This window comes from Oncorhynchus clarkii, chromosome 2 (genome assembly GCF_045791955.1).
Source record: "Oncorhynchus clarkii lewisi isolate Uvic-CL-2024 chromosome 2, UVic_Ocla_1.0, whole genome shotgun sequence".
NCBI lineage: Eukaryota > Metazoa > Chordata > Actinopteri > Salmoniformes > Salmonidae > Oncorhynchus > Oncorhynchus clarkii.
This window is the reverse complement of record NC_092148.1, coordinates 36,790,677-36,934,855: the sequence shown is the minus strand read 5'-3', so window position 1 is coordinate 36,934,855 and position 144,179 is coordinate 36,790,677. Positions and strand designations below refer to the sequence as shown.

General features: G+C 43.3%; 1 protein-coding gene and 2 pseudogenes across 2 annotated transcripts; 2 read left to right on the top strand and 1 right to left on the bottom strand.

Annotated features, from left to right (window-relative positions):
* The first annotated feature begins 15,115 nt into the window (after window positions 1-15,115).
* On the top strand, window positions 15,116-17,229 carry LOC139377354 (serine incorporator 1-like; annotated as a pseudogene).
* Window positions 17,230-50,287: 33,058 nt separating this feature from the next.
* LOC139367589 (transcription factor HIVEP3-like) lies at window positions 50,288-122,576 on the top strand. Of its 2 annotated transcripts, none has more exons than XM_071105852.1 (7): window positions 50,288-50,515; window positions 102,063-106,783; window positions 107,074-107,213; window positions 114,014-114,189; window positions 117,962-118,063; window positions 119,728-120,407; window positions 120,827-122,576. In XM_071105852.1, the coding sequence occupies exons 2-7, from the start codon at window positions 102,479-102,481 to the stop codon at window positions 121,394-121,396; spliced, it is 5,973 nt and encodes a 1,990-aa protein (XP_070961953.1). In that variant the 5' UTR covers window positions 50,288-50,515; window positions 102,063-102,478; the 3' UTR covers window positions 121,397-122,576. The 2 variants fall into 2 exon arrangements, with proteins under 2 accessions (XP_070961953.1, XP_070961961.1); XM_071105860.1 differs by having other exon boundaries at window positions 119,728-120,395; window positions 120,827-121,716.
* On the bottom strand, window positions 92,517-92,668 carry LOC139383741 (5.8S ribosomal RNA; annotated as a pseudogene).
* Window positions 122,577-144,179: the final 21,603 nt, after the last annotated feature.

The window sequence follows — 144,179 nt, the reverse complement described above, 5'->3', positions numbered from 1 at the left end:
TTGATATCAAGGTAAGATCTACTAGTGTTAAACTATGATAATTTAATTTAACATTGGGATTAATAATGCATCGTTTGCATATGACAAAATAGCTTACTATCAAATCCAATCGCCTGAGTGATTTATCTAAATGTCATAGTTTCATAGATGATCCTTTTATCAAAATATAGTAGTATGGCTCAGGTTTTCAGACGGTGGATGATAACTTGGCCATTTTGTCTTATAATCAACAGTAGAGGTTTGAAGTAAGTAGGCCAACTTGTTGAATTTTGCAGTCTTACTATATCAAACTTTGAATACATTTAATGAGTGGAAGAAATAGAATTTTACTCAATTGTTCCAAGTATTCTTAATGAATACTTTTATTATGTTTAATAACGTATCCACTGAATACTTTTGTCTTTACCTCATAGCTGGTGAGTTATACTACAGCAGGTACAAAGTGCCTTACTGACAAAGGTAGTATGTGGTGCTGAGGAGGCCAAAAACATCTTTGTTGAGTTCCATGCTAGCAGCATTGGGGATCATTGTGGACAAAAAAAACAAGAGATGCAATCTCAAAAATATTTTATTGGCCAGGGATATCCGCTGACATAGACAATGGCTAATTATAAATCTAACGTGTTCTTATCTAAATTAAACTGGCTATTATATTCTGATACTTCTTGTGAAAAAATATGCAGATGCTTCTGTGTTTTTTTAATAGTTGGTAATTGCTCTTGAGAACTATTGAAACACTTTTGATAACTATAGATCTATCAGTCCTAATATTTTAGGTGTCACAATATAAGTGTCACAATGTGTACCTTGCCAGGCCAGCATGACATCTATAAAACAGAGGTGGAGTACACTCCAATAGTGGAATGTGGCTTTACAATTACATTTCTGCATTAACAAAATGTAATATATTTATTTTGAGAATATAGTCATAATGTTAACATTTTACATTTAGTGTACATTTGTTACTATGTTATTACATATCTTTAGCCTGCCTGTCAAAGCAGCATAGCAGTTACACAGGCACAGCTATGTAATTGCAGTGTAGTAGTATAAGTCATAGGTGGATACACGGTATAGGACTGAACAGAATCTGATTGGTGCCATTGGGAACTGTTGTGCCTCGCATTTATTCAAATTGTAGATGGATAGTTTTCCAGGTGAGACTGTTTGGACCTGGGGGCTAGCAATCATGTGTACTTTCTTGAGTAATAGACACAAATGCTGTGAAGGTGTCAGGTTTCACAATAGAACTGTGGGGATTGTGTGTGTGTGGAGACCTCTCCTCCTGTCACTCTTCTGATTTATTGCCCTGGTTGCCTGGAGAGAGCCACTAAAGCCATTTGTTTTTCTGTGTTTAAGTTTGTGCATGTCTTAGTGAGTGTGATGTAGGTGACCCTAACCTAACAGATAGGTTAACTACATAGCAATTCTATCTGCAATGTTGTTACTACATGTGTTGCTATATACTTACAGCAGAGCTAATACACACTTAATGTAAAGTGTGTTCAATGTTTTCTCAAGGTCACGCAGCCATTTGAACTACTTGGGATGGACCTTATTGGCAAACTGACACAAACAGACAGCGGACACCAGTATATCTGTGTTATGATTATCCACCTCCACAGCCACCACACCAGCAGGTGCAGTCTCCACAGCCACTACACCAGCGGCCTCCACCTCCACAACCACCACGCCAGCAGGTGAGGCCTTCACAGTCGCCACACCAGCGGCAGCAGCAGCTACTGATATAAACAAATGTATGTATGCAATCTTGTCAGGTTGATCCATTGATATATCTCAATTCATTTACAGGTACATTTTTCCAGGTGTTGCAGAGGCTTGGGGAGGTAAAGATGTGCTGTTGTCTCAAATCGGGCCATATAAAATCTTTTATCAGAATCTCCAGAGAACTGGTCCAAATATGGAGCTGAAAAGTGAGGTAAGACTGTGTTGCACATACAGTATATGTAAATACTGTATGTGTGTGATTAATCTGTGTATTTATAAGGAAAACCTAAATGGTTGTTTTTTCCATGTAACAGATTTACCTTCATTGTATTTATTTTTTTCTGTCAGACCATCAATGCCTACATGTTTCATCTGGTGCAGAATTTGAATAGGCAGTCAACCGAGCAAGCTTTCTACATTGACACATTTGAAATGACTGGCATTTGGGGGAGCAAGAAATCAAAACTTAAGGTTGGTTGGATTACTCTCATAATATTATAATATCTATATTATTAAGATTGATCCAATGATGTACAAGTACATTATTGGCATCTTCAATGAATACAACCACTGGACTGTGACGTAAGACCTGCTAAGGCAGTACTAAGAACTAAGAAATACATACATAATACAGTATATACATGTGAACACATACACGTGTGTAAAATGTGTGTGTGCCATATGTGTGTATTTATGTGAATGTAATATGTGTGAATGTAATATGTGTGTATGTATGTGTAATGTGTGTGTCTGTCTGTCTAAACTTGAAAGGTTATGCTGCCATCCCAGAAGATGGCTTTGTTCCTCGACCCAATGGGGGAACGTGCCAGAAAGATAAAAAGATGCCAGGGGGTGTCAAGGTAAAAACTGCTTTTAATATAAAAAAATTACAATGGAATTAATAAAGTCTTTGAAATGCTATACTGTTATTAATCTCTATATTGTAATCAATAAAGTGTTTCAAAATGATGTATTTTATTAACATACAGTATATCACAAAAGTGAGTACACCCCTCACATTTTTGTAAATATTTGAGTATATCACCGGGGAGGGAAAATGGCTAATTGGGCCCAATTTGGACATTTTCACTTAGGGGTGTACTCACTTTTGTTGCCAGCGGTTTAGACATTAATGGCTGTGTGTTGAGTTATTTTGAGGGGACAGCAAAATGTACACTGTTATACAAGCTGCACACTCACTACTTTACATTGTAACAAAGTGTCATTTCTTCAGTGTTGTCACATGAAAAGATATACTCAAATATTTACAAAAATGTGAGGGGTGTACTATAATATAATAATCATTTCTATGGATCTTTCAAGGTTATCTTTGATACAACATCTGACTAGATGGTCACTAAAACACATGCATTTAAATAATTATGTTACAAGAAACCTAAACTATTCCCTTGTTCCCTGTTCCCTGTTTGCTCAGAATAATACATGTAAAGATGTATAGACTACTTGACATTATGTTTTGCTAGATGAAATGAGCCAACTGTGCCACTTCTGTGGGGAGGTGGACAATAATGAGGAAGACACTAACTGGGTAATTGCTTGCTCACTTCTAAAGGCACATTTTTATGAGTACGAATTTGTATAAGCAGTAATATTTCAAGAGGTAGTATCATCCGCTTGGTCTGATAATGAAATAATTGTAATTCAAGAAAATGTGTTGAAAGTTTTAAATATATCAACATTTTTCATCATAAGTTTCAGATTGGTTGTGACCGCTGCCCACAATGGTTCCACCAGTTCTGTATGAAAACCATTCCATCATTGGAGGATTATGTCTGCGCTGCCTGTCAGGACTAGGTTAGGCTTGAGTTCCAGGTGACGGTATCACCTGGAAAACTTTTTGAAGATCTCCTCCCAGGTCCAGGAATCTGGAGATCGCTGCTGCTGCAGCTGCCCGTTACCACGCTGCTTGGTCCTTTGGTGGTGGGTGATTCTGTAACGTTCGTCGTCTTCCTCTGATGAGGAGTAAGAGAAGTCGGACCAATTTGCAGCGTGGTAAGTGTCCATTTTAATAAGACAAACTGAACACTACAAAAATACAAAATAACAAAGTGAAACAAAGTGAAACAAACCCGTGTGGTAACAAACACTAACACGGAAAATAATCACCCACAACTCAAAAGTGAAACCAGGCTACCTAAATATGGTTCTCAATCAGGGACAATGATAAACAGCTGCCTCTGATTGAGAACCATACCAGGCCAAACACAGAAATCCCAAAACATAGAAAAAGGAACATAGACAACCCACCCAACTCACCATACTAAAACAAAGACATAATAAAAGAACTAAGGTCAGAACGTGACAATACCTGCATCTCCTCCTCTTGCAAATAATGGGGATGTTGGCCGTGTCAGGTGTTTGGAGAATGTCCTGTGCTTCCTGCTTGTTGAAGAAAAAATAATCTAATCCGAGGTGAGTGAATGCAGTCCTGATATCCAGAAGGTCTTTTAAGATATGGTTGCAGAAACATTATGTACAAAATAAGTTAAAAATAACACGAAAAAACCCCACATAATAGCACAATTGGTTGGGCGCCCTTAAAACTGCTTCCATTTCTTCCAGCGCCATTTTACTCAACAAACAAACAGAACAAACCAACCTTTTGAAACAGTATAGGCTAAGGCATGGACATAATTAACCACTGCCCTGCCTCCAACCAGATTGCATCTGTTCCTTCAAAACATGGGGTTCCCTTAAGGTACATTTGTCGAGGCAACATGCAACTGACAAGTCAGTAAGGAGAGGTCTTTTCTTTTAAATGTGAAATGTGCAGAGCTTGCAGTTTTTCAATAGAAAAATATGTTTTTTCAACACTTTGGAAATTAAAGAAACACAAAACTGTCCTCTGCGTGTTTGACATGTGCGGATTTAGAACAAATGTATATGGTACCTTTGCATCTCATAGGAGTCGAAAACACAATCCGCATTCTCTGGGCAACTTTAGAACTGGAGTCGTACAAAAACATATTGACCATTCAAATACACAAGTCCATGAAGAGGAGGAAACTTTAGAAGAACCAGAATTACAAAATGACATTGAGCAAAAAATTGGTCACCTTTTTCTCCAATTGGAAAGTATTTACTACATGTCAAACAAGTGTATCAATGAGGTAGTAGAGGAACTGTAGTTCATATCGTGCTCTGTGTCAGGTCCAGTCATGAAATACATTGTTAATTCCTGTTTAAGGAAACATGGCTTTGTTATTGACAATTACATAATCTCAGATTTGGTTCAAGATGTCTGTGAGACAAATCCCATGAGCACAGTTTTAGGGATGGATGGACTTCTCACCACATCTTACAAGAGGAATCATTTTTTTAAGAAAAACGTTTTTTGTGGTGGAGCCAGTAAAATATATACTTGATGCAAAGAAAGGAAGAAGCTTTCAGTATGTTCCTATTCTGCAGTCACTGTTAAAAGTATTGAGCAACAAGGATATTCAGGGGAAAGCTTTAAAAAGTAGGCCTACGAGTTTTTCTCGATTACGAGTCTTTTTATGATGGCACACATTTCAAAGAAAATGACTGTTTATCAGGAGATTAATGAACCCTATCTTTACTTCTCTATGTTAATGACTTTGAAGTGTGCAATCCCCTTGGAACATCCTGCCAAACGCACAAAATCACATGAGTCTATTAGGTGTTGGCAAATGTCCCATTACAGTTTAGGTCTACACTCAAGTCTATTTACATAGCTGTTCTCTGCAAGGCTGTTGATTTAAAACATATGGATATGGGAGGTGATCTTGCACAATTGGAGGAGGAAGGACTCTTTATTCCTGTGCTGGAATAGATACTGAGGGGCACTGTTTTTATGTGTGGCGGCAGATAATCTTGGAGCCCACTCTATTGGTGGATTTGTAAAAAGTTTTAGTGCAACACATGTCTGCAGGTTCTGTTTGGCAGAGCTATCTGAGATCCAGGTAAAAGAAGTGAGAACTGGGACATTCCAACACAGAACAAAGCAGGAACTCTGAACAATTCTGAACAAATACAGACAGTTTTAGAAAATCCCACCTTAATAGATTGCTATGGTGTGAAAAAGCAGTGTGCTCTGACTGAAAAACGTAAACATTTTTACGTGCTGTCTGGCTATCCACCAGATGGGCTGCATGGCTTTTTGAGGGAATCCTGCCTCTGGAACTGGCATTGTGCTTAAAGGTTTTAACCAATAATAAATATTTTACTCTGTTGGAACTCAACAATCTTGTCACACAGTTCCCATATTAGTGGAGTGATAAAACTGACTGCCCACAATCAATTCCTCTTGACTTGATGAATCCAAGGAAAAGAAGATTGGAGGAAATGCTCATGAAAGCTGCTGCCTACTGCGTCTGCTTCCATTCATTATAGGAACTAAAATACCTGTAGGTGAACCATCATGGGAAATTCTTATGGGCCTCAAAGATATTGTTGAACTTGTGGTTTTGCCAATTCACACAGAAGAATCAATTTGGTACCTTGACTGCAAGATAGATATCCGAGCACAGGCATAGATTCTTAGAGGTTTAGGATAGTCTTATCTCGAAACATCCTTTCATTGAACACTACCCGCAGCTGATGAAGGCATTTGGACCCCTTATAGCTTTTTGGACTATGCGCTTTGAAGCTAAACACAGCTTTTTTTAAGCGGATTGTTCAACAGACCAACAGCTTTCGAAACATTTTGCTGTCTCTTTTGCAGTGAAGCGTCAACTAATGCTTGCCTACCATCTGTATGGCACCAATCTTGTCAAGCCTGTCCTATCTGCCACAAAGCTGTCCACTGTTGCTTTGAAAGTGTTAAAGGATGACATAAAGGAAGTGGTACAATTTTATTTTCTAGATGAGACTTTTGTTCAGATGGCAAACACACTTTCCTGCAATGGTTCCAACTACTCGGTTGGAATGATCCTAACCTATGGAGCCACTGAAGATCTACCAGACTTTGTTGATATACTTCTAAAGATCGCTGTTCATGGTTGTCTTGTCTTTACTCTCATTAACTGAAGACTGATAGTTTTTATCAAAGATTCTCTGTAATTAGTTATTACGCGATTAGACTGATTAATCATGTAACCGTAATTACTAGGAAGTCGGGGCACCAAGGAAAAATATTCAGATTACAAAGTTATCATTTCCTAAAATAACTTTTCTGATATTTTATCTGATCAATTAGTCTTCGAATTAATGAATTATTTACTTTACCTCACGTGTACCTCACGTCTCATTCCAAACGTCGTAAATTGTTGGTTATCTGCACAAACCCAGTCTTCACTATGAGTCATCCGTACATCAATTGTCTTAAATAATTTATTTATTACTAACTAAGTAAGTCACAGAAATGCACAAACAAACAAACAAGGTATATGTGGTTACATGAAATGATAGGAGAATGTGCCCTAGTGGGCTAAACCGGCATGGCGGCTTGTTAGACAAAAGGGGAAGTGGGGGTCGACTAAGAAGTCATACAAAGTGATAATTATAACAATTGAAATGCTAATCCTTTACACATGAACGCTCACTCATTCGGGAACAATTGCAATCAATATATATATTTACGCTCAGTATGTCGTCTTGATCGCTGGTGAAAAGTTTGTTTCTTTTGTAGAATTGTCCGTCTCTCTCCCTCTCTCTCTCGATTGTGGTTAGAGGGGATAGTTCAGAGTGACATTCGTTATAGAATGGATGTTTCGGCGGTTGTCATTCTTCGCGTTCAATGATACCGAATTCAGACTAGTAATTACTAGTAATTATTATCAAAGACTTGTTCTTATTCTGTCGGTATCGATAGTCTAAGAGTTTAACCACATGGTATGGTTAAAAGATTCAGCAATGGTCTACAACCTTTGTCCCTACTAATGGAGAAAACATGGTCGGCAACCTTTAGCCATCTCGTAATTGAGGTAAGCTCGGTCTGCTGATCGAAAACCCGAGTGGGTTTTTTATTCGGAATGGCAGAAAAGGGCTGTCCCAGAATGTCTGACCCTAACTGGGCTCAGGGGCGGTCCTCTGATTTAGTTCAAATCCAATTCCCTTTTTGAGTTGTCCTTCATTAAACAGTCCAAATTCACATTGTAACATTGTGTAAACAGTATCATACTCACTCATTCATCTTATACAACAATTAGATGTAAACCTCATATCTGGGGCTTTTATATAAACAGCATTATGGTAATGTGGTCACACCGTCTCCCAATAGCTTCCCCAAGTTGTGACAAACGGACCTTTTCGTAGCTGGATTCTTCACCTATCTTTTATACTTTCTCCGGAACATGGAATTTGTTCGTACCTCAAGTTCTGTGAGGGGAAGGATTTCCTTTGTTCTCCATGAAAATCTACTTTCTCTATACCGTGTGGCCATGTGGCAGGGTCTTCTCAGAAATATACGACCTCTCTGACCACAGCAACCTAGTTGAAGGAGGAAAGGGGGAGGCAGGGAGAGGGGGATGGGGCTTGCTATACCCAAAGAGGCCAAAGTCATGACATGGTGAACTTGCTTTTATTGCCAAGTGTCAGAATGCAAGGTATAATGAGCACCTTAGGGTATTTGAGTTGGAATCCATACAGAAGCTTAAGGTCATTGAGCAAAAGGAATTGGCAGACATCTACCCACTAACAGCATATGCTGTTGGCCAAATACGCATGGAAACCCTGAAGCACCAGATTTGCCTGCAATATTAGGTAACAATCCTTTAAAATGGAATAGTTTTAAATGTGGTGTATTTATACATGGGATTAAAAACAATGCATTGCTCATAGAACTCATGCCGAATTTAGTATGTGATATTGTTAGGCTCTTATTTTTCAGAGTAAATAACTCATGGACACTGGAGAAGCTAAACCAAGTTTAATTCTTCCCAAAGGTTCTGTATTCCGACAGCAAAACATTTCTCACCGTCACAGTTACATACATCCCACTTTAGGACACTCCTCCTTCTCGCAATCCTTACATTTTATGGTTCAACAGAAATAACTCCCTTAAAGGGGAACTGACCCCTCCTCCTGACCTTAACCCCTCCTCCCCTAGTCCACAGATGTCCATCTGTCTCCCCTATCTCAACTGTTGCTCTACTCCCTTCCACCAAACACATTCCAAAGCTATCTGTCTTCCCACAGAGAACCATTCACTTCTGACACACAACCCAGTCTCTTTCACTCTTCCTATTCAAGGCTTCTTCTCTATCATTTATTTAATATCTCAATGTTCAAAGTTTAGCTGATTCCATCAGTATAGAATAGAAATGCTTGGTTTTGCACATTTATTATTATGAGATCTAGTAAGCAGCACTTGATATCGATTTAATGGGATACCCATTTTTGACATCATACCCATTTCATAACTTTTATTCATTTTTTCTTGACAGGATCACTTTCATTACAACAGAGCAGAAATGTCTGCCAGGCTATGGGTCCTATTGAAGGGCCCTGATATCCGTAAGTTAACATTGCCTTCTGGAATCCCTGCTACTGTGGCTGAGCTTGACACAATTGTGCAAGAGGCATTTCAGCTTCAAAAATGATTTGTTCTATAGTACACGGACAGTGAATTTGGAGATCAGTTATTTTCAAGAACTCAATAACAGCTCCACAGGGGCTCCCGTGGATCACATGATACTGTGATATTGTCCTCTCCGGAAAGTACCTCTTCCCAACACTCCAGTCCGTGGCCATCTGAGTTTGAAGTTCCTCACTTTGCTTATGATACAGAGCTCATTCTTGAGGCAGCTAATGAAGCACACATGAAGGATGGAACACTACTCAAAAATCTGTCTGTGAAATCAGACATCCTGAAAAAACTGTCTGAAAGGAACTTCCAGTTTACAGCCTATCCTTCAAGTCTACCAATTTGTCAGGTTGCAGAAGCTTTGGTAAAAAAGTACCCATGTCTTACAACTGTTGCTCTTGAGTCCACCTGTATGCAGAAGCTGGATGAATTTACACCAAAACTATTGGACTTGTTTAAGTCAAAAGGAGGTGTTGTCAAGGTGGACATGCAGAAAATCCTTGAAGTTCTGTACGTGGTATGCACAGTAACACCTTCACAATAGTATATAGGTTATACACCATCCAGGAAAGACGAGACAGTGTGATCCGTGGCTTGATCATATACCTCGGCGAGAGGGTTAAGGACCTTATCACAGAATACAAGGTAAAGGTTTTTATTTTTGTAAACTTATTTATCTATACATGAGGTATCTTCCTTTCTTTCCCTCTCTCTCCTCTCAAGTTGCACAGTTAATCTAGTAGCCTAGTCGATTATTTCTAAACATTTTCACTCTGTCAGTTCTGACGACACCACGATCTAAGAGGACCTCGTTCAGCCTGTGAGGAAAGTGTTCACTGTGAAGGATCTGCACCAGAATATAGAGCATGGGATCTGCATCGAAGGAGCAGAGGTCCTGGCTGGTATTCCCAGTGTTACACAGTCATGTACGTTGGGCCTCATCTATGGCTCATCTATACCCCAAAGAACTGAAATATACCTTTCAGGTGTTCTAAAAAGTATTATTGGAACTTGATGACCTCAGGACCACCCCACAGGTCCAAGCTCTAAAGATGAAGTTACTTGTTTTCAGAGATATCTAAAGACATCTATGAGAACTCTCAAAAATCTCTGGTCTAAACCCTACCCAGTAAGCTGAAAAGCTAGTTGCTAGGTGGTATAGGAGCTACAGATTACATGATGCTCTTTGTCAGGTGAAGTCATAAGAGACATTGTCAATTCCTGTTTAAAAAAACAGCTTTGCTCTAAAACTTACTCCATATGCACTAGTGAATATCTGAGATGATTTGTCAGGTGCAAGCTATCTGGATGTAACTTTACCTAAGGAAGCAAGGTGGAGTTATAACCAGAATGCTTATACCTATAAGGGCACAAGGCGAGACCCAGATGTAGATGGTTAGAGTCCAAGATGTTTATTAACAATCCAAAAGGGGTAGGCAAAAGAATGGTCATGGACAGGCAAAAGGTCTGTCAAAATAATATGTCCATATGGTCTTCACTAGCGCATATGGAGTCAGGTTTAAGGGACAATTTGGCATATATTTTGTAACAACATCTGCAATGTTTGTTTTGAAAACCCATTTTTTGATTAATCTAAATCAGTTTAAATGAGTTTGTGTTTGAGCTAAAGTTCATATTGTGCTTTGTGCCAAGTCTATTAGGACAAATCATTAATTTACGTTTCTGTTAAAATATTGCTTTGTTGTTAAGGGGCACACAGACCACCAGAAAATTATTGCCAAACTTTACAAGATGTGAGGTCAAAGTGCTAATCCAAAACTATCACCTAAACTTTATGCAGTTGTGAAGATCTAAAATTATTTGTAGTCAGGTGCAAGCTATCTGGATATAACTTTGCCTAAGGAGGCAAGGTGTAGAATGCATACAGATGACAAAATACGATTTTGGAGTAGGGTTAATGGAGAAATGTGAGATTGACGCATAAAATGATAACATTTATTTTATTAAAAATAAAGGTGTGGAAGTCTGAAGTTGAACACTGTTGTTTCTTTTTGCATATTCCCTTGTATAGAAATAATAATTAGTTGTAAATTTTCCCAAGTACAGTGGGGAGAACAAGTATTTGATACACTGCCGATTTTGCAGGTTTCCCTACTTACAAAGCATGTAGAGGTCTGTAATTTTTTATCATAGGTACACTTCAACTGTGAGAGACGGAATCTAAAACAAAAATCCAGAAAATCACATTAAGTAATTAATTTTAATTTTATTGCATGACATTGGAGATCCTATAACTATAACGACATAACCTGAGAGGCTGCTCAGCAAGGAAGAAGCCATTGCTCCAAAACCGCCATAAAAAAAGTCAGACTACAGTTTCGACTGCACATGGGTACAAAGATCGTACTTTTTGGAGAAATGTCCTCTGGTCTGATGAAACAAAAGTAGAACTGTTTGGCCATAATAACCATCGTTATGTTTGGAGGAAAAAGGCCAAAGAATACCATCCCAACCGTGAGGCACGGGGTGGCAGCATCATGTTGTGGGGGTGCTTTGCTGCAGGAGGGACTGGTGCACTTCACAAAATAAATGACATCATGAGGAAAGAAAATTATGTCTAAAACATAAAGGAACATCTCAAGACATTGACAATGACCCCAAGCATACTTCCAAAATTGTGGCAAAATGGCTTAAGGACAACAAAGTCAAGGTATTGGAGTGGCCATCACAAAGCCCTGACCTGAAAATTTGTGGGCAGAACTGAAAAAGAGTGTGTGAATAAGGAGGCCTACAAACCTGACTCAGTTACACCAGCTTTATCCGGAGCAATGGGCCAAAATTCACCCAACTTACTGTGGGAAGCTTGTGGAAGGCTACCCAAAATGTTTGACCCAAGTTAAACAATTTAAAGGCCCTCTCTGGGGTAGGCGGGACACTTGCGTCCCACATGGCCAATAGCCAGGAAAAATGCAGAGCGCCAAATTCAAATACATTTCTATAAAAATCAAACTTTCATTAAATTAAAGCCTCCATTTGTGACCCGATTCAGCAAAAGGCGTATGTCACAAATTTATCAAAATGAGTTTTTGGGCAGAAATGCCTTCTCGAACATGTGAACTTTTATGTGCCTTAATATCAAACTTGTATGCCATCTGTAAATACTAATACAATTGTTAAATTACAAGCCTAGTTGGTTTAGCCACAGAAAAAGGGAGCAACTTTCCCGCTAGCCATGATTGGCTGAGATAATGAGTGGGCTGGATATGCTGAGAGAAGAGTTTTGATTGGTCTACCATATAGCACACGTCTGTCTATTGGAGCAGGTTGGTATGTTTAGGTAATCGTGTCGAATGCAGCTTTTTTTATTGCGTGGTAAAACTGTATAAACCTAATGTCAAGTTAAAGTGTACTGTTAGCTAGCTAACGTTATGTGTATGCTCTCCACTTTCTGGAGGACCGAGTTTTGAAATCAGTGGAATTCGAGTATGATAGCTAAGGAGATGGAGAAAACACCAGTCTGGACTACATCATCAAACAAAGGGCAACCATGCATGGTATCAGACAGGAGGCATGTCCAACCATGCTGTATACTGGTAAGATTTTCAGATATTACACGTTTCTAATTTTGACAGAAAGTAGTACTGTTAGATATCTAACGTTAGCTGGCTGGGTCTCTAGCTAACATTATGTGCATGATCTTATTATTCGTATCTCAGACACATTTGCTTCACTAGTTATAGCCATAGAACTTTGTTGGTTAGCTACCTGCAGATTCATGCAGGGTAGGCTTGCTAACTAACGTTACGTCATGCGTTGGGATTCAATGTTTACACTTCCGTTCAAAAGTTTGGGATCACTTAGAAATGTCCTTGTTTTTGAAAGAAAAGCAATTTTTTTGTCTATTAAAATAACATCAAATGGATCAGAAATTTAGTGTAGACATTGTTAATGTTCTAAATTAGTATTGTAGCTGGAAACGGCAGATTTTTATGGAATATCTAGCTAGGCGTACAGAGGCCCATTATCAGCAACCATCACTCCTGTGTTCCAATGGCACAATGTGTTAGCTAATCCATGTTTATCATTTAAAAAAAGATCATTAGAAAACGCTTTTGCAATTATGTTAGCACTGCTGAAAACTGTTGTTCTGATTAAAGAAGCAATAAAACTGGCCTTCTTTAGACTAGTTGAGTATCTGGAGCACCAGCACTTGTGGGTTCGATTACAGGCTCAAAATGGCCAGAAACAAAGAACTTTCTTCTGAAACTCGTCAGTCTATTCTTGTTCTCAAAATGAAGGCTATTCCATGCGAGAAATTGCCAAGAAACTTAAGATCTCGTACAACGCTGTATACTACTCCCTTCACAGAACAGCACAAACTGGCTCTAACCAGAAAAGAAAGGGGAGTGGGAGGCCACGGTGCACAACTGGGCAAAAGGACATTAGATTGTCTAGTTTGAGAAACAGACGTCTCACAAGTCCTCAACTGGCAGCTTCATTAAATAGTACCCGTAAAAAAAAATGTCTCAATGTTAACAGTGAAGAGGCGACGCCGGGATAATGGCCTTCTACAGTGGTTCCTCCTTTAAATGTTGAAAGCTTGCACCTCGGTAAAATGAATCCCTTACCTTTGATGATCTTCATATGGTTGCACTCAGAAGACAATCATTTACTCAATAAATGTTCCTTTTGTTCCAGAAAGTCTCTTTATATCCAAAAACCTCTGTTTTGTTTACGCGTTTTCTTCAGTAATCCACAGGCTCAAACGCAGTCAAAACAGGCAGACAAAAAAAAATCGAAATTTTATCCGTAAAGTTCATAGAAACATGTCAAACGATGTTTATTTTCAATCCTCAGGTTGTTTTTAGCCTAAATGATCTATAATATTTCAAGCGGACAATAACGTTGTCAATATAAAAGGTAAACAAGAAAGGCACTCTTTCGGGATTGCGCATGAAAAAGCTCTGTGACACGTCTGGTCTCTGGGTCCACTCATTCAGACTGGTCTTACTCCCTCATTTATCAGAATACACGCCGGAAATAATTTCTAAAGACTGTTGACATCTAGTGGAAGGCAATTTGAGTCCTAAGTCAATGGATACTGTAATGGCATTGAATAGAAAACTACAAAACCAACAAAAAAAACGACTTCCTGAATGGATTTTTCTCAGGTTTTCGCCTGCCAAATCAGTTCTGTTATACTCACAGACACTATTTTAACAGTGTTGGAAACTTTAGAGTGTTTTCTCTCCATCCATGCATATCATATCGTCTGGGCCCGAGTAGCAGGCCATTTTAATTTGGGCATGCTTTTCATCCAAAATTGTGAATGCTGCCCCCTACCCTAGAGAAGTTAACTTAGTGTATGTAAACTTCTGACCCACTGGAATTGTGAGATAATGAAGTATAAGTGAAATAATCTTTCTGTAAACAATCGTTGGAAAAGTGACTTGTGTCATGCACAAAGTATTTGTCCTAACCGACTTGCCAAAACTATAGTTTGTTAACAAGAAATTTGTGGAGTGGTTGAAAAACAAGTTTTAATGACTCCAACAGTGTATGTACATTTCCGACTTCAACTGTGGTACCTTAATTCTGCTCAAAACGTTTTACTACCATGACTGTGTTTATTCTTCTAGAGCTGCAGGGTTCTTCAATTCTGCTCCTGGAGACCCATAGGGGGTGCATACATTTGTTCCAGCCATATACCAATATCTGATTTAACTAGCCAATCGACCAACCCTTGATACATTGAATGTGGTGTTAGTAGTAATGGACAGGAACAAAAGCCTGCACACCTTGTGGCTCACTAGGACCAGGATTGAAGATCACTGTTCTAAAGAAAACATAGAACGAGAATATGCATCTGAAGAGTATGGGGGTGTTTGTCACACATGACTGTTTTTGCCGACCCTCTCCATGTTGCCGCTCTCTCCCTCGGGTCTGTTGTCGTTCACCTTCCTCCACTACACACTGGCCTTCACCTCTGTGGTGCTGTTCTACATCTACTACACCCAGCCTAAAGACTGCACCGAGCACAAGGTCTTCATCAGCCTCAACCTCATCTTCAGCGTCATCATCTCCATCCTGCCCAAAGTACAGGTATTGTTGCGGTTTCATTGCCCACCTCAAATTAAGGAACAGTTTTAGCAATTATATCAGTAATTATTGATACAATGTTTGGTAAGGGAATGCTATTAGTCAGTTTTTGTTGATAACGGTGTTGACAATTGTGTGCATTGCATGATGATGAATTTGTTCCACTGCATACATGTGTTTACCAGTACCTATGTTTTTGTGTCACATGAAGACCAGGCCCAGTTTCTACAGAGTTGTTGTCATTGTTTATAGTTGTTTTTACTTTCTCCCTCCAGTTTATGTTTATATTTGCTTTCCAAACCACTGCAGCACTGAGTGTTGCCTACTGGTGAGTTTGGCAGACTTTGGTAGTTCACTCACCTTCCCCAACTTGTTACATTTACTAGGTCCTGGGGTTGTTTTCTTGTTAAGTCACATAGTCAGGAAAAACTCCTGGTCCTACTTATGGCCCATGCTTGTACTTGTGCTTGTAATGGGTCAGTGGAAAAGCTCAGACATGTGTTGGAGTGTGTCAGTCTGCACGTAATTGTTGTAATTAATAGACACTTGGCATATCTGTTGTGATAATAGGTTTAGAGTCTGTTGCCTTCCTCAAGACTGCAGGTCTCTTTACGTGTTTTTTTCCTTCCCCATAACTATCCTACATTCTATGGCTGATTTGCTGTGTCTGTCTCTCTCAGACCGTAAGTGTAACCCCAGCCTGCTAAGTTTGGTGTCAAATGTCAGCTCCAGCGAGCCCACACCCACCAGTGCCCCAGGACAGGTGCAGTGGTGGGATGCCCAGAGCATTGTGGGTTTGGTCATCTTCCTCTTCTGCACTCTCTATGCCAGGTAGCTAGCTACTCCAATTTGGATCCATATCATGGCTGATTATTTAATTGTCTATTTAATTCTCTGATCTTGATAGATCTCCCATGCTGACCCCTGGTCTCTCTTTTTGTATCTCTTTTTCTCTCCCCACCTCTCTCTCCCCTTCTCTCTTCTTTCTCCCTTTCTTTATGTCTGTCTCGTTCACATTTTCCATTCTCTTTCCTGCCCTCCCACACCTTATTAGCTTTGCTTTACCTTGGGGTGCTTTTAGTTATTCTTTTGTTTTTTTATCCTCATGTTTGTTGTGTAGTAAATATTTAAGCTTTGATTTTCTTATTTGTTTCCTGTGAAGCACATTGTGTTGCATTCCATGTCTGAAATGTGCTGTACAAATAAAGCTGGATTTGATTTGACTCCCTCCCCCTGGGTGTTGCTGGACATACGTTCGTCCAGCAACACTCAGGTGAACAAGCTGATGCAGACCGAGGAGGGCGGGGGTTATGGAGGAGAGGGCGAGGTAGGGAAGGACGATGTGCGACGGGCTGTGAATAATGAAGGTGAGGGGGTCACCTACAGCTACTCCTTATTCCACTTACACTTCTGCCTGGCTTCCCTCTACATCATGATGACACTCACCAACTGGTACCAGTAAGTACAGCAACAGCTGACCATCAGAGCTACAGCTCTATAGAAATGTTAGAACATTTTACAATATTTCTAGGTGTTCTATTAGGTATGTTGTGTATGTATTCCTTGTCAGTTTGAAAGCCATGGGATCAGGAGGGATATTTCTTTGGGTGAATCACAACAGCCTTTGTGTGAAAGCTAATGCGAAAGCAAATCCCTGATAGGAAGCATTAATCCACCATATTGCTCTGACCTCTTCTGTGTTTTCAGATCAGCCTAAATGAAGGGGATGAGACAAGGATAGAAAGCCTCTATAAAGATACACTCTTTAAACGGATACCTTCTCCCTTCATTCCTCAGGCCAGACACCACCAGCCAGGCCATGCAGAGCAGTATGCCAGCTGTGTGGGTGAAGATCAGCTCCAGTTGGCTGGGCCTGGGCCTCTACCTCTACCCTGCTCACCCCGCTCATGTTTCCCGACCGAGACTTCAGCTGAACAGCCCCCCATGGTGTGTGTTGGGGGGGAGGGGGATCTGAGTCTGAGCCCTCTTACTGAAATAATGTAATATGTACACATCCTGATTAAAGCTCACTGGTCTGTGAAGTATCAACCTAGCCCTTGCTCTAACTACATATTTCTGAACCCTGGAGGTCAGTTGTAATACCCCCTACCTACCCCACCCTAAGGCTTAGCTCTCTACCCCAACAATGCCTGATTAACGTAGGGCCTACCTGAACGATAACTGAGCTAAACGACTACCGCCCCGTAGCACTCACTTCCGTCATCATGAAGTGCTTTGAGAGACTAGTCAAGGACCATATCACCTCTACCCTACCTGACACCCTAGACCCACTCCAATTTGCTTACCGCCCAAATAGGTCCACAGACGATGCAATCTCAACCACACTGCACACTGCCCTAACCCATCTGGACAAGAGGAATACCTATGTGAGAATGCTGTTCATCGACTACAGCTCGGCATTTAACACCATAGTGCCCTCCAAGCTCGTCATCAAACTCGAGACCCTGGGTCTCGACCCCGCCCTGTGCAACTGGGTACGGGACTTCCTGACGGGCCGCCCCCAGGTGGTGAGGGTAGGCAACAACATCTCCACCCCGCTGATCCTCAACACTGGGGCCCCACAAGGGTGCGTTCTGAGCCCTCTCCTGTACTCCCTGTTCACCCACGACTGTGTGGCCACGCACGCCTCCAACTCAATCATCAAGTTTGCGGACGACACAACAGTGGTAGGCTTGATTACCAACAACGACGAGACGGCCTACAGGGAGGAGGTGAGGGCCCTCGGAGTGTGGTGTCAGGAAAATAACCTCACACTCAACGTCAACAAAACTAAGGAGATGATTGTGGACTTCAGGAAACAGCAGAGGGAACACCCCCCTATCCACATCGATAGAACAGTAGTGGAGAGGGTAGTAAGTTTTAAGTTCCTCGGCGTACACATCACAGACAAACTGAATTGGTCCACCCACACAGACAGCAACGTGAAGAAGGCGCAGCAGCGCCTCTTCAACCTCAGGAGGCTGAAGAAATTTGGCTTGTCACCAAAAGCACTCACAAACTTCTACAGATGCACAATCGAGAGCATCCTGTCGGGCTGTATCACCGCCTGGTACGGCAACTGCTCCGCCCACAACCGTAAGGCTCTCCAGAGGGTAGTGAGGTCTGCACAACGCATCACCGGGGGCAAACTACCTGCCCTCCAGGACACCTACACCACCCGATGTCACAGGAAGGCCATAAAGATCATCAAGGACAACAACCACCCGAGCCACTGCCTGTTCACCCCGCTATCATCCAGAAGGCGAGGTCAGTACAGGTGCATCAAAGCTGGGACCGAGAGACTGAAAAACAGCTTCTATCTCAAGGCCATCAGACTGTTATACAGCCACCACTAACATTGAGTGGCTGCTGCCAACACACTGACTCAACTCCAGCCACTTTAATATGGGAATTGATGGGAAATTATGTCAAATATATCACTAGCCACTTTAAACAATGCTACCTAATATAATGTTTACATACCCTACATTATTCATCTCATATATATATACTGTACTCTATATCATCTACTGCATCTTTATGTAATACATGTATCACTAGCCACTTTAACTATGCCACTTTGTTTACATACTCATCTCATATGTATATACTGCACTCAATACCATCTACTGTATCTTGCCTATGCCGCTCTGTACCATCACTCATTCATATATCTTTATGTACATATTCTTTATCCCCTTACACTTGTGTCTATAAGGTAGTAGTTTTGGAATTGTTAGCTAGATTACTTGTTGGTTATTACTGCATTGTCGGAACTAGAAGCACAAGCATTTCGCTACACTCGCATTAACATCTGCTAACCATGTGTATGTGACAAATAACATTTGATTTGATTTGATTTGAACCGTTCTGTGCTGGCTCAAATACATTATTTTCTCATGATCCTTTCCAGCAAGGTTCCAGAAACTATGGTGGATGCATATTCAGGTCAGTACAGCGCAGGCTTGGCTTGGCTCAGTTTGGCTCAAGAGTGTGAAAATGATACTACAGTGCTCTCAAACCCCAACCTTAGCCCATTTAACTCTGGTGCTACACCATGCCCTGTCCCAAAAGACATCTGTGTCTCTACTCCATCACTAGCCCTGTTTCTGGGTCTTCTATATCCATAGTCATGGGTCAGATACATGCTTGTATCTGCAGTGAGGAGACGTATTCTGATCCGATACAATCAATCTCTTGGGAGCAGTTTCTCGGACACAGATTAATCATAGTCCTGGACTAAGAAGCTATTTCAATTGAGATTTTTCATTGACCATGGTTTTTAGTCTCGGACTAAGCTTAATCTGTGGCTGGAAAACCGTCCCTTGAAGTCTACAGGGGTTTAGGTGAGGAAGTGGGATTCTGAACCTCGCACTTCTGCTCTGAGAAATGCCCATATGTTGCCACGAACGATATGTTGGTGTTTGATAATATTTATAATGGTTATAATTCAATGGATATTGCTTTCAAATTTGATAATTAGGAGTTGTTTGGCAATTCTTGCACATTTCATAATTTCATGTCAGATTTATTTACCTCTTAATGGATATGAAGTTTCCCAATGTGACTGAAATGAGATCAATGTGTTTAACTCGTGGTGAAAAGATTGGTGTGCTTAAGAGATGTGAAATGTTGCTTATGAGGTGAAATGTAGAAATGGGTGGTCTGTTGAAGAATCTATAGTAAAACAACTTTTGAGTATTGTGAATTACATAATTTAAAAGTTAAATTGAAGACAATAATTCAATTCTGATATACATTAAAGTGTACAAAACATTAGGAACACATTCCTAATATTGAGTTGCATCCCTTTTGCCCTCAGAACAGCCTCAATTCGTCAGGGCACGGACTCTACAAGGTGTAGAAAGGGTTCCACAGGGATGCTGGCCCATGTTGACACCAATGCTTCCCACAGTCACCACCCACATTTGGGTGGTGACCATTCTTGATACACACGGGAAACTGTTGAGCATGAAAAACCCAGCAGTGTTGCAGTTCTTGACACTCAAACAGGTGCACCAGGCACCTGCTACCATACCCCGTTCAAAGGCACTTCAATAGTTTGTCTTGCCCATTCACCTTCTGAATGGCACACACACACACAATCCATGTCTCAATTGCCTCAAGGCTTAAAAATCCTTCTTTAACCTGTCTCCTCCCCTTAATCTACACTGATTGAAGTTGATTTAACAGGTGACATCAATAAGGGATCATAGCTTTCAGCTAGATTCACCTAGTCAGTCTGCCATGGAAACTCAGTGTATTGTACAGTATATGTTGCATGTGGGCGTAATGTATTATGGTTCATTGCCCATACAGATGAATTGACACAAGCATGATTTCAAGTGATGATCCTTAAGTATTGCATGAAGAATTATCAATGGTGTTTTTGAGAACAACAACATTGAGTGCCATTTTATATTAATGCATTTCAAAAAGAACTACTTATAGATACAAATTCAAACCTGCACTAAAGTGGCTTCCACATTTTGTGTTAAATGATGGTGAGACAGTAGCATGTCACAAGGAGTGGCTCAACTAATTTCATAGTTTGATTATAAAGGTACTGTATCTGCAAATTCTCTTTTTCAAAAAAATCCTCAATATTATTTACAAACATCTATTGTTTACTATCTATAATACTTTCTTCACAATTGCAGTAAGATTAGTTCTCAATGGTGACCACTAGGTGGAACTGAAGTTCCTTCAATCATATTGTTTTCTTTACTGTTATCAGATACCATACTACACCGGAGACTGCAGTACACTACAGAAATGGCATAAGGATATTTTCTAATCAACAGACTAAGGTTGCTCAGAGCTTTACCCTGTGCTCTGAGAAACTTGAGAACTGCGAAGAGCGAACGTGATGTGACCAATAGGCCTGTCCTCTGTGAATGTTGTTGATTGTACAGTATGCCTTTGATCCTTATTGACACCAAAGGTCTCTTTTATCTTGGTAAGTTCACCAGAGGGAGAAAGCCTGATTATCTATTTGCTGGGTCTATGATAACATTTCCATCAAATTGCTACTGTAAGGGGACCCCACGGTCCTCACAGAACAATCAGAGATTAGACTGAGGAGGCACTGGGGATGGATGGGGACAGAAGAGGGCCAAATGGGGACATTGCATCTTTTTACCGGCAATTGTTTGATTTTCATTGCTCATGTTAAAACAAAACCTGAAGTCACTGAAGGTTTCTGAGGAACATAGGACTTAAATTACACTGGCATAGATATAATATTTCGTTTTTAGGTACCAGTTGTGTAAAAGTAGTCCCAATTGGTGATCGCTTACCCTTGATTTTATTATTTTATTTATTTAACACTTAGGCAAGTCAGTTATGAACAAATTCTTATTTACAATGACGGCCTACCAAAAGGCAAAAGGCCTCCTGCGGGGACGGGGGCCTGGGATTAAAATAAGTAAATACAATATAAATATAAATATAGGACAAAACACACATCACGACAAGATAGACAACACAACACTTCATAAAGAGAGACCTAAAGACAATAACATAGCAAGGCAGCAACACATGACAAACACACCATGGTAGCAACACAAAATGGTAGCAGCACAACATGGTACAAACATTATTGGGCACAGTCAACAGCACAAAGGTCAAGAAGGTAGAGACAACAATACATCACACAAAGCAGCCACAACTGTCAGTAAGGGTGTCCATGATTGAGTCTTTGAATGAAGAGATTGAGATAAAACTGTTCAGTTTGAGTGTTTGTTGCAGCTCATTCCAGTCGCAAGCTGCAGCGAACTTAAAAGAGGAGCGAACCAGGGATGTGTGTGCTTCGGGGACCTTTACCAGAATGCGACTGGCAGAACGGGTGTTGTATGTGGAGGATGAGGGCTGCAGTAGATATCTCAGATAGGTGGGTGTGAGGCCTAAAAGGGTTTTATAAATAAGCATAAACCAGTGGGTCTTGCGAGGGGTATACAAAGATGACCAGTTTACAGAGGAATATAGAGTGCAGTGATGTGTCCTATAAGGAGCATTGGTGGCAAATCTGATGGCCGAATGGTAAAGAGCGTCTAGCTGCTCGAGAGCACCCTTACCTGTCGATCTATAAATTATGTCTCCGTAATCTCGCATGGGTAGGATGGTCATCTGAATCGGGGTTAGTTTGGCAGCTGGGAAAGAGGAGCGATTCCGATAGAGGAAACCAAGTCTAGATTTAACTTTAGCCTGCAGCTTTGATACAGTTGAAGTCGGAAGTTTACATACACTAAGGTTGGAGTCATTAAAACTTGTTTTTCAACCACTCCACAAATTTGTTGTTAACTATAGTTTTGGCAAGTCGGTTAGGACATCTACTTTGTGCATGACAAGTAATTATTCCAACAATTGTTTACAGGCAGATTATTTCACTTACAATTCAATGTACCACATTCATCTGTACAAACAATAGTACGCAAGTATAAACATCATGGGACCACGCAGCTGTCATACCGCTCAGCAAGGAGATGCGTTCTGTCTCCTAGAGATGAATGTACTTTGGTGCAAAAACTGCAAATCAATCCCAGAACAACAGCAAAGGACCTTGTGAAGATGCTGGAGGAAACAGGTACAAAAGTATCTATATCCACAGTAAAACGAGTCCTATATCGACATAACCTGAAAGGCCACTCAGCAAGGAAGAAGCCACTGCTCCAAAACCGCCATAAAAAAGCCAGACTACAGTTTGCAACTGCACATGGGGACAAAGATTGTTCTTTTTGGAAAAATGTCCTCTGGTCTGATGAAACAAAAATAAAACTGTTTGGCCATAATGACCATTTCCTCCATTTTGGAGGAAAAAGGGGTAGGCTTGCAAGCTGAACAACACCATCCCAACCGTGAAGCACCGAGGTGGCAGCATTATGTTGTGGGGGTGCTTTGCTGCTGGAGGGACTGGTGCACTTCACAAAATAAATGGCATCATGAGGGAGGAAAATGATGTGGATATGTTGAAGCAAGATCTCAAGACATCAGTCAGGAAGTTAAAGCTTGGTCGCAAATGGCTCTTCCAAATGGACAATGACCCCAAGCATATTCCAAAGTTTGACCTTTGTTTTGGAGGTGTTCAGATCAAGGTTAAGGGGTAGAGAAAGCTTGTTGGACACTAAGAAAACTTTGTTGTAGAGCATTTAGCACAAAATCCAGGGAGGGACCAGCTGAGTATAAGACTGTATCATCTGCATATAAATGGATGAGAGAGCATCCTACTGCCTGAGCTATGTTGTTGATGTAAATTGATGTAAAGACTTCTTTTGGCATTACTCAAATTAAACCACCTTTTAATTGATAGTTTCAGTTGAACCTATGCCTTAAATATGACAATTGTCTGACCAGTGATGCTTCATACATTGTTGTGCTATTGTGGTATGGCCTCTGGTAAGGCCCCTCAAGCTGTGACTTTGACTGTTGTCTGGAAATGTTGATTATGTCCATGACAGCACATGACTTGAGTGCTTGGTTAACCCTAATTATAGTTTTAAAGGGTGTTTGCTTTTCAGGTATATGGGATGACACTAGACAAATTTCCATAGAACGCTTTCTGTGTTTAAAAACATTGCCGCACAAGGGTGAAGCGCGCAAGTTGGTGGCAGAACAAGGAGTTCATATAGAATGCCAGCAAAAAAAAGAAACTGTTTACGTGCTGCTTATGAGTGCATTTCACACTACTTTTGGATTATAATTAGATTTTAAGGCTCATATAAATGTCCTGCTTAATATAACTTATGTGTCATCATCGCAAATCAACTGCATTATTCTTTAAAAAAACACTTCACCTAGTATAATGGCTCTTTGGCTAGCTTTTGCTACAGCCTGTCAATGAGCGTTAGCATTCTAGCTAACAACTGCTGCATCCAAAATAGTTATTTTGCAACGATCACAACCAAATATAATCTTAACGATTGTTCAAGCAAGAATCAAAACATCATTGCAAGCATATGAGAACCCCAAAAAGTTATTTTGTTTAGAAGTAATAACATAAATCTAGGCAATGTTGAATGGGCACAGATGGCGTTCTTACTGCCGGGCTTGACGTCAGTGTGTTGCGTACTGGAAAGGGATCTATTGACCCAGGTTTATCCGACAAAAGCAATGTTGCAACAACAACAAAAAATCATTGCGATTTGTAATGGAAATGGCAGATGTAGAAATGTTCTAAAGATTGAATAGATTTTATCCGTTCGGCAGAGGTGTATTTTTCTTTTGTCTAACTTTCTTAATGTGACAAATGATACTGGAAACACTGTTTTTCAAAAAATGTATATTCCTGGATAATTTAAGGTAGGCCTACACTGGGCACTTGATGTTATCTCATTCTATAACACTCCACTCCACATTTGATTATAAATGCCTACTACTTGCAAAATCCATTTATTCAACTATATAAAAACAAAAAATACAATTATTTGCAGGAAAAATGTTGTCTTGACTTTCAAGAATGTTTGAATTTCTTCACATTACAATTTGAAGTTTCACCATCAAATTGTTTTAGCTCTAGATATAGGTGGTACAAGTTACTGTGGCAATGAGTAGACACATGAGAAGTATTAGAATATGGCAAACATGAGAAAATTCTTGCATTTTCATGCAGGCTTTTGCGGACTACCTGAGATATGAAACAGATAGGTGGTAGGGCATACAGCCTGTCACCACTTTATTAATGCTCAATTTAATGATAATAAGGAATAAGGATAATGGAAACATTTAAGGATAATGGAAACCATTTAAGGATAATGGAAACACTTCAACCACATTTTTATTCCACATTGTAGGTTTTTTGCGGAAAAATGTTTTTTCCCCAAGGTGTGATGTCATTACGTCCAGCTGTTTTGATCGACACAACAGTTCAATTGAAACGCACTGTGACAGGCAATTGTCATATTTAATTTCTATGTGAACATTCTAAATGTAGACCAAAAAAATCAATGGTCAAGTTAATGGAAAAAAAGGTATTGACAATCTAAACCGGTAAATGTAAAGAACATAAAGGTCCAAGGCAGATGTTTTTATCTCAATATCAAATCATTTCTGGGTGACAATTTATGTACCTTGCTGTGATTATTTTCAATTAAAGATGCACTATGCAGAAACCGCTCTGCCATTTCCTTGTTGCAAAAATTCAAATAGTTCGCCTCATTTCCATTTATGTGACAAAACAAGCAAGTATATTGTATAGAATCATTGTACTATCGAAACCGTTGTGAAATATATTTTCTAAAACCTAAAATATTGTATTTTTAACTGTTTGAAGCTGGTATACAAAACCGAAAGTAAGACACAAAACAAAACTTTTGAACAGGAAGCCTAGAAAAAGTGCACAATAGAACAGATCTAATGCTTCTTAGACTTGTTTTCAATGAGAATGACAGATCTATAATTCACACATTTCTGTGTGAAATTAGTCGAGTCGTCCAAAAAGTTACATATTGCACCTTTAAAATGGTCTAAAAGAAACAAAAATAGCGTCTTAGCAATTTCTCAAGCAAGAATTTTGCTTGGATTGAGTGAGTGAGATGTCTGAGTGGGGAGAGTAAAACTGGAAACAAGCTGTTATTGGCCGAGAGGTTTGGAACTTTCTTATTTTTCTGTTAACAAATTCATCAGGCAGGGCCAAACTCCATCCCACCAAAACAGGCTGAAATTTCAGGTGGTTTCTTCAAACAGCTCTTACACTAAAATCTACTGTCATAATTTTCACAATTTCACAGTATTATTCCAACCTGACTGCACTGAGCCTTTAAGTTGATATTCCCTTCTCATAGCATTTTCATTGCCACAAAAGCATCTGAGAATGAAATCCTTCCCATACGGGAAGATTTTAATTGCCAACATCATTATGAATTTTCCCATAAAACACAGTAGTGTGTTGTATATTTTAAGTGGGTCTATCTACTGTAGATCTAACCCATTTGGCCCACTAGATGATGGATATAGAGATTAGTCTGGTCTGTGCTGGTCTTTGTGCTCTATGTTCAGCCAGGGACTGAGACAGGTCCCTTCTCGCCTAGCTGGCAGACAGGGCATGTTGACTTTGGCTGCTCCTATCACAGACTCCAGTTGACACAGCCTGTGAGTCCCTAGGACATTCTGCCTCTCGTCACTGCCCCTCTCCCTGGCTGACTTCCCTCAGCTTTCAACTGGTCACAAGGTTTATGCATTGTGTCACAGGCTATTGCGAAAAGAGTTCCCAAACATGTAAAGAGTGGGGCCAAATAATCAAGGCTAGACGACTATAGACAGACACACAAAGTATGACGAGCGTTTTGCTTGGATAAAGCTGAACTGAAGATTGGATAAGTTGTGGTATGTGTAGGGTTACTTATGTGAGGACTGTTAGGCAGAAGCTCATCCTACCCTCACTGTTGAACGTATAGTACTGCTGGAAAACAGAGTGAACACAGTGTTTGGCAGAGTAGAAGTTACGTGTCGTCAGTCAGTGTAAGTGCACACTGGCCTTGACACATGCTCAGCGGGTCAACTGTGCAGGGGGTCTGTCAGGTCCTATGTCGTCACACACACACACATGCATACACAAACTTGTACAAAAACACAAATTCCTGTTGACTGTCACTACACTTCATTTCACCCTCTCAGAGCACACAGAGTCATTGCAGACAGTCTCTGATGTGAATAGCAGCAGGATATTCTATCTTGACCTATTCTTCTACAAACCTCTTATGGCCTTTCATTCTTGGCCTTTCATTCTTAATTGCTTCAGTCTCGCAAGACACACTGTAAGGTTAATAAAAATAACAGTCCTCGAGTTCTGGAACCTCCTGTAAACCTCTACACTGTTTCTCCTTTCTGTCTCCCTCATTCTTCCGAGTAAAAAATGTACAGTGCACTAGTCTCAGAGCTTGCTGTGCTCTCTTCCTGCACAGAATAAAACTCCCACTCAGTTCAGCTTCAGATGGCTCATCCTGGCTCTCTAGCGTGCTTGCTTTCTTTCACAGAAAAACTCAACTAAACCAAAGAATAAACATCAGATACACCTATACATATTAATCATCACCTCATAAACTCCAGCTATTTAAAATGTCAACTCTAGTAGAGCTGTAGTGTACAGGGGAACCATATTCTCAATGACAATGCATCTCAGATGGGCTGAGATCTTCTCCATATTCCCTTCCCTCTAATGCTTCACCGGCATAAATCCCACCTTCATTTCCTGGTGGGATAATTGGTGTAATTTGAATGATAGATAGCATAACGAAGCATTCCGTGGTAATCCCGCACCGTGCTTGGTTGAGCATCATGGCTTTGTTCATTACAGACTGTTTCCCAGTTACTGCGCCCCCAGAGAGTGATTGTCTGTCCTTATCTAATGTAGTTAGAGAGACTCTCTCAGCCAAGCTTAACCCAGGGAGCTCTCCTCCTTTTCTTGCAATTTAGATCAAGCATGCACAGGGGTCTATTCAGAAGAGGGAAACAATATAAACCGTTCAGTAGGAAATACACTGCGTATACCAAACATTAGGAACACAGTTCTACAGCTGCACCATCGAGAACATCCTGACCGGTTGCATCACCGCCTGGTATGGCAACTGCTCGGCATCTGACCGTAAGGTCAGAGGGTAGTGCGTACGGCCCAGTACATCACTGGAGCCAAGCTTCCTGCCATCCAGGGCCTATATAATAGGCGTGTCAGAGGAAAGCCCATAAAATTGTCAAGAGACTCCAATCACCAAAGTCATAGAGTGTTTTCTCTGCTGCCGCACGGCAAGTGGTACCGGAGTCTAGGACCAAAAGGCTCCTTAACAGCTTCTACCCCCAAGCCATAAGACTGCTGAACAATTAACCAGATGACCATCGGACTATTTACATTCTTTACAGACTCTACAAGGTGTCGAAAGCATTTCACAGGCATGTTGGCCCATGTTGACTCCAATGCCTCCAACACCCAGCAGTGTTGCATTTCTTGACACAAACCGGTGTGCCTACTACCATACCCCGTTCAAAGGCACTTCAATATTTTGTCTTGTCCATTCACCCTCTGAATGGCACACATACACAATCCATGACTCAATTGTCTCAAGGCTTAAAAAGCATTATTTAACCTGTCTCCTCCCCTTTATCTACACTGATTGAAGTGGATTAAACAAGTGACATCAATAAGGGAGCATAGCTTTCACCTGGATTCACCTGGTCAGTCTATTTCATGGAAAGCGCAGGTGTTGTTAATGTTTTGTATATTTAAAAGAACAAATAGGATTTTCTGTAAGGTAGCATAGGGAATTGTTTGCTCTATTCATTACATTTCTATCTTCAACATTCATAATGTTTCACCTCACCAAATCAAATCAAATCAAATGTTATTTGTCACATACACATGGTTAGCAGATGTTAATGCGAGTGTAGCGAAATGCTTGTGCTTCTAGTTCCGACAATGCAGTAATAACCAACAAGTAATCTAGCTAACAATTCCAAAACTACTACCTTATAGACACAAGTGTAAGGGGATAAAGAATATGTACATAAAGATATATGAATGAGTGATGGTACAGAGCGGCATAGGCAAGATACAGTAGATGGAATTGAGTGCAGTATATACATATGAGATGAGTATGTAAACAAAGTGGCATAGTTAAAGTGTCTAGTGATAAATGTATTACATAAAGATGCAGTAGATGATATAGAGTACAGTATATACATATACAGTGCCTTGCGAAAGTATTCGGCCCCCTTGAACTTTGCGACCTTTTGCCACATTTCAGGCTTCAAACATAAAGATATAAAACTGTATTTTTTTGTGAAGAATCAACAAGTGGGACACAATCATGAAGTGGAACGACATTTATTGGATATTTCAAACTTTTTTAACAAATCAAAAACTGAAAAATTGGGCGTGCAAAATTATTCAGCCCCTTTACTTTCAGTGCAGCAAACTCTCTCCAGAAGTTCAGTGAGGATCTCTGAATGATCCAATGTTGACCTAAATGACTAATGATGATAAATACAATCCACCTGTGTGTAATCAAGTCTCCGTATAAATGCACCTGCACTGTGATAGTCTCAGAGGTCCGTTAAAAGCGCAGAGAGCATCATGAAGAACAAGGAACCCGCCAGGCAGGTCCGAGATACTGTTGTGAAGAAGTTTAAAGTTCAAGGGGGCCGAATACTTTCGCAAGGCACTGTACATATGAGATGAATAATGTAGGGTATGTAAACATTATATTAGGTAGCATTGTTTAAAGTGGCTAGTGATATATTTTACATAATTTCCCATCAATTCCCACCAGACACCAGACTTAGTTAACAGAGCTTGTCTTCTACAACTTATCATTGATCTTCATCAGAGTTTTCTCCTATGCAGTCTTTTTTAAATGTCAACCCTTATCTGTTGGATTCATTCATTGTGCAAGATAGTCAGTTGGAATTTTTCATATCATGAACTCCATTTTGATGTTACAGAAAAACAGGTCCATTAACAAAGATCTCCTAAGGACAGTTCACAATCTCCAGCCACATCATATTGATTTGGATAAGACCCCTGACCACCACTAATTACATAATGACTGGGAAAGCCTGTCTGATGAGTAATTGCATTTTAAGTGTGGAATCCAGGCACATTGAATTACATTGCACAGAGGGGGAGCTAATTCAGTTTAGGCCCTGCTGGCATATGTATTCTGGAAACATTTAGATCCCAATTAGGCCTTTCTAGGATGAGAAACCTGGCGCTAGGTTAGGGGGTGGGAGGGGGCTGCCTGGTAGATAGGGTGTGTGTCAGGCCCATCATCTAGATTCACTTTGACAGGGAGGCCCAGTAGGACTGGTCCAAAACTGTAACTCATCCACCATGGGTTCTGCTGAAGGCATACTGATTGGGTATCAAGGAGAGCTGTAACCAAGTCATGCATTTTAATTTCATACTTATGCTTTTACTATATTTCCATTGGTTCTGTATTTCCTTCCTCCGCTCTCCTATCCCCTGTAGATCCTGTGTGTTTGCCTGTGTGTGTGTAACGTGCGCGTGTTCATGTGTGTGTGTGTTGGCTGCAGTGCAGTACAGATCTCTCTCTAGTGCTGGCAGGCAATGAGTGCTGTGTGCAGGCTCTGGCCAGCTCAGAGGAGCGGCTAATGTAGTTATATAACAGGCAGTACAGCTGGCGTCTGCTGTGAGCTGAGTGCCAGGCCAGCCCGGTTACGTAAGCCTGTCAGAGTCATATTATAGCAGCACGGAGAGCTCACACCACAGTGTGTCCCTGCTCCAGCTTCTGCTGCTCCCGCCATCTCTTGTTCTGTCTATCGCTCCCTCCTACTCTGTTTCTCTTCCTCCCTACTGTCCTCCCTCACACTATTTTTCCCTCCCTTCCTCTCTGTCCTCCCCTCCCCTCTCTTTCTGCTGAGGTGCTGTTCTGGAGTCAACTGAGGGAACAAAGGCTGAACACGCTAGATGATGCAGATGCATAGACTTAACATGGCTCAGGGGGGTTTAGTGCACAAATGTATTTTATATAAACATCAAGACTGCACGCTATTGCGAGAGAAAAAACAAGCAAGCGTCTCCTCACCCCCATGGCTTGTCTGCGTCACCATGTCGCCTTTTGATGTGACTTTTGAAGTGACAGGGGCAAGCGTGCCATGACTCACCACCTAAGAGCTCTGATGTCCACTGATCTTTAAACGTCTGGTTGGCCCCATGCAGGGCCGTCCATCTACCTTTACTGACCAGCACTGCCATCCAACACTATGGGAACCACAACAATTAAGGGGTGGCATGGGTCGCATTTCCTGAAGTCCCCTAGTATGGAGTACTAATGTGTGGCCACTGCCCAGTGCCCAACTACTACGGGAAGCATGGGTTACACTTTAAGGTCCCCTTGGTATGAAGGGAAGAGAGGCAAGCTGTGCGGAAGAGTGGTTCAAGAGTTACAGCTATTGTTGTTGGGTATATGGTTATATGCTAATCTATGCACACTTAAGTAGTTATAATTTATAGTGCAGACCAGAGCTAGACCAGAGCTAGTGCAAACCAGAGCTAGCTAGCTACACCCAAGACCAGAGCTGGACCAGAGGTAGTGCAGACCAGAGCAGTAGTTGTGGTCAGTAGTTGTGGTGTTGGAGTCATTAGTTGTGTGGTTCAATAGATTTGTGGTCATAGTTGTGTTATTGCTGTCAATAGTTTTGGTCAGTAGTTGTGGTATGTAGTTGTGTGGTCAGTAGTTGTGGTCAGTAGTTTTTGTTAGTAGTCATCAAATCAAATCAAATGTATTTATATAGCCCTTCGTACATCAGCTGATATCTCAAAGTGCTGTACAGAAACCCAGCCTAAAACCCCAAACAGCAAGCAATGCAGGTGTAGAAGCACGGTGGCTAGGAAAAACTCCCTAGAAAGGCCCAAACCTAGGAAGAAACCTAAAGAGGAACCAGGCTATGTGGGGTGGCCAGTCCTCTTCTGGCTGTGACGGGTGGAGACTATAACAGAACATGGCCAAGATGTTCAAAGGTTCATAAATGACCAGCATGGTCGAATAATAATAAGGCAGAACAGTTGAAACTGGAGCAGCAGCATGGCCAGGTGGACTGGGGACAGCAAGGAGTCATCATGTCAGGTAGTCCTGGGGCATGGTCCTAGGCCTCAGGTCCTCCGAGAGAGAGAAAGAAAGAGAGAAAGAGAGAATTAGAGAAAGCACACTTAAATTCACACAGGACACCGAATAGGACAGGAGAAGTACTCCAGATATAACAAACTGACCCTAGCCCCCCGACACATAAACTACTGCAGCATAAATACTGGAGGCTGAGACAGGAGGGGTCAGGAGACACTGTGGCCCCATCCGAGGACACCCCCGGACAAGGCCAAACAGGAAGGATATAACCCCACCCACTTTGCCAAAGCACAGCCCTCACACCACTAGAGGGATATCTTCAACCACCAACTTACCATCCTGAGACAAGGCTGAGTATAGCCCACAAAGATCTCCGCCATGGCACAACCCTAGGGGGGGCGCCAACCCAGACAGGATGACCACATCAGTGAATCATCACTTTTGATCAGTAGTTTTGGTAAGTAGCTGTGTGGTTGTGGTCAGTAGCTGTGGTCAATAGTTGTGTTCAGTAGTGGTTAGTAGTTTTGGTCAGTAGTTTTGATGCTGTGGTCATTCATTGTGTGGTTCAGTAGTTGTGTGGTCAGTAGTTGTGATCAGCAGTTGTGGACAGCGGTTTTTGTCTGACTTGTTGGGGGAGTGGTCAAAACAGCAGTTGTTTCAACAACAAAAAAGCAGAGGTTACGCTTACTAAACAATCTGTAACAATAATAATAATAATTTATAGTGCATAAAAGAGCTAGACCAGAGCGAGTAAAAACCCTGAGCTAGCTAGCTATGACCAGGACTAGAGCTGGACCAGAGCTAGTGCAGACCTGAGCAGTAGTTGTGGTCAGTAGTTGTGTGGTTTAGTAGTTGTGGTAAGTAGTTTTGTGGTTGTGGTCAGTAGTTGTGGTCAGTTGTGCTATGAAACTAAATAAATAATACACTCTGACACTCAAAACTTATTTGCTAGATTCATGATAGCATTGTTAGACAAAGCAAGGAGAGTGACTTTCAAAATGTGATGTTTATTTGGAATTTGCAGCTGTTTTTGTTAATGAATCTGCTAGCATCTAACATGACTTACTGCATCTTTAACGAAAGCCATTGATGCGGTTTCTAAACTAGCTGTACCATTTGATTGGAATAAGATATTTTTGTTCTGAGTTCAGATTTGACAAGCAGAGAAGTTGATGAAGATTGCGTACCCTTTAACTTTTTGGAAAATTAATCAAAAATGATCTGTTGTTTATAAAAAGTTAGAGGAAATGTTATTGCGACCTTCAAAACAGCTGTATCGTTTTATCAGTAGACTATTATTGATTTGAATTTTATTTAACTAGGTAAGTCAGTAAGAACTTATTCTTATTTACAATAACAGTGGGTTAAGTGCCTTATTCAGGGGCAGAACGACAGATTTTTACCTTGTCAGCTCGGGGATTCGATCTAGCAACCTTTCGGTTACTGGCCCAATACATTTCTGTTCTGACTTCAGATTTGAAAAGCAGAGAAGTAGAGGAAGATTTCATTCAATTTTTGTCTAACTACACTGAACAAAAATCTAAACGCAACATGTAAAATGTTGGTCCCATGTTTCATGAGCTGAAATAGAGTAGAAATTTTCCAGACACACAAAAAGCTTATTTCTCTCAAATGTTGTGCACAAATTTGTTTACATCCCTGTTGGTGAGCATTTCTACTTTGCCAAGACCAGTGGAGGCTGGCGACTTGAACAATTGAGGAGGATGGGAGACTCACGGTATAGGCGCAGAACACATGGAGTGTAAACACAAAGTGTGTTTAAAAAAATAATCAAAGACTAATTATTTTAACCTAAAGCATTTATTAAAGACATGTACAGTACAATATTATGGGGAAGGGGTATGAGAGGGCTACTTACACAGTGTTGGAAAGGGATTACAGCAGTGATTGAATGAGGCAATAGTTGAGTTCAGAGACTAGACCAGTGCAGGACAGGATTTTACTGGGAAGACAAAAAACAATAACACAAGACACTACACAGTGGGAATAAAAGAGCTAAGAATGAGTTAATCCAAGCAAGGAGTAAAATCGTTGATGTGTAATAATGTCATTGTGTATGTGATTGACTCTACATATAGAAATTACATAAAATTGATAGCAGTACTCGCAGTGCTTGGAAGGGAAACATTCAATGTGCCAGTGGATGAGGGGGCACATGAGACGTTGTGGCTTCACTTCATGTCAGGAGAAAGTTGACAATGGTAGTGGAGTGGAGTAGTTATCACCTCTTAATCAGGGAACATGGAGGGATTTAGCAGTAAATACAAATAGCAGATACAGTTGAAGTTGGAAGTTTACATACACTTAGGTTGGAGTCATTAAAACTTGTTCAACCACTCCACAAATGTATTGTTAACAAACTATAGTTTTGCCAAGTCGGTTAGGACATCTACTTTGTGCATAACAAGTAATTTTTCCAACAATTGTTTACAGACAGATTATTTCACTTACAATTCACTGTATCACAATTCCAGTGGATCAGAAGTGTACATACACTAAGTTGACTGTGCCTCTAAACAGCTTGGAAAATTCCAGAATATGATGTTAAGGCGTAAGAAGCTTCTGATAGGCTAATTGACATAATTTGAGACAATTGGAGGTGTACCTGTGGATGTATTTCAAGACCCACCTTCAAACTCAGTGTCTCTTGGCTTGACATCATGGGAAAATCAAAAGAAATCAGCCAAGACCTCCACAACTCTGGTTCATCCTTGGGAGTAATTTACAAACACCTGAAGGTACCACGCTCATCTGTAGACACCATGGGACCACGCAGCCATCATACCGCTCCGGAAGGAGACGCGTTCTGTCTCCTAGAGATGAACGTTATTTGGTGCGAAAAGTGCAAATCAAACCCCAGAACAACATCAAAGGACCTTGTGAAGATGCTGGAGGAAACAGGTTCAAAATGATATATAGTAAAACGAGTCCTATATGGACATAACCTGAAAGGCCGCTCAGCAAGTAAGAAGCCAATGCTCCAAAACCGCCATAAAAAAAGCCAGACTACGGTTTGCAACTGCACATGGGGACAAAGATCGTCCTATTTGGAGAAATGTCCTCTGGTCTGATGAAACAAAAATAGAACTGTTTGGCCATAATGACCATCGTTATGTTTGGAGGAAAAAGGGGGAGGCTTGCAAGCCACACCATCCCAACTGTGAAGCACGGGGGTTGCAGCATTATATTGTGGGGGTGCTTTCTGCAGGAGGGACTGGTGCACTTCACAAAATAGATGCCATCTTGAGGGTGGAAAATTGTGGATATATTGAAGCAACATCTCAAGACATCAGTCAGGAAGTTAATGCTTGGTAGCAAATGGGTCTTCTAAATGGACAGTGACACCAAGCATACTTCCAAAGTTGTAGCAAAATGTCTTAAGGACAACCAAGTCAAGGTATTGGAGTGGCCATCACAAAGCCCTGACCTCAATCCAATAGAACATTTGTGGGCAGAACTGAAAAAGTGTGAGCGAGCAAGGAGGCCTATAAATCTGATTTAGTTACACCACCTCTGTCAGGAGGAATGGGACAAAATTCACCCAACTTATTGTGGGAAGCTGCTACTCTCAGTTATTATCTATGCATAGTCACTTTAATAACTCTACCTACATGTACATATTACCTAAATTACCTCGACACCGGTGCCTCCGCACAAGGTGCCATTGGAACACAGGAGTGATGGTTGCTGATAATGGGCCTCTGTATGTTGATAGTTCATAAGAAATCAGCCATTTCCAGCTGCAATAGTCATTTACAACATTAAGAATGCCTACACTGTATTTCTGATCAATTTGATGTTATTTTAAATGGACCAAATTTTGGGGGATTTCCTTTCATAAACAAGGACATTTCTAAGTGACCCCAAACTTTTGAACGGTAGTGTATCCAGAAGACAAGGAGGCATTGTTGAAGTTTAAAATAAACAAAAAAACATTATTTTATCCCAAGTGTGTATCCCTTACTTCAACTACACATTAATTTCTTAATCAAACGATAAAGCTTCTAAAATAATGTTATGGCTGGATAGATAAATAAATAAAGTAAGGATACAGGAAGATCTAATGGATGGAGGGTTGGAAGGAGGTGATGTTGGACTGATTAGTGTGAAAGGAATTAATGTATGGTTGAAGGAATATTCATAAGTTGAAGGTGTGGATGGTGTGTGTGTGTGGGGGGGGGGGGGGGGATTGGTAGTAGTTATTGCTGTTCTGATTTCAGATTTGATTGTCAGAGAAGTAGACCAAAGTGTCATAGACTAAATGTTTGTTTACGACAGGTTGTTGGGAAAAGTGGTCAAGGTAGCTGATTTGTGTCACAAGTCACAATATTTACTATTTGTCTCATGTTTAGAATGTGCTCCCCCATTGTTATAATTTTAAATAATGGCAATTAATTCAACAGTGGGAAGTTAGCTATATTAGTTGATGTGGTAACTAAAACAGCTGCACCTCTTGATTGGTAGTCGATATTTATGTTCTCATTTCCACATTTGAATATCAGAGAAGTAGAGGAAGATTTCATACCTTCTAAGTTTTTGTATAAAGTGCTAGGAAAGTGGTCAAAACAGCAGTTGTTTGAAAACAAATTAGAAAATGTTGTTGATGCGGTTACCAAAAAAGCTCTATAGTTTGATCCATAGAAGTTTAAATGTCGTTTCTAGCTTAAACTGTGTAATTTCTAATAAAAACATATATTTCACCTTTATTTAACCAGGTAAGCTAGTTGAGAACAAGTTCTCATTTACAACTGCGATCTGGCCAAGATAAAGCAAAGCAGTGCGACACAAACAACAACACAGAGTTACACATGAAATTAACAAGCGTACAGTCAATAACACAATAGAAAAAAAAGTCTATATACAGTGTGTACAAATGGCGTCAGGAGGTAAGGCAATACATAGGCAATAGTAGCGAAGCAATTAGAATTTAGCAAATGAATACTGGAATTATAGATGAACAAATGGTGATGTGCTAGTAGAAATACTGGTGTGCAAAAGAGCAGAAAAGTAAATAAAAACAATATTGGGATGAGGTAGGTAGAATGGGCGGGCTATTTACAGATGAGCTATGTACAGCTGCAGTGATCGGTTAGCTGCTCAGATAGCTGATGTTTAAAGATAGTGAGGTTCAGCTATTTTTCAATTCGTTCCAGTCATTTGCAGCAGAGAACTGGAAGGAAAGGCGGCCAAGTATATGTTGGCTTTGGGGATGACCAGTGAGATATAGCTGCTGGAGCGAGTGCTACGGGTGGGTGTTGTTATCGTGACCAGTGAGCTGAGATAAGACGGAGCTTTACCTTGCATAGACCTGGAGCCAGTGGGTCTATATGTAGCGAGTGCCAGCCGACAAGAGCATACAGGTCGCAGTGGTGGGTGGTATAAGGGGCTTTGGTGACAAAGCGGATGGCACTGTGATAGACTGCATCCAGTTTGCTGAGTAGAGTATTGGAAGCTACTTTGTAAATGACATCGCCGAAGTTGAGGATCGGTAGGATAGTCAGTTTTACTAGGGTATGTTTGGCGACGTGAGTGAAGGAGGCTTTGTTGCAAAATAGGAAGCCGAGTCTAGATTTCATATTGGATTGGAGATGTTTGATATGAGTCTGGAAGGAGAGTTTACAGTCTAGCTAGACACCTAGGTATTTGTAGTTGTCCACATATTCTAAGTCAGGACCATCCAGAGTAGTGATGCTAGTCGGGGCGGGCGGGTGCGGGGAGCGAACGGTTTAAACGCATGCATTTGGTTTTACTAGAGTTTAAGAGCAGATGGAGGGCACGGAAGGAGTGTTGTATGGCATTGTTTGTTTTACCTCTTAGAACCCCCCCCCCCCGGATCTGGTATATTTGTCATCAGCAACGCTGAATAGCATAGCGCAGCAGTCAAATAATATTACTAGAAAATATTCATATTCATGAAATCACAAGTGAAATATAGTGAAACACAGCTTAGCCTTTTGTTAATTACCCTGTCGTCTCAGATTTTGAAATGATGCTTTACAGCGAAAGCAATACAAGCATTTGTGCAAGTTTATCGACAGCAAAACAAAACAATAAGTACACCTAGCATCAGGTAACTTGGTCACGAAAATCAGAAAAGCAATCAAATTAATCGTTTACCTTTGATGATCTTCGGATGTTTTCACTCACCAGACAGTTAAACAACAAATGTTCCTTTTGTTCCATAAAGATATTTTTTATATCCAAATACCTCCGTTAGTTTGGTGCGTTATGCCCAGGAATCCACCGGAAAGAGCGGTCACGACAACGCAGACAAAAATTCCAAATGATATCCATAATGTCGACAGAAACATGTCAAATGTTTTTTACAATCAATCCTCAAGGTGTTTTTCAAATATCTATTCGATAATATATCAACCGGGACAGTTGGCTTTTCACTAGGACCGGGAGTAACAATGGCCGCCTCTCTCTTTTGCGCAAAAATCACTCTGAGAGCCCCCACCTGTCCACTTACGCAATGTGGTCATTCACGCTCATTCTTCAAAATAAAAGACTGAAACTATTTCTAAAGGCAGTTGACACCTTAGGTGAAGCCATAGAAAAAGGAATCTGGTTGATATCCCTTTCAATGGGCAATAGGGATGCATAGGAACACAGGGGTTTCAAAATAAGAGTCACTTCCTGGTTGGATTTTTCTCCTTCGCCTGCAATATCAGTACTGTTATACTCACAGACAATATCTTTACAGTTTTGGAAACTTTAGAGTGTTTTCTATCCTAGGATGTTAATGATATGCATATTCTAGCATCTGGTCCTGAGAAATAGGCCGTTTACTTTGGGAACGTTATTTTTCCAAACATAAAAACAGTGCACAGTGTCCAAAGAAGGGCCAGATATATACAGAATGGTGTCGTCTGCGTAGAGGTGGATCAGGGAATCACCCGCAGCAAGAGTGACATCATTGATATATACAGGGAAAAGATTCGGCCCGAGAGTTGAACCCTGTGGTACACCATATAGAGACTGCCAGAGGTCCGGACAACAGGCCCTACGATTTGACATACTGAACTACTGTCTGAGAAGTAGTTGGTGAACCAGGCTAGGCAGTCATTTAAGAAGCCAAGGCTGTTGAGTCTGCCGATAAGAATACGGTGATTGACAGAGTCGAAAGCCATGGCCAGGTTGATGAAGACTGCTGCACAGTACTGTCTTTTATCGATGGCGGTTATGATATCATTTAGTACCTTGAGCATGGCTGTGGTGCACCCGTGACTAGCTCGGAAACCGGATTGCACAGAGAAGAATTGGGATTCGAAATGGTCAGTGATCTGTTTATTAACTTGGCTTTCGAAGACTTTAGAAAGGCAGGTCAGGATGGATATTGGTCTATAACAGTTTGGAGTGTCACCCCCTTTGAAGAGGGGGATGACCACGGCAGCTTTCCAATCTTTATGGATCTCGGACGATACGAAAGAGAGGTTGAAAAGACTGGTAATGGGGGTTGCAATAATGGAGGCGGATAACTTTAGAAAGAGAGGGTCCAGATTGTCTAGCCCAGCTGTTTTGTATGGGTCCAGGTTTTGCAGCTCTTTCAGAACATCTGCTATCTGTATTTGGGTGAAGGAGAAGCTGGGGAGGCTTGGACAAGTAGCTGCAAGGGGTGCGGAGCTGTTGGCCGTGGTTTGGGTAGCCAGGAGGAAAGCATGGCCAGCCGTAGAGAAATGCGTATTGAAATTCTTGATTTTCGTGGATTTATCGGTGGTGACAGTGTTACCTAGCCTCAGTGCAGTGGGCAGTTGGGAGGAGGTGCTCTTATTCTACATGGACTTTGCAGTGTCACAAAACTTTTTGGAGTTAGAGCTACAGGATGCAAATTTCTGTTTGAAAAAGCTGGTCTTTGCTTTCCTGACTGACTGTGTGTATTGATTCCTGACTTTCCTAAAAAGTTGCATATCGCGGAGACTATTCAATACTAGTGCAGTACGCCACAGGATGTTTTTGTGCTGGTCGAGGGCAGTCAGGTCTGGAGTGAGCCATAGTAAGGCTATATCTGTTCTTTGTTCTACATTTAAGGGTGGTCGTTTGACCGTGGACCCATAGCGGATGCAAGCAAAGAGGCAGTGATCGCTGAGATCCTGATTGAAAACAGCAGAGGTATATTTAGAGGGCAAGTTGGTCAGGATTATATCTATGAGGGTGCCCAGGTTTAGGGATTTAGGGTTGTACCTGGTGGGTTCCTTGATAATTTGTTTGAGATTGAAATCAATCTTAGATTGTAGGACTGCCGGGGTGTTAAGCATATCCCAGTTTATGTCACCTAACAGAACAATGGATGGGGGGCAATCAATTCCCATATGGTGTCCAGGGCACAGCTGGGAGCTGAGGGGAGTCTATAACAGGCGGCAACAGTGATAGACTTATTTCTGGAGAGATTCATCATTAATATTAGAACCTCGAACTGTTTGGGCATAGACCTGGAAAGTATGACAGAACTGTGCAGGTTATCTCTGGAGTATATTGCAACTCCTCCCCCTTTGGCAGTTCTATCTTGACGGAAAATGTTGTCGTTGGGTATAGAAATCTCAGAATTTTTGGTGGCCTTCCTAAGCCAGGATTCAGACACGGCAAGGACGTCAGGGTTCGTGGAGTGTGCTAAAGCAGTGAGTAAAACAAACTTAGGGAGGCGGCTTCTGATGTTAACATGCATGAAACCAAGGCTTTTTTGGGTACAGAAGTCAACAAATGAGAGTGCCTGGGGACACGCAGGGCCTGGGTTAACCTCCACATCACCCAAGGAACAGAGGAGGAGTAGGATGAGGGTACGGCTAAAGGATATCAAAAATGGTTGTCTAGTGCATTGGGGAAAGAGAATAAACGGAGCAGATTTCTGGTTGTGGTAGAATAGATTCAGGGCATAATGTACAGGTGGGGGGGGGGGGGGGTACAGTGGAGGTAAACCCAGGCACTGAGTGATGATAAAAGAGGTTGCAATCACAGGTGTTGATTGGGAGAGCTAGCTAAGACAAGAATGGGTAAGACAACAACAGCTAATCAGCTAAGATAACGACAGGTAAACAGGTAAAATGGCGATGAATGGGTAGAGAGGGTCGGTTAACTACAAACAGGGCCTGAGTTCGAGGCTGGGGCCCGACAGATAAACAAAAAATAAACTAAATGGAGTACCGTGATTAATGAACAGTCCAGCAGGCATCAGCTATGTAGCCAAGTGATCATACGGTCCAATGAACAGCAACAGATGGAACAGGGGGGTACAGCAGTTGAGGGTACAGCGGATAGAGTTACGTTGGCGGACCAGTCGTGGTGGTACGGCGGGGTGCCGTGTCGACAAAGGGTCCGGTCCAGATGGCGAAAGAAGTATTGCAGTTGTAGTAATTTAGTTTGCTAGCCGGGAGATGTGCTTGGCTCGCGGCTAACTGGTGCTAGCTTCAGGGCAGGGGCGTTAGCCACTATATCCACTCGGTAGCAGCGATGATCCAGAGCTTATGGCAAGGATCTGTTAGAGTAGTGGATTCTAGCCGTGTTGGGGTAGAGTCCGGGAGGCATCGGCTGAGTAGCCGAGTGATCACAGAGTAGGCCGGGAGGTGGGCCTGGCTCAGGGCTAGCTTCGGGGCTGGGTCACACGGTGGCAGCTAGTTGTGATGATCAGGAGTAATGGTCCAGGGTTTACAGCAGGAATCCAGGGTTGTAGTGGAGAAAACAGTCCGATACTGGCAGGCTGGAAAGTATCATCCAGGCTAAAAAAAACATCTGGTGTCTGTGCAGAAGGTAAAGGCCGCTAGCAGTGGCTAAAAATGACTAATGGGGGAGATTTGGGATGGAGATTTAGGTGGGAGAATGGTGCAGTATTTTTACTTCATGCTATCTTGGCTGACCTCCTATGTCAAGCACCGGGAAACACTCCAAGACTCCAACATATCAGAAGAAGTAAGGTCTTGTCTTTTCATTTAGCCAGTTGCTTGTAATTGACTGGATGGCCATACAGATTAGCCCAGAATCACTACGAGTGGTGCGGTGCAGACCAATTTATTGGATGCATTTTATTGGATGCCTATGACTGCTCCCAGAAGAGCAAGACGTAAGAATGCTCTGACTTCTGTGGAGGCGGAATCCCAGTAAATGCTGTTTGGCCACTCCAGACATCAGATTGACCATGCAGCCTTTTAAATGATCGAGTCACACATAGCCACTATAGCAGCGTGAGCAACTAGTGCTATCAATTCAGTGAACAACTATCCCAAAATGTAAATATCTGACATGAATAACAAATAAACAAGTACAATCAATCTCTTGAGTACCTGTTAATGAGTGAAGTTGACACTGACCAGAATAACTATCCTACGGTATAGAGTCCTCCTCTGTACCCTCTATTTTACTGACTGTTAAGAATGACTAAAAGCTAGAATAGTGGTGTTTAAATGTGAAACTAATATTGCATTAGAGCTGCTGATGTTTTTTTCCTAATGAGTAGGCATGCAATTGTGATTAATTTATACAACTATAACTCCCGTGCATATTATTAAATGACACTGATGTTCATGATAACTAATATTGAAAGGTGATATGATGCAATCTTAGATTGGAAGGCTACTTCATCCTAATGTAAACTACACGCAGATGAACTCGCTCACAAAAGTAGCCAAGTTAGCTGCATTGTTGCTTGCATGCGTTTGGCTGTGGTCTTGCGGGTGGCACACAGCCTGGGAGACAGTGTTGCCTGTCAGGCATTGTACAGGACCTAAATGTCCCAATAAAGCTTAATTGGCCCATGAGCTCTTAGCTCAAGGTAAGGGACATTTAGCTTGCTAACATTCTAACTTAATTGACATTAAACACAAATGAAAGCATAATGCTAGCATGGAATGTATCGTCCCTTAGTGTAGCAATCAATAAAGACGTATGCGCTGATCCACTATCCTCAGCCACACTGTCAATCTATCATCAATACATCCACTCCTATTTACAGATTTTATCTTGTAATCTTGACAAAACCACTTTTGTTATGTCATGATCATGAGAAAATTATTGTGATTGACAACAAAAAAATGTATGTCGTGATCATGAGATACTGTACATAAATTGTGATCGACATGACGAGGGAGTATTTTTTTTATTCATATGTCCTCTCTGGACTTCCATACTAAACAGCTGATAAGCATGATGATATCGCCTGCGAGCTAGCTATCGTGTCCTACATGTCACCTAGCTAGGTTGGCAACGGCTGATCGGTTACTCAACATTTGACTTAAAAATTCATAGCTAAAGTTTTGCCTGTGCTGCAGACGGCTATCAGTCAGCTAATAAAAGACTATTAAAACTTCTTACGGCTAGGGGTTCCACTAGCGGCACCCCTCGACAATATTCAGCTGAAAAGGCAGCACGCGAAATTCAAAAATATTTTGGGGAAATAAGTAACTTTCATACATTAACAAGTGCAACACACCAAATGAAAGATAAACTTCTTGTTAATCTACCCATCGTGTCCGATTTCAAAAAGGCTTTACAGCGAAAGCACAACATATGATTATGTTAGGTCAGAGCCTAGTCACAAAAACACACACAGCCATTTTTCCAGCCAAAGAGAGGAGTCATAAAAAGCAGAAATATAGATAAAATAAATCTTAATCAGATGACACTCATAGGACATCATGTTACACAATACATGTATGTTTTGTTCGATAAAGTGCATATTTATATCCAAAAATCTCAGTTTACATTGGTGCGTTACGTTCAGTAATGTTTTGCTTCCAAAACATCCAGGGATTTTGCAGAGAGCCAAATCAATTTACAGAAATACTCATAATAAACATTGATAAAAGATACAAGTGTTATTCACAGAATTAAAGATATACTTCTTCTTAATGCAACCGCTGTGTCAGATTTCAAAAACACTTTACAGAGTAAAGGATAAGCAGCCAACAAATGCTCAGCATATGTGGGAACTCCTTCAAGACTGTTGGAAAAGCACTCCAGGTGAAGTTGGTTGAGAGAATGCCAAGAGTGTGCAAAGCTGTCAATTAAAAATTATCCTTGGTATGACCTTAAAACAAGTCTATGTAGCTTAGTCGAACATAGACAGGGCTTTTACTGTAATGGGTTAAACAATCGTTGTTTTATATAGCTTATGTGTACGGCTGCATTTCAGATACATTTTTGTACATTTGAATGTTGCAGTAATAGGACCTAGGCCTAGCATTTGAGTGAGCGAGAAAGAACATTATTTTGATAGCCCTGATCTCAAAGACTCAAATGCCCCCGCATGGAGAGAAAGAGTGCTGCTCATTTTCAGCCACTCACAAGGCTCATTTGAATTTCCTGATGCATCAGAAATATTCTCAGCGACAAAAGAGTGATCAAGTTAAGATCTGACATCTGTAGATGGTAACTTTACATGGAGTAAAGTTGTGGGGCTTGTTTAGCAGTTTACATTTTGTCATAGAGGAATACATTTAATAATAGAGCACTGAAGACAATGAGGCATTGTTGAAGTTTAAAAAAAAACAAATACATTTTTTCACAATGTATTTTCTTGAAGTCCTCTCTGGGCTGGAGGGGGATGAGTGGGAAGAGGGACCCTCTGCACCTCTGCCCCCAGGGACACAAGTTCACTGAGCATAGCATACACAGGGCCATATACAATCCATTTAATGTTTTGCCTGATTCCTTTTTCTCTGTTTAGTTTTTTTTAGGTTTTCGCTCTGAAAATCACACTTTTTAAATAGAAAAACAGCAACGCTTATTTTTTTTTGTGCAGTGCCACCGAAGCAAACCGAACTGAGACCATCTCGAGAAGTGGTCTGAGTTCCTATTCCAGGGTCAGGTTCCCTTTTTGAGTACAATGTGAATGCAAAGCTCCCCAGGTTCGCTTGTCATAATTCGCACACCACACACTAGACTACTGCAACACCATTTCCCCTGCCACAGACCCTAACATTGGTGCCACAAAAGAGAGACGATGATGTGCAGGTTTGCTGAAAAAAATGTGTGCGGTTTTGCGTAATGATTAGCGATTGTCAAGGACGGATATATTCCAAAATGTGTCAAGTTTTTAGTTCAGATTATTTGTTTGCAATATGTGCATCATAGGCAAAGACAGCTTTATAAGCTGTTTATTGATTGTGTGGTTTGAATAGTGTGAGAAGACACCATATTTGGTGAGAATCTCAACATAGGGTACAAAATCTAAATCAAATCAAATCAAATTTTATTTGTCACATACACATGGTTAGCAGATGTTAATGCGAGTGTAGCGAAATGCTTGTGCTTCTAGTTCCGACAATGCAGTAATAACCAACAAGTAATCTAGCTAACAATTCCAAAACTACTACCTTATACACACAAGTGTAAAGGGATAAAGAATATGTACATAAAGATATATGAATGAGTGATGGTACAGAGAGGCATAGGCAAGATACAGTAGATTGTATTGAGTACAGTATATACAAATGAGATGAGTATGTAAACAAAGTGGCATAGTTAAAGTGGCTAGTGATACATGTATTACATAAAGATGCAGTATATACGTATACATATGAGATGAATAATGTAGGGTATGTAAACATTATATAAAGTGGCTAGTGATATATTTTACATAATTTCCCATCAATTCCCATTATTAAAGTGGCTGGAGTTGAGTCAGTGTGTTGGTAGCAGCCACTCAATGTTAGTGGTGGCTGTATAACAGTCTGCTGGCCTTGAGATAGAAGCTGTTTTTCAGTCTCTCGGTCCCAGCTTTGATGCACTTGTACTGACCTCGCCTTCTGGATGATAGCGGGGTGAACAGGCAGTGGCTCGGGTGGTTGTTGTCCTTGATGATCTTTATGGCCTTCCTGTGACATCGGGTGGTTGTAGGTGTCCTGGAGGGCAGGTAGTTTGCCCCCGGTGATGCGTTGTGCAGACCTCACTACCCTCTGGAGAGCCTTACGGTTGTGGGCGGAGCAGTTGCCGTACCAGGCGGTGATACAGCCCGACAGGATGCTCTCGATTGTGCATCTGTAGAAGTTTGTGAGTGCTTTTGGTGACAAGCCGAATTTCTTCAGCCTCCTGAGGTTGAAGAGGCGCTGCTGCGCCTTCTTCACGATGCTGTCTGTGTGGGTGGACCAATTCAGTTTGTCTGTGATGTGTACGACGAGGAACTTAAAACTCTCCACTACTGTTCCATCGATGTGGATAGGGGGGTGTTCCCTCTGCTGTTTCCTGAAGTCCACAATCATCTCCTTAGTTTTGTTGACGTTGAGTGTGAGGTTATTTTCCTGACACCACACTCCGAGGGCCCTCACCTCCTCCCTGTAGGCCGTCTCGTCGTTGTTGGTAATCAAGCCGACCACTGTTGTGTCGTCCGCAAACTTGATGATTGAGTTGGAGGCGTGCGTGGCCACGCAGTCGTGGGTGAACAGGGAGTACAGGAGAGGGCTCAGAACGCACCCTTGAGGGGCCCCAGTGTTGAGGATCAGTGGGGTGGAGATGTTGTTGCCTACCCTCACCACCTGGGCGTGGCCCGTCAGGAAGTCCCGTACCCAGTTGCACAGGGCGGGGTCGAGACCCAGGGTCTCGAGCTTGATGACGAGCTTGGAGGGCACTATGGTGTTAAATGCCGAGCTGTAGTCGATGAACAGCATTCTCACATAGGTATTCCTCTTGTCCAGATGGGTTAGGGCAGTGTGCAGTGTGGTTGAGATTGCATCGTCTGTGGACCTATTTGGGCGGTAAGCAAATTGGAGTGGGTCTAGGGTGTCAGGTAGGGTGGAGGTGATATGGTCCTTGACTAGTCTCTCAAAGCACTTCATGATGACGGAAGTGAGTGCTACTCGTTTAGCTCATTTACCTTAGCTTTCTTGGGAACAGGAATAATGGTGGACCTCTTGAAGCATGTGGGAACAACAGACTGGGATAGGGATTGATTGAATATGTCCGTAAACACACCAGCCAGCTGGTCTGCGCATGCTCTGAGGGCGCGGCTGGGGATGCCGTCTGGGCCTGCAGCCTTGCGAGGGTTGACACGTTTAAATGTTTTCCTCACGTCGGCTGCAGTGAAGGAGAGTCCGCATGTTTTGGTTGCGGGCCGTGTCAGTGGCACTGTATTGTCCTCAAAGCGGGCAAAAAAATGATTTAGTCTGCCTGGGAGCAAGACATCCTGGTCCGTGACGAGGCTGGTTTTCTTTTTGTAATCCGTGATTGACTGTAGACCCTGCCACATACCTCTTGTGTCTGAGCCGTTGAATTGAGATTCTACTTTGTCTCTATACTGACGCTTAGCTTGTTTGATTGCCTTGCGGCGGGAATAGCTACACTGTTTGTATTCGGTCATGTTTCCGGTCACCTTGCCCTGATTAAAAGCAGTGGTTCGCGCTTTCAGTTTCACGCAAATGCTGCCATCAATCCACGGTTTCTGGTTTGGGAATGTTTTAATCGTTGCTATGGGAATGACATCTTCAACGCACGTTCTAATGAACTCGCTCACCGAATCAGCGTATTCGTCAATGTTGTTGTTTGATGCAATACGAAACATATCCCAGTCCACGTGATGGAAGCAGTCTTGGAGTGTGGAATCAGATTGGTCGGACCAGCGTTGAACAGACCTCAGCGCGGGAGCTTCTTGTTTTAGTTTCTGTCTGTAGGCAGGGACCAACAAAATGGAGTCATGGTCAGCTTTTCCGAAAGGAGAGCGGGGCAGGGCCTTATATGCGTCGCAGAAGTTAGAATAGCAATGATCCAAGGTTTTTCCAGCCCTGGTTGCGCAATCGATATGCTGATTCCATTTAGGGAGTCTTGTTTTCAGATTAGCCTTGTTAAAATCCCCAGCTACAATGAATGCAGCCTCAGGATATATGGATTCCAGTTTGCAAAGAGTCAAATAAAGTTTGTTCAGAGCCATCGATGTGTCTGCTTGGGGGGGAATATATATGGCTGTGATTATAATCGAAGAGAATTCCCTTGGTAGATAATGCGGTCGACATTTGATTGTGAGGAATTCTAAATCAGGTGAACAGAAGGACTTGAGTTCCTGTATGTTGTTGTGGCCACACCACGTCTCGTTAACCATGAAGCATACGCCCCCGCCCCTCTTCTTACCAGAAAGATGTTTGTTTCTGTCAGCGCGATGCGTGGAGAAACCAGCTGGCTGCACCGACTCCGATAGCGTCTCTCCAGTGAGCCATGTTTCCGTGAAGCAAAGAACGTTACAGTCTCTGATGTCACTCTGGAATGCTACCCTTGCTCGGATTTCATCAACCTTGTTGTCAAGAGACTGGACATTGGCGAGAAGAATGCTAGGGAGTGGTGCACGATGTGCCCATCTCCGGAGTCTGACCAGAAGACCACTTCGTTTACCCCTTTTACGAAGTCGTTTTTTGGGGTCTCCGGCTGGGATCCATTCCGTTGTCCTGGGTGAAAGGCAGAACACAGGATCCGCTTCGCGAAAGTCATATTATTGGTCGTACTGATGGTGAGTTGACGCTGCTCTTATATTCAGTAGTTCTTCTCGACTGTATGTAATGAAACCTAAGATGACCTAGGGTACCAATGTAAGAAATAACACGTAAAAAAACTAAAAACTGCATAGTTTCCTAGGAACGCGAAGCGAGGGGGCCATCTCTGTCGGTGCCGGAAATGTATCTATTCTCTCTCTTAAAGGGGCAGTAGCCTACATTACCTTGGGTGTACAATTTTCAATTACAGCATTATTGGAGCATTACTTGTAGCATTACTGGAGCAGATTTTCATCAAGAATCTCTCTGTACTTTGCTCCGTTCATCTTTCCCTCAATCCTGACTAGTCTCCCAGTCCCTGCCGTGGAAAAACATCCCCTTAGCTTGATGCTTCACAGTAGGGATGGTGCCAGGCTACCTCCAGATGTGATGCGTGGCGTTCAAGACAAAGAGTTCAATCTTGATTTCATCAGACCTTTCTAAAAACCTGTTTTGTCATTATGGGATATTGTGTGTAGATTGATGAGGATTTTTTTTATTTAATCCATTTTAGAATAATAATAACAAAATGTGAAAAAAGTCAAGGGGTCTGAACACTTTCCAAAAGTACTGCAAATGTCATAGTTTAACTAAATGTAGTATATTAGCTACCAAAATGTAAGTTGTTATATCTAGCTTTCCAATAACGCATTCTGATTAAATGGCTTGTTCTGCACTTTGTAAAAACCCAGATTGCATGTAGGAAAAAGATATTGGTTCCTTTCTAAACATAGCAATGTGAATTTAAAGACGACTTGGTCCAAAAAATAGTTGACGTGAACTGGCAAACGAGTTGAGTCCTCACTCAATGGAAAGGGCAGTGTGAATACAAAGTGAACTGAATTATTTTGCTTTTTTTTAAAGAGGACTGAGATTGGTTCTTTTGACGATAACTATATGTGAAAACACCCTTAAATAGCTGAGAAGTATACCAATATGTTATACCCTCTAAGTTTTTGTCTAAAGTGGTGAAAATTTCAGTTTGTAAAAGTTGAGACAAAAAGTTGTTAATGTGGTAATTTAGCTGTCTTTTTTATTGGTATCAGATAACTTTGTTCTGATTCCTGATTTGAATAGCAGAGAAGTAGACCAATATGTCGTACCCTCTAAGTTTTTGTCTAAAGTTGTAAAAATGTAAATGGTTTGGAAGTAGAGGAAGATTTCATATGCTTGAACTTTTTGTTAAAATTGATGGGAAAGGGGTCAGAGTAGCGTATCTTTGTTAAAATTTGCATTGTTCACTGTGAATGGAATGTTGGGAGTCAGGGAGTTGATGTCACAATGGGAATTTAAGAATGTTAAAGAAATCCCGTGAAAGTGAATGAAGATGGACAAAAAACGTAATAGTTTTAAAAGTATAAAAGATACAGTATCAAAAAGTTGTATGCACACACTGGTCCTGACCGCTCTGCACATTTTAAAGTTTGAATGAGGTGTCTAGCATAAAGCTGCAATATGTAACTTTTTTGGGTGATCCAATTCAGATAAAAATGTGAATTATGGATATGTCATTCTCATTGAAAGCAAGTCTAAGCAGTGATATATATATATGTTCTATGTGCGCTATTTCTATGATTCCTTGATTAAGTTTCCTTTTTGCATCTTTTACTTTTGGTTTTGTACACCAGCTCCAAACAGATAAATGCAATATTTTTAATTGTGGAACATATATTTCACAGCGGTTTAGATGGTACAATGATTTTCTACAATATACATGCTTTTTGTGACCAACTGAATTAGGTGAACTATTAGAATTTTAGCAACCAAGAAATGGTGGAGCGATTTCTGTGTAGTGCATTTTAAACGGTGTAAATGGATTCGTTTTCCAGATAGTAGTATATTTAAAGTTGGGACTTTTGCGTCACAAGTCCCATCTATGTAAAATGTCCTGTTAAGCCAGGCCAATGAGAGATGACGAAAGGGGGCGGGATCCTCTTGACGTCTGGTGCGCCGGCGCGGATGTTTGTGTAGCGCGAGATGATGTTTTTGTTGTTCTAATCTTCTGAATATGGCTTCGTAGTTCTTTTGACAAGGCGTAGGGAAAGCCCCCCCACAATTTATTTCAGCTTGCCTTCAAGCATCGCTGCAAGACCTGCGCTACAGACACCGTGACACAGCCGAGGAAATGCGGACTTCTAGCCCTTTCGCTACGGGTTAAATGGCTGCAACACCCACACCGTAGCAAGCTGGTAAGTAGTGCTAAACGGTGTAACTTCACGCTATGTATTTTAGTCGTTCGAATGACCGGGTTAGTGAATAATATGATGGCATTATGTCCAAGCTCTAGGAACTATTAAGAAATATGGCAGTTGTAGGCTAATGATGTGAAGTGGCGGACTTTGGCACTCACTCTGTTTATTTTTTACAATAGTTGAGGTGCTCAACATTGAAGTTGCCCAATCTCAGTATAAAGTAGACAGTATAATATTGCTACTGTAACGGTAACTGTTGTACATGCCGTGAATTGAATTGCACTTCCTGACTGCCAAATCACAGAGTTTCTAAACCCAGAGGCACAACATCGTAAGACTTTCGGGAACGCTTGCGAAACAGACCAAGCAGTCCAGGTTTGAGAAGTCAGTGAGAGTAATTGTTACTTAGTTCATTTTCAGAAATCTAAAGGCACAACCTTGATTCGAGCCTATGTCTTAAGTAGTTGAACACTCCAGCCTCTGGAAGATGACAAACGGACACGATTTCATTCAGAAACAACTTCATATCGAAGGAGGGCCTTTATTTTACGATCTGCACATGCGCAGTTTGGCGCGAGACGACCGTTTGACCCATTTACGTGATTCTGGGCATCAGTTTCGCAAGCTAACATCGCCATGACATCGCAAAGTGCGATAGGCAGAAACTGCTTCTTCAGTAGACATCCCCATCTTCATACTGTACTATCTTTGATCAAATTCTGAATTTGCTATGCTATTATTGATAAGAATTTTTAATGTGTTTTTTGACATAGGCTAAAATAAGAATATGCTATATATTTGACATACGTGCAGCTGTCTGTTTAAAATATTTTTGTTGTTGTAATATAGCCTAACATCCTGCATGTCTAGTGTCAATTGTGTGCGTAAAATAACCGTGCGCAAAATATTTGTGTGCATAAACGCCAGCCAGGCAAAAGTTTAATTTTTAATTTTTCTTGGTTACATTCTTGTGCCATGGGGAAAAAGAAGGATGGCAAAAATCGTTAGGTCTACCTGCCTTCATTCACCAACGTAAAGTCTGACAATTTATATGAATTAATGTGATAACTTGCTCAAGATATTCTTGATGATTGCAGTTGATCATGTTATACAGTGAAATAATAGCTTAGAATGGAACTTCATAGGCCAACATCTGCCAAGATGCGATTTCTAGAAATATCATCTTGAAATGTGAAAGCAAAGCATGCATTCATCCAATTTTGGCTTACCTATATGCCAGTCATCTGTTGATTATGAATTCTGGAGAGCGCCCACTGCCCAGAATGAAATTACGCATAGCCTAGTGATGGGTTGCTTTGTTGGGAAAGCTTGAGTCAGTGCACTGTAGTGGGTCGCCTGTCAGAAAACACACATTACAGTAATGTTGATCGTATTTGATCTCCTTAATATGGTGGTATGACATTTTCTGTGCAATTGTCATAGGACATGGTCAATATTTTTCTTTTTTATTGTCCACGTTTGACGCGATGCGTTCTTGGTTCTTTTTTTACACACGTTAAAAGGTACTGCCGTCAAGGGCATTTTAGGCCAAACAGTAGGCCTACATGACATGCCCATGATATAAAAATATGTTTTGCATGGAATCCTGAAGCATTTGCTTTGCATCTATTCCTTATTTCCTTCATATTTTCTATTACCCCATATATGAATTACTCATTAGTGTGGATAACTTTAAAATCTGCATACATTTCTTTCATTTTTTTTAATACTGTCCTTCATTCAGAGAGAAGTAGCTTGCTCTTTTGGAAGTTTAGAAGTTTCCCTGTGCACATTCCTAATAATCTCATTCACAACCCATCACTGTTTCATTAGCAAATAAATCTATCGATTGGGTTCTTGTCCGGGCTCTGGCTGGGCCAGTCAAGGACATTCAGAGACTTGTCCCGAAGCCACTCCTGCATTGTCTTGGCTGTGTGCTTAGGGTCGTTGTCCTGCTGGAAGGTGAACTTTCCCCCCAGTCTGAGGCCCTGAGCTCTCTGGAGCAGGTTTTCATCAAGGATCTCTCAGTACTTTGCTCTGTTCATCTTTCCCTCAATATTGCTGCTGAAAAACATCCCCACAGCATGATGCTGCCGCCACCACGCTTCACCGTAGGAATGGTGCTAGGTTTCTGCCAGATGTGAATCTTGGTATTCAGGCCAAAGAGTTCCAATCAGACCAGAGAATCCTGTTTCCTTTAGGTGCCTTTTGGCAACTCCAAGTGGGCTGTCATGTGCCTTTTACTGAGGAGTGGCTTCCATCTGGCCACTCTACCATAAAGGCCTGATTGGTGGAGTATTGCATGGTTGTTCTGGAAGGTTCTTCCATCTCCACAGAGGAACTCTAAAGCTCTGTCAGAGTGATGATCGATTGGGTTCTTGGTCACCTCCCTGACCAAGGCCCTTCTCTCCCGATTGCTCAGTTTGGCCAATCGGCCAGCTCTAGGAATAGTCTAGCTCAATTTCGAGTCTCTGAGCAAAGGGTCTGAATACATATTTAAACAAGGTATTTCTGTTAATGTTTAACCTCTTTCAGCTAGGGGGCACTATTTTTATGTTTGGAAAAATAAAGTTCCCAAAGTGAACGGCCTATTTCTCAGGCCCATATGCTAGAATATGCATATAATTGACATATTAGGATATAAAATACTCTAAAGTTTCCAAAACGGTCAAAATATTGTCTGTGGGTATAACAGAACTGATATTGCAGGCGAAAACCAGAGGAAAATCAAACCAGGAAGTGGCTTCTATTTTGAAAACTCCATGTTCCATAGCCTCCCATTGCTCTATTTAAAGGGATATCAACCAGATTCCTTTTCCTATCGCTTCCTCAAGGTGTCAACAGTCTTTAGACATAGTTTCAGGCTTTTATTTTGAAAAATTATCGAGAAAGATAACATCGCGTAATGGATGAGTTTTGCTTGCGGAACACAGTGGGGCAGCCATTGACTCTCCCTCTCCTACTGAAAAAGAGACAGTGCCTGTTGATATATTATCGATTTATATATTTTAAAAACAACCAGAGGATTGATTATAAAAAACGACATGTTTCTGTGGACATTACGGATACTATTTGGAATTTGTCTGCGTTCCTTGCCACCCATTCTGAAATGAACTGCAGCTCTTTATTAAGTGTTGCAGTCATTTCAGTCGCTGTATTAGTTAACATGTATAGTGTTGAGTCATCTGTATACATATACACACTGGCTTTACTCATTTAAGGAAGTAAGGGGCCTAAGCACACTTTCTAGTGGGCTTAAATTGAAAATATGGAAAATAGGAGTGGCAATATTGTCTGCTATTATCCTCAGTAGTTTTCCATCCAACTTTTCAGACCCTGGTTGCTTGTCATTGTTGCTATATAACAATATTTTTTTCACCTCTTCCACACTCACGTTACGGAATTCAAAATTACAATGCTTGTCTCTCATAATTTGGTCAGATATACATTACCAGTCAAAAGTTTGGACACAGCTACACATTTTTTTTCTTTATTTGTTCTATTTTCTACATTGTAGAATAATAGTGAAGCCATCAAAACCATGAAATAACACATGGAATCATGTAGTAACCAAGAAAGTGTTAAACAAATAAAAATACATTTTATATTCAAGATTCTTCGAAGTAGCCACCCTTTTGGGGGCCCCGAGTTCCTTCAATCTGCAGTCCAAACCATCTCAATTTGGTTGAGGTCGGGTGATTGTGGAGGCCAGGTCATCTGATGCAGCACTTAATCACTGTCCTTCTTGGTCAAATAGCTCTTACACAGCCTGGAGGTGTGTAGGGTCATTGTCCTGTTGGAAAAAAAAGAAGAAGCGCAAACCAGATTTGATGGCGTATCGCTGCAGAATGCTGTGGTAGCCATGCTGGTTAAGTGTGCCTTGAATTCTAAATAAATCAGACAGTGTCACCAACAAAGCACCCCCATGCCATAATACCACCTCCTCCGTGCTTTATGGTGGGAAATACACATGCGGAGATCATCCGTTCACCCACATCGCGTCTCACAAAGACACAGCAGTTGGAACCAGAAATGTCCAATTTGGACTCCAGACCAATGGAGAAATTTTCACCGGTCTAATGTCCATTGCTCCTGTTTCTTGGCCCATGCAAGTCTCTTCTTATTATTGGTGTCCTTTAGTAGTGGTTTCTTTGCAGAAATTCGACCATGAAGGCCTGATTCACACAGTCTCTTCTGAACAGTTGATGTTGAGATGTGTCTGTTACTTGAACTCTGTGAAGCATTTATTTGGGCTGATATTTCTGAGGCTGGTAACTCGAATGAACTTATCCTCTGTAGCAGAGGTAACTCTGGGTCTTCTTTTCATGTGGTGGTACTCATGAGAGCCAGTTTCTTCATAGCGCTTGATGGTTTTTGTGACTGCAATTGAAGAAACTTTCAAAGTTCATGTCTGAGCCAATCAGTTACTTTAAAACGCGTTAAGAAGGAAAGAAATTCCACAAATGAACTTTTAACAAGGCACACCTGTTAATTGAAATGCATTGCCAGGTGACTACCTCATTAAGCAGGTTGAGAGAATGCAAAGAGTGTGCAAAGCTGTCATCAAGGCAAAGGGTGGCTATTTGAAGAATCTCAAATATAAAATACATTTTGATTTGTTAAAAAAAATTTGGTTACTGCATGATTCCATATTTGTTATTTCATAGTTTTGATGTCTTCAGTTTTATTCTACAATGTAGAAAATAGTAAAAATAAAGAACAACCCTTGAATGAGTAGGTGTTCTAAGACTTTTAACCGGTAGTGTATGTTTCACAAGTTTGGACATCAAAGTAGAGTATAGTACCTTTATCGTGTATTCAACTCTAGTACTGTATTGCACTATACTCTACTTTTATTTTCTTCACTATACTTTAACATAGTGGTTTGTGACGACTATGATTTCCCATTGATTGTAGCAAATTCCATTGACTCTTCGCTAAGTCCCACCCCAGAATTTTGGGCAACCAATCGCAGCGCGCCAATGGATAGCAACTGTCGCCGAGTCCAACACCTCAGACAAGCTCACGTTTGAAACGCACTACCAGTCAAAAGTTTAGAAATGTCCTTGTTTTTTTGTCCATTAAAATAACATCAAATTGATCAGAAATACAGTGTCAGCATTGTTGTAAATGACTATTGTAGCTGGAAATGGCTGATTTTATTAAAAAATAAAAAAAAATAATAGAATATCTACCTAGGCGAACAGAGGCCCATTATCAGCAACCATCACTCCTGTGTTCCAATGACACGTTGTGTTAGCTAATCCAAGTTTATCATTTTAAAAGGCTAATTGATCATTAGAAAACCCTTTTGCAATTATGTTAGCACAGCTGAAAACTGTTGTGCTAATTAAAGAAGCAATACAACTTCTTTAGACTAGTTGAGTATCTGGTAGACTAGTTGAGTATCTGGAACATCGGCATTTGTGGGTTCGATTACAGGCTCAAAATGGCCAGAAACAAAGAACTTTCTTCTGAAACTCGTCAGTCTATTCTTGTTCTGAGAAATGAAGGCTATTCCATGCAAGAAGTGGCCAAGAAATTGAAGATTTCGTACAACGCTGTGTAGTACTCCCTTCACAGAACAGTGCAAACTGTCTCAAACCAGAATAGAAAGGCACGTGCACCCTAGAAAAACAGCTTGCAGATACACCGGGTAGGCAAGTAAGTCTACATTATGAGACTATTGTGGATAAGAGCAATAATATTTTTATCTGTCAAACGGCAGTTAAGCATTGATTGTCATATCACCAGAAAAGACAATCAATATTTATTGGAACGGAGCATCAAGCTCATCACCATGCACTTTCACCACCCTATGAAACATAACTTATTTAATCCGTAACTTAATAAACTGCATGGTGTCTCGAGTTGTAGTGGGAGGACCACACACCATATTGTCGCGTGACATGATGGTTATGATTTCAATATATGCGCACAAAGGAACTTCCACTGCCATTTCTCGCATAATTAAGTTTACAGACACAAAAACATCCCACCACGTCGAACAAAATAATTATGTCTGCATTTTTTAAATTGCACCGAAACTTCCAGTTTCATCACAGTTGTTTTATACGATATGACTTTTGTGGCTGCAAACGTGGTTATGAGTAAGACGTGGAATCTAAAGAAATAGTCAAATGCCACCCACGGATACTCCAATCCCAACAAGTATGCAGTATCAGTTATCTATGTCTGACAAGTAGGTTGTAGCTGCAGCCTGGAGTGTTGTTTCTTTATCCAATGTAATGTATTCTCATCGAATTTGGGGATTGTTTTTTTGTCCATGTTCAGAGTTGGGACATTAACCTATCATACATCCTGGTATTACCAGGTTCTGACCACTAGATGGTGGTGTTAAGGTCATAGAAGAGTATCTCTCCCTACAGTACAACACTATTTTTGCATAATGGCATGCAGTGTAGTACTGGCCTAGGCAGAGTGGGAACACATGGGAGGCTTTTGTCAACTGTAAACCAACTCTGGGTCTGAATGGAGATGTTTGTCACTGTGGGCAGAGAGTTATTACTTAGATTGGCTGGGCGGTGGTGTGGGTAAACTCCCTCCTCAGCAGGTTGCCTGCCGTGGGAGGTCTGTTTACCACTGGAAGACCCCTGAGATCCAGCAACCTGTTGCCCTTTTTTTGAACACACTTAAACGGAGCTCCCACCTGTAGACTCTCCCTTGAGCCTGTGTTTGTGCAGGGGAGCGCCCAACGGGTTATACTTCATTAGCATAGTTTATCATAGTCACAGCGGTTACAAATATCCGCTGATATGCCGCCCGGTTACACTGAATGCACCAATAGTGATGGCAGCACTGGGATTCTGCTATACGAGGGAAGCTCTGTGGAGGGAATTTGAATTGGTCTTTCCCTGCCTTTCATGGCGTTGCTTCAACTACTCAGTTCCTGATGTTTTGGATTTTAGTTGAAATTGATGGGATGTCTTTGCTCAGTTGTTGAGTTGTATGGTGAGTCATTCCATTTTTCATACAACTCCCTCTCTCTTTTCAAATTGTCATTCACCTCATATTATAGTTACCTTAGAATGACTATGGGCGCTATGGGACTATAGGCTGAGTGTGAGTTTTCTCTAGACAGAGAGTAAGTAGAGGAGTGTGAAAGTGTAAAAATATTTGCATGCTGTCCTGACGCCCACACAACAGCAGCGAAACGTGGGTGGAGGGAGGGGCCTCGCGTCTAAAAATGACACATCCTCTTTCTATTTTTGTCTTCGATCTTTCCCTCATGCCATTGTGCATCACATTTTTTCTTTCCTTTGCATCTCTCTTGTCAGTTCTATGGCTCTGGGTTGTTTAAGGTTGGGTTCAGACAGCTACTTTCACAGTTGAAAAGACTTAGACGGACAGTGAGTGTTTGGTTTACTTCTGTTTGCTTTCTGTGTGGGCCTTCTTCTGACAGTTAAATGAGATATATATATATATATATATATATATCATTTAACTAGGCAGACACAAAAAACATGTTCACAGATGGGTCATTCCATCAATTCAGTGCCTTTTGACAAGTGTAACTTAAAATTTAACTTAAACTTCATTTTAACATGAAGAGCACATGTTCGACTTCGTAAAAAAGCATGTTTTCCCAAATCAAGAGGTAAAAAAAAAAAGTGATTATCAAGGTGCAAATAAAGTAAGAGTTGACAGTCAACCCCTTTACTGTCAATTTCTTCTTAAACCAGCCATAAATTCCCTTGTAACAGGGGGAATGGAAGCTTGAGGTCACACAATAAGTTTTGTTGTGAATTTTATGTTGATGACGTAAAGAATATTTGCTGGTCTGTGGAGTGTATTGAGGAGCAACCAGACCTGACACATTTCTGAAATTGCTTATTCCAGTTACTAATAAGCATGCACCCATAAAGAATTAATGTAAATACTGTCAAATCCCCTTGGATCAATGAGGAATTGAAAATTGTGTGGTTGAGAGGGATGAGGCCAAAGGTATGGCAAATAAGTCTGGCAGCCCAACTGATTGGCAAACGTACTGCAAATTAAGAAATCATGTGACTAAACTAAATAAAAACAATACTATGAAACAAAAATAAATTATATAAAGAATGATAGTAAAACGCTTTGGAGTGCCTTATATGACATTTTGGGGGAAAAGCAAACTCGGCTCGATCATTCATTGAATAAGATTTATCATAAAACCCACTGATATTGCTACATTAATGACTTTTTCATTGGCAAGATTAGCGAATTTAGGCATGACATGCCAGCAACAAATGCTGACACTATACATCCAACTGATGATTGGCTGAAAGAAATTGATAAGATTGTGGAGGCTGTTTTTTTTTAGACTTCAGTGCGGCTTTTGACATTAACGATCATAGTCTGCTGCTGGAAAAATGTATGTGTTATGGCTTTACACCTCCTGCTATATTGTGGATAGAGAGTTACTTGTCTAACAGAACACAGAGGGCGTTCTTTAATGGAAGCATCTCCAACATAATCCAGGTAGGATCAGGAATTCTACAGGGTAGCTGTTTAGGCCCCTTACATTTTTCAATCTTTACTAACGACATGTCACTGGCTTTGAGTAAAGCGTAAGTATGCAGATGACTAAAAGCATTGGATTTGGGACAAATCTTTCACCTGAACTCTCGTAATGAAAAATGTTGAAATTGAGCATGTTGAGGTGACTAAACTGCTTGGAGTAACCCTGGATTGTAAACTGTCATGGTCAAAACATATTGATACATCATTAGCAAAGATGGGGAGAAGTCTGTCCATAATGAAGTGCTGCTTTGCCTTCTTAACAACGCTATCAACAAGGCAGGTCCTACAGGCCGTAGTTTTGTCGCACCTAGACTACTGTTCAGTCGTGTGGTCAGGTGAAAATTGCAGTTGGCTCAGAACAGGGCAGCACGGCTGGCCCTTAAAAGTACACAGAGCTAACGCTAATGATATGCATGTCAATCTTTCATGGCTCAAAGTGGAAGAGAGATTGCCATCAACACTGCTTGTTTTTGTAAGACCGAGCTGTCTTTTTTTAACTTCTTATGGCTGCAGGGGCAGTATTGAGTAGCTTGGATGAAAAGGTGCCCATTGTAAACGGCCAGCTCCTCAGTCTGCTGCTAATATATGCATATTATGATTAGTATTGGATAGAAAACACTCTAAAGTTTCCAAAACTGTCAAAATATTGTCTGAGTATAACAGAACTGATATTGCAGGCGAAATTCCTTTTCCTATCGCTTCCTCAAGGTGTCAACAGTCTTCAGACATAGTTTCAGGCTTTTATTTTGAAAAATGAGCCAGAACAATAACATCGCGTCAAGTGGTCACATGAGTTTTGCCGTTCCCTCTCCTACTGAACAAGACCGTTGCGGTTGATATATTATTGATTATATATATTTTTAAAACAACCTGAGGATTGATTATAAAAAACATTTGACATGTTTCTGTGGACATTACGGAAACTATTTGGAATTTGTCTGCGTTGTGGTGACCGCTCTTTCCTGTGGATTTCTGAACATAACGCGCCAAACAAACGGAGGTATTTTGGATATAAAAATAATCTTTATGGAACAAAAGGAACATTTATTGTGTAACTGGGAGTCTCGTGAGTGAAATCATCTGAAGATCATCAAAGGTAAACGATTACTTTGATTGCTTTTCTGATTTTCGTGACCGAGCTACTTGATGCTAAGTGTACTTAATGGTTTGTTGCGCGACCGATAAACTTACACAAACGCTTGGATTGCTTTCGCTGTAAAGCATAATTTCAAAATCTGACACAACAGGTGGATTAACAAAAGGCTAAGCTGTGTTTTCCTATATTGCACTTGTGATTTCATGAATATAAATATTTTTAGTAATATTTATTGAATGTAGCGCTATGCTATTCAGCGGTTGTTGATGACAATTATCCCGTTAACGGGATTGCAGCCATAACAAGTTAAACTAATAGCACATAGCTCGAACATCCAAGCATACCCCACAACACATGCTACCAGAGGTCTCTTCACCCCAGGAAGAGTAGCTACTGCCTTGGCAGCAACCAATGGGGATCCCTAATAAATACAAACTGGGAGTGGCAATTGAATGCAAGCTTCACAAAACAAAATATTATGTGATTAATATTTAAATAAATATTATGTGTTTAAACTAATCATGTAGACATTAACTACGTCTGGGCACCACGGAAAATGTTGAGTTTTACAAAGTCATAATTCTCAGAATTGAATGCTTCTCATTTTATTATCCTATCTATTAGTCTTCTATTAATGAATTTTTATTATTACCTCATCAGTTCTCATTACTGAACCTTGCAAACCCTTGGATATCTGCACTAACCCTAGTTTCCGTCATGAATCAGCAATATACAAATGGTCTATTTACAAACTAATCACAGAAATACACAACAAACAAGCAGTTAATAATGATAGAAAAGTCCCTAGTGGGCTTAGCTGATATGACGGCTTGGTAGACAAAGGAAAGGGGTGGGGACTGAGAGAGCGGGAAAGACAAAATGGATTCACTACACACAGTGGATAATTATAATCATTGAAATGCTAATCCTTTGCACATGAACGGCCAATCAATCGAGAGTAATTACAATGTATATATTTACGCCCATATGTCATTGTTGTCGTCTCTGTTGGAATCCTCGATCGTCCTGTAGACGTCAGTCTTTGGTTAACTTTCCCAGAAGTCGCTATGTCTTTCATGGTTGTAGTTGGTTAGAATGAATACTTCAGAGTACCATTTGGAAATGTTCTCATAGATAGATGCTTTGGCGGTTGTCAGTATTCTCATTCTAGACTTACGTAATTTCTAGCTGCAGACTAGTAATTATATGTCTGATTTGTTCCTATTCTGTAGTGATCAATTAGTCTCAGAGTTTAACCTGTTTGGGATAGGGGGCAGTATTTTCACTTTTGGATGAAATGAGTGCCCAGAGTAAACTGCCTCCTACTCTGTCCCAGATGCTAATATATGCATATTATTAGTGGTATTGGATATAAACCACTCTGAAGTTTCTAAAACTGTTTGAATGATGTCTGTGAGTATAGCAGAACTCATATGGCAGATGAAAACCTGAGAAAAATCCAACCAGGAAGTAGGAGATCTGAGGTTTGTAGTTTTTCAAAGCTTGGCCTACCGAATACACAGTGTCTATGGGGTCAAGTTGCACTTCCTAAGGCTTCCAGTAGATGTCAACCATCTGTAGAAACTAAGTGAATATTTATAATGTTATTTCTAACTTCTGTTGACTCCAACATGGCGGATATTTCTTTGGCTGAATTGGGCTCTGAGCGCCGTACTCAGATTATGCTTTTTCCGTAAAGTTTAAAAAAAATCTGACACAGCAGTTGCATTAAGGAGAAGTATAGCTTTAATTCTGTGAATAACACTTGTATCTTTTTATCAATGTTTTTTATGAGTATTTCTGGGATTTGATGTGGCTATCTGCAAAATCACCGGATGTTTTGGAATCAAAACATTACTGCACGTAACGCGCCAATGTAAACTGATATTTTTGGATATAAATATGCAAATTATCGAACAAAACATATATGTATTGTGTAACATGATGTCCTATGAGTGTCATCTGATGAAGATAAAATTAATTATCTATATTTCTGCTTTTTGTGACACCTATCTTTTGCTTGAAAAATGGCTGTGTGTTTTTGTGACTTGGCTCTGACCTAACATAATCATATGTTGTGCTTTCGCTGTAAAGCCTATTTGAGATTGGACACGATGGGTAGATTAACAAGAAGTTTATCTTTCATTTGCTGTATTGGACTTGTTAATGTGTGAAAGTTACATATTTCTGAGAAAAAAATAGAATTTCGCGCGCTGCCTTTTCAGCGGAATGTTGTCGAGGGGTTCTGCTAGCAGAACGCCTGCGCTGGGAAGGTTAACCATTTTCAGCCGTGTAGCCAAAACTACAGTTGTATGGTCTCCGATGGTCTATAGAAATTAGCCATTCCAACATGGGAGCTCTGTCCCGGCGTTCTCTGACTTAATGTATATTTTGTAGGATGTTGTTTTATACTCTGAAAGCAGGGCGGTTCTATGATGCCTAATGTGATGTCTGGGCTCACGGGGGTGTGGCCACTGACTAGTTAAACTTTATATGAAAATCCATACTCTCATTTAGAAGGTTAAACACATTACATATTTTCACAAATAGTTTCATGTTTAATCACATATGTTTCACAATATTTAGGTGTAAACCTGACAGCTGGGAAATGTACACTTTAAGAGATACAGTTGTGTGTTTCCTGTCCGTCATGAGATCACCAAATTAAATGCACTCGTCATGACTGTCCCTTAAGTGTCCACGGACCTTTCTCACATTCTCAAAAATATAAATATTGTTTATTTCTCCCATTTTGAGGATTAGGAGTTTTGAACTAAGCGAAGCTCTTTGTTCTGGTCGACTCTCTTTCAAAACTGCATGGCAGTTTCTACTAGGTATTTATGACCTGTTGTAAAGTCATAAAACTTGTGGTGGGGAGAGGGGGGAGCCACGATATACACCCCCAAAAGGCTACGTCGTAACACTATCTATGGTTAACAGGGTTGATGTGTTACACAACGACCCTCTCAGTTTCCTACCACAAACACCAGACAATTGCCAGAAAGAGTAGAACCAGCTCACCTGCTTTTAGTCTATGATAAGATGTTCAATAGATATATATTTTTTAATATTTTTAAAGGAATAGTTTCACCATATTAAAACGAGTGCTCAGTTCACGTCATAGGGCTGACCTTAAAATGAGGGACAGATGTAAATGTATCACTAATCACATGAAATAAATACATAATCGTCAGAAATTACTTTTTGTCAAAGCAACAAAATTATTAGAAATTTGGAGACGTTTGGGATTAAGTGGGTTAGAGTCTTCCTTGAACTGACACTGTTGTTGGAGGAACATGTGAAAATGCTGAATTATTGAATTCTCCATGTGGTCTACATTAAAGGGCACTTAATTTAAGGGCTTTTCAAATTAAATATTGGTGCACAATTTCCACTTAAAATATCAAAGGGATGCAAAAGGGACTCATTTCTCAGCTCCTGTTCCTCAGGCAGTTAGGACAGCTAAGATAAACTAAAGCTACAGGGGATGCAGTGTCTGCTATTAGACCTTGTTTTTCTTACCAATGGGGCACCAGAGAGTATCCCTCTTACAGTAGGTGGACTATGTATTCATTCACCAACAAGTGTAGATCTATAAAGAGTCAAACAACCTAATTTAATCATATTTGTCATAAGCCAGCTTTAGGGTGTTTTAGTCCTGAGCAATTTTTTGGTTTTTAAACAACATATTGAACAACGTCGGTTAAAATATTTGAATTTCATTTTGTGAGTTAAATGCGCAGTTTTTCTAGAGAGAAATCCAATCAAACCCGAACTGTGCAATGATGTAGGGAGTTTCCAACAGGCCAATATTCTACATAGAAAACATTGTAATTTACTACAATGCGCATAATCCATTGTGCTCTTACTTGTCCGGTCTGTGTGGGGTTTATTTTACGCCTGCTATGTTAGGTTGTGTGGTGCAGACACAGAGAGGGAGAGAAGAGACTGAAAAATTTGATATTGAGAGAGATAGAGAGCAGTTGCTTAACCAGGTATCTACCAGAAAAATCAGGATCGATGTGCTTGATAGTTGGTATTCAGCAGTCATAAAAATCTGCCTTATTTACTTTATGATTTTGTCAGACATCATAGGCAGCAGCTCTATAGAGATGAGATGTTTTACATTTATTTTAAATGTAACCTTTATTTTACTAGGCAAGTCAGTTAAAGACAAATTCTTATTTACAATGGCGGCCGACACCGGCCAAAACCGGATGACGCTGGGCCAATTGTGGTCCTCGATAAGGGACTCCCAATCACGGCTGTTGTGATCCAGCCTGGATTCGAACCAGGGTGTCTGTAGTGATGCCTCTCGCACCGAGATTCAGGTCCTGAGACCTCTGCTCCACTCGAGAGTCCAATAATGTCTGAGATAGTGACTTGGATGTAAATAAAGTTATCAAATTAAACAAATGTAATATACACAACTGAAATATTTTATTAAAGTAATGTGACTTAATTATGGTTTCAAAACATATTTTTTTATATATATTTTTTTATTTCACCTTCATTTAACCAGGTAGGCCAATTGAGAACAAGTTCTCATTTACAACTGCGACCTGGCCAAGATAAAGCAAAGCAGTGTGACACAAACAACAGAGTTACACATGGAATAAACAAACGCCAATAACACAATAGAAAAAAAGTCTATATACAGTGTGTGCGAATGGCATGAGGAGGTAAGGCAATAAATAGGCCATAGTAATTACAATTTAGCAAATTAACACTGGAGTGATGCAGAGAGAGTTGATGCAGAGAGTCAATATTTTCAGTGCTGCAATCCACCCTGGCATGCTGTCAATAACCTTCTGGGCCACATCCTGACTGATGGCAGCCCATTCTTGCATAATCAATGCTTGGAGTTTATCAGAATTTGTGGATTTTTGTTTGTCCACCCATCTCTTGAGGATTGACCACAAGTTCTCAATGGGATTAAGGTCTGGGGAGTTTCCTGGCTATGGACCCAAAATATCGAAGTTGTTCCCCGAGCCACTTAGTTATCACTTTTGCCTTATGGTAAGGTGCTCCATCCTGGATGGTTGGGAGAAGTTGCGTGCAGATGCACTCACACCTGCCTGCTGCCATTCCTGAGCAAGCTCTGTACTGGTGGTGCCCCGAACACACAGCTGAATCAACTTTAGGAGACGGTCCTGGCGCTTGCTGGACTTTCTTGTGGGCGCCCTGAAGCCTTCTTCACAACAATTGAACCGCTTTCCTTGAAGTTCTTGATGATCCGATAAATGGTTGATTTAGGTGCAATCTTACTGGCAGGAATATCCTTGCCTGTGAAGCCCTTTTTTTACAAAGCGATGATGACAGCACGTGTTTCCTTACAGGTAACCATGTTTGACAGAGGAAGAACAATGATTCCAAGCACCACCCTCCTTCTGAAGCTTCCAGTCTGTTATTTGAACTCAATCAGCATGACAGAGTGATCTCCAGCCTTGTCCTCATCAACACTCACATCTGTGTTAACATCTGTGTTAACGAGAGAATCACTGACATGATTTCAGCTGGTCCTTTTGTGGCAGGGCTGAAATGCAGTGGAAATATATGCAAATTGCCATCATACAAACTGAGGTAGCAGACTTTATGAACATTTATATTTGTGTCATTCTCAAAACTTTTGGCCACGACTGTAGGATAGTCAGTTTTACGAGGGTATGTTTGGCGGCGTGAGTGAAAGAGGCTTTGTTGCGAAATAGGAAGCCAATTCTAGATTTAAATTTGGAATGGAGATGTTTAATATGAGTCTGGAAGGAGAGTTTACAGTCTAGCCAGACACCTAGGTATTTGTAGTTGTCCACATTCTACATCAGAACCGTCCAGAGTAGTGATGCTGGTCGGGCAGGCGGGTGCGGGTAGCAAACAGTTGAAAAGCATGCATTGGGTTTTACTAGCATTTAAGAGCAGATGGAGTGTTGTATGGCATTGAAGCTCATTTGGAGGTTTGTTAAGTGTCCAAAGAAGGGCCAGATGTATTCAGAATGGTGTCGTCTGCGTAGAGGTGGATCAGGGAGTCACCCGCAGCAAGAGCGACATTGTTGATATATACAGAGAAAAGAGACTGCCAGAGATCCGGACAACAGGCCCTCCGATTGGACACACTGAACTCTGTCTGAGAAGTAGTTGGTGAACCAGGCAAGGCAGTCATTTGAGAAACCAAGGCTATTGAGTCTGCCGATAAGAATACAGTGATTGACAGAGTCGATGAAGATGGCTGCACAGTACTGTCTTTTATCGATGGCAGTTATGATATTGTTTAGTACCTTGAGCTTGGCTGAGGTGCACCCGTGACCAGCTCGGAAACCGGATTGCACAGAGAAGAAGGTACGGTGGGATTCGAAATGGTCAGTGATGTGTTTATTAACTTGGCTTTCGAAGACTTTAGAAAGGCAGGGCAGGATGGAAAAAGGTCTAAAACAGTTTGCTTCTAGAGTGTCACCCCCTTTGAAGAGGGGGATGACCGCGGCAGCTTTCCAATCTTTAGGGATCTCGGACAATACGAAAGAGAGGTTGAACAGACTGGTGTTGCAACAGTGGCGGCAGATAATCTTAGAAAGAGAGGGTCCAGATTGGCTAGCCCAGCTGATTTGTATGGGTCCAGGTTTTGCAGCTTTTTCAGAACATCTGCTATCTGGATTTGGGTGGTGGGGAAGCTGGGGAGGCTTGGGCAAGTAGCTGCGGGGGGTGTGGAGCAGCCAGGAGGAAAGCATGGCTAGCTGTAGAGAAATGCTTATTGAAATTCTTGATTATCGTGGATTTATCTGTGGTGACAGTGTTTCCTAGCCTCAGTGCAGTGGGCAGCTGGGAGGAAGTGATAAACAGTAATGTGCAGTCACTTCCATCATGGAACTTTTATTAATTGTTTTATTCTGTTACAACATTAAACCCACAATTTGTAGTGCTTGTAATGTAAAAGAAAATATTTGAAACCGAAATAAGTTTAATAAAAATATATTATTATTATTATTATTATTATTATTATTATTATCGAGCACTAATCGTCCAGCACTAATGAGTTAAAAAATATATTATTAGTCTATTTCTCCCTATTTCTGTTTGCCATTCTGTCCTTGTTTGTCCAGTGTAGGTATCTTCTGCAGCATAGATCTGCCCCTGTGAGATGGAAAATGAGAGTGCGGTCCCCAGAGGGTGATAAGGGTAGTGAGAGAGGTGCAGGAGAGGGGGAGAGAGAGGCAGTGTGGTCAGTCTCAGTGTTTTACTGGATCAGATGTCAGATCTGGCTGAGAATAAGTATCGATCTGTATTAACAAAATACTTGCATGCAGGACTCCATTAGTTGCCAGAGAAGTTAGTCGGCTTGAACCTCTCTTTCCTTCTGACTGGAGTGGAGCTGTGTGTTTGTGAGCATTCATAGGTGAGTGTTGACCTTTGCTTTCTATCTACTTAGTTAAGGACATATTTGGCCCTGTAGGCCTGTGTTATGAAAAACCTATGGCATCCCTCAAAGGGGCAGTTCCTTGAGGATAGTCTTTCTGCAGCATTTGAGGTAGTGGTATGTTTTTCACCCCCAGCCTACACAAATGCAGAAAATGGGACAGACCCACACAGTGGCCCTCTATGTAAATGTAAACTAGATGGGCACAGTCTAAATGGATCATGTTTCTATCATAACACCACAGTCTGTGCACAGAGAGGGTTGGCTTAATGTAACCGCCCATGTCTTAAATAGGCTCCCCCCGCTGCTATGTTTTGGCCCTTTTTGCGGGCTGTGTGTCCAGTTTATGGGGTATAAACAGTAACAACAGCATAAGTGATGAGTCAAAAGAGTTAGTCCAGGTTAACTATTTAACTATTTTGCAGTCTTGTGGTTTGGGTGTAGAAGCTGTTCATGGTTCTGTTGGTTCCAGACTTGGTTCATCGTTAGCAGAGGGAACAGTCTATGACTTGGGTGGCTGGAGTCTTTGACACACAATGTTTTGGGGATCTGAGGGACCATGCCAAATTCTATCAGCCTCCTGGGGGGGGGGGGGTTAGGCGTTGTTGTGCCCTCTTCACAATTGTGTTGGTGTATGGACCATGATAATTCCATAGTGATGTGGAGTTCTCAACCTGCTCCACTATAGCCCCATGGCTGTGGATGGGGGCATGCTCGGCCCTCCGCTTCCTGTTCAACCAGCTCCTTTCTCTTGCAGATGTTGAGGGAGTTGGCATGACACCACACTGCCAGGTCTTTGACCTCCTACCTGTACGCTGTCTCATCATCATCAGTGATCAGGCCTACCACTGTTGTGTTGTCGGCAAACTTAATGATGGTAAGGAGTTGTGTGTGGCCATGCAGTTGTGGGTGAACAGGGAGTACAGGAGGGGACTAAGCACGCATCCCTGAGGGGACCCTGTGTTAAGGGTCAGTGTGGCGGATGTGTTGTTGCCTACCCTCACAACCTGGGGATGGTCTGTCAGGAAGTCCAGGATCCAGTTGCAGAGGGAGGTGTTTAGTGATGAGTTTGGAGGCCACAATGTTGTTGAACTCTGAGCTGCAGTCAAAGAACAGCATTCTCACGTAGGTGTTCCTTTTGTCCAGATGGGAAAGGGCAGTGTGGAGTGCAATAGAGATTGTCATCTATGGATCTGTTGGGGTGGTATGCGAATTGGAGTGGGTCCAGTGTGTCTGGAATGGTGGTGTGGATGTGAGACATGACAAGCCTTTCAAAGCATTTCATGGTTACAAATGTGAGTGCTACGGGGTGATAGTAATTTCCACCAAAGTTCTTGGGTACAGGGACTATGGTAGTCTGCTTGAAACATGTACAGTGGGGCAAAAAAGTATTTAGTCAGCCACCAATTGTGCAAGTTCTCCCACTTAAAAAGATGAGAGAGGCCTGTACCTTTCATCCTAGGTACACTTCAACTATGACAGACAAAATTAGAAAAAAATCCAGAAAATCAAATTGTAGGATTTTATATGAATTTATTTGCAAATTATGGTGGAAAATAAGTATTTGGTCAATAACAATAGTTTATCTCAATACTTTGTTATATACCCTTTGTTGGCAATGACAGAGGTCAAACATTTTCTGTAAGTCTTCACAAGGTTTTCACACATTGTTGCTGGTATTTTGGCCCATTCCTCCATGCAGATCTCCTCTAGAGCAGTGATGTTTTAGCGGTTGTTGCTGGGCAACACGGACTTTCAACTCCCTCCAAAGATTTTCTTTGGGGTTGAGATCTGGAGACTGGCTAGGCCACTCCAGGACCTTGAAATGCTTCTTACGAAGCCAATCCTTCGTTGCCCGGGCGGTGTGTTTGGGATCATTGTCATGCTGAAAGACCCAGCCACGTTTCATCTTCAATGCCCTTGCTGATGGAAGGAGGTTTTCACTCAAAATCTCACGATACATGGCCCCATTCATTCTTTCCTTTACACGGATTAGTCGTCCTGGTCCCTTTGCAGAAAAACAGCCCCAAAGCATGATGTTTCCACCCCCTTGCTTCACAGTAGGTATGGTGTTCTTTGGATGCAACTCAGCATTCTTTGTCCTCCAAACACGACGAATTTAGTTTTTACCAAAAAGTTATAATTTGGTTTGATCTGACCATATGACATTCTCCCAATCTTCTTCTGGATCATCTAAATGCTCTCTAGCAAACTTCAGACGGGCCTGGACATGGTCTGGCACTGCAGGATTTGAGTCCCTGGCGGCGTAGTGTGTTACTGTCCCTGGTAGGCTTTGTTACTTTGGTCCCAGCTCTCTGCAGGTCATTCACTAGGTCCCCCCGTGTGGTTCTGGGATTTTTGCTCACCGTTGTGATCATTTTGACCCCACAGGGTGAGATCTTGATTATCAGTGGTCTTGTATGTCTTCCATTTCCTAATAATTGCTCCCACAGTTGATTTCTTTAAACCAAGCTGCTTACCTATTGCAGATTCAGTCTTCCAAGCCTGGTGCAGGTCTACAATTTTGTTTCTGGTGTCCTTTGACAGCTCTTTGGTCTTGGCCATAGTGGAGTTTGGAGTGTGACTGTTTAAGGTTGTGAACAGGTGTCTTTTATACTGATAACAAGTTCAAACAGGTGCCATTAATACAGGTAACGAGTGGAGGATAGAGGAGCCTCTTAAAGAAGAAGTTACAGGTCTGTGAGAGCCAGAAATCTTGCTTGTTTGTCGGTGACCAAATACTTATTTTCCACCATAATTTGCAAATAAATTCATTAAAAAATCCTACAATGTGATTTTCTGGATTTTTTTTCTCATTTTGTCTGTCATAGTTGAAGTGTACCTACGATGAAAATTACAGGCCTCTCATCTTTTTAAGTGGGAGAACTTGCACAATGGGTGGCTGACTAAATACTTTTTTGCCTCACTGTAGGTAAGTCAGACTGGGTCAGGGAGAGGTTGAAAATGTCATTGAAGACATTGGTCAGCGCATGTGCATGTGTACACATCCTGGTAATCTGTCTGGCCCTGAGGCCTTTTCAAATCAAATGTATTTGTCACAAATGGTTAGCGGATGTTAATGCGAGTGTAGCAAAATGTTTGTGCTTCTAGTTCCGACAATGCAGTAATAACCAACGAGTAATCTAACCTAACATTTTCACAACAGCTACCTTATACACACAAGTGTAAAGGGATGAAGAATATGTACGTGAAAATATATGAATGAGTGATGGTACAGAACGGCATAGGCAAGATGCAGTAGATGGTATCGAGTACAGAATATACATATGAGATGAGTAATGTAGGGTATGTAAACATTATATTAAGTGGCATTGTTTAAAGTGGCTAGTGATACATTTTTTACATCAATTTTTCCAATATTATAGTGGCTGGAGTTGAGTCAGTATGTTGTCGGCAGCAGTGGTTGTTTAACAGTGATGGCCTTGAGATAGAAGCTGTTTTTCAGTCTTTCGGTCCCTGCTTTGATGCACCTGTACTGACCTCGCCTTCTGGATGATAGCGGGGTGAACCGGCAGTGGCTCGGGTGGTTGTTGTCCTTAATGATCTTTATGGCCTTCCTGTGACATCGGGTGGTGTAGGTGTCCTGGAGGGCAGGTAGTTTGCCCCCGGTGATGCGTTGTGCAGACCTCTCTACCCTCTGGAGAGCCTTACGGTTGTGGGCGGAGCAGTTGCTGTACCAGGCGGTGATACAGCCCGACAGGATGCTCTCGATTGGGCATCTGTAAAAGTTTGTGAGTGCTTTTGGTGGCAAGCTGAATTTCTTCAGTTCTTCACCACGCTGTCTGTGTGGACCAATTCAGTTTGTCCGTGATGTGTACGCCGAAGAACTTAATACTTACTACCCTCTCCACTACTGTCTCGTCGATGTGGATAGGGGGGTGTTCCCTCTGCTGTTTCCTTTTGAATTTTAACCTGTTTAAAGGTCTTACTAATATCGGCTACAGAGTGTGTGATCACATAGTCGTCCAGAACAGCTGGTGCTCTCATGCATGGTTCAACGTTGCTAGCCTCGAAGCGAGCATAGAAGGTATTTAGCTCATCTGGTAGGCTCACGTCACTGGACAGCTCACAGCTGGGTTTCCCTTTTGTAATCTGTGATGGATGTGGCAGGGCTTGCAATCTGACTAGTGACAGAGCCGGTGTAGTACGATTCGATCTTGGTTCTGTATTGACACTTGGTCCATCGGAGGGCATAGCAGGATTTCTTATAAGCTTCCTGATTAGTGTCCCGCTTTTTGAGAGCAGTAGCTCTCTTCTGTTTGGGATATGTACGTACGGCCACTGTGAGGATGACCCCCTCCATGCACTTATTCATGAAGCCGATGACTGACTGATGTGGTAAAATCCTGAATGCCATCAGATGAATCCCGGACATATTCCAGTCTGTCTGTGCTAGCGAAATAGGGGCGAGGGAACGCTTTATATGCATCTCTGTTTGGAGTAAAGGTTTTTTCACCTCTAGTTGCACAGGTGACATGCTGGTAGAAATTAAGTACAACGGATTTCAGTGTTCTTGCGTTAAAGTCACCGGAGCGCCGCCTCTGGGTGAGCATTCTCTTGTTTGCTTATGGCCCTATACAGCTCCTTGAGTGCGGTCTTAGTGCCAGCATCAGGTTGTGTTGGTAAATAGACAGATACAAAAAATATAGGTGAAAACTCTCTTGGTAAATATACTGAACAAAAATATAAATGCAACATGCAGCAATTTCAGCTTTTTTTTTTTTTTTTTTTTTTTCTTTTTTTTTTATATAATATTTTTTTTTAACTGAGTTAGTTCATATAAGGAAATCCGTCAATTGAAATTAATTCATTAGGCCATTATCTATGGATTTCACATGACCGGGCAGGGGCGCAGCCATGGGTAGACCTTGGAGGACATACTAGAGATCGACCGATTTATGATTTATCGATGCCGATTATTGGAGGACCAAAAAAACCGATACCGATTTAATCGTTCATTTAAAAAAAAGTTTTTTAGTTTTTGGGGGGTTATAATGACAATTACAACAATACTGAATGAACACTTATTTTAATTTTAATATAATACATCAATAAAATCAATTGCCAGTGTAACAGTATAGCTTCCGTCCCTCTCCTCGCTCCTCCCTGGGCTCGAACCAGCAACACAACGACAACAGCCATCATCGAAGCAGCGTTACCCATGCAGAGCAAGGGGAACAACTACTAGAAGGCTGAGTGAGTGACGTTTGTAACGCTATTAGTGCGCGCTAACTAGCTAGCCATTTCACTCCGGTTACACCAGCCTCATCTCGGGAGTTGATAGGCTTGAAGTCATAAACAGCGCAATGTTTGACGCACAACAAAGAGCTGCTGGCAAAACACACTAAAGTGCTGTTTGAATGAATGTTTACGTGCCTGCTTCTGCCTACCACCGCTCAGTCAGATACTTGTATGCTTGTATGCTCAGTCAGATTATATGCAACGCAGGACACGCTAGATAATATCTAGTAATATCATCAACCATGTGTAGTTAACTAGTGATTATGATTGATTTGTTTTTTATAATATAAGTTTAATGCTAGCTAGCAACTTACCTTGGCTTACTGCATTCGCATAACAGGCAGTCTCCTTGTGGAGTGCAACGAGAGAGAGGCAGGTCGTTATTGCGTTGGACTAGTTAACTGTAAGGTTGCAAGATTGGATCCCCCGAACTGACAAGGTGAAAATCTGTCGTTCTGCCCCTGAACAAGGCAGTTAACCCACCGTTCCTAGGCCGTCATTGAAAATAATGTGTTCTTAACTGACTTGCCAAGTTAAATAAAGGTATATAAAAAATTGGCGCCCAAAAATACAGATTTCCAATTGTAATGAAAACTTGAAATCAGCCCCAATTAATCGGCCATTCCAATTAATCGGTCGACCTCTAGGACATACCCACTGGGGAACCAGGCCTAGCCAATCACAATGAGTTTTTCCCCACAAAAGGGCTTTAGAAAGAAATGCCCTTTAGTTTCATCAGCTGTCAGGGTGGCTGGTCCCAAATGATTCTGCAGGTGAAGAAGCCGGATGTGGAGGTCCTGGCTGCCGTGGTTACACTTGGTCTGCGGTTGTGAGGCCGGTTAGACGTACTGCCAAATTTTCTAGCACAACGACAGAGGCATGTTATGGTAGAGAAATTAACATTCAATTCTCTGGCAACAGCTCTGATAGACATTCCTGCAGTCAGCATGCCAATTGCATGCTCCCGCAAAGCTTGAGTCATCTGTGGCATTGTGTTGTGTGACAAAACTGCACATTTTAGTGTGGCCTTTTTATTGTCCCCAGCACCTGTATAATGATCATGCTGTTTAATCAGCTTCTTGATATGCCACACCTGTCAGGTGTATGGATTATCTTGGCAAAGGAGAAATGCTCACTCACATGGATGTACACAAATTTGTGCTCAACATTTGAGAGAGCTTTTTGTGCGTATGTAACATTTCTGTGATCTTTTATTTCAGCTGATAACATGGGGCCAACACTTTACATGTTGTGTTTATATTTTTGTTCAGTATGGTCTACAGCTTATCATGAGGTATTCTAACCTAGGCAAGCAGAACCTCGAGACTTCCCTACTGTTAGAGATTGCGCACCAGCTGTTGTTAAGAGACACACACCACCTCCCCTGAGCTTCTGTTCTGTCCTGCTGATGTATAGAAAAAAATATATTCTATATATTTATATTTATATATATATATTTCAATATTTCTATTTACCATGTTCTTATTCAGCCACAACTCAGAGACATATATTGCAGTTCCTTAGGTCATGTTGATAGGATAGTCTCTAACGGAGCTCATCCAGTTTATTCTCCAATGATTACATGTTCACCAATAGAACAGAGGGTAGAAACGATTTATCCACTCTCCAACGTAATCTCGTCAGGTATCCAGCATGCCGGCCTCTAGCGCAGTCTCCTCTGAGTGTCTGGTGATTTGGGCCTGGTCCGGGATAATCAATGTCTTTTGCCTCCGACTCATTGAAGTAGAAGTCCTCTTTCAAATGTAGGTTAGTGATGGCTGTTCTGTGTCCAGAAGCTCTTTTCGGTTATAAGTAACAATGGTGGAAACGTTATGTACAAAAAAAAGTTATGATCAGCGTGAAAAAAAAAAAATACACAAAATAGCACAATTGGTCAGGAGCGATGTTCCCTCGTTGTTTTCAGCACTGAGCAACTTTCATGTCTGCTGAGCACAAACTTGAACGTTGTAAAAATTCTGTGCAACTTCCAGTGCACATTTACTGTGAACACTAAGGCTGTACCAGCTTTAAGTTAGTTTTAAGTGGCCAAGTAGTCTACTGTGGCTATATGATTATAATGTAGGCCTACCAGAGTGGCCTAACATCAAAAACAATGGAGAAAATGCATCCCATAATATTTTTACGTCAAAAGCTTTTCTATCATTCAGCCTACAGTAGCAGCCACTGTGTGGTGTTCAGTGCAAGAAACCACTTTACAAAATACAATTCATTATTCCTGTACCATTATTACAGAGAATCGGACAAATTATGCTACGCTCTGCCCATTGTCTACTTAGCTTATTCAAGATGTCTCAAAATACAACACCTTCAAGATGATAAACGCTCTTTACCTGACTCGCTTTTCAAAGATGGCTAGAAATGCACACATTTTGTGCTCTTGTTGGAAGCAACTACTCCCCCATTGTTGACTATTGTTGGCAGCTCTCGCTTTGATCTCAAAACAAGCGCATCTACTCATGACCTCTCATACTGTATTCTAAACACAGTCCAGTTCTGTTGTATAGCACACTGTATTACTTATACAACTAATATAAGGACAGGACATGAGACGGGAGTAGAAATTAACGTGGGCGTTGTTTGATGCGTTTCACAGGACAAAACATTCTAATGTACGTAAGCAGGGCGGGTGTTACAGGTGCCCTAAAGGGACAAACTAGAATATCAATACACAAGTTCAAAGTAAATGGCACAGATCTATATATGGGAATGGCTATTTGCATATAGGCCTACTGCAACCCTGATTGGTTATGACACACCAGTCTGTGTAGAGTACAGGCCTGAGTCATGCCTGTCAATGCAATAGAATCCTACTCCAATGTGCTCTCCCTCAAGAAAATCTCTGTTTTGCATAGTTCATTTTGTTACGGTATGTTACATTGAAAGTGGCTAATATTGCGTAATTCGATCACAATTCCCACAGTAGAGCGCAACGTTGATAGTGTTAACTAAAGGGGAAAACTCTAGAAAGTTGAGTGATGTTCAATCTAGTGCTTATTTGTGCTGGCTGATATTTCTGCAGTCTGAGGGGAGCTGCACGCCCCAGCACACACACAGTTTAGAGGGAGCATTGGTCGGGAGACCATAAAAATGGACGCTATTCCCTCCAGCGCCGTTCTCAAACAATACTATCCAGGTCTGGTTTGCGGTCAGTACCTCAATTTCAATCCATTCATTCAATAATTGAATTGTGCTCTTATGGAGTATTTCCATGATGTCCAATTGAACTGACAAGGATTGAAGTAATCCAAGCTCTTGTCCAGGAACTTACAACTTGAATCTATCTGATTCCTTTGTTATGTATGGAATTATTTAATTTCCTACTTGTTGTATCCTATTTTCCAGAGAGTAACTGAGCTTGCAGCCTGGTCCCCAGCCCTTCTTATCATGTCAATGTGTAGCAGCTTCCCTGTCAATCATGTCCACAGAGGCTGTATTGTCGCTACCTACCGCCCATCCACTAAGCCCCACTCCTCCCCCAGTTTGAAGAACAGAGGACAAAAGGATGACGGATGGGTGAAACTCCCTCTCTGGGGAGTACAGTATGGGAGGTGTGTGCTAGGGCTGCCATACGACGGCCACAAAGATCACATTCAACCCAAACACAATACAGTACAATACTATAGAGCCCCTTCGGCCAGGACAGGACCGGCCCCAGGCCAGGCCAGCACAACACCACAACGCCTGGCTGCTACACAGAGCTGGGGGTTAGGGTTAGCACCAACAACTAAAAATAGAGAGTGGGACAGCAAAGGGGTTGAGGAAAAAGTGGATAAAAAGAGGAGAGTAAGAGAGAGGGACCGAGATGGGTGAAGAGAAGGTGGATAAAGGAAAACTAGCTGGGGGACAAAGGATAGCAAATGATATAGAGAGAGAGGGAAAAGTTGTTTTTGACCAAGGTTTAGAGACTGTAGAAACCCCGTATTGACCCCCACTGTGTCTTCCACTGTATCTCATGCCTGCTGCCCAGTAAGGAGAATGGTAATTGTCCCACTGGGTAATAATTAGCAGACTGCACTCGCTCCCTTTGTCTGTATGTGTGCCGGTTGAGCTCGCTTTGTGCGACTGTTTATTTTCGAGTATGACTCACACTTCCTGTGCCCAACCAATGAGGCCTCAATGGAACAGTAGGGCCTCCTCTCATTCTCAATTCCACACAGCAATAATATTTTTCAAACTGTGCGGGGTACTTGAATGGATGAGGTGGCTCTGGAATTCATTTACTAGTGCACAGGGACTGCGGTAGATTTCTTTGGAAGGTAGATTTTTTTAAATGTAAAAAATAGAGCACCATGACTGACGTTTTGTTAGCAGGAAAAGGCCACCGTTAGACACAGTCATTGCATTCCAGTGTTTCTTGAGTGAAGTCTTCTGGGAATTCATCACGCCATCATCACTACTTCTGCTTACTTAGTCAATAATGGTTGGCGATGATGACGGGTTGCTAGGTTTTTCCGCAGGATCTGTCTCCCTTCGGTGTCCTGCCTGCTCTCCGGGGGAAAGACCTGTTTGTAATGGAATTTACAGCCCACTGGGCCACTTTAACCTCTTGCAGCTCCCCCCCTACTTTGTGCAATTTCCGCCTGAAGACATACCCAAATCTAACAGCCTGTAGCTCAGGCACAGAACCAAGGATATGCATATTTATATGTGTAAATGTGAATTGAATGTAGGAGAATAACACACAATAGATCTGGTTTAGATAAAAATAAAAAACATAGGTTTTTTTTCATTGTTTTATGTCATAATTAAAATGAACAAGATAAAACAAAAATTCAGATAGGATGATGGCGACAATTTCAGTGAAACACATAAGAGGGCAACAGTACTTGTGCAAAGTTTCAGAATGATAACTTCCAAAATGAGTGTGCTACATGACATTTATCATGAAGTCACCCAGGTGTCCCACACAAGTAGCCCAAATGTACCCAAGTGGCCAAATTGGTGAAGGTATACATTTTGAAACAAATAACTATATACAAAATACCAAAATGGTATTCTAACACACCCCCCCCCAAAAAAATTTTTTTAGTGAAATAAATGGAAAAAAAATAATGGAAAAAAATTATAATTATTGATTAAAGAATATATGAAAAAAAAAAATATATATATATACATTTACAAAATAACATGGGCAACTATTTACACACTTTCAATATTTGGAAGACCCTCAGTCCTCTATCAAATCAAATCAAATCAATTTATATAGCCCCAACCTAAAACCCCAAACCGCAAGCAATGCAGGTGTAGAAGCACGGTGGCTAGGAAAAACTCCCTAGAAAGGCAAAAACCTAGGAAGAAACCTAGAGAGGAACCAGGCTATGAGGGGTGGCCAGTCCTCTTCTGGCTATGCCGGGTGGAGATCACAGTGGTCGTAGAGGGTGCAACAGGACAGCACCTCAAGAGTAAAAATGAACAGTTTAGGGTTCCATAGTCGAAGGCAGAACAGTTGAAACTGGAACAGCGGCAAGGCCAGGTGGACTGGGGACAGCAAGGAGTCATCATGCCAGGTAGTCCTGATGCATGGTCCTAGGGCTCAGGTCCTCCGAGAGAGAGAAAGAGAGAATTAGAGAGAGCATACTTAAATTCACAGAGGACACCGGATAAGACTCCCATTCGGAGTCAGTGTCACTGTGAAAGACAATGTTCAGTTAGAATAGTTTCACATAAGAGCCCTGTATCAACAGGTATAATAAACAGATATATATATATATAGAGAGTTGAAGGTTGAATATATTAGGTTGAATTATATTATTATTACCTGCTAGATCTACTGTATCTTATATTATGACAGACCAGCTAGATCTACTGTCTTTATTATATTACAACAGACCAGCTGTATCTACTGTCTCCATTTCACTTTGGCCATTGATGTGGTCCTGCCCTCTCCTCAACAGCCTCAAATGGGCTATTTCATGTGGGTTGTGGTGGGGCGGCAGACACACGCATCTCACATTTCATGACATTACATGTTTATATATTGCTTCTAAATTTAAAAAAAAAATCACTAATAATATTTTATATTATTAATTTCAAACAAGGGCATTAGCATGATAAGAACTTACCAGTCCAAAACGATGGCCTCTCCCGTTAAAAATATTCCTCCACAATCGCTAAATGAAGTGTCCTACAACAATCTCTGTCTCACCTTCCCAATCAATTTATTCTAAAATTGTGTGTACATCTGTATATCTAGACTTAGATTTAGCTTTCCCTGACTTAGTCGTCATAATGATTGATATATAAACAGCTGAATCTGCGCGTTCACCAAACACTGCAGTGCGTAATATGCGTAGCTTCTTCCGGTATGAAACTTCAATAGCGAATGACTCACTTTACGCTGAAGCTTACTACATGGGTTGGTCTTGCAACACATAAACATGGCGTATTGCCGTTTAGCTTAGCTCATTGTCTATCTACCCAGCTAGATTTCAAGACAATCAGTGGTCATTGGGTTAAAAGACAGTCAATCAACGAAACAGCGGGCAAATCATTGGTGCACAATGATGTCATGACTTGTTGTCTTCAAATCGGTTTCTTTCAGTCAATACGTCCCAATACGGCCCATCATGTTTGATTGTGTTACAAACAAACCAGTTGATTGCAGTGAAACCAAACATGACTGAAAAAGTCACGTTCTGTGTGGGTTATTTACCTGGAATGTGTCGTCGAAAATGGAATGAGACGGAATTCACGACACAAGCGGTTCACAAAATGTTTTGTGTTACGCTATAAAAACAAATTTTATCAAACAAAAGATCATGCATTGTGTAACAATGAGCATTGGAATTGCAAACAGACTAAGATCGTCAAAGGTAAATTATTTATTTTAATGCAGTTTGTGATTGTTACACCTGTGCTGGTTAAAATAGTTTGTTTAATAATCACATTGTATACTTTCGCAGTAAATCCTTTTTTAAATCTGACAACGCAGTTGGATTAGCAAGATTCTAGGCTTTCGATACATGTGAGACACTTGTATTTTCATGAATGTTTAATATGACTATTTATGTAGCGATCACCGTATGTTGTGGAATTTCAGCCCGCTAGCGGGTTCCGTGCGCAGAGAGGTTAAAGGTGCACAGGAGAGTAATTGTGATGAAAAGTCTCAAAGCAAGGGGTTTCAGACCTGGTTTGAATGAGTGTGTTTTCATTCTTAGTCCTGGCACTGTGTTTATTCTGCTCGTAAAGTCTGACCACAAACTTTAATATTAGGGATGCATGATATATCGGTAAGCACATCGGAATCGGCCGATATTAGCTAAAAATGCCAACACCGGCATTGGCCCGATGTCTAGTTTAACGGCTATGTGCAAAAAGCTAACGTGCATACTTATATAATGTAGGTAGACGACGTAATGATGCCGCGAAAAATACAGAGCTACACATGCAACACAGCAATTCCTAACCTAGCCCACAATGTCTGCTGCGTGGATCTATCTTGAAGTTTCAAAGGAAGATAACAAAATGGACATATGCAACATTTGTGCTGCTATTGTTTCCCGAGGAGGGGAGAAGTTGAAATCGTTCAATACCACAAACCTAATTACTCATTTGAAAGTGCATCACCCCCAAACGTTCAGCGACTACTTAGAACAAAAGCAGAAAAAAACTAAGCTGTTGCTAAGATGTTTGCTTTCGCCGACTGGTTGAGCACCTCGAGCCCCGGTACACACTACCAAGTAGGCGCTATTTTTTTAGATGTTGCCCTACCGGAGTTACACAGTATTGTTGAAACGCACATCCATGAGCTACTTGCTATGTGCATCACTGCTATTAGCTTCACGACTAACATTTGGACCAGCGATGTCAGCCCCATGAGCATGCGGAGTTTGACCGCACAGTGGGTCAACAAGGATTTAATCCGGAGGAAAGCCGTATTGCATGCTCAAGAATGTGCTGGTTCTCATACCGCTGCTGCCATGTCAATGGCATTTGAGAACATGTTTGAAACTTGGAAACATGAACACCTAGCTCCATTCGAACAACTGACTCGAGAAATGAGCTCAACTTCTGCAGCATACGTGATACCATCTGTCATGGCATTGAAACGCCTACTCAACAAAACTGCCGACACGGACCGTAGGGTTAAAATAAAAGTACTCTACTAGAGGCTGTGAACAAGCGTTTTTGTGGGCATTCTCTCTGAGCCTCTTACTGTGTCGCCACCATGCTCAATGCTAAGTACAAGGACCGCTACTTCGATACAGACAAGAAACAGGGTTTACGTGAAATGTTAGACCTAGCTAGACAAGTTGGAAACGGACACAGTGACAGTGCATACTGAGGAAGAGAGGCCACAGACAGACAGAGCTGAAACTTCACTGCTTGACATGTATGATGAAATCCTGGTTGAATGAAATTACTAAACAAATGAACAATGAAATAGCACAGAAAGTAAGTGAAATAGATAGGTTTTGATTATGTTTTACTGGTAACGGGGACATACGTAAATGCCAACAAAATAACTTTTTGGTGTGTGTGTGTTTGAGCTATTTAACTACTGGAATGCTTAAAAGGCTGTTTACATTTTTAAATATCGAGTTTTTTGGCGAGGAAAATATTGGATATCGGTATCGGCCACAAATGTCATATCGGTGGATCTCTAGTTAATATGCTTCGATGTTACAGCGATGATGATGATGGTTATTCTAAGGTGGCAACTTTGGAGGTCCCTCCTAGCTCTCTCACTTTTTTTTTCTTCCCATCCCTCTACTTTCCATTACAGGGCTAACACTTGTTAACGCTTTCTCTCCATCACTCTCGTTTCGCCTCACCCCCTCCCTGTCTAAGAAACACACCCTCCCAAGCACTCATCTGCTCGCTCTCTCCCCGCATGTCTCTGTGACTCTGAAGCTCCTCTGAGGGGTGAAACCAGGCTACTCTCTCCCAGGTAAACTGTTCTCCGTCCCCCCTCATTTTCTCTCTCTCTTTCCATCCTTCATCAATCTCTCTGTCCTCATTCACTATCTCACTCTTTCGCCCACTCTCCGCTCTCCTCTCTCACAACTCTCTCTCTCTCTCTCATACACCCTGAGGCTAAATGGCCACTGTAATGGGATTAGTCTGTTAGATTGGGATTGATAGTCCTCATAACTGTCTGTTGTGTGATCTGCTGCTGTACCGTAGGTAGTGTTTCTATCTGTGTGTGCTTTCTCTGAATGGGTTGCCGTTCCTGTTTGTCCAGTTTGCTTGAGTGTGTTATGTACTGGATGTGAGTGTAGCAGCTACCTGGATTCTAGGAGTTCTAGTTCTTTCATGGTTGAGTGCAGCTAAATGGGAGTGTTTTAAAGAGCATCGCTGAAAATCAAAGTCCTAAATACTCTCCATTTGTTTTTGGAGGGTTAATGGTGGCTAGAGAGAGAATGACTAATCAGTGTATGTGAGTGTGTGGTCTACATATGCATGATTCAGTTATACAGGCATATTCCCTCCACTTCCTGGTGTGGGCGTGCTCTATGCCTTTCTTGATACGTTGAAAAGGCAGTAAAATAAATATTGACAGCTTCTACGGGCTAATCAGCCTGGTCTTACTGGATTGGGTTGAATGAATCCCTAGACTTTGTGAAAATATGAGAACAGTACTTTGGTTAGAGCTCCTCTTCTTATAGTTTATAATGTTACCTGAATACATGATCAATGACCTTCATCCTAGACCCTTGTTCATTTCTGTCAAATCCCTCTGGGTTCTTCTTGTGGTTCAGATTACTGTTGTGAACGTTTAAACATTTAAACGAAGTTGGGATTTTTAACATTAAGAGAAATTATCACACCTCTCTCTCTCCCTTGCTCTGGCTCGCCTGCTCTTTCTCTTCGCTTATGATGAGTGTGTGTGTGTGTTCTGTCTTCGGTCTGTTGCGTGTTGAATATCCTAGCCTATTCATTGATGACAGGCCAGCTTTACTGGAGTTGCAAGACATTGCAAGCCACAACATTTCAAGGTACAGCATTCCATTGTGATATACAGATTTTGATTGCCGATTAGAGTCAGGCCTAGGGCACAGTTCTGTCTGCCTGGTGGCGGACCTGCCTATACTGTGCCCCTCCCCTCTCGCTATTAAAGATGCGAGTGTTTGTGTTCTTCAAAGTATGGAAATGAATCAGTCTTCCTAGCGGAATCTAATCTTGACCCTCAGAAATGGGAGTCGACATGCAAGGAGTCGAGGAATAAACAATTTTGGAGTCTGCTCTCCGCCACTACGTCATCAGCAGCAAAGTCCTGTATGGCAATTATTTTAAGTTAAATGAGAACGAAATGCAAACTTTACGAGGTGGAATTGAGGTACAGTAATGGTAGTACAGGTGCAGTGCATAACCATCTGAGAGACAAACTGTTGCTGGCAGCAGCGCAGCTGCATTGTGAATTTGCGTGGTTATTATAGTTTATCTTCTTAGGACTGGGGGCAGTATTGAGTAGCTTGGATGAATAAGGTGCCCAGAGTAAACTGCCTGCTACTCAGGCCCAGTTTCTAATATGTGCATATTATTAGTCGATTTGAATAGAAAACACTCTGCCGTTTCTAAAACTGTTTGAATTATGTCTGTGATTATAACAGAACTTATATGGCAGGCAAAAACCAGAGAAAAAAATCCAACCAGGAAGTGGGAAATCTGAGGTTTGTAGTTTTTCAAGTCAGTGCCTATCGAATATACAGTGTCTATGGGGTCATATTGCACTTCCTAAGGCTTCCACTAGATGCCAACAGTCTTTAGAACCTTGTTTGATGCTTCTACTGTAAAGGAAGGAGGAATGAGAGCTGATTGAGTCAGGGCTCTGCCAGAGTGGCATGAGCTGATCATGTGAGAGTTAGCTTGCGTTCCATTGCATTTCTACAGACTAAAGAATTCTCCGGTTGGAACATTATTGAATATTTATGATAAAAACATCCTAAAGGTTGATTCTATACTTCATTTGACATGTTTCTACGAACTGTAATATGACTTTCCGTCTGAACTTTTGCCTGGACTTGCACGCGCCTCGTGAGTTTGGATTGTGTACTAAACGCGTGAACAAAAAGGAGGTATTTGGACATAAATTATGGACTTTATCGAACAAAACAAACATTTATTGTGGAACTGGGATTCCTGGGAGTGCATTCTGATGAAGATCATCAAAGGTAAGTGAATATTTATAATGCTATTTCTGACTTCTGACTCCACAACATGGCGGATATCTGTATGGCTTGTTTTGTTGTCTGAGCGCTGTACTCAGATTATTGCATGGTGTGCTTTTTCGGTGAAGCTTTTTTGAAATCTGACACAGCGGTTGCATTCAGGAGAAGTTTATCTAAAGTTCCACGTCTATCACTTGTATTTTCATCAACATTTATGATGACTATTTCTGTAAATTGATGTGGCTCTCTGCAAAATCACCGGATGTTTTGGAGGCAAAACATTACTGAACATAACACGCCAATGTAAACAGATTTTTTTATATAAATATGAACTTTATTGAACAAAACATGCATGTATTGTGTAACATAAAGTCCTATGAGTGCCATCTGATGTAGCTCATCAACGTTTAGTGATTCATTTTATCTCTATTTCTGCTTTTTGTGACTCCTCTCTTTGGCTGGAAAAATGGCTGTATTTTTCTGTTTTTAGGTGCAGACCAAACATAATCGTTTGGTGTGCTTTCGTCGTAAAGACTTTTTGAAATCGGACACTGTGGTGGGATTAACAATAGGTGTATCTTTAAAATGGTGTTGTCATATCGATCCCGTTAGCGGGATCTAAGCCATAATTAAACATTACTGTTTTTTCCCATTTGTCACATCCCTAGTTTAGATGTACATTTCGCTATGCCTTTGTGCTGCTTGTGTTTGATTTGGAGGGAATTGACCTTCAGGCCCAATCGGCTAGTGTTTAATCAAAGTGAGCATGGTGATCGCAGTGAACCGCCTGTCTTCGAAGCTGTCTGAAATCCTGCTCTGCCTGTTCACGACCTCAGAGGCACAGCAGACCTCAAAGAGATGGTATGCAGTTTAAGAGAATTCCCTCTGAGTGTATACATCTCCTACTAGACACAGTGGGAGTAACCCTAGGTGGGTCTGGGGAACGTTGGTCTTAAATGCCATCTGGTTTTGAGAGCTTTCTGTCTTCTAGGTTTCGTTAATTGTAAGTTCTAGTAAAAATAGTTATATTGTGTTTTGCCCCACCAGTCCAGGTTTGGGCATTCGTTTGATCTGGTAAAAGTGCTTAAACTCTCTCTGAGAAAGGATACCAAGAACTGGCCGAATCCCTCCACAGGACTATGGTTTGAGCTAATGTCACTTCCACAGACCTAAGTAATTTTTATTTTTTATTTTATTTTTCCTTTATTTAACTTTATTTAACCAAGCAAGTCAGTTAAGAACTAATTCTTATTTTCAATGACGGCCTAGGAACAGTGGGTTAACTGCCTGTTCAGGGGCAGAACGACATATTTGTACCTTGTCAGCTCGGGGGTTTGAACTTGCAACCTTCCGGTTACTAGTCCAACGCTCTAACCACTACCTGCCGCCCCAAACTTGTAAACAAGTTGCCCCGAGACACTGATCTTACAGCAATGTAGCACTGTCACGGTCTGATGGTTATGGTGACAATTTGGTGAAGGTGAGCTGGGCCTAGATCTGTAGGCTGCTTTCTACCTTCAGCGACCCTCAAGCCCTGGGGTCAGGGGTTAGGGGCTGTTCTGCATGAGTGCAGAGGTCAGGCTGTTCCACCACTTTCTCCTGCCATCTTGCGTCCGTGCCCAGAGAGGGGCATGTAGCCCTCCAGCTCTCTACCCATCTGCCGTACCTCCGAGTAGACCTGTTTCCATGGGAACCAGTGAACCAGCAGCACTAGGCTAAATCGAGGAAAGGAGAGGCGGGAAAGAGGGTTTATCGGTTCTCCGGGCACAAGCTAATTTAATGTTTAGCTCATATTTTTATCCATCATTACCAGCTGTGGAAAGACCTTCCACAATGAGCACAAACTCATAACCCAGACTGCTCTTTGTTCTTGGTGTCTGTGCATATTAATATGGAGACAGTTCTGATATTGTACTGTTACAGCTTTTTACGTAATGAGTGACTGAATGGTGCTTGTAATGATGCCTCATGTTATGTGACCTCAACTTATCAAAGTTACAGTAGATCTCGATTTGTTGCTGTGTCTCAATCTTCAGATGTTAAGGTTAACATAGCAGGATTTCCAGCAGACCTGCTTGCTCAAATAACTCTTTAACAACATTATCGCAATGTTTCTAGCTGTTATTGGCATGGTCAGGTTTCCTCTGTCTTTTACAAACATCCCATCAATGTCAGAATAATCTTGCTCCTTAAAGAAGTTAGAACATTAGATTGGAGCCTGGGTGAACATTTTGCTTAGCTACTCAGTGCTGTTCCTCATGTCGTCCACACATTACAACCACTTACAATCAACATGTTAATACCGTTTTAGCCAAGGTGCTTCAAGGTGCCATATTGATAAGGCTGATGCCCTACAGCTTATATCTTTTGTGTTGATGAAATCCAGGGGTAACCCCTCAAGTCTTTGTGAGGACATTTGAATGCATGACACATATCCAGAGTGAAGGGATATTTAACCTGTCCTGCATTTTTAAACATGTCTCTGCAGACTCACTGCAAGTGTTCCATGGAACAAGAAGAGCGGCATGAAGGAGAGAAAGACTGCTTCTTCCTGGGTCTCCTTTCCCCTGGGTACCGCCATCACTGTTTGTGTGTCTGCTGACAATGCACCGCACTTACACTCTCCCTCCTCCACCCACAACCCCCCTCCTCACTTAATGGTCTGAGCTAGGCAGGAGCTAGGCAATCCCTTTCACAGCATGATATGCACGCCTCACACGCATGCACACAGAGACATAAAAATACACTCCGACCACACCCCAGGTCTACTTGGTACTGTTTCCAACTGATGACAGCAAAGGAATGTACTGTACAGGCAAAGGTTAAAGATAGACAGTTGAGAGGTGTGTCCCATTACAGGTTCCCATACTGAAGGACCTGATTCTGCAGAGTAAAGGATTCGCTGTTAAATTTTCTGATACTGATATTAGCTCTGGAGTTTTGCTTGTGACAACTCCTCTCAAAGGAATGTGTCACTGTAAGAAAATGGAACACTGCTGCATCGTCGGCTTCACTATCAGTACATTCACACCCTATAGACTATAAATAGATCTTTGTGAATGAGTGAATCAGCAACTTTTTCCCCGTCTGCGTTCATCCACAGTAGAATTCTAACCGTCCCCGTCTGCATTCATCCACAGTAGAATTCTAAAAGACTGTCAGCCTTCAACTGCTGTGCATTTTCTGTCTTACTTCCTTCATATGGTTCCTTTCTACCTGGTTATTGTAAAGCATTAAGGTAAGGGGGTCAGTGGGAAGGAAAAGCCTTTGTGAAACAACAGGAGAAAACATTGATAGGAGCCAGAGCCACTGGGGAATGGCAGGATCTCTTTCGGGTCTGGTTTGCTTACCTGATCTGACTGTCAGAATGGATTTGAGACCGACAGGCTACAGAGGACAGTGTAACGTGTGAGAGAGTTGGTGTGTGCGTTTTCAAGAAAATAACATGACCGTCTCTGCCATATTTCCCCAACCCAAGGTGATTGCTCCCTGTGTAATACAACGATTATGAATTTGCCTATTATTTCTAAGCAGTGTAGTTCCTTATCCAATCTCAAATAATTGTGAAAGGAATACAATGACAATGTAGCCAAGTGAAATAAACGTTATTAATACATTTAATTAATATGATGACAGTCTGTATAGGATTAAGTGTTTGATTCATGTCTCGTGTAGCAGCAAGAACCAACTCTGGAGTTCGAAGCTCTATATATTCGAGCCAGTTGAGATGAGTTTCCAGGTGATCCATTGTCTCTCCAGGGGTGTGCCTCCCTTCTGACTGGTAGCCATTGGCAGTATGGTTGTTGAGCTTATGCACCATCAGAATCCAATGAGAAGGATATCCTGCTTTCACTGGAACAGGCCCAGATCCACGCCTTTTGTGTGAAGAAAAGACGGCGGAAAAGGGGCCGCAGATCGGGCATTCTTCTGAGAATCCGGAGGCGAGCTAGTGAACTCCCACTGCCTTCCATTCAGCTGGCTAACATGTAAACATTGGAAAATAAAATTGATGACCTATGATTAAGATGATCCTACCAACAGGACATAAAAAACTGTAACATCTTATGTTTCACCGAGATGTGGCTGAACAAAGATACAGACAATATAGAGCTTGCGGAATTTTCCATGCACCGGCAGAACAGAAACGCTACCTCTGGTAAGACGAGGGGTGGGGGTGTGTGTCTTTGTCAATAACAGCTGGTGCGCGATGTCTAATATTAAAGAAGTCTCGAGGTATTGCTCGCCTCTCTCTACCAAGAGAGTTCTCATCTGTATTATTCGTAGCCGTCTATTAACCACCACAAAATGAAGCTGACACTAAGACCGCTCTCAACCAACTCTATAAGGCCATAAGCAAAGAAGAAAATGCTCATCCTGAAGCGGCGCTCCTAGTGGCACGGGACTTTAATACAGGGAGCGCTCTCGGCTGGAGCGTATCGGAGAAACTGGGTAAACCATCTCCGAAAGGGGCTCCACCAATAGAGGCAAATCCACGTGGGGCGGGAGGAACCATCCTGCCGACGGGGGACCTCCCAGGTGGATAACGGATGCCAATTGGTCAGAAGGAATGAAACTGGCTGGACAACAGAGAGGAACCATGCATCAACCATGCATGCAAGGTGAACGTTGGGATAGAGCAGTTGCCAAGGACAGAGCTCAATATCCTCCCGCAACCAAGCTGGGAACTGGGCTCAAGAGCAAACAACAACCAAACGGTCGCCGAAAGGAGGATCACCTTCGGAGCGTTAAAAACGTGGTCCAGAACCCTCGAAATAGCCCATTTCTACATAACCGCACGGGTCTTGAAGTTTGCCACCGTCCCCGGATCTCTAGGACATGGTTCCCAGGTATCTGAAATCGCGCTGGTTCCTGTCTAGTCAACCTGGAGCTGAGTGAGGCTACTACCGGACAAGCCGCATTATCGACATAAGCCCTGCCACCCACAGGGCTTCAGTGTTTCTCAGCCCTTAGGGGTCAAATCCCCCAACCCCCATTTTCGTCTTTAATCGTTAATAACTCAAGGTTCAAGTCCAACCAAACCGTTTTTCAATAACATTTTATAATAGAAAATCGCGTTTGAAGTTGGTGAAAAAATGCATAGGGGTCGGTGGAGAGAGGCTTCCTGTTGGTCCACTTCCGGTTTGACCACGGAACTGTAGCCCATCACCAAAGAGGGTACCAGTCAAAATGTGGGACCTCTAGCCCCTCAAAGTATTTTTTAAATATAATTTATTTGATATTTTATTTGAAAAATTGTCCACTTTTTTTTGTCCAGCCGTGCAACTGGTGATTGAACGGGTTACCAGGTGAAAATTTTGTAATGGCTTCAGGGGGGTGCTGGAGGTCCATGGGAGTACCTCCAACCCGGGATTGGCCACAAGGGGGCGCCACTGAGTATTTTAAGCCGTTTTTAACTACCAGCACCTGGGAACCCAGTGTAAGTCAATGACAGAGTGCTGCTGAAAAATGATTATATTCAGCTGCTGGTGATTGAACAGGTTACCAGGTGTTGATGGGGGGAAATGGGCCAGCCCTTGTCCAGTAGCCCCCCCCCCAAAAAGGGGGACAGAGCAGCCAACCTCTACAGAGAGGCTGGCTGCTCTGCCCCCCTGAAGGACAGTTGAACTACGGGCCTCTGGGCCTACACTCCCTGCCCGGGTCAACAAGCCCTCTCACTCTCACTCTCACACTCACACCCCCCCTCCGTAACCTCGCCCAACAGGCAAACCGGGGTACCCACACTTAAGCACCCCTCCTCAGGCACTAAAGTATATAGGCCCATTGTCACGAACCACGTGCACCTGGTAACCTGAAACAGCATCTGTGCACCACACATATGGGTTATCAGATGCTGGTGGAACTTTCAACCCGGGTCTCCTCCTTCGCTCATCTGCTTGTCCTCTCTCTCTCTGGGCCTCTGGTCTCTTGTACTCTGGCTCCTGGCCCTTCTCTGTGCACCTGGTAACCCAGGTGCACGTCCCCGACAAAAGCTTGGATTGAGGGCTGACTTTCAATAGATCACAGCGAGTGAGCTGCTCTGCAACATACGAAAACCTGACCCAGAATCAGGTAATCTACCAGTGATTTAGCACCATGTTCCCCACAAACATGTGGTGCGCATCAGGAGAGGAGCAGCAACTCATCTGGCCACACCCCAACCCCGTCACAAACGGCTCTACTCACCTGCCAAAAGAAGCAGGCTATCCCGGGCCAACTGAAGATCAACAGCGCTACGATATCATTACGTTTAGGGGGGATTCTGACTGAGGCGTTCAGTCATAATCCCACAGATGGTAGCTTCACACCATTGGCTCCTCAGCCAAGCACATACACCAAATGTCTGAACCTGCGGTTACTCTTGTACTGAGCAGGATTACTATTGCAACAACAAATCATCAGTAGGGTAAAACTAACTTGTCTCACGACTGTCTAAACCCAGCTCACGTTCCCCATTAGTGGATGAACAATCCAAGGCTTGGTGAATTTTGCTTCACAATGATAGGAAGAGCCGACATCAAAGGATCAAAAAGCGACATCGCAATGAACGCTTGGCTGCCACAAGCCTGTGGTAACTTCACTGACAGCTCCTGCTTAAAACCCAAAAAATCAGAAGGATGGTCAGGCCCCGCTTTCCGGGTCTGTATTCATACTGAAAATCAAGATCAAGCGAGCTTTTGCCCTTCTGCCCACTTCGGGCATTCTCAATGCCTTGTTTTAATTACACAGTCGGATTCCCCTGGTCCGAACCAGTTCTAAGTCAGCTGCTAGGCGCCGGCCGAGGTGACCTGCCAGAGACCCCGCGCAAATGAGGCCGGCGAGCGTCGTAGCTGGGGAGATCAGCGAGAAGAGCCTGGCGCGCATCCAGAGTCGCTGCCGCCAACCACCGGACCCAATCCTTCACCGGTCCGCCTTTGGCCCACTGGGAGACACCACCCCGATGAACCCCCGCACGCATCCCCTTGCGAGATCATGCAAGAGAGCCCCCGAGAAGGTTCAAACTTCCAACGTTGGCGAGGGTGACTGAGCAACTGCTCCCCCAGCTGCGGCTCGAGATCTGACTTGCCGACTTCCCTTACCTACATTGTTCTAACATGCCAGAGGCTGTTCACCTTGGAGACCCCCCCCCCCCCCCCCCCCCCCCCCCCCCGAATGGCGTTCGCCCATCTCTTAGGACCAACTGATCCATGTTCAACTGCTGTTCACATGAAACCCTTCTCCACTTCGGCCTTCAAAGTTCTCATTTGAATATTTGCTACTACCACCAAGATCTGCACCCGCGGAGGCTTCACCCGGGCCCGTGCCCTATGCTTCCGTGCTCACCGCGGCGGCCCTCCTATTTGTCACGGTGTAGCCCTCGAGGCTCCCGTGGCCGGCGACGGCCGGGTATGGGTCCGACGCTCCAGCGCCATCCATTTTCAGGGCTAGTTGTTTTGGCAGGTGAGCTGTTACACACTCCTTAGCGGATTCCGACTTCCATGGCCACAGTCCTGCTGTCTATATCAACCAACACCTTTTCTGGGGTCTGATGATCATCAGCATCGGGCGCCTTAACCCGGCATTAGGTACATCCCGCAGCGCCAGTTCTGCTTACAAAAGTGGCCCACTAAGCGGCTCACCTTCCACGGTCGGCTCCAAGCCAGCAAGCCGGGCTTCTTACCCATTTTAAAGTTTGAGAATAGGTTGAGATCGTTTTGGCCCCAAGACATCTAATCAATCGCTTTACCAGATAAAACTGCGAGACTTCGAGTGCCAGCTATCCTGAGGGAAACTTCGGAGGGAACCAGCTACTACATGGATTTATTAGTCTTTCACCCCTATACCCAGGTCGGACGACCGATTTGCATGTCAGGACTGCTTACGGACCTCCACCAGAGTTTCCTCCGGCTTTGCCCTGCCCAGGCATAGTTCACTATCTTTCAGGTCCTATCGCACGCGCTCACGCTCCACCTCCCTGACAGAGTGGGTGAGACGGGTTCCCCACAGGGCCGGGATCCCACATCAGCCGGCGCGCACCGACCCTCACTTTCATTGCGCCACGGGGTGTGTTCAGAGAAAGTACTCTGACTTGCAGGTTAGACTCCTTGGTCCATGTTTCAAGATGGGTCGGTGGGTTGCCGATATCGCCCCTGGCTCCAGTTTACGTGAGCCGATCCCCGACCTGGTGACGCAATGCGGTCGGGTGCAAACTGAGGACAGTCCGACCCGGTTGACAGTCGTGCCGGGGCCAGGGCCCGACCCTGTTCCCCCCCCGCAGTGGGACATGATGCGGCCCGGGAAGCGGCGAGTACGGAGAAGGGGCGCTGTAAAGAGAATGGACGAAACCAGTAGCCACATTTGCCCTCCAGCCCTTTTCTTCCACTTAGTATTATGCTTAAATTCAGGGGGTTGTCTCGTCTGATCTGAGGTCGTAGTCAAAGTGAATGGAATGTGGCTGGGCGCCCGGGCTCACCTTTTTAATCCAGTTCAGGTCGGCGGTCAGAGCTCAGCGGCCCAAACCTAACCCGAGCGCTACCCTGAGAACCGGTGGCGGCCTGCGACTGCCCCAGCCGTGGAAACACGGTGGTTCCGGGGATGGCAAAGCAACCCTCAGACAGGCGTAGCCCCAGGAGAAACCTTGGGCCGGAAGGTGCGTTCAGTGTTGATGATCAATGTGTCCTGCAATTCACTTTAGTTCTCGCAGCTAGCTGCGTACTTCATCAACACAGGAGCCGAGTGATCCACCGTGATCCATGATCCACCGTGATCCATCCACGAGCCGAGTGATCCACAAGAGTCGTACTCGTTAGTTTTTTTGTTTTGCGCAGAGACTAGTGGCTAGGCGGAATTGGGGAGTTTGCCCTCCTTTCCCTCGCCCGCCCTTCACCAGAGTGAGAGGCCACAGTTCACGGAGCAAAAAGGTTTGAGGTTGAACGAAAAGCATCCGGGTGTGCCGCCACCGCGACGGACTGGGAGACATTAAACCCTCGCCTGCACCGGGGTGCAGAGTGGTTGGCTAGGTTCCCTGAACCGTTTGAGGGTCCTGGGTGAAACCCAAGCAGCTTAATGTTGGAGACCAAGGCGGGAAGACCCGCTTCAACGGCAATCCCCTTCGGATGCGGCTGACGCACCTGCCCACGGGGAAAGGTGGGGTGGCTGGCAACCCGTTAATGATCCTTCTGCAGGTTCACTTACGAAAACCTTGTTACGACCCTTTACTTCCTCTTGATAGTCAAGTTTGAGCGTCTTCTCGGCGCTCCGTCAGGGCCGTGACCGACCTCCGCATGGCCGATCAGAGGACCTAGGACCTAGAATTAGACTTCCGGCGCCGACAGAGATGGCCGCCTCGCTTCGCGTTCCTAGGAAACTATGCAGTTTTTTGTTTTTTTACGTGTTATTTCTTACATTAGTACCCCAGGTCATCTTAGGTTTCATTACATACAGTCGAGAAGAACTACTGAATATAAGATCAGCGTCAACTCACCATCAGTACGACCAAGAATATGTTTTTCGCGACGCGGATCCTGTGTTCTGCCTTACAAACAGGACAACGGAGTGGATCCTATGCAGCGACCCAAAAAAACGACTCCGAAAGAGAGGGAAACGAAGCGGTCTTCTGGTCAGACTCCGGAGACGGGCACACCGTGCACCACTCCCTAGCATTCTTCTTGCCAATGTCCAGTCTCTTGACAACAAGGTTGATGAAATCCGAGCAAGGGTAGCATTCCAGAGGAACATCAGAGACTGTAACGTCCTTTGCTTCACTGAAACATGGCTCACTGGAGAGACTCTATCCGAAGCGGTGCAGCCAACGGGTTTCTCCACGCATCGCGCTGACAGAAACAAACATCTTTCTGGTAAGAAGAGGGGCGGGGGCGTATGCCTCATGGCCAACGTGACATGGTGTGATGAAAGAAACATACAGGAACTCAAATCCTTCTGTTCACCTGATTTAGAATTCCTCACAATCAAATGTAGACCGCATTATCTACCAAGAGAATTCTCTTTGATTATAATCACAGCTGTATATATCCCCCCCAAGCAGACACATCGATGGCTCTGAACAAACTTTATTTAACTCTCTGCAAACTGGAAACGATTTATCCGGAGGCTGCATTCATTGTAGCTGGGGATTTTAACAAGGCTAATCTGAAAACAAGACTCCCTAAATTTTATCAGCATATCGATTGCGCAACCAGGGGTGGAAAGACCTTGGATCATTGTTACTCTAACTTCCGCGACGCATATAAGGCCCTGCCCCGCCCCCCTTTCGGAAAAGCTGACCATGACTCCATTTTGTTGATCCCTGCCTACAGACAGAAACTAAAACAAGAGGCTCCCACGCTGAGGTCTGTCCAACGCTGGTCCGACCAAGCTGACTCCACACTCCAAGACTGCTTCCATCACGTGGACTGGGAGATGTTTCGTATTGCGTCAGATAACAACATTGACGAATACGCTGATTCGGTGTGCGAGTTCATTAGAACGTGCGTTGAAGATGTCGTTCCCATAGCAACGATTAAAACATTCCCTAACCAGAAACCGTGGATTGATGGCAGCATTCGTGTGAAACTGAAAGCGCGAACCACTGCTTTTAATCAGGGCAAGGTGTCTGGTAACATGACCGAATACAAACAGTGCAGCTATTCCCTCCGCAAGGCTATCAAACAAGCTAAGCGCCAGTACAGAGACAAAGTAGAATCTCAATTCAACGGCTCAGACACAAGAGGCATGTGGCAGGGTCTACAGTCAATCACGGACTACAGGAAGAAATCCAGCCCAGTCACGGACCAGGATGTCTTGCTCCCAGGCAGACTAAATAACTGTTTTTGCCCGCTTTGAGGACAATACAGTGCCACTGACACGGCCTGCAACGAAAACATGCGGTCTCTCCTTCACTGCAGCCGAGGTGAGTAAGACATTTAAACGTGTTAACCCTCGCAGGGCCGCAGGCCCAGACGGCATCCCAAGCCGCGCCCTCAGAGCATGCGCAGACCAGCTGGCCGGTGTGTTTACGGACATATTCAATCAATCCCTATACCAGTCTGCTGTTCCCACATGCTTCAAGAGGGCCACCATTGTTCCTGTTCCCAAGAAAGCTAAGGTAACTGAGCTAAACGACTACCGCTCCGTAGCACTCACATCCATCATCATGAAGTGCTTTGAGAGACTAGTCAAGGACCATATCACCTCCACCCTACCTGACACCCTAGACCCACACCAATTTGCTTACCGCCCAAATAGGTCCACAGACGATGCAATCTCAACCACACTGCACACTGCCCTAACCCATCTGGACAAGAGGAATACCTATGTGAGAATGCTGTTCATCGACTACAGCTCGGCATTCAACACCATAGTACCCTCCAAGCTCGTCATCAAGCTCGAGACCCTGGGTCTCGACCCCGCCCTGTGCAACTGGGTACTGGACTTCCTGACGGGCCGCCCCCAGGTGGTGAGGGTAGGCAACAACATCTCCTCCCCGCTGATCCTCAACACTGGGGCCCCACAAGGGTGCGTTCTGAGCCCTCTCCTGTACTCCCTGTTCACCCACGACTGCGTGGCCACGCACGCCTCCAACTCAATCATCAAGTTTGCGGACGACACAACAGTGGTCGGCTTGATTACCAACAACGACGAGACGGCCTACAGGGAGGAGGTGAGGGCCCTCAGAGTGTGGTGTCAGGAAAATAACCTCACACTCAACGTCAACAAAACTAAGGAGATGATTGTGGACTTCAGGAAACAGCAGAGGGAACACCCCCCTATCCACATCGATGGAACAGTAGTGGAGAGTTTTAAGTTCCTCGTCGTACACATCACAGACAAACTGAATTGGTCCACTCACACAGACAGCATCGTGAAGAAGGCGCAGCAGCGCCTCTTCAACCTCAGGAGGCTGAAGAAATTTGGCTTGTCACCAAAAGCACTCACAAACTTCTACAGATGCACAATCGAGAGCATCCTGGCGGGCTGTATCACCGCCTGGTATGGCAACTGCACCGCCCTCAACCGTAAGGCTCTCCAGAGGGTAGTGAGGTCTGCACAACGCATCACCGGGGGCAAACTACCTGCCCTCCAGGACACCTACACCACCCGATGTCACAGGAAGGCCATAAAGATCATCAAGGACATCAACCACCCGAGCCACTGCCTGTTCACCCCGCTATCATCCAGAAGGCGAGGTCAGTACAGGTGCATCAAAGCTGGGACCGAGAGACTGAAAAACAGCTTCTATCTCAAGGCCATCAGACTGTTAAACAGCCACCACTAACACTGAGTGGCTGCTGCCAACACACTGACACTGACTCAACTCCAGCCACTTTAATAATGGGAATTGATGGGAAATGATGTAAATATATCACTAGCCACTTTAAACAATGCTACCTTATATAATGTTACTTACCCTACATTATTCATCTCATATGCATACGTATATACTGTACTCTATATCATCGACTGTATCCTTATGTAATACATGTATCACTGGCCACTTTAAACTATGCCACTTTGTTTACATACTCATCTCATTTGTACATACTGTACTCGATACCATCTACTGTATCTTGCCTATGCTGCTCTGTACCATCACTCATTCATATATCCTTATGTACATATTCTTTATCCCCTTACACTGTGTACAAGACAGTAGTTTTGGAATTGTTAGTTAGATTACTTGTTATTACTGCATTGTCGGAACTAGAAGCACAAGCATTTCGCTACACTCGCATTAACATCTGCTAACCATGTGTATGCGACAAATAACATTTGATTTGACCTCACTAAACCATCCAATCGGTAGTAGCGATTGGCCTTTGTACCTGTACAAAGGCCAGGGACTTAATCAACACGAGCTTATGATCCGCTCTTACTGGGAATTCCTTGTTCATGGGAAATAATTGCATTCCCCAATCCCTATCATGAGTGGGGTTCAGCGGGTTACCCACGCCTCTCCGTGAAGGGTAGACGCAAGCGGAGCCGCTCAGTGTGCCCCGCGTGTAGCCCCGCATGTAGCCCCGCATGTAGCCCCGGACATCACAGACCTGTTATCTCGTGTGGCTGAAAGCCACTTGTCCCTCTAAGAAGTTGGACACCGACCGCTCGGGGCCGCATGACTAGTTAGCATGCCGTAGTCTTGTTCACTATCAGCGTTCAACACCATAGTTCCCACGAAGCTCAACACTAAGCTAAAGACTCTGGGACTAAACACCTCCCTCTGCAACTGGATCTTGGACTTCCAGACAGGCCGCCCCCAGTTGGTAAGAGTAGGCAGGAACACGTCTGCCACGCTGAGCTTTAACACTGGGGCCCCTCAGGGGTTTGTACTTTGTTTCTTCCTGTATTCCCTGTTCACCCACGACTGCGTGGCCAAACCTGACTCCAACACCATTATTAAGTTTGCTGAAGACACAACAGTGGTAGGCCTGATCACCGACAACAATGAGACGACCTATAAGGAAGAGGTCAGAGAACTGGCAGTGTGGTGCCAGGAAAACAACCTCTCCCTCAATGTGAGCAAGCCAAAGGAGCTGATCGTGGACCACAGGAAAAGGCGGGCCAAACAGGCCCCCATTAACATCGCCTGGGCTGTAGTGGAGCGGGTGGAGAGTTTCAAGTTACTTGGCGTCCAAACGTAACAAGACAGTTGTGAAGAGGGCACCTCAAAACCTTTTCCCCCTCAGGAAACTGAAAAGATTTGGCATGGATCCCCAGATCCTCAAAAGGTTCTACAGCTGCACCATCTGTGTGTGCGTCCTCGCACACTATTGAACTAGGTGATTGATTAGCAATGCATATGGAGCTGTCTGACAATCTACTGACAAATTTTCAAAGCTAATCAGTAGCCTACGTCAGCTAGCTGCCTAGGCAATTTTTTGTTGTTGTATAACTCCAGGATTTTTGGAGTCAACTCTGACTCTTGTGGTCAAGGACTCCACTACTATTCATTAGTGTGTGTGTGTACACATGCTTGAGTGTGTACACATGCTTGAGTGTGTACACATGCTTGAGTGTGTACACATGCTTGAGTGTGTACACATGCTTGAGTGTGTACACATGCTTGAGTGTGTGTATATGTCTGTATGTGTGCGTGCACGTACGTACTGTATGCATACTTGTTTAAATGGGTGTGCTTGCATGAGAGATGATGATGATGTGCTTGCTCACTCTGGCAGGCTTTCCCCTTGTCGTCCTGGCAAAGCCCTAATGTGTGTTTCCCTGCTCTGAGCTGGAGTCTAGACTACACTGCCATGCATAATTCAGACGGTGCTCTCCCCCACCCTAAAACCGCCTAATCATTCTGTTTAAAGGTTGCATCAATACTATGCCAGAGATTATTAAGCCTTACACTGTGATGGCCAACGTGTGCTCAGTTCAAACAACACAAGTAGGAATGGGGAAGTCACTTTCCTTTCTTCTTTTTTCTTTCTCTCTCTCAATATTTCAAAATACAATATGTATCGCCCTCTTACGCACTCTGGCTTCATAGTGGGGTCTTTTTTCTCCCCATTCATCTTCCCACTCTATACCTGTCTTTTCCTGTCTCTCCCACTCATGCCTTTTTTATTTCTCAGTCTCACACTCCTGTAGTATTCTCACACTCACTTTTCTTTCTTGGGAATTGTGTGTGAATAGACCACAATGGTACATGACCTAGCTACAGTATAAAACAATCCCTTTCCTAACTATTCTAGCTAATTCCCAAGGCTTAACACCACAATGTAGCTGGACAGCTCAGAACATTTTCTTGTCTACAGTGCCTTGCGAAAGAAGTCGGCCCCCTTGAACTTTGCGACCTTTTGCCACATTTCAGGCTTCAAACATAAAGATATAAAACTGTATTTTTTTGTGAAGAATCAACAACAAGTGGGACACAATCATGAAGTGGAATGACATTTATTGGATATTTCAAACTTTTTTAACAAATCAAAAACTGAAAACTTGGGCGTGCAAAATTATTCAGCCCCCTTAAGTTAATACTTTGTAGCGCCACCTTTTGCTGCGATTACAGCTGTAAGTCGCTTGGGGTATGTCTCTATCAGTTTTGCACATCGAGAGACTGACATTTTTTCCCATTCCTCCTTGCAAAACAGCTCGAGCTCAGTGAGGTTGGATGGAGAGCATTTGTGAACAGCAGTTTTCAGTTCTTTCCACAGATTCTCGATTGGATTCAGGTCTGGACTTTGACTTGGCCATTCTAACACCTGGATATGTTTATTTTTTAACCATTCCATTGTAGATTTTGCTTTATGTTTTGGATCATTGTCTTGTTGGAAGACAAATCTCTGTCCCAGTCTCAGGTCTTTTGCAGACTCCATCAGGTTTTCTTCCAGAATGGTCCTGTATTTGGCTCCATCCATCTTCCCATCAATTTTAACCATTTTCCCTGTCCCTGCTGAAGAAAAGCAGGCCCAAACCATGATGCTGCCACCACCATGTTTGACAGTGGGGATGGTGTGTTCAGCTGTGTTGCTTTTACGCCAAACATAACGTTTTGCATTGTTGCCAAAAAGTTCAATTTTAGTTTCATCTGACCAGAGCACCTTCTTCCACATGTTTGGTGTGTCTCCCAGGTGGCTTGTGGCAAACTTTAAACAACACTTTTTATGGAAATCTTTAAGAAATGGCTTTCTTCTTGCCACTCTTCCATAAAGGCCAGATTTGTGCAATATACGACTGATTGTTGTCCTATGGACAGAGTCTCCCACCTCAGCTGTAGATCTCTGCAGTTCATCCAGAGTGATCATGGGCCTCTTGGCTGCATCTCTGATCAGTCTTCTCCTTGTATGAGCTGAAAGTTTAGAGGGACGGCCAGGTCTTGGTAGATTTGCAGTGGTCTGATACTCCTTCCATTTCAATATTATCGCTTGCACAGTGCTCCTTGGGATGTTTAAAGCTTGGGAAATCTTTTTGTATCCAAATCCGGCTTTAAACTTCTTCACAACAGTATCTTGGACCTGCCTGGTGTGTTCCTTGTTCTTCATGATGCTCTCTGCGCTTTTAACGGACCTCTGAGACTATCACAGTGCAGGTGCATTTATACGGAGACTTGATTACACACAGGTGGATTGTATTTATCATCATTAGTCATTTAGGTCAACATTGGATCATTCAGAGATCCTCACTGAGTTTGCTGCACTGAAAGTAAAGGGGCTGAATAATTTTGCACGCCCAATTTTTCAGTTTTTGATTTGTTAAAAAACGTTTGAAATATCCAATAAATGTCATTCCATTTCATGATTGTGTCCCACTTGTTGATTCTTCACAAAAAAATGTGAATGTGATGTGTCAAAAGGTCGCAAAGTTCAAGGGGGCCAAATACTTTCGCAAGGCACTGTACCTCTCTTACTGTGAGGCATTTGAGTTCATTTTAATGCCTTCACACTACTGTTGATGGTACTCTGCTGTAAACAAAGTTAACTTCTGTTTGGCGAAACAGACTAAATGGATGATCATCATATGTGGGGGAACGTGGAAATGGAGCTGATAATCTGTCAATTCACTTCCAAAAAGGAAGAGTGTTTCTGTTTTATTTTACATTGTAATGAACCCAGACTGTGCTGTGTTTTTCAGGAACATATGGAGAAAGAGAGAAACCCGGGCTCATTAAAAAAAACTGTCACCGCTGCCCAAGCTGGAGTCTGTCAGACTAGTCTTCTGCTAGGCCTGTTTAGCCAGCCGCTGGAACACTGAATGACTCCACACAGCCTCTCAGAGTTATCTCTCTCTCTCTCGCACACTCACTCACACTGTCAACTTGTCAGCCTCTGCCACTGCTTTTGCCTTACCCAGGGAAGGTGGGAGGAGACACTGTCTTACACACTGTCTTCTGAAATATTATTCAGACTAAATTATGATTTACTCCCGATTTGATTTAAAATAAAACTTGTTGAAAAGTTGAAGTATTATATATTAAGATGTTATCATACTTTTATTGATTGTTATACTTATGCACCTGATTACCTAATAGTGTGGCCTATTATGAACAGAGATATGGAGGGATATCTTTGTATCCTGTTGTAGCAGGAAGGAGAACACAGTTTAAAATGCAAAGATTACTATGCACATGAGCAGAGAGAGTAAGAGAGTAAGCTATCCTGAGAAGTGTGTCTGGTTGGCTCTGCTCTGATGATGATGATGGATGTCAGTGGATGGGCCTCAGCTCGGACTGTCAGCAGTTGGCTACGGCAGCTCAGTGACATTTGCTCCCAGAATGTGTTTTGATTGGCTGCGGTACAAGATTTCTGTGTGTGGAGTTGAGCCCTGGGTTTCTCCTAATGTGGGAAATATAACAGCAGATATGTCTTGATAAAGGAGGGGAGCACTTCCTCATCTTCCTGCAGTCTTTTTTTCTCTCTATTCAGCTACTTCACCCATTGCTATCAACTCATTTTTACTCATTACAAGAAGATAGCCCCCCTTTCCCTAGCTTTAGAACAAAATCAAATAAGCTCAGGCTGAATTTCAAATGTTTGTTTAGACTTGGTGCCATGACATTGTGTCACACTTTTACCCCCTCTGTTGGCACTGCTGCCCTGGATGTTGACCTTGCTTGGCCATCTTAGAGCAGTGGTGTCTCGTGCAGACTGTGCTCTAGCCAGATGGTTTAGAGTCAGAGGTGGTGTGGTAGACTTTTCTCTCTCACTGTGTCTGATCTCTTTTTGGAACTAGGAGGTTTTATGTTGGATATTGCACATTAGTGCATTGAGACCATTCAAGCACATTTCTGCATACCGAACCAATATTACAGGGTAGAGGTACACTGAAATAGACATTTTCTGTATGTGGCAGAGACCCTTCAGCATACAGGTAGGGCAAGAACAGATCAGAGCAATAACAGTATTACCGCAATTACCTCGCTAATGTGATCATTAGAACGCTTCCCCCACTCATCAGGCCAAGGAAATGTGGCCTTATTTGTCAGGGTATGATATGTGGCAGCAATATCAACGTGAGAGTCAGTTTTTGGTCACAGGGCTTTGACGAGGCCATGACAAACAGTCTGTTTTTGGTGTCTGTAGGGACTGGCCACCTAGCCATTGATAGTGTCACGAGTCATAACCAATAATGATGAAACAAATGCCTGGGTGTATTTTGTCAGGTCTGCTTAAGCTCTGTGACTCACTTGTGCTTATTTCTGTGTTTCTGCAGATCCAGTGAGGTGCTTAGATTGACCATTGAGGAACAAGAGAAGACCCAGAGGTTTCTACTCAGCAGAACCACAGTGTCAGAACTGTCCAGCAGTATGCCAAGCCAAACCCTCATCTAGCTCCCAGTCCACGGTGAAGACCTGTCACAATGGCTCAGGCCGGATGGGAACAGGCTTACTCCGTGATGAGAGAGGATCTATGTTTACCTACATCCTCTATGCTGCTCTGGGGCACATTTTAATTATGTCTTATTTGATCCTCTTGAATGACTTTTGGCCTGCTCATAAAAAAGGTACTCCATTAGATGTTCCCTTGTCCCAGGCATCTCTGCGGCACTGTGGCTAGCCTCATGAGACTGTGTGGCACACTGCTCCCAGAGGCATTCCCTGTGTGTCTGTAAGGCCTCCTCCCCACTCTATGGAGGCGGAGCACAGCCATCCTGCTGATGGTGAGCGATCCGGAAGGAAACAGCAGCCTCTGTCTGCTGAGGCCGCTGAGTCCCCCACAGGGTCCCGTCCACCTCAGCCACAGCAGCCGCCATCCAACCCCTGCCCTGTCCACGTTGGCCAGGGACGCCTCCACCACCGCAAGCCCAAGCGTAGCGACCTGCTCCTCAGGCTTCAGCATCAGCACAAGACCCAAGCAGCAGCATGGCAGCTCTCAACAGATACCCCAGGTCCTTCAGGAGGCAGCATCTCCTCCCCCTCCACCTCATCCCTACAATCCTCCTCTACCCAAGGCCACAATACTCAGGGGGTCCAGTCCCAGCCCAGTCAGGAAGCCCCAGAGGGCAGCCCGTCTAAAAGAGGTGAGAGGAAGCCCCAGAAACTGGGGAAGTATGTGTGCACTTACTGCGGCCGTCCATGTGCCAAACCCAGCGTTCTCCAGAAACACATCCGCTCTCACACAGGGGAGAGGCCTTACCCCTGCATCCCCTGTGGCTTCTCCTTCAAGACCAAGAGTAACCTGTACAAGCACCGCAAGTCCCACGCCCACCGAATCAAGGCAGGCCTGGTGTCCAGCCGGGATGAGCTGAGCCTGAGCGGACCTGCGATGAGCGCCCCGGGAGAGGATCCCGAGGAGCCTACAGAGGGGGAGAGCACAGACTCTGAGGAGGAGTCGGGTCAGTACAGGAAGGAGAGGTTGAGCAAGCAGAAGAGTAGCAGCAGTTTGGCACTGTTAGAGCAAGAAGAGGGCCAGAGTTCTGACAACTCCCAGGCCGTGAAGCAGAGACTGGCCATGAGGCTGAGTGAGAGGAAGCGTGGCCCCGTGGCCTCCCCAGAAGACCCTCCCTCCTCCTCCACCTCCTCCTCACTGGGCCTCAGCAGTAAAGGCAGCCAAGAGTCAGGCTACTTCTCCCTTTCGAGGAGCACTGAGATGAGCCGAGCTGACTCCCAGGTGAGCCCTCCGACCGCCAAAACGTATGCCGAGATCATCTTGGGCAAGTATGGACGGCTTGGAGGGCAGCGCGGTCCCCATCAGCACCACGCCCACTCTTCTTCACCAGGGATGGAGGAGAAGAGCAGCATGCCCTTTAGCATGCCCAAGACGCAGGTCATTGAGCACATCACCAAACTCATCACCATTAACGAGGCGGTAGTGGACACCAGCGAGATCGACAGCGTCAAGCCCAGGCGCTCCTCACTCTCCAGGAAGAGTAGTCTGGAATTACCCAAGTTCTCCTGCCCCAAAGACCCCTATATGTTTGAGCCTAAGGGAGAAAGCCCAAGCCCCAGTATGGCAGGCCAATCATTCTTTCCCCATGTCCAAGACGTGGACCTATCTGGGGTCCAGAAGTCTTCCTCCTCAGTGCCTCTGCTGAGAAGCCACTCAATGCCCACCTCAGCAGGCCAGGGAAACCACTCCACCACCTATCCCTGGGGCTTCTGTCGTCTGAGCCACTCCGTTGATGAGCAGCAGGCCGTGGTGGCTGAGATGAGGGTGGGCGGGCAGCACCGTTTGCTGAGGCGCCAGCCCGCCATCGAGATGCCCCTCGGGGCTGAACTCAGCCTGGAGGAGGCTGGCCCCTCCTACACAGTAACAGAAAGTGGCCTAACCAGGAAGCAGCAACAGCAGCAACGCAAATGTCCAAGGCTCTATGAGTGCAAGGCCTGCGGAGTCCGCTGTAAACAAAGGGAGAGTTACGAGGCCCACAGGGGTCTTTGCACAGGCCAGCCAATAAAGGAGCTGGAGAGAGGAGAGGTGGATGGGGCGTGCCGGGATGACCGTCCCCAGATGATGCACTATAAATTCCGAGCACTGGCCATGGCAGTGAGGAAGAGGAGGAAAGAGGAGAGTCTGGAGGAGGATCCTCCTAGCCCTGGGCCTACAGTTGTTGTGACCTGCAGCCACGCAATCACCACTGCAGTGCCAAGCCTGGTGGAGCAGAGTGAGGCCTTTTCAGGTGCTCTCTCACAGGCTGAGCTGCAGCAGCAAGACAGGAAGGGCATCTCTGTCATCCAGCACACCAGCTCCTTCGAGAAGCAGGAAAGTATGTCCATGGAGAGCCAGGAGTCTATGGGGCTCAGAGAGAGCCAGTCAACACTGCAAAAACAGCCGCAGCCAAAATCATCACCCTCCATGTCCCGCCTGGTCCGCCAGCACAACATCCAAGTGCCAGAGATCCTAGTGACGGTGGAGCCTGACGCTGATATGGTGTCAGTGTCGCCCACGGTGACGGCATCCTCGTCCAAGGAGCCAGAGAGAGTGGTGGAGGAGTTCCAGTGGCCTCAGCGTAGCCAGAGTATGGCTCAGCTCCCCTCCGAGAAGCTGCCACCAAAGAAGAAGCGTCTCCGTCTAGCCGAGGCTGCTGCCCAGTCTTCCGGGGAGTCCAGCTTTGAGTCGGTATCGCTGGGGCCCCGGAGCCCCAGCCAGGAGAGCAACATTTCCCACTCACCCAGCCAATCTGCCTCCTTTGAAGACATGGGGGAAAAACCTGCTGAGCCTTCCCCCTGGGGCTCCAGCTGCACCCAGGGCTCCCACATGCTAGCCGTGCCCTCGGGCCCCCACCAACAATATCAACCCCAAAGAGAGATGCGGCGCTCAGCCTCGGAGCAGGCCCCTGCCAGCCCACAGCATACGGATGAGGTTGTGGAGACGAGGAGCAAATCCTTTGACTATGGGTCCCTATCGCTGCAACAGTCTGCATCAGCCTGGAGGGAGAGGAGGAAGTGCCTACTGGTGAAGCATGCCACCCTGGGCGAGCCAGACCACGAGGAAGGGGCTGTGGCCAGCCACTCGGGCAGACCAGGGAGCCCCAAGCCGAGCCCGTCCTACACCAGCCACCTTGCCCTCCACCCAGCTGAAGCCAGCACCTCAAGGCTCAGCCCGGAGGCCATAGGGAAGACTGTGCAGCTGTTCCACCAGCCCCGGATACCCCCATTCCCCATGCAACCAACTGGGCATGATCGGTTCCCTCTTGGCCAGGTAGCCCAGCTCCACCCTGTCACTACTGCCATCTCAGATGTCCTCTCCACCCACATCATTCACAGAACCTTCTTACACAAACACCCTTCTCCTCCAACCATACAAGTCCACCCAGGGCAGCTTCACGTGGCAGAATGCTTAGGCCTGCCTCTCCATCCTTTCTCAGCTCTGCTCTCCCTGCAGAACCCCACCGGGGCTGGCGAGACTGTGTACCTCCCTGTTTCCCCTGGGCTCACCATCCAAGTCCCCACACAGCCCCCCATACCCTCCACTGTGGTTCTCCCTTCCCCATCTCCTCAGTCCTTAGTCCCCCTACCCTGCCTCTATCCCCCGCCTGTCATCGCAACGTGCCTGGCGCAGCTGACGCCAGTCGTGTCACTGGTGGTTCCAGTGCGCCTCCAGACCCACATGACCACCTATGCCAGTGCCCTGTACACCACCCTATCCCAGATCTTGGCATCAGCCCGCTCCCAGGAGCCCATCTGCTGCATGGCCATGGTTATCATGGGCCAGCTGGAGCAGGACAAGCTACAGAGGTCCTATCTGAAGATCCCCACCCCGGACTTCAAGAGCTACCTGCCCCTGTCTCTGCCCCTGGAGCTGGGCTCTGTGTCCAGGGAGGGCTACGGGCCACTGGGGGCTGGAGGGAGCAAACGCATGCTCTCCCCTGCAGCCAGTCTGGAGCTTAGCACAGAGGCCCAGCGCCAGCAGAAACGAGTGAAGGAGGAAGAGGAGGAGGAAGAGAAGGTGGGAGAGGAAGAGGAAAATAGGGGTACTGGGGGAGAACCTGAAGCAGGGGAGGATGAAGAGAAAGAGCCGGAGAAGGCACAGATAGGAGTAGTTACTGTGAAAGTCGAGGAGGAAGAGAAGGTACGGGACCCAGAGGGGCACAGGGAAGAGAGGGAGATACAAGGGAAGGCTGAACCTAAGAAAGAAAAGAGGGGGGAGGAGAATGCGAGCCAGGGAGTGAGTGCTTCCTTTGTACCCCAGAGTCCAGAGCGAGCCAAAGCCCCCTCGTATACCAGCCTTCACACAACCACCTCAGTCAGCTGGTGCTACTTGAACTACGTGAAGCCCAACCCGTCTGCTCAGAGGGAGTCACAAACCTCCGTTTACACCTCCTGGAGCGTCAGCATGTACAACCCCAACCTGCCAGGCCTGTCCACCAAGCTGGCCCTGTCCCTGCTGAGCTCCAAGCAGAAGCACAGCTCGGAGACATACACCATGGCCACAGCTCTAACCCCTGCAACAGGCAAGGTGGTCTCTGCCAGCAGCAGAAAGACCTACATTTCAGAGGTAAATATAACAGCAATATTCAATATCTTGGAAAACACAGCATGGGCCAATTAGACCAAAACTATCAAAACCACTGATTTATAGTTTTAGTTATGAATTATATAGTATAATGCATACCCCACAATTCCACAGCTGGAAATCACCAGACACTATGCTGTTAGATTATATACTACAACCAAAACATTAAATGTTTGACATTAATTGTTGTTCCAATGTACTGTATATCATCATTGCCAACCACGATGTCAGGGTGCGTTGGTGAATTTGCCTGTGTCTGTCTTTGAGTGTAGGTACATGCTATCCCACCCAGCACCCCCGTCGAAGTGAAGGAGCCACCACAGCAGCCTGAGACGAAGGGGAAGAGAGAAGAGCAAGGGCCCTCCACCTCCAAACAGAGCGAACCTCTCCGCGTCCAAATCTTCGAGGGCGGGTAAGAGAAAGAGGCCACAGGAGTACTGCATACCTCTCTGATCAGCTAATACTAGTGGATTTGTTCTATGAGCAGATTGATTTTTCTGCAAAATTCATCATGCAGATATTCAACTTTACTGATTGATAAAGGCAGTAGAGATGTAACAAAACAGTAGATGTGAGTCACTGTATTCAGATACGGTAGCCTTACCAGGCAGCACAGAGCTGCCACCAAATGCAGTCTCAAAATATAAATGCCACATTATGAAGGGAAAAAAGGCAGTGACAGTGGAGAATGTTTTACACTTCAGTCTCCCAGAATAACAGAGAAACAGGTGAGCTAACCCCCAGGGACTTAATTTACACCGACAGCAGAGCCTTTCCCATTCACAGCTGGTAGAAAATGTAGATCTGAATGTGTTGAATGGGGTTGGTATTTGTGCAGTGCAGCAGACAAGCAGAAGGCATCCCTCCAGATTTTGTTTTGAGATTCTCATTTGTATCTGTATACCTTCCTCTCAATGACACGAGAGCAACTGAAGTTTAGCTGCTGTACTGTACATACATGTGTAGGAAAGAAATCACTGTAAGTATCTTGAGTAAAGACAATATTTGGGTGTGGGGATTGAACAAGGCTAATTGCGGGTGTCAGTCTTCCCACTGCAGTATCTGCTCTCACTGTTGCCTCTGAGCACAGCTCACAAAGCTGCCTTTCCTGTGGCAGCTGCTACAGTCTAGCCAACAGATAGTGATCTGCCAAGAGCACAGTAAAAGACAGTGTGACAGAGATGGAATTGAAAGGGAAAGACAGAGAGGAAATGGTGGAGAGAGGGAAAAATAGAAGGAAGCCTTGAACATTTTTTGTTTCCTTATGACAGACAAGGACGTGTGCGAAAGAGATGGAGACAGAAATACAAACGGATAGGTGTTGATAGAAAGATGTGTGAGAGAGGTTTTTACAACGAATGACAGATGGACAACATAAGAAGTGCATGTGGGTGGGGGGGGGTTGATTAAGCTTACACAATGCTGTCTGTGGTCTAATTATTGACAGTATTTTAGGATATTAATAATGATTTCTCGTAAAATTGTTACTTATACATTGATTTATTATAACATTTGTGAAGAATGATAATTCCAGCTTTCCATAAATCACCATATATAATTTTCTAATTTAGAGAGCTTGCTTTGTCATAATTATCAAATCTGAAAAATTATAATTCTATATAGTTGGCTCTGAACACATCTACATTAATGTGGATGCTACCATGATTATGGATAATCATGAATAATGATGAGTGATAAAGTTAGAGGCATACAGTAAATATCATGCCCCCCCCAAAAATACTAACCTCCCTTGTTATTGGTAATGGTGAGAGGCTAGCATGTTTTTTGGGGCATGATCACAGTTTTCCACTAATGGAATATAAAGGGAAGGAATCTGTTAAATATAATGAAAATAAGTTATTGTGTTTAATACATGCCGATATTATAAATCAGCGTTCCCCAACTGGCAGTTGTTTTACTTGGCTCCCCAATTAAACCTTTTTTATTTTTTTTTGGGGGGGGGGGATGAAAGACTGTAAATCACAAGGAAGTCCGCTCCAGGTGATTTTAATTTTGGTAATCTGTTCCCAAGTATTCCCATGCATAATGGACGGGGAGGCTGTTTGGCTGGATTTAGGACCGTGTGGACACCACAAAGCGGGCAAACAGGCTGTGTGAAGGCAAAGCTTCTGGAAGGCTGGCTGGACCAGCACAGGAGAGTTGAACATAGTGGTGCACGACTCCAGGTTTTTTGGAGTCGACTTCGACTCCTGTGATTGGAGTCGTAGGAGTTGACTCTTGCTCAACTCCCAAAACACGCTGAAACGGATGCGCACACACATACCTCTTTGTTGCAGAGTTCTACTAGGAAGACTACATTTGCATTCTAGAGGACTGACATGAGCATGATTCTGCCCATTTGCCTATGAAAAGGTTATTCTGTTTGAATATAGAAGGTGATGTGTAGGAACTCGAAAATTTCAGTGATATTTCTGCTGTGTGCCGCCTTGACCGATCCCATGGGATGATGCGGTGCACTCTATGCTGATAAGGCCATTCTTTGCCATGTTCAAGCCCTATTCGGACAGCTATTACTAGATATGTTGGTTTTGTAATTATTATCCTAGCATGTGCCTTATTCTAGAGGAATTCACACAGGATTCGTTTTTCAAAACTGCCCCATGTAATTCTTAATTTTTCAAATTGAATCGACTCTTATGACGGAAGCCTGCAGATATTTCAACGTCATGTTCAGACGATAATAGGCTACACTGATACCTCGTGCTTGGCTTCCAAATGTATAGGTCTCCCCATAATATTTAAATGAATGAATTGTGATCATAATCATTATTTTAGCAATCCATCCATGGTAGACGTCCTTCCTAATAGCAATCCCCCCCCATCCTGCTGATTTCAGCTGCTGAACCATATTTGCACTTGACCGTGTTTATGGATGAGAAAGTGAACTTGCTATTTCCAAAAGGTTTAGCAGGGATCCTGCTTTGTGATCTATTTCCTAGGACAGGGCTCTCCAACCCTGTTTGTGACATCAACAGCCAGCCAGGATTTCATTCCTATAGCCTACATATTTTGATTACCTGCACGCTTCTGACTGTCTGCCTGGTGGCCGACATACCTAACTATGCCTGGCTGTGCAACTTCTCTCTCGCTCTCGCTCTCACTCTTGCTCTCTTTTTCTTCTGTGGAAGATGCAAGAGTTTGTTCTCGAAGTAGACTACAAAAAATGGTGTCCTTCCTTGCAGAAATACTGAATCTTCTGAGTCTTTTCCTAGCGGAATCTAAGCTTGAAACCCAGAAATGGGAGTCGATGGACAAGGAGTCGTCTCCCAACCACTAGCTGAACATTGGCAGCTGCTGTCGGTGTGTACAGTGCCTTCGGAAAGTATTCAGACCCTTTGACTTTTTCCACATTTTTGTTAGGTTACATCCTTATTCTAAAATAAATTCCCCCTCATCAATCTACAGACAATACCCCATAATGACTAAGCCAAAACAGGTTTTTATAAATGTAAGCTAATTTATAAAAATTTCAAAAACTAAATATCACATTTACATAAGTATTCAGACCCTTTACTCAGTACTTTGTTGAAGCACCTTTGGCAGCAATTACAGCCTTGAGTCTTCTGGGGTATGACACTAAAAGATTGGCACACCTGTATTTGGGGAGTTTCTCCCATTCTTCTCTTCAGATCCTCTCAAGCTCTCTGGTTGGATGGGGAGCATTGCTTCACAGATATTTTCAGGTCTATCCAGAGATGTTAGATCGGGTTCAAGTTCGGGCTCTAGCTGGGCCATGCAGGGACATTGAGACTTGTCCCAAAGCCACTCCTGCATTGGCTTGGCTGTCTGCTTAGGGTTGTTTTCCTGTTGGAAGGTGAACTTTCAACCCAGTCTGAGGTCCTGAGCGCTCTGGAGCAGGTTTTCATCAAGGATCTATCTGTACTTTGCTCCATTCATCTTTGCCTCGATCCTGACTAGTCTCCCAGTCCCTGCCTCTGAAAACACCCCCACAGCATGATGCTGTCACTACCAATCTTCACCGTAGAGATGTGCCAGGTTTCGCTTGGCATTCAGGCCAAAACGTTCAATATTGGTTTCATCAGACCAGAGAATCTTGTTTCTCATTATCTGAGAGTTTTAGGTGCCTTTTGGCAAACTCCAAGCAGGCTGTCGTGTTCCTTTTACTGAGGAGTAGCTTCCGTCTGGCCACTCTACCATGAAGGCCTGATTTGGTGGGGTGCTGCAGAGATGGTTGTCCTTCTGGAAGGTTCTCCCATCTCCACAGAGGAACTCTAGACCTATGTCAGAGTGACCATTGGGTTCTTGGTCACCTCCCTGACCAAGGTCCTTCTCCCCTGATTGCTCAGTTTAGCCGGGCAGTCGGCTCTAGTAAGATTATTTTTGGTTCTAAACTTTTTCCATTTAAGAATGATAGAGGCCACTGTGTTCTTGTACCTTCAATGCTGCAGACAATTTTTGGTACCCTTCCCAAGATCTGTGCCTCGATGCAATCCTGTCTCGGAGCTCTACGGACAATTCCTTCGACCTCATGGCATGTTTTTTGCTCTGACATGCACTGTCAACTGTGGGACCTTATATAGACAGGTGTGTGCCTTTCCAAATCATGTCCAATCAATTGAATTTACCACAGGTGGACTCCAATCAAGTTGTAGAAACTTCTCAAGGATGATCAATGGAAACAGGATGCTCCTGAGCTCAATTTCGAGTCTCATAGCGAAGGGTCTGAATACTTCTAAGGTATCTCTTTTTTATATCTTATAAATTTGCACCACAAAAATCAACATGTTTTTGCTTTGTCATTATGGGGTATTGTGTGTAGATTGCTGAGGATTTTTGGTAATTTAATAAATTTTAGAATAATGTTGTAACGTAGCAAAATGTGGAAACGGTCAAGGGATCTCAATACTTTCCAAAGGCACTGTATGTGGTGTTCTCTTTTCTCCGAATTGTAAAAGCAAGCAGAGCAGAAACAGGCTAATATTTTGTTGACTAATGTAGCTGGCAAGGTAACTTTTGTTTAATTTAACAGAAAAAAATACTACATTTGTGAATATTCCCAGTGCTAAGCTAGTAGCGCTAGTGTAACTGATATGTAAAGTTAGCCAATGTTTCATCACCGATCAACTGAGGTGAATTAAATCTCTAGTAGCTAGCTACCACAGCCAGTTCAGCTCTAGCGTCTAGCCATCTATCAAGTAGAAATATGAGGTGGCTATTATTACTATATTTCTAACAGCTGTTGTGGTTTGTGTGGAAATGTTTTGTAGTCTTTGTTTTGTCTCATTTCAGTCCAGTAAATGTGGAGGAAGAGTTAATATGGAGCAGAAGTCCAATCACAGGCTCTCTTTCCATTTTCCCTGAAAACTGGAACTACCGTTTGTTGGGGACTCGGCAGAGGTACTTGACATGCGTTTCTACGGGTTAGTGCCGCTGTTCGTACGGGTGTCCCCTCTTAACACAGCAAAAATATCAAACATGTCTGAACATTTTTGTGATGTCCCAGTCTTAATCTGGAGAATTTAACATCATCCATCAGGGCTCGTTGACCATCTCGCACTATGAGCAGAAGAATGCGCAAATGAGTTTCTCGTGCGTGCATATTTCACCCTTCTCTTTAAAACTTGTCTGGGACACTTAAATCTTGCAAATATTGGGGAGCACACAAACACACACACAATGCATGTAGCACTCCAGAAACAGTGTTGCCATTCATTCTACCTCTCTTCTCTGTGTTCTCAACCACCACTGCTGTCATCAGAACACAACACACATCACTACTTTCTATAAATACACGGCATGCAGGCAGCTCAGCTCTGTTTTTGTGGTTTTAATGACTTGTATGTTTCCATCCTGGGGGGGGGGGGGGGGCTCTCTGGAGCACATTAACATTATTCAGTTGGAGAAACAGATGCTGTAACATGGCAGGCTTTTTCCTCACTGTCGCTTTTCTCATAAACTAAAGGAGCCGTGGGCGTCCTCTGTGACAGTGGAACATTTGGATTTAATCTCCTTAATCTGCATTTAGTGCAGCTGCAACTGTCTAGTTGCTCTTTACACAGCCACACATACATTTTTATGGAGTAAATACATTGTCACATTTTCTCATTGGCTTGGTGACATAGTCAGCTTAGCTCATTCCACTGTTATCCTGTGAGGTCATGATCAGTGTGTTTATCATATTGTATTGTATGAAGTTCAACAGGATGCAGGCTTTACCATAATTCACAGTCACATTCATGACAACCAGAAACGGATTGAAATGTTTCACTTATTTTGTCCTGTTTCTCCTGCTGGGTGTATGCCGTGTGCCTGCACTCACAGTAGTGACTGAAAACACTGTTGCATTCCATCAATGGCATTATCACCATCCGTTGTTGCTGCTTTGAAATTCACAGCCCCCATCTAAAAGAGCTATAGGAAGAGTTGTGCTTCGTCACATCTGTTTACTCTTATCAGTTATGCCATTGTACAACTGGGAATGATTTGTCAGCTTCCTTGCAGGAACACCTTGAGTGCCCCCGATTGAAAGGCAGATGTGTGCAGCTTGAGTCTCACTCTGCTGGAAATGTGAGGCAATATTTTTAGCCATGCCACGAAATGTGTCAGTGTGCAGACACAGGCTGTACTGAGTGAATGCAATAGAATGGCACTCTGGAGACTGTTTCTCAGTTGAGTAAGAGTGTGTTCAAAGTACTGTTGTTGCCTCATTGGAAAGCTCAATGCGAATACTGATCTTTATTTATGTTGATCTAGTATACTGTATAACAAATTCTCTATTTAAAGATGAGTGTACATCGAGTTGGGTAGTGCATAGTATTTCCGTAAGCATTAAACACAACATATAAACTAGTCTTTTATAGAGTAGGGCTAAATGTAGAGTTGGATTTTGTACGTATTGTAGTTTTGGGGCAGTTGGCTAAAGCCAGGCTTCCCTTTCTATAGCTGCTGCTGTTGTTGGCCGAGCCAACAAAACTGAGGATAAAGGTTGGGTTCTCTGTCTACCTGCCTGCCTGCCTGCTATGGGCGTAGACAGGCTGGAGAGAGCGAACTACAGGGGGACATAGGAAGCTGGGGTTTAGTGGGGCTAACCCGTTCTGATGTGAAGAGTGCCTTGTGTAGAGTAGGCCCAGGGAGCTATCTTTACCTACTTTTAACTTACTATGCATTTTGTTTTAATTACTCACTCTCTCCCGCCCCACTTCCTCTCCCTCTCCCCCTCTTTCCCATCAGGTACAAGTCTAATGAGGAGTATGTGTATGTGCGGGGTCGCGGAAGAGGAAAGTACGTGTGCGGAGAGTGCGGGATCCGCTGTAAGAAGCCCAGCATGCTAAGGAAGCACATTCGGACACACACGGATCTCCGGCCCTACATCTGCAAACACTGCAACTTCGCCTTCAAAACCAAAGGTGAGAAAGAGAAGGTGTGACCTTTCTACAAACAGATTACCGACCATTTCGAATCCCACCGCACCTTCTCCGCTATGCAATCTGGTTTCAGAGCTGGTCATGGGTGCACCTCAGCCACGCTCAAGGTCCATAACGATATCTTAACCGCCATCGATAAGAAACAATACTGTGCAGCCGTATTCATTGACCTGGCCAAGGCTTTCGACTCTGTCAATCGCCATAACCTCATCAGCAGACTCGATAGCCTTGGTTTCTCAAATGATTGCCTCGCCTGGTTCACCAACTACTTCTCTGATAGAGTTCAGTGTGTCAAATCGGAGGGCCTGTTGTCCGGGCCTCTGGCAGTCTCTTTGGGGGTGCCACAGGGTTCAATTCTTGGGCCGACTCTCTTCTCTGTATACGTCAATGATGTCGCTCTTGCTGCTGGTGAGTCTCTGATCCACCTCTACGCAGACGACACCATTCTGTATACTTCTGGCCCTTCGTTGGACACTGTGTTAACAACCCTCCAGACGAGCTTCAATGCCATACAACTCTCCTTCCGTGGCCTCCAACTGCTCTTAAATACAAGTAAAACTAAATGCATGTTTTTCATACGATCGCTGCCTGCACCTGCCCGCCCGTCCAGCATCACTACTCTGGACGGTTCTGACTTAGAATATGTGGACAACTACAAATACCTAGGTGTCTGGTTAGACTGTAAACTCTGCTTCCAGACTCACATCAAACATCTCCAATCCAAAGTTAAATCTAGAATTGGCTTCCTATTTCGCAACAAAGCATCCTTCACTCATGCTGCCACATACCCTCGTAAAACTGACCATCCTACCGATCCTCGACTTCGGCGATGTCATTTACAAAATAGCCTCCAATACCCTACTCAATAAATTGGATGCAGTCTATCACAGTGCCATCCGTTTTGTCACCAAAGCCCCATATACTACCCACCACTGCGACCTGTACGCTCTCGTTGGCTGGCCCTCGCTTCATACTCGTCGCCAAACCCACTGGCTCCAGGTCATCTACAAGACCCTGCTAGGTAAAGTCCCCCCTTATCTCAGCTCGCTGGTCACCATAGCAGCACTCACCTGTAGCACGCGCTCCAGCAGGTATATCTCTCTGGTCACCCCCAAAACCAATTCCTCCTTTGGCTGCCTCCCCTTCCAGTTCTCTGCTGCCAATGACTGGAACGAACTACAAAAATCTCTGAAACTGGAAACACTTATCTCCCTCACTAGCGTTAAGCACCAGCTGTCAGAGCAGCTCACAGATTACTGCACCTGTACATAGCCCATCTATAATTTAGCCCAAGCAACTACCTCTTCCCCTACTGTATTTATTTATTTATTTGGTCCTTTGCACCCCATTATTTCTATTTCTACTTTGCACATTCTTCCACTGCAAATCTACCATTCCAGTGTTTTACTTGCTATATTGTATTTACTTCGGCCACCATGGCCTTTTTTGCCTTTACCTCCCTTATCTCACCTCATTTGCTCACATTGTATATAGACTTATTTTTCTTTATCTTGGCCAGGTCGCAATTGTAAATAAGAACTTGTTCTCAACTTGCCTTCCTGGTTAAATAAAGGTGAAATAAAAAAATAAATACAAAAATAGGCCCCCAAATCATAATACGGCATTCGGTGTCGCTCTGCTTCGTATATGGTTGAGCAGTTTCTTTAACGATTAGCTATACTCCAAGTCGATATTCACGTCATAAGAAGGAATTCCCCTTGACCACGTCCACAAATTGGGGAACACAAACATTCTTTCCCATTAACCCCCATAGTAAAAGAGCCAACTTCATAAATGTTCTTATTATACAGAAATAACAATACATGCCGGAAAACTGCTGTGTTGTTCAATGAACATATAACCAGATAAAAACAACATAAGGAAATGGAGCCTGCGAAAAGAGCCATGTGGCTTCAGGCTATTCGACATGGAAAATATGGGATCCGGTTCCCAAGTAGGCCACACGTAAAGTGCATTCAGGAAGTATTCAAACCATTTGACTTTTTACACATTTTGTTACATTAGTCTTATTCTAAAATGATTTCTAAAATGGATAAAAATAAATAAAAAAATCCCCTCAATCTACACACAATACCCCATTATGACAAAGAAAAAACAGGTTTTTAGAAATTGTTGCAAATTTATAAAATAAAAATAAAAACTGACATCACATTTACATAAGTATTCAGACCCTTTAGTCAGTACTTGGTACTCGCACCTTTGGCAGCGATAATAGCCTTAAGTCTTCTTTGGTATGACGCTACAAACATGGCACACTTGTATTTGGGGAGTTTCTCCCATTCTTCTCTGCAGATCTCTCAAGCTCTGTCAGGTTGGATGGGAGCGTCGCTGTACAGCAATTTTCAGGTCTCTCCAGAGATGTTCGATTGGGTTCAAGTCCGGGCTTTGGCTGGGCCACTCAAGGACATTCAAAGACTTGTCTCAAATCTACTCCTGCGTTGTCTGCTGAAAAACATCCCCACAGCATGATGCTGCCACCACCATACTTTACTGTAGGGATGGTGTCAGGTTTCCTCCAGATGTGACACTTGTCATTCAGGCTAAATAGTTCATTATTGGTTTCATCAGCCCAGAGAATCTTGTTTCTCATGGTCTGGGAGTCTTTAGGTGCCTTTTGACTAACTCCAAGCGGGCTGTAATGTGCCTTTTACTGAGGAGTGTCTTCCGTCTGGCCACTCTATAGTAAAGGCCTGATTGGTGGAGTGCTGCATGGTTGTCCTTCTGGAAGATTCTCCCATCTCAACAGAGAAACTCTGGAGCTCTGTCAGAGTGACCATCGGGTTTTTGGTGACCTCCCTGACCAAAGCCCTTCTCTCCCGATTGCTCAGTTTGGCCGGGTGGCCAGCTCTAGAAAGAGTCTTGGTGGTTCCAAACTTCTTCCATTTAAGAATGATGGAGGCCACTGTGTTCTTGGAGATCTTCAATGCTGCAGAAATGTTTTTGTACCCTTCCCCAGATCTGTGCCTTGAAACAATCCTGTCTCGGAGCTCTACGGACAATTAGTTCGACCTTCATGGCTTGGTTTTTCTCTGACATGCACTGTCAACTGTAGGACCTTATATAGACAGGTGTGTGCCTTTTCAAAATCATGTCCAATCAATTTAATTAAAGTTCAAGTTGTAGAAACATCTCAAGGATGATGAACGTAAACAGAATGCACCTGAGCTCAGTTTCAAGTCTCATAGCTAATGGTCTTTAACTGACTTGCCTAGTTAGAAGAAAAAAAAGAGCCCTACAATATTACTTTTAGTAATGTGAATGTTGAAAAGTAATCTTTAGACATGTTGTACTTAAATGTAATTTTGTAGTTGACTAAAACAAGCAGACAATAAAATTCAGTTTTAAAAATGTCACGTTTTTGCTGTGAACCAATGGGGTAACCTAGATAACAAGAGGTGGTTTTCCTCACGGGCGGGCTGTGACATTCCATCTAAAAATGACTGGGAAATGGCTTAGGGTTGCAAAATTCAGGTAACTTTCAATGGATTCCCTGGTTTTACAGAAATTTTGGTTGGAGGTTTCTGGATTCCCTCCTGATTCCAGGAATCTTCCAACTGGGATTCTGGAAAAAACAGGGAATTTATTGAAAGTTCCCAGAATTTTGCAAACCTAGCTATGCTCGACTATTTGGTTGTACTCTGGTCTCTCCCCACACCATCAATTATTCCTCATCTACCCTGCTCCGGTTCAGTCTAATGTGGCTTTGCTGTTCTTGTTTTCCTTGTCTTCATAGGGAACCTTACCAAGCACATGAAGTCCAAGGCTCATGGGAAGAAGTGCCAGTCAATGGGAACGTCTGGGTCTTCACTGGACGAGCCAGAGACCGAGGAAGCAGGTACAATAACATAGGGAGGAAACTTCACCCATCAAACATCTTTCCTCAAACCTGACTCGATAGCTAGCCTTGTAGCTATATCTGCTCCTCTAAAGAAACTGGAACTGGGCATGACATGTATGTTGGATATGTAAGGCAGTATGGTGCTATTCTCGTTCCTCTGTCGTGCTAAAGAGAAATAAGAGAAAATAAAAATACATGGCCAAATACATTCCATAGAGTCTGTTTCTGGTGCAGGATGGGAGAGGTGTACAGTGTTGTTTTCAAGGCTGCAGTCCTAGCCTTTAAAGAACAGCATTCCAGACACTCACATCCACCCCCTCTCTGTGCAGGCTCAATGCCACCCATCCCTCTCTCAATCCCTCCCGGTAGCAGACTGCAGTCAACACTGAGCCGAGGACATCCCATTCAAATAACCCTTCCATTCAAAAGCCAGCTGTTAGACTTCATGAATGGAAATAGCAGCATGATTCCATTAAATCAAACCTTGTCCGTCTGCTTGCTATTTATAATATCAGGTTGAGAGAATGTTATGTTGGATAGGAAGCCAGCCTGTCCTGGTCCTTGTGCCCATTTCATGTGTTCGTGTGTATAAATGTGTGTTTATATGCAGTGAGCTCCAAGTATTGTGGTAGTGCCCAATTTTGTTATGTTTTGGCTCTGCACTCCACCAATTTGGGTTTGAAATGATATAATGACTAGGAGGTTAAAGTGCAGACTGTCAGCTTTAATTTGAGGGTAATTTCATCCAAATCTGGGGAACCGTTAGGAATTACAGCACATTTTGTACGTAGTCCCCTCATTTTCAGGGACCAAAAGTATTGGGACACATTTAGTTATGTGTTTTAAAGTAGTCAAAGTTTTAGAATTTGGTCCCATATTCCTAGCATGCAATGATTACATCACTCTACAAACTTGTTGAATGCATTTTAAGTTGTGAAAAGAAATGTTTTTGCCCAATAGTAATGAATGATAAATAATGTATCGTGTCATTTTGGAGTCACTTTTATTGTAAATAAGAATATAATTTTCTAAACACTTCTACGTAAATGTGGATTCTACCATGATTATGGATATTCCTGAATGAATCGTGAATAATGATGATTGCGAAAGTTAGACACAAGAATTATGCCCCCAAGACATGCTAACCTCTCACCATTACAATAGAAGGGGAGGTTAGCGTATTTGTGCGTCTAACTTTCTCACTCATCATTATTCACGATTCATTCAGTACTATCTGTAATCATGGTAGCGTCCACATTAATGTAGAAGAGTTTAGAAACATATTATATTTTTATTGAAGCTCATAGTCAAATCCAAAGTGCTGGAGTACAGAGCCAAAACAACAACAAATGTCAGTGTCCCAATACTTTTAGAGCTCACTGTAAGTCCAGAGTGACTTAGATGAACTTCGTATCTGGAGAGCTGAATTGTCTGCTGGTTTTCAGTCTTGCCATTCAATCTGGAACTAGTTTAGACCAAGTGTTTCGTATTGGACAAGTTCTGATAGTACCTTCCCGTTTCACTCTGTTTCTGACTGCTTTCTTCCATTTTGTGACTACTGAACACAACTGTGTTAATTTAGGTGTAGCCTGGAGGACTGGAGTTTGGAGAATTGTGTGAGTTTCCCCCTCTTTGTGTAAGTTTCCCCCTCTTCTCATCAGGAGGTATTGAAGAGCATTTGTCTGGCTCCGAGGACCAGGATGAGCACCAGTTCTCTGACGTGGATGATTCAGAGGAGGATGATGATGAGGAAGAAGAAGAGTCCTCATCTTGCTCCTCCAACTGCAGTCTGTCTGCAAGGGGGCACTCCAGCAGCAGAAGACAGTCCCAGCAGGGCACGCCTGACCCCTCAGCCCCAGAACCCCAGCCAGATCCCAGCCCCTCAGCCCCAGAACCCCAGCCAGATCCCAGCCCCTGTCCCAGCCATGATCTCTCTCCCACCCGCAGACTGTGGCCCAGCGGGCATGCTTCCTCTCCAAAAAGCCGGAGGGCACTGTTCTCCCGCCGGGGCCTGGACGCCTCCCCCAGGGCTTTCTCCCCTAGCAGTGAAAGCTGCTCTCCCATCCAAAGCCTTTCCCCCAGACGGGAGCTGGCCTCCCACAACCGACACCTCTCGCCTTCCCCCAAGAGAGGACCATCCCCCATCAGAGCTCTATCCCCCCTGAACCCTATGGCTCTCTCCCCTCTCCGGCCAATGTCCCCTAGCCAGTATCGGGTGGTGTGGGCCCGGGCCTCTCCCTCGCCCCTGGGGGTTCAGCATAGACCTCGGAGCTCACCCAGTCGTTTGCCATGGGACATCCCCAGTACGATGGCCAGCGATCGCAGACAGGTGGGTTCAATGGTAAGTTATGTATTTAATTCACTTTCTGATCCTGTAGTTTTTCATGTTATTTTAATCCACAGTTATTCTTGTCAGTTACAAAATGAGATGTAATTAGCCATCCCTCCACATAACTACATTGTCAGTAATGGTCAGTAGTAAACGTAAATCTTATTGCAGACTAATTTCCCTTTTGGTACTAAGCTAACACTCACTATATGAAAATAGCAGAGGCCTAAATACATAACTATGTTATACTTTGTAAATGTACTTTTGATGGTTGATGGTGTTTAATGCCTGTGGTTGCGTCTTGTTGCTTCCCTCCCCTGCATTTTAAAACCTGCATTGGAAGCCCAGTTTAGCCAAAGGCAATGTGAAAACAAGTTAAGTGTTTTGTTCTACTGTGTGAAGTAATAATGTGGTCCTTGCTCCCCCAACAGGAGAGGATAGGAACACCAAGTGAAGGGCAGATTGGTCCAGAGCCCTGCCTGTCATTCCCCCCAGCTTTCCGTCTGTCCCCCAGGGACAGCCCTAAAGCCCAGTCCATGGACCGCATCTTCAGCCACCTGCCACTGCACTCACAGCAGGCCAGGGTGCCCTACCTGATGATCCCCATTGGGGGCATTCAGATGGTGCAGGCTCGTCCCCGCTCCCACCCCACTACCCCCACCTCGGCCTCCTCTCCCCCGATGGAGGGGCTTCTACTGGGCCAGACCAGGAGGGAAGCCCACTGGTGCAGGACCCCCAGAACTCAAGGGCTCAGAACTCCTGAGGACCACTGGTCAGACAGCCAGGAAGTAGTAGGAGCCAGCCAATCAGGGCTGTGCATTCCCAGTTTAACCCCACCCATACGTTCCAAACCCTCCACCTCGCAGCAAGGTAGGATGGACCCTGGGATGATAAACACAAAGCAATACGACAGCTCACACAGCTCCTCCCACTCACACAGGTCTGAGGCAGAGACCAGAGAACGATGGCCCTCACATGGCCAGGCAGGACCATCCCCCTAGTCAGCCAGTCCCCCCCCCTCCCACACACAGGATTGGACAGCTGTTTGAGAGGCAGGAGCCACCAGGGTTGGGGTCCAGAGCGACTGGTTCAGAATTGGTAGAGGGAGGAGCTAAAGGTGGAGACTCAACCAATCAAGGCCAGAGCACTTAGTCTCCACCCTTTGATACGTCATGCGTCCTTTACGCTTTTTGTTGCTACTCTTGTTTTTGGGTTTTGTATTGCTTTGTTTTTATACAGTTTTCAATACAATTGTTAACTTAAATGTTAGTTCTGCAATATTCAGGTTTGTTATAAAATGCACTTTTTTCTTTTTGACGATTTCTTTAAATCTCTCGATCTTACCTTCTGTATCTCTATTGATACTGCTATCTTAATATATATTTGAATATATGTAAAATAAATATGAATACATTTGTAAATGACCAAAATCTTTAATCAACAATAAATGCACATGTTGTTTTGTCTCTTTGTCCAGTATTACTCAAACTGTAGTTACTTGTGCCTTTTCTGTCTGGGTTTGTGTCTTGAGATGACGACAAAGATGAAAGGCTGTGATATGCACTCTGTGTTTCTAGGAAGGGGGTTCCTGTGTGGCGTGATGACTGTTTGTATCCTTATTAAAGGGATAGTTAAGGGTTAGAGGTAGTTTCGCGAGCCAATGCTAACTAGCTGTACCCGAAGACTTCCAGTCTTTGCACTAAGCTAGTTAGCATTGGCTTGCGAAACTACAGCACCTCTACGTTCATTCATACTGGATGCAGAGACATGAAAATGAATTGCCAAAACCCCAAACTATCCCTTTAAGGCCATTGCATTGATGTCAGGGTATTTTTAAATATGGTATATGAGGTGGTATATTGAAGGAGCAGTGAGCGCTTTGCAAAGAAAATGCACTGAAGTCATATTTTTTTATAAAAAAAGATTTGTATGTACAGAGAAGTGCTCCATATTTATTATTTTGTTTAACTATGAAAGTGATTCTTGTTTAAGTTCTTTTACTTTGTATTTTTGGAGGAAAAAAAACATGTCTGTCTTTTTCATAATGTTCTCACAACTTGAAATGGAGATGGACAGGAAGGTCTCTTTAAGATTGGATATGGTACAAGGAGGAACAAGTGCCCTAAAGATTTTCACACACAGCAAATGTTTTGTCTCTGAACCAATAAAAAGTGCACCATACTTCTTTGTTTTACTGGTTTTCTTGTTTTTTAATTTTTTTTTTTTTTTATAGATAAACTAAAATAACAATTGATTAATACATATAGAATGCTGCTGTTTAAATTCAAACAAAATAATAATTGGAGTTAAAATCAACAAAAACAAATACATTTGTCGCTTGCTTCGTAAACTAACAGTGAAATGCTTAGTTAACAATGCAGAGAACAACAATCCCAACAATGCAGAGAACAATGTAGAGAACAACAATCCCAACAATGCAGAGAAAATGTTTAAAATAATAGAATAAAATTCTAACACGAGGAATAAATACACAATGAGTAACGATTACTTGGTTTACAGTGCCTTGCAGAAGTATTTATTCCCCCTTGGCGTTTTTCCTATTTTGTTGCGTTACAAACTGTAATATAAATAGATTTTTATTTGGGTTTCATGTAATGGACATACACAAAATAGTCAATTGGTGAAGTGAAATGAAAAAAATGACTTGTTTCAAAAAATAAATACAAAAATTGAAAAGTGGTGCGTGCATATGTATTCACCCCCTTTGCTAGGAAGCCCCTAAATCAGATCTGGTGCAAACAAGTACCTTCAGAAGTCACATAATTAGTTAAATAAAGTCCACCTGTGTGCAAGTGTCACATGACCTCAGTATATATACACCTGTTCTGAAAGGTCCCAGAGTCTGCAACACCACTAAGCAAGTGGCACCATGAAGATCAAGGAGCTCTCCAAACAGGTGAGGTTTGGGTTATAAAAAAATATCAGAAACTTTAAACATTCCACAGAGCGCCACTAAATCCATGGTTTAAAAATGGAAAGAATATGGCACCACAACAAACCTGCCAAGAGAGGGCCGTCCACCAAAACTCAGGGACCAGGCAAGGAGGGCATTAAAGCATGTGGGAGACTCCCCAAACATGGTAGAAGGTCAGATGAGATGAGACTAAAATTGAGTGTTTTGGCCATCAAGGAAAATACTGTCTGGCGCAAACCCAACACCTCACATCACCCCGAGAATTACCATCCCCACAGTAAAGCATGGTGGTGGCAGCATCATGCTGTGGGGATGTTTTTCATCGGCAGGGACTGAGATACTGGTCAGAATTGAAGTAATGTTGGATGGTGCTAAATACAAGGATATTCTTTTCTTTTTTTCTTTTTTTATTTTACCCCTTTTTCTCCCCAATTTCGTGGTATCCAATTGTTGTAGTAGCTACTATCTTGTCTCATCGCTACAACTCCCGTACGGGCTCGGGAGAGACGAAGGTTGAAAATGACTTGTTTCAAAAAAAAATGCGTCCTCCGATACACAACCCAACCAAGCCGCACTGCTTCTTAACACAGCGCACATCCAACCCGGGAAGCCAGCCGCACCAATGCGCCGGAGGAAACACCGTGCACCCGGCCACCTTGGTTAGCGTACACTGCGCCCAGCCCGCCACAGGAGTCGCTGGTGCGCGATGAGACCCCTACCGACCAAGCCCTCCCTAACCCGGGCGACGCTAGGCCAATTGTGCGTCGCCCCACGGACCTCCCGGTCGCGGCTGGTTACGACAGAGCCTGGGCGCGAACCCAGGGACTCTGATGGCACAGCTGGCGCTGCAGTACAGCGCCCTTAACCACTGCGCCACCCGGGAGGCCCCGACAAGGACATTCTTGAGGGAAACCTGTTTGTCTTCCAGAGATTTGAGACTGGGACATAGGTTCACTTCCAGCAGGACAATGACTCTAAGCATACTGCTAAAGAAACACTTGAGTGGTTTAAAGTTGGAAAAAAATGTATTGGAATGGCCTAATCAAAGCCCAGACCTCAATTCAATTGAGAATCTGTGGTATGACTTAGATTGCTGTACACCAGCGGAACCCATCCAACTTGAAGGAGCTGGAGCAGTTTTGCCTTGAAGAATAGGCAAAAATCCCAGTGGCTACCTGTGCAAAGTTTATAGAGACATACCCCAAGAGACTTGCAGCTGTAATTGCTGCAAAAGGTGGCTCTACAAAGTATTGACTTTGGGGGGGTGAATAGTTATGCACCCTCAAGTTTTTGGGGGGTCTTATTTCTTGTTCTTCAAAGTGGTAGGCATGTTGTGTAAATCAAATGATACTAACCCCCCCAAAAAATTATTTCAGGTTGCAATGCAACAAAATTGGAAAAAATGACAAGGGGGGTGAATACTTTCGCAAGCCACTGTATATACACAGGGTACCAATACTGAGTCAATGTACCTAATAAACAGAGGCCAGTTTATTAGGTACACCACCCTGTTCACAAATGGTGAGTCACGTGACTGTGGCTTGCTATATAAAGCAGGCAGACAGGCATTGGGGTATTCAGTTACTGTTCGGTTGAACATTAGAATGGGCAAAATGAGCTTTTCACGCACGACAGTGTCTAGGGTTCACCAAGAATGGTGCGACAAACAAAAAAGTATGTGGGCGCTAACAGCTCGTTGATGAGAGGTCAGAGGAGAATGGCAAGAATCTTGCAAGCTAACAGACGGAAACAAATAGGGAAATAACTGCGCCGTCCAACTGCAGTGTGCAGAACGCCATTTTGGAATGCGCAACTCGTCGGCCCTTGTCACGTATGTATGGGCTATTGCAGCAGATGACCACACCGGGTTCCATTCCTATCAGCTAAAAACAAGAAGAATAGTCTCCAGTAGGTTGCGCGATTACCAACACTGGATAATTGAGGAGTGGAATCGCCTGGTCCGACAAATCCCGGTTCCTGTTGCGTCATGCTGATGAGAGTCAGGATTTGGCCACTCTACCCTGGTGTCAACGGTACTGGCTGGTGGTGCAATGGTGTGGGGAATGTTTTTCTGTTTGCTCAATTGGTATCAAGGGACCTATGTTTCCATGCCCTGAAGAATTCAGGCTGTTCGGGAGACAAAGGGGGTCTGACCGAGTGCTTAATAAACTGGTCACTGAGTGCAGGTAGGGGTGAAGTGACTAGGCAATAGGTAGATAATAAACTAGCAGCAGCATATTTCATGAGGCAAAATAATTATTGCTAAAAGGTCAATGCAGATAGTCTAGGTAGCTATTTGGTTAACCATTTAGCAATCTTATGGCTTGGGGGTAGAAGCTGTTCAGGGTCCTATTAGTTTCAGACTTGGTGCATTGGTACCGCTTGCCATGCGGTAGCAGAGAGAACAGTATATGATTTTGGTGGCTGGAGTCGAGACAATTTTTCAGGCCTTCTGGCACAGCCTGGTATAGTGGTCCTGGATGGCAGGGAGCTCGGCCCCAGTGATGTACTGGGCCGTACTCACTACCCTCTGTAGTGCCTTGTGGTCAGATGCCAAGCATTTGCCATACCAGGGCTGTGATGCAGCCAGTCAAAATGGTCTCAATGGTGCAGATGTATAACTTTTTGAGATTCTGAGGGCCCTTGCTAAATCTTTTCAAACTCCTAAGGGGGAAGAGGCGTTGCCGCTTCTTCTTCATGACTATGTTGGTGTGTGTGGAACATTCCTTAGTGTTGTGGACACTGAGGAACGTGAAGCTCTTGACCAGCTCCACTACAGCCCTGTCGATGTGGATGGTGGTATGCCTGGCCCTCCGTTTCCTGTAGTCCACGATCAGCTCCTTTGTCTTGCTGACATTGAGGGAGAGGTTGTTGTCCTGTCACCACAATGCCAGGTCACTGACCTCCTCCCTATTATAGTCTCGTAGTCGTCGGTGATCAGGCCTACCACCGTCATGTCATCAGCAAACTTAATGATGGTGTTGAAGTCGTGCAGCCACACAAATGGCAAATCCTAACTTCCATGGGTGAGGGAGCATGAACAGGGCGGGACAAAAGTTGGGGAAAGCTGAGTATGCAAATACTCTGCCACATCGTAACGCTGTTGACCAATCTAAGCTCATTATAGCTTCCCCACTACTAAGTGCTTGTTTAGCCAGTACATCAACTGCCTCATTCCCCTCCACTCCAAAATTGGCTGGGACCCAGCTCACCTGAGCCTATATGATCTCTGCTTTTGTCACGAACGTCGTCTTGAAAATGACCGTACCGAGGTGCAGCGTTGTGAGCGTACATTTTACTTTATTATAAATGTCGCCAACAAACAAAGAAATAACAAAAACGAACGTGAAGCTTACTAGGGCTATACAGGCCACTAACAAAGACAACTACCCACAACTAAGGTGGCAAAACAGGCTGCCTAAGTATTATTCCCAACCAGAGACAACGATAGACAGCTGTCCCTGATTGAGAACCATATATGACCAAAACATAGAAACAGAAAACGTAGAATCACACCCTGACCTAACCCCCCCCCCCCCCCCCCCCCCTCGAGCGTAGAGCCTGCACAACCCGTCCTGGCTGGATGGTTATCTTCGCCCGGCAAATGCGGGGCGCTGGCACAGGACGCACTGGGCTGTGCAGACGCACCAGAGACACAGTGCGCAGAGCCGGCGCAGGATATCCTGGGCCGAAGAGACGCACTGGAGGTCAGGCGCGCTGAGCTGGCACCATCCGTCCTGGTTGGATGCCCACTCTAGCCAGGCCGATGCGGGGAACTGGAATGTAGCACACCGGGCTGTGAACGCGCACTGGAAACGTCGTAACACGGTGCCTGACCAGTACCACACTCCCTACGGTAAGCACGAGGAGTTGGCTCAGGTCTCCAACCTGACTCAGCCAAACTCCCCGTGTGACCCCCACAAAATATTTTTTGGGGCTGCCTCTCTGGCTTCCTCGCTAACCGTGTTTCGTGTCCATTCTCCGGTATCCCTCTTCGCACTGCTCAATTGAATCCCAGGCAGGCTCTGGCACTCTCCCTGGGTCGACCGACCACCTCTCTACCTCCTCCCAGGTTGTCTCATACTCCTCCTTGGGACGGTGATCTTCCCCAGCCTGCCTCTAGGGTCCTTTACCGTCCAGGATTTCCTCCCCAGTCCATGAGTCCCCCTTACCACGCTGCTTGGTCCTTTGGTGGTGGGTAGTTCTGTCACGGCCGTCGAATGAAGAGGACCAAGGTTCAGCGTGGTGAGCGTACATATTCCTTTATTTATATGATGCCGACAAATCAATAAACAATCCAAAACAAGATAAAGGTTATAGTGCCAACAAACAAAGTTAACCACCCACAATCACAGATGGGGAAAAAGGGCTGCCTAAGTATGGTTCCCAATCAGAGACATCAATAGGCAGCTGTCCCTGATTGAGAACCCTACCTGGCCAAAACATAGAAATACAAAATCATAGAAAAACAAAACATAGAATGCCCACCCCACATCACACCCTGACCTAACCAAATAGAGAAATAAAATGGCTCTCTATGGTCAGGGCGTGACACTCGGTGTCTAATTTGATTTTAGCTCCTGGTGATGGGCTGGAGGTATGTTTGCAAATTAATTTGATTAAGCTATTAAGCCTATTCATTCCTTCTTGATGAAACGTAAACAATGTTTTGTTTCTCTATAAAACGAGTCACCTAGCAATTTTATAAAGTTGTCTTTAGGTATCCAGCTAGATAAATTCCCAATCAATCAACCTCATGACTAGCAAGTCATTTCAGGCTATCAATCAAGTTAGAGTAGCTTGTCTAACTATCATAGCTGGCAAGCCTGCTGGCAAGGTTGCTAGACTTTAGAAAAGCAGGCAATAACTACATGTTTTGAATAAGACTTGCATTCCTTTAAATCTTTTACCCAGATTTTAGCAGAGAAACACCATTTACTTTATCAAAAATAAATGAATAAAAAACACTGGTCAGGAGGGTACAGACATCTCAAGCGGTATTATTCGATATGCAGAAAAGCTGTTTCAGGTGCTTCCCATTCTTAAGTTTTGTTTTTATTTTCGGTTTTATGCACTAGTTTACAACAGCTGAAAAATACAATATTTTTGCATATTAAAAATATACACTGCTCATTCCCTCATAAAGGGAAGACTAAAATAACACATCCTAGATCTGAATGAATGAAATATTCTTATTAAATACTTTTTTCTTTACATAGTTGAATGTGCTGACAACAAAATCACACAAAAATTTGATTTCCATTGATACTTTATCAACCCATGTAGGTCTGGATTTGGAGTCACACTCAAAATTAAAGTGGAAAACCACACTACAGGCTGATCCAACTTTGATGTAATGTCCTTAACCTCTAGTGACACCCCATCCCGTGAACGGGACCGTTGTCATCATCTGACACTAATTAGCATAACGCAACGGACATAAATCTTCCTAGAAAATCTTCCTATTCATGAAAATCACAACTGAAATATATTGGAACACAGCTTAGCCTTTTGTTAATCACCCTGTCATCTCAGATTTTCAAAATATGCTTTACAGCCAAAGCTAGACAAGCATTTGTGTAAGTTTATCGATAGCCTAGCATAGCATTATGCCTTGCTAGCAGCAGGCAATCTTGTCACGAAAAGCAATCAAATTAAATCGTTTACCTTTGATAAACTTCAGATGTTTTCACTCATAGTTCCGTTTGTTCTTCACTGAGAAATCGACCGGAAATTGCGGTCACGACAAAACATGGCAAACGTTTATAATCAATCCTCAAGGTGTTTTTCAAATATCTATTTGCGATTGGAATAATGGCTACCTCTGTATTTTACACGAAAATTTATCTGGGAGCAATGAAGCCGCCTATTCTTCAACATAAATGCGTAAAACTACGTCACAATGCTGTAGACACCTTGGGAAATACGTAGAATGCGTAATCTGGTTGATAGGGCATTCACAGCTTAATAGGGACGCATCAGAACGCAGGGCTTTCAAAAGATGAGTCACTTCCGAATTGGATTTTTCTCAGGCTTTCGCCTGTAACATCAGTTCTGTTATACTCACAGACAATATTTTTACAGCTTTGGAAACTTTAGAGTGTTTTCTATCCTAAGCTGTCAATTATATGCATATTCTAGCATCTTGTCCTGACAAAATATCCCGTTTTAATTTGGGAACGTTATTTTTCCAAAAATGAAAATACTGCCCCCTAGTACCAACAGGTTTTAAAACAAGTCCAAATGAGGCTCAGTAGTGTGTGTGGCCTCCACGTGCCTGTATGACCTCCCTACAACACCTGGGCATGCTCCTGATGAGATGGCGGATGGTCTCCTGAGGGATCTCCTCCCAGACCTGGACTAAAGCATCCGCCAACTCCTGGACAGTCTGTGGTGCAATGCAGTGGATGGAGCGAGACATGATGTCCCAGATGTGCTCAATTGGATTCAGGTCTGGGGAATGGGCGGGCCAGTCCATAGCATCAATGCCTTTCTCTTGCAGGAACTTCTGACACACTCCAGCCACATGAGGTCTAGCATTGTCTTGCATTAGGAGGAACCCAGGGCCAACCGCACCAGCATATGGTCTCACAAGGGGTCTGAGGATCTCATCTCGGTACCTAATGGCAGTCAGGCTACCTCTGGCGAGCACATGGAGGGCTGTGCGGCCCCCCAAAGAAATGCCACCCCACACCATGACTGACCCACCGCCAAACCGGTCATGCTGGAGGATGTTGCAGGCAGCAGAACGTTCTCCACGGCGTCTCCAGATTGTCAAGTCTGTCACGTGCTCAGTGTGAACCTGCTTTCATCTGTGAAGAGCACAGGGCGCCAGTGGCGAATTTGCCAATCTTGGTGTTCTCTGGCTAATGCCAAACGTCCTGCACGGTGTTGGACTGTAAGCACAACCCCCAACTGTGGACGTCGGGCCCTCATACCACCCTCATGGAGTCTGTTTCTGACCGTGACTCAACTCCAGCCACTTTAATAATGGGAATTGATGGGAAATGATGTAAATATATCACTAGCCACTTTAAACAATGCTACCTTATATAATGTTACTTACCCTACATTATTCATCTCATATGCATACGTATATACTGTACTCTATATCATCGACTGTATCCTTATGTAATACATGTATCACTAGCCACTTTAACTATGCCACTTTGTTTACATACTCATCTCATATGTATATACTGTACTCGATACCATCTACTGTATCTTGCCTATGCTACTCTGTACCATCACTCATTCATATATCCTTATGTACATATTCTTTATCCCCTTACACTGTGTACAAGACAGTAGTTTTGGAATTGTTAGTTAGATTACTTGTTGGTTATTACTGCATTGTCGGAACTAGAAGCACAAGCATTTCGCTACACTCGCATTAACATCTGCTAACCATGTGTATGTGACAAATAAGATTTGATTTGATTTGTGGCCTGCTGGAGGTCATTTTGCAGGGCTCTGGCAGTGCTCCTCCTTGCACAAAGGTGGAGGTAGCGGTCCTGTTGCCCTCCTACGGCCTCCTCCACGTCTCCTGATGTACTGGCCTGTCTCCTGGTAGCGCCTCCATGCTCTGGACACTACGCTGACAAACACAGCAAACCTTCTTGCCACATCTCGCATTGATGTGCCATCCTGGATGAGCTGCACTACCTGAGCCAGTTGTGTGGTTTGTAGACTCCGTCTCATGCTACCACTAGAGTGAAAGCACCGCCAGCATTCAAAAGTGACCAAAACATCATCCAGGAAGCATAGGAACTGAGAAGTGGTCTGTTGTCCCCACCTGCAGAACCACTCCTTTATTGGGGGTGTTTTGCTAAATGCCTATAATTTCCACCTGTTGTCTATTCCATTTGCACAACAGCATGTGAAATGTATTGTCAATCAGTGTTGCTTTCTAAGTGGACAGTATGATTTCACAGAGGTGTGATTGACTTGGAGTTACATTGTGTTGTTTAAGTGTTAAGTGTTCCCTTTATTGTTTTGAGCAGTGTATTTCACAGTGGTTTAGATGGTACAATGATTATCTACACTTGTTGCTTGTTTTGTCACACACTGAAATTAGGCGAACTATTAGAATTTTAACAACCAGGAAATGGCGAAGCGATTCCTTCATATAGCACCTTCAATATTAATATTATACTCCCCTACTTCTTACTACATTTTAACACCACTTAATTTTCTTACGTCTGGAGTGACTGCTTGTTCTTTGATAGAGCAGTACCACTAGATGTCACTACTGATTCACATAGAGATAAGGGATGTTTGCACTTCTCATTTCTAGCTGCCTTGCTTGAAGTTTGTACTTCAGCATGGGTCTGTTCCCCTGCTCCTGCCTGTTTCTTGCTCCTGTTTTTCTAGTCCTTCTCGGTTTTGACCATTCTGCCTGCCCTGAGACTGCCTGCCGTTCTGGACCCTTTGCACCCTCTCTGGATTATTGACCCCTTCCTGCCTTTGACCTGTCGTTTGCCTGCCCCTGTATTAGAAATAACGTTTGTTTCCTTGACACTGTCTGCACCTGGGTCATACCTGAAACGTGACCGTATCTTTGTTAGAGATAATTTAGTACTGGTGTATTGTACAGCTATGCTGTGCTCAGGGCACATTTGAAAATGGGTTTCCCCTGACTAAATAAAAGTTAAATAAAAAATACATCCGTTAATTAATACAAAAATCTCATGATATTATATCATAAAGTATTTTTGGGCATATCCAAACATACCTATTGAGCTGTCTGTATCCTCCTGACTGGTGGTTCTTTTTAGCAGCTCTGCTAAAAATCTGGGTAAAAGATTGAAAATAATTTTAATCTTATTCAGTACATTTTGTAATTGCTTGCTTTTCTAGCAACCTTACCAGTAGGCATGCTAGCTAAGATTGTTAGACAATCTACTTTAACTTAATTGATTGTGCTGTTGTCTGTGGCCAGTAATGTTTGTACCATGTTTTGTGCTGCTGCCATATTGTGTTGCTACTATGCTGTGTTTTCATGTGTTCCTGCCATGCTATGTTGTCTTAGGCCTCTCTTTATATAGTGTTGTGGTGTCTCTCTTGTCGTGATGTGTTTTGTCCTGTATTTTTATTTGATTTTTAATCCCAGCCCCCGTCCCCGCAGGAGGCCTTTTGGTAGGCCATCATTGTAAATAAGAATTTGTTCTTAACTGACTTGTCTAGTTAAAGCTTCAATAAAAACTCAAATAGCCTGAAATGGCATAAAGTCTAATCAGATCCAATTGTATATGTCACATGCGCCGAATACAACAGGTATAGATAGACCTTATAGTAAAATGCTTACTTTACAAGCCATTAACTTGTTATGGCTGCAATCCCCCTATCGGGATAAGTGTCATCAACAACAGCTGAATAGCATAGCGCTACATTCAATAAATATTACTACAAATATTTATATTCATGAAATCACAAGTGCAATATAGGAAAACACAGCTTAGCCTTTTGTAAATCCACCTGTCGTGTCAGATTTTGAAATTATGCTTTACAGCGAAAGCAATCCAAGCGTTTGTGTAAGTTTATCGATCGCACGACAAAACATTAAGTACACTTAACATCAAGAAGCTTGGTCACGAAAATCAGAAAAGCAATCAAATTAATCGTTTACCTTTGATCTTCGGATGTTTTCACTCACAAGACTCCCAGTTACACAATAAATGTTGCTTTTGTTCCATAAAGATTATTTTTATATCAAAAAAATACCTCCGTTTGTTTTTTGCGTTATGTTCAGAAATCCACAGGAAAGAGCGGTCACGACAACGCAGACGAAAATTCCAAATAGTTTCCATAATGTCCACAGAAACATGTAAAACGTTTTTTATAATCAATCCTCAGGTTGTTTTTAAAATATATAATCGATAATATATCAACCGCAAATGTCTTTCACAGTAGGAGAGGGAAAAACAATACAGTGCCTTGCGAAAGTATTCGGCCCCCTTGAACTTTGCGACCTTTTGCCACATTTCAGGCTTCAAACATAAAGATATAAAACTGTATTTTTTTGTGAAGAATCAACAACAAGTGGGACACAATCATGAAGTGGAACGACATTTATTGGATATTTCAAACTTTTTTAACAAATCAAAAACTGAAAAATTGGGCGTGCAAAATTATTCAGCCCCCTTAAGTTAATACTTTGTAGCGCCACCTTTTGCTGTGATTACAGCTGTAAGTCGCTTGGAGTATGTCTCTATCAGTTTTGCACATCGAGAGACTGACATTTTTTCCCATTCCTCCTTGCAAAACAGCTCGAGCTCAGTGAGGTTGGATGGAGAGCATTTGTGAACAGCAGTTTTCAGTTCTTTCCACAGATTCTCGCATGGATTCAGGTCTGGACTTTGACTTGGCCATTCTAACACCTGGATATGTTTATTTTTGAAACATTCCATTGTAGATTTTGCTTTATGTTTTGGATCATTGTCTTGTTGGAAGACAAATCTCCGTCCCAGTCTCAGGTCTTTTGCAGACTCCATCAGGTTTTCTTCCAGAATGGTCCTGTATTTGGCTCCATCCATCTTCCCATCAATTTTAACCATCTTCCCTGTCCCTGCTGAAGAAAAGCAGGCCCAAACCATGATGCTGCCACCACCATGTTTGACAGTGGGGATGGTGTGTTCAGGGTGATGAGCTGTGTTGCTTTTACGCCAAACATAACGTTTTGCATTGTTGCCAAAAAGTTCAATTTTGGTTTCATCTGACCAGAGCACCTTCTTCCACATGTTTGGTGTGTCTCCCAGGTGGCTTGTGGCAAACTTTAAACAACACTTTTTATGGATATCTTTAAGAAATGGCTTTCTTCTTGCCACTCTTCCATAAAGGCCAGATTTGTGCAATATACGACTGATTGTTGTCCTATGGACAGAGTCTCCCACTTCAGCTGTAGATCTCTGCAGTTCGTCCAGAGTGATCATGGGCCTCTAGGCTGCATCTCTGATCAGTCTTCTCCTTGTATGAGCTGAAAGTTTAGAGGGACGGCCAGGTCTTGGTAGATTTGCAGTGGTCTGATACTCCTTCCATTTCAATATTATCGCTTGCACAGTGCTCCTTGGGATGTTTAAAGCTTGGGAAATCTTTTTGTATCCAAATCCGGCTTTAAACTTCTTCACAACAGTATCTCGGACCTGCCTGGTGTGTTCCTTGTTCTTCATGATGCTCTCTGCGCTTTTAACGGACCTCTGAGACTATCACAGTGCAGGTGCATTTATACGGAGACTTGATTACACACAGGTGGATTGTATTTATCCTCATTAGTCATTTAGGTCAACATTGGATCATTCAGAGATCCTCACTGAACTTCTGGAGAGAGTTTGCTGCACTGAAAGTAAAGGGGCTGAATAATTTTGCACGCCCAATTTTTCAGTTTTTGATTTGTTAAAAAAGTTTGAAATATCCAATAAATGTCGTTCCACTTCATGATTGTGTCCCATTTGTTGTTGATTCTTCACAAAAAAATACAGTTTTATATCTTTATGTTTGAAGCCTGAAATGTGGCAAAAGGTTGCAAATTTCAAGGGGACCGAATACTTTCGCAAGGCACTGTACCAAAGTATGTTGTGCGAGCAAAACTCATGTGACCACTTGACGCGATGTTATCTTTCTGGCTCATTTTTCAAAATAAAAGCCTGAAACTATGTCTGAAGACTGTTGACACCTTGAGGAAGCGATAGGAAAGGGAATCTGGTTCATATCCCTTTAAATCCAGCAAAGGGAGGCTATGGAACATGGAGTTTTCAAAATAGAAGCCACTTCCTGTTTTGATTTTCCTCACGGTTTTGCCTGCAATATCAGTTCTGTTATACTCACAGACAATATTTTGACAGTTTTGGAAACTTTAGAGTGTTTTCTATCCAATACTACTAATAATATGCATATATTAGCAACTGAGACTGAGGAGCTGGCCGTTTACAATGGGCACCTTTTCATCCAAGCTACTCAATACTGCCCCTGCAGCCATAAAAAGTTAACCTACAATGCAGTTTTAAGAAAAAAAGAAATAGAAATATAACACAGAATTAGTAGCAACAATAAAATAACAGTAGTGAGGCCATATACAGGGGGTTCCGGTACAGAGTCAATGTGCGGGAGCACCGGTTAGTCGAGGTAATATACATGTACATGTAGGTAGAGGGAAAGTGACTATGCCTGGATAATAAACAGAGAGTAGCAGCAGTGTAAAAATGGGGGATGGGGACAATACATATAGTCAGGGTAGCCATTTGATTAACTGTTCAAGAGTCTTATGGCTTGAGGGTAGAAGCTGTTAAGAAGCCTTTTGGACCCAGACTTGGCCCTCCGGTACCACTTGCCATGCGGTGGCAGAGAGAACAGTCTATGACTAGTGTGGCTGGAGTCTTTGGCAATTTTTGGGGGCCTTCATCTGATATCGCCTGGTATAGAGGTCCTGGATGGCAGGAAGCTTGGCCCCAATGATGTACTGGGCCGTACGCACTGCCCTCTGTAGTGCCTTGAGGCCGAGCAGATGCCATACCAGGCGGTGATGCAACCTGTCAGGATGCTCTCGATAGTTCAGCTCTAGAACTTTTAGAGGATCTGAGGACCCATGCCAAATCTTTTCAGTCTCCTGAGGGGGAATAGGTATTGCCGTGCCCTCTTCACGACTATCTTGGTGTGTTTGGACCATGATAGTTTGTTGGTGATGTGGACACAAAGGAACTTGAAGCTCTCACCCTGCTCCACTACTGCCCCGTCTATGAGAATGGGGGTGTGCTCGGTCATCCCTTTCCTTTGTCCACAATCATCTCCTTTGTCTTGATCACGTTGCGGGAGAGGTTGTAGCTAGTGAAAAGGTTGGGAGATAGGGAACCTAAAGTCAACTTCATAAAATGGCTAGGTGGCCAGTATGACAGAGAAACAACAGAACATTTTCGTCCAGCCCATCACCGCAGCTAAAATCAAATCAAACGATGTGTGTGTTTGTTCCTTTGTGCACCTTGGAAGGAACCACTTACTATGGAGAAGAGGGGATGGGTCTGCTGCCTGGTCCAGTCAGTGTGCCCCCTCCGCAAAATACAGCTGACAGATATTTTTATAAATAATTATGATAAAGCGTGGCCTTAAATTGAGTAATTGAAGTAATGAATTTAAAATGAAAAATATGAGGGGGCATGATGCCTCTGCAGACAGAGGTTATGAGTTCATCCCATAAGGCGCACAACCCGTCTCTTCAGCAGCAACACACCACGCCGACTTCAACTCAATAACAATGGAGTGTCTGCAAGTCAGGGAAAAGCAAGATAAGCAGTTTATACACTTAGCCCTCTGCTCTACCTTCTAGACAGAAGGGGGTGAGTCTGAATAGTCTTTCAGTCCTTGCTGTTTGTATTTTGTCTTTAATTAGCTACCACACCCCCATGCACAATTACTCATCTTTAATAAACTCCCCAGCCCAACATTCCCTGCTTCCCTATCGGTCTCTGAACTTTGACCTCCTCTGCACACTACCGTGGAGGAGGTAGCGAGTAATTCATAATCACTTCTTCCCTTCTATTTGGGACATGAAACCTACAAAATAGGGTGTCTCCAGATGTTTTGTGTGCAAGTCACTAAAGTATTCCCCTTTTTCCCTTTGATGTGCTCTGTCTGTTCGCAGTCTGTTTGAAGTGTAGATAATCCTACTGAAGTCTCTATGTAGATTTGTGAATGACCAAGAGTGGATGGATACAGTTGGGGACAACAGGGGTTGGGTGGGTAAGCAGTGGTGTGAAGTACTTAAGTAAAAACACTTTCAAGTACTACTTAAGAAGTTTTTGGGGGTATCGGTATCCATTTGCTATTTTATATTTTTGACATCTTTTACTTCACTACATTCCTAAAGAAAATGTATGTACTTTTTTACTCCATATATTTTGCCTTGACACGCAAAAGTACTCGTTACATTTGGAATACTTAGCAGAACAGGAAAATTGTCTAATTCACACACTTATCAAGAGAACATCTCTGGTCATCCCTACTGCCTCTGTTCTGGTGGAATCACAAAACACATGCTTTGTTTGTAAATTATGTCTGAGTATTGGCTTGAGCCTCTGGCTGTATGTAAATAAATAAAAACTAGAGAATGTGGCTTTGCTTAATATAAGGAATTAAAAATTATTGTTTACTTGTACTTTTACTTTTGATACTTAAGAATATTTAAAACCAAATACTTTGACTTTTACTCAAGTAGTATTTTACTGGGTGACTTTTAATTTTACTTGAGTCAATTTCTATGAAGGTATCTTTACGTTTACTCAAGTAGGACTATTGGGTACTTTTTCCACCACTGTGGGCAAATCAGTGCAGTCACTGCATTTATAAATGTATTTATAAATGATTGTCATATCAGATAATTGCTACAGTGATGGATGTGTTAATTTTTAGACAGAGTGATAAAGTATGATGCAGTATGAATGTGTTGACATAATAAAAACATAACTGGAGATGGCACCCAGCTCTTTACCCATAAACTAACAGAGATACTGAGATTTATTATTCTGTTCCTTAAATCTTGAAGGCTCTTTATGGCTCTGGGATGACAAGCATAATCTCCTTCTGACAAGGCAGATGAGGAGCACTAGTGACCTCTGCTCTACTGTGCCTCTGCACTTAGAAGACAAGCCATGAGGTTTCTCTTCTCGAAGTCAAACAGCCCAGCTCAGACAGACACTTGCCGCTGTACAAATTGCAAACAAGGCAGCTAGGAATGTGAAGTGCACACATCCTGTATCTCTGTGTGAATCAGTAGGGACAACTTGTTGTTCTCTATCCGAGAACAAGCAGTCACCCAGAGGTTGTAGGTAAATGAAGTGTTCAAATGTATTAAGAAGTAGGGGAGCCGAATATGAATAATTCAGATAAAATATTAACATGTCCTACCTCTAAACATAAACTGGCCGCATGCACAGATGATGGTTAGAAAATAGGAGCAGGGTTTATTGGGAGCGTGACTGTGTCTCTAACCAGAGTCAAACGAGACACCACGGACTGGTGAAGTTATGTAATCCCTTTACCACCGACAATGCTTCTGTTTAGTGAGCTTGTATGGCAGTACTGATATTGAGACTGTGTTATTGGTTCAAATCACATGGTAAGCCTATCAGTGCTTATAGGACCCAGTACCACATCCTCTTCATGCACAACTTAATGAACCTCCAGATGAGCTTCAATGCCATACAACTCGCCTTCCGTGGCCTCCAACTTCTCTTAAATGCAATTAAAACTAAACGCATGCTCTTCAACCGATCGCTGCTCACACCTGCCCGCCCGTCCAGCATCACTACTCTGGACGGTTCGGACTTAGAATATGTGGACAACTACAAATACCTAGGTGTCTGGTTAGACTGTAAACTCTCCTTCCAGAATCACATTAAACATCTCCAATCCAAAATGAAATCTAGAATCGGCTTCCTATTTCGCATCAAAGCATCCTTCACTCATGCTACCAAGCATACCCTCGTAAAACTGACCATCCTACCGATCCTCGACTTCGGCGATGTCATAAAATAGCCTCCAACACTCTACTCAACAAATATGATGCAGTCTATCACAGTGCCATCCATTTTGTCACCAAAGCCCCATATACTACCCACCACTGCGACCTGTATGCTCTCGTTGGCTGGCCCTCACTTCATACTCGTCGCCAAACCCACTGGCTCCAGGTCATCTACAAGTCTCTGCTAGGTAAAGCCCCGCCTTATCTCAGCTCACTGGTCACCATAGCAGCACCCACCCGTAGCACGCGCTCCAGCAGGTATATCTCACTGGTCACCCCCAAAGATAATTCTTCTTTTGGCCGCCTCTCCTTCCAGTTCTCTGCTGCCAATGACTGGAACGAATTCCAAAAATCACTAAAGTTGGAGACTCTTACCTCCTTCACTAGCTTTAAGCACGGAGCAGCTCACAGATCACTGCACCTGTACATAGCTCATCTGTAAATAGCCCATCCAATCTACCTCATCCCCATACTGTACTTATTTATCTTGCTCCTTTGCACCCCTGTATCTCTACTTGCAAATTCATCTACTGCACATTTTAACATTCTAGTGTTTAATTGCTATATTGTAATTACTTCGCCACCATGGCCTATTTATTGCCTTACCTCTCTTATCCTACCTCATTTGCACATGCTGTATATAGATTTTTCTACTGTATTATTGATTGTATGTTTGTGTATTCCATGTGTAACTCTGTGTTGTTGTGTCAAACTGCTTTGCTTTATCTTGGCCAGGTCTCAGTTGCAAATGAGAACTTGTTCTCAACTGGCCTACCTGGTTAAATAAAGGTGAAATAAATACAAAAATAAAAATTTAACAGAGGCGTGGCCCTAGGACCAAGTTTGGGAAACCCTGCACTAGAGTATCTCATGTCCTGTCTAGTCATCTCTGGTAACACTTTACTTGACACCCAGTGTCATAACACGTTAACACTGCATAACCATGTCATAATATGTAATAACAGCTGACATAACCTGTCATAATATGGTCATAACTGTCATGATCCATATATTTACTCCTGTTGTGACACGTGTTATTTTATGGCTGGTTATGAGGCCCACATAAGAGTGTCAAAACCCACATTTATTTATATTAGTTTTTTCCCTGCCAAGAAGTTTCCTTTCGTTTGAAAGTGTGTTTCTTAAATCATTTGTTGTTGTAATGAATTCTTCACTGTCCAGTTTTTTTTTCATTTTTTCATCATCTTTTAGAAAATACACTTCATGACACAGTCAAGAAGCATTATGACCATCCTGTTTCACTTTACTTTGACTAAGAAAATACAAGTTTAGTAAAAGATGTAACATTTGAAAATGTTTAAAACAGGACAAATCTAGGAAGATGTGACCCTTGAACAAGATGGCCGCATGAACTAAGAGCTTCGCACAAGTAGTTTCCAATTCTTAATCTTACCTCCAATTCAAGTTAACTCATTTAGCTTTAGTCAAAAAGTAATGGCGGCTACAAAAGGCGACCATTACAGGTGACATTTTTACTGAAGCATTAGCCGCGGAAAAAGCCTCTAAGAAATAGCTAGCTTCAGAAAAAGCTAGCGTCAGGAGCAAGAGGACCCATCCCCCAAAAAATGTCAACCTCTAACTCTGTTGAAGACATCCTTTCTGAGCTGAGATCCCAACGTACAGAACTCACATCAAATTAGATTACATTAACTCTCAGCTCAGTGCAATAGGGGGCAAGGTGACAAACCTGGAATCCTATCCATAGAAAACTCACTGACAGACGCCATGGAAACAATAGCTATGCTAAAAAGAAATAGAGCATCTGGAAGAGAAAACAGAGGACCTGGAAAACAGTGGGCGAAGGAATAATTGTGTTCTATTAAATCTGGGCGAAAAATAAGAGGGGAACATGCCATTGTTCCGCTACCTGCAAGACAAACTTCCCGAGTGGCTCCGCCTGTAACGCTCGTCGTTGCATGCGCAGCGTGGTACGTGTTCATGATAATTTATTTAAACTGAACACTGAGACAAAATGAAAATAAAAATGAAACCACGCCCTGGCCTAACCAAAATCGAGAATAAAACCCTCTCTATGGCCAGGGCGTGACACCACCTGTCGAGAGAGAGAAAGAGAGAGAGAGAGAAAGTAAATAAATAAATAAATACTCAAATATTTAGGGGATTCAAATACCCAAACAAGCTCAGGATTCTTCACCAAGAAGCTCTGCGACACTTCAAAACTCTCAAAGAGGCAAAACGTTTTTTGATGGACAATCCTGGTCACTGAGAAATGGACCAATGACTAAAAGCGGTTACTGTTATTACTAATGGAGGTAAGACAACATATAGCCGCCATCAAAAGACCAATTCTGAGGGGGCGTGTGACTTGGTGCCCCCTATGGGCATGACACCACTGTCTGTCTGATCCAGGAATGTGTGTAGGAATCTGGGCTATAGTGCAGCAGTATGGGAATTTCATCACTGTGTCAAACATTCCACTTATCTGTTGGTGGGGGAAATGGAGGAGGAAGTGTTTTTTTTTACATCTTTCCTCTGGTAGATATGGCAGATTAGCTCTGACAGTTGATACTATGAGATCCTGATAGATAAATCTGTTAATCTCTCATTCCCAACAGTCTAGCATTTGGATCCCATGATTCTCCCATGATTGTAAACTCTACATTTTGAATAGTACCAAATATTGTTTGTCTCATTAATGTTATTGTCATAATTGATTAGGATCCCGAGGCCAATCCACTACGTGCGGTGGTATCCAAGGGAATCGCCCGGGAGCTGTTCCACCTATTTAGCTGGGTGGGCATCCCGAACGAGATCTTGACAGACCAAGGTACAGAGTTTATGTCCCGCCATGAAAGAGTTGTGTGCCCTCCTGCAGATCAAGCAGATCCGTACCTCCGTTTTTCACCCGCAGACGGATGGGCTCGTCGAGTGCTTTAATAAAACGCTCAAACAGATGCTGAGGAAGGTCATCAAGCAGGACAGGAAGAACTGGGACCAGCTACTACCCCACCTAATGTTCTCAATCTGAGAAGTACCCCATTCCTCCACTGGGTTTTCCCCGTTCGAACTCCTCTATGGGACGAGGTAAAGCGGCCTACTGGACCTCGCAAAGGAGTTGTGGTAAGCCCAACCGACCCCATTACGCAGCGTGGAAGAGCACGAGGAGACGATAAGGGAGCGGATGACAGCCATATAGCCCTTCATGAGGGAACATATGGAGAAGGCCCAAGGCGCCCTAGCCCAGGTCTACAATCGGGAAGCCCAGCCCCGAGAATTCCAGATGCGAGACAGGGTGCTGGTCTTAATCCCCACGGCCGAAAGTAAGTTCCTGGCAACATGGCACGAGGTCGTCGAGAAGATGGGACCTGTCAATTATCGCGTACGGCAACCAGGAAGATGGAAACCTCAACAGATTTAACACGTGAACCTGTTGAAGAAGTGGCACGAGAGGACAGCCTTGGCCGTGTTATGGTCGGGATCCAGGACGCCAACGGGACCAGTGGTGGTCCCGAGCAATGAGGACCTCGTCCCGGCCCAGAAGCAAGAGCTCAGGGAGCTTGTCGATCGGAACACGGCGGTGTTCTCCGAGAAGCTGGGCTGCGCGACCTTCATTGAACACCACATCCATACCCGGCCCGGCGAAACTGTAAGAAAGAGGCCATATCGGATTCCGGAGGCCCGAAGGAAGGTCGTGAAGCAGGAAGTGGAGGCTATGCTGAGGATGGGGGTTGTTGAAGAGTCCCACAGTGCATGGTGCAGCCCCATCATATTGGTGCCCAAACTGGACGGTAGCCTCCGCTTCTGTAACGATTTCCGGAGGGTGAACGGTATCAGCTTGTTCGACGCATATCCCATGCCAAGGGTGGACGAGCTCATCGACCGATTGGGAAAGGCCCAGTACATCAGCACCCTTGACCTGACCAAAGGATATTGGCAGGTACCGTTGGCAGCCTCCTCCCGGGAGAAGACAGCGTTTTCGACACCAGACGGGTTGTATCAGTACCGGGTGCTCCCGTTCGGTATCCACGGAGCTCCGCCCACATTCCAACGGCTGATGAACAAAGTACTTCGACCCCACCAGCAGTACGCAGCGGCCTATTTGGATGACATCATCATCCACAGCCAAGGTTGGGAAGAGCACTTGAAGCGCATCCAGGCGGGGCTGGACACGCTCAGACAAGCCGGGTTGAACGCGAACCCCAAGAAGTGCAAACTAGGTTTCGACGAGGTGGAGTACCTGAGGTATTTGATCTGATGGGGGAACGTCAAGCCCCAGGAGAGGAAGGTTCATGCGGTTCGTGACTGGCCCGTTCCACTCACCAAGACACAGGTCAAGTCCTTTCTGGGACTGGGAGTATACTGTAGCCGATTTATCCCCAACTTTGCGGCTATAGCTTCCCCCCTCACCGATCTAACCAGGGCCCGCCTCCCAAAAACAGTGAAATGGACGAACGAGACAGAAGCGTCATTCAGCCGTCTGAAGGAAGCGCTGTGCTCCCAGGGGTGAAGCATGGAAACGCGGATGCCCTATCGAGAAGGGAGACGTACGTCGCACTGACGACTGTACCCTCCCCGACAGAGCTCTGGAGGGGAGGGGAGGGGAGGGGGGGGGGTTGTACAGCAGGTCACCATGTTGGTCTTGTCTTCATGGACAATTTGTCTAATACAAAGGATTTGTGTAGGAAAAGTACCAGTTTAAAGAACTTGTACTCTGTTAGATTCCATTTTAAGGTGTTAAGTCTCACAGAAGTCATTTCCCAGCAGGCACACACCAATTTCTCCAAAACATAGTACATGTAGTACTCACAGAGAGTTGCCATCCCTTTGACTCAGGGAACAAATCAAGGAATATTTGCACAAATATTAATAGAGGCAGAGGGTTGCGGGTTCAAATCTCTGTGCTATACTGGGGCTGACCATGTGCTCATGTGTGTGTGTGTCTGTGTGTGTGTGTGTGTGTGTGTGTGTGTGTGTGTGTGTGTGTGTGTGTGTGTGTGTGTGTGTGTGTGTTATATTTGTCAACAGACTGCATACTAGTAGATGCAGTACTGGTAAAGAATAGACTATTTGAAAAAGATAACACATTTTTTCACATCCACAAGAACCGTAGTATAAGTATATTATAATCCTATATAATCAGAAATGTTCAGAAGGGCGCCGAGACTCCTATGGTCATAAAATGCACATGTAAAACTGATTCAGATTTACACACATGCCTGGACAAAAAAACACACTCAACTCTCTTTCACTTTCATCATACTCTAGATGTGTGTGTGTTTGTGCGTGTGTGTGTGTTGTCGAGACACATGGACCCCAGTATCTAAGTCTGACAGAGCTCATCACAGCCCACGCTGATGTT

Coding starts and splice junctions, on each gene's coding strand:
- LOC139367589 (XM_071105852.1), top strand. CDS start 102,479: ATGGAGGCGGAGCACAGCCATCCTGCTGATGGTGAGCGATCCGGAAGG. Junction 107,214..114,013: donor GTCCAAATCTTCGAGGGCGG/GTAAGAGAAAGA, acceptor CTTTCCCATCAG/GTACAAGTCTAATGAGGAGT. Junction 120,408..120,826: donor GCAGACAGGTGGGTTCAATG/GTAAGTTATGTA, acceptor CTCCCCCAACAG/GAGAGGATAGGAACACCAAG.